General features: G+C 44.6%; 11 protein-coding genes across 15 annotated transcripts in view; 7 read left to right on the plus strand and 4 right to left on the minus strand.

Moving 5' to 3' along the window:
* The window catches only part of LOC308153949 (alpha-1,3-mannosyl-glycoprotein 4-beta-N-acetylglucosaminyltransferase A-like), a gene marked incomplete at both ends in the record, with an annotated part of 24,503 nt that extends 15,628 nt beyond the window's left edge, over positions 1–8,875 (plus strand). Inside the window, 6 exons of the mRNA XM_080527131.1 lie at positions 4,314–4,426; positions 6,875–7,105; positions 7,553–7,702; positions 7,829–8,119; positions 8,288–8,386; positions 8,492–8,875. Coding sequence (XP_080383257.1) covers positions 4,314–4,426; positions 6,875–7,105; positions 7,553–7,702; positions 7,829–8,119; positions 8,288–8,386; positions 8,492–8,875 — 1,268 coding nt within the window. The remainder of the gene's footprint in view (positions 1–4,313; positions 4,427–6,874; positions 7,106–7,552; positions 7,703–7,828; positions 8,120–8,287; positions 8,387–8,491) is intronic.
* Positions 8,876–22,030: 13,155 nt separating this feature from the next.
* Positions 22,031–23,951, minus strand: LOC308153190 (short coiled-coil protein B; the record flags this gene model as incomplete). The annotated part of the gene is made up of 3 exons (XM_080526276.1): positions 23,900–23,951; positions 23,579–23,659; positions 22,031–22,173 (listed from the first exon to the last, which is right to left on the minus strand). The coding sequence occupies exons 1-3, from the start codon at positions 23,916–23,918 to the stop codon at positions 22,031–22,033; spliced, it is 243 nt and encodes an 80-aa protein (XP_080382402.1). The 5' UTR covers positions 23,919–23,951.
* Positions 23,952–29,232: 5,281 nt separating this feature from the next.
* LOC308152449 (retinol dehydrogenase 14-like) lies at positions 29,233–31,954 on the plus strand (the record flags this gene model as incomplete). Its single annotated transcript, XM_080525434.1, has 2 exons — positions 29,233–29,469; positions 31,322–31,954. 2 exons carry the CDS (start codon positions 29,233–29,235, stop codon positions 31,952–31,954), a joined length of 870 nt encoding a protein of 289 aa, XP_080381560.1.
* Positions 31,955–38,406: 6,452 nt separating this feature from the next.
* Positions 38,407–43,709, plus strand: setd7 (SET domain containing 7, histone lysine methyltransferase). The gene is made up of 8 exons (XM_080526563.1): positions 38,407–38,562; positions 39,649–39,778; positions 40,439–40,640; positions 41,561–41,750; positions 41,899–41,980; positions 42,467–42,584; positions 42,913–43,070; positions 43,178–43,709. Exons 1-8 carry the CDS (start codon positions 38,523–38,525, stop codon positions 43,365–43,367), a joined length of 1,110 nt encoding a protein of 369 aa, XP_080382689.1. The 5' UTR covers positions 38,407–38,522; the 3' UTR covers positions 43,368–43,709.
* A 2,744-nt stretch (positions 43,710–46,453) lies between these two features.
* Positions 46,454–51,352, plus strand: LOC308152375 (uncharacterized protein). Of its 2 annotated transcripts, none has more exons than XM_080525340.1 (7): positions 46,454–46,490; positions 48,174–48,381; positions 48,486–48,545; positions 48,755–48,886; positions 49,461–49,607; positions 50,171–50,231; positions 50,617–51,352. In XM_080525340.1, exons 2-7 carry the CDS (start codon positions 48,217–48,219, stop codon positions 50,721–50,723), a joined length of 672 nt encoding a protein of 223 aa, XP_080381466.1. In that variant the 5' UTR covers positions 46,454–46,490; positions 48,174–48,216; the 3' UTR covers positions 50,724–51,352. The 2 variants fall into 2 exon arrangements, with proteins under 2 accessions (XP_080381466.1, XP_080381467.1); XM_080525341.1 differs by having other exon boundaries at positions 50,620–51,352.
* Positions 51,353–54,016: 2,664 nt separating this feature from the next.
* Positions 54,017–55,730, minus strand: rab33ba (RAB33B, member RAS oncogene family a; the record flags this gene model as incomplete). Its single annotated transcript, XM_080527132.1, has 2 exons — positions 54,017–54,529; positions 55,506–55,730. 2 exons carry the CDS (start codon positions 55,728–55,730, stop codon positions 54,017–54,019), a joined length of 738 nt encoding a protein of 245 aa, XP_080383258.1.
* A 573-nt stretch (positions 55,731–56,303) lies between these two features.
* Positions 56,304–64,682, plus strand: ugl (ureidoglycolate lyase). 3 transcript variants are annotated; one of them, XM_080525047.1, is made up of 15 exons: positions 56,304–56,438; positions 56,627–56,764; positions 57,720–57,938; positions 58,257–58,347; positions 58,585–58,661; positions 58,859–58,969; positions 59,221–59,280; positions 59,694–59,850; positions 61,966–62,164; positions 62,489–62,567; positions 62,741–62,833; positions 62,957–63,029; positions 63,207–63,310; positions 63,572–63,702; positions 64,358–64,682. In XM_080525047.1, the coding sequence occupies exons 2-15, from the start codon at positions 56,630–56,632 to the stop codon at positions 64,530–64,532; spliced, it is 1,704 nt and encodes a 567-aa protein (XP_080381173.1). In that variant the 5' UTR covers positions 56,304–56,438; positions 56,627–56,629; the 3' UTR covers positions 64,533–64,682. The 3 variants fall into 3 exon arrangements, with proteins under 3 accessions (XP_080381173.1, XP_080381174.1, XP_080381175.1); XM_080525048.1 differs by having other exon boundaries at positions 63,243–63,310; XM_080525049.1 differs by lacking the exon at positions 62,957–63,029 and having other exon boundaries at positions 62,741–62,846; positions 63,243–63,310.
* Positions 59,863–61,958, minus strand: LOC308152138 (polyadenylate-binding protein 1A-like). Its single transcript, XM_080525051.1, has 2 exons — positions 61,700–61,958; positions 59,863–61,614 (listed from the first exon to the last, which is right to left on the minus strand). Exon 2 carries the CDS (start codon positions 61,409–61,411, stop codon positions 61,025–61,027), a length of 387 nt encoding a protein of 128 aa, XP_080381177.1. The 5' UTR covers positions 61,412–61,614; positions 61,700–61,958; the 3' UTR covers positions 59,863–61,024.
* Positions 64,683–64,782: 100 nt separating the features above from the next.
* naa15a (N-alpha-acetyltransferase 15, NatA auxiliary subunit a) lies at positions 64,783–80,840 on the minus strand. The gene is made up of 20 exons (XM_080527714.1): positions 80,602–80,840; positions 78,590–78,674; positions 75,556–75,660; positions 73,824–73,981; positions 73,528–73,662; positions 73,193–73,346; positions 72,536–72,655; positions 72,293–72,388; positions 71,308–71,414; positions 71,121–71,193; positions 70,688–70,857; positions 70,260–70,412; positions 69,577–69,705; positions 68,840–69,053; positions 68,149–68,342; positions 67,874–67,982; positions 67,501–67,599; positions 66,993–67,136; positions 66,214–66,311; positions 64,783–65,979 (listed from the first exon to the last, which is right to left on the minus strand). The coding sequence occupies exons 1-20, from the start codon at positions 80,653–80,655 to the stop codon at positions 65,773–65,775; spliced, it is 2,604 nt and encodes an 867-aa protein (XP_080383840.1). The 5' UTR covers positions 80,656–80,840; the 3' UTR covers positions 64,783–65,772.
* Positions 80,841–87,511: 6,671 nt separating this feature from the next.
* mgarpa (mitochondria localized glutamic acid rich protein a) lies at positions 87,512–96,009 on the plus strand. The gene is made up of 5 exons (XM_080527794.1): positions 87,512–87,654; positions 89,834–89,934; positions 90,252–90,357; positions 91,607–91,627; positions 94,173–96,009. Exons 1-5 carry the CDS (start codon positions 87,579–87,581, stop codon positions 94,583–94,585), a joined length of 717 nt encoding a protein of 238 aa, XP_080383920.1. The 5' UTR covers positions 87,512–87,578; the 3' UTR covers positions 94,586–96,009.
* Positions 96,010–104,697: 8,688 nt separating this feature from the next.
* On the plus strand, positions 104,698–114,290 carry elf2a (E74-like factor 2a (ets domain transcription factor)). Of its 2 annotated transcripts, none has more exons than XM_080527848.1 (9): positions 104,698–105,004; positions 105,751–105,828; positions 105,997–106,201; positions 109,321–109,431; positions 109,568–109,681; positions 109,807–109,890; positions 110,638–110,830; positions 111,169–111,402; positions 113,123–114,290. In XM_080527848.1, the coding sequence occupies exons 2-9, from the start codon at positions 105,760–105,762 to the stop codon at positions 113,691–113,693; spliced, it is 1,581 nt and encodes a 526-aa protein (XP_080383974.1). In that variant the 5' UTR covers positions 104,698–105,004; positions 105,751–105,759; the 3' UTR covers positions 113,694–114,290. The 2 variants fall into 2 exon arrangements, with proteins under 2 accessions (XP_080383974.1, XP_080383975.1); XM_080527849.1 differs by having other exon boundaries at positions 109,571–109,681.
* Positions 114,291–121,937: the final 7,647 nt, after the last annotated feature.

The following is a 121,937-nucleotide window of genomic DNA, read 5'->3' on the forward strand; positions in this document are numbered from 1 at the left end:
TTCTGATTGGCTGGCTGGCTGGCCAGTTCTTAAATGTGTTAAAATGTCTGATTGGCTGGCCTGGTTGTCAATCACAACATTTACGGACCAAAGGCGATTGGAGGAGATGAGAAAATTGATGGTTGAAGAGTGAAGATATAAGATTTAGAGTGAAGAGATATTGAATATTGAACATCCGAAAGATGGCTCATACAACGCCTAGTAAGTTTTGTAATGTATATCTTCACTCTTCACACAATTTTCTCATCTCCTCCAATCGCCTTTGGTCTGTAAATGTTGTGAAAAACGATTGAACTGTCATTCTACCGCTTTAGTACACTGGTACTCTGGTGCGGGGAAGTTTTGATTTGGACCCGGAAATTGCTAAACGTCACTAAACGTCAGACTTAAGGCCCTTGCACACCAATGCGTTTTTTACGTCCGTTAAAAAAATAAATTAGAACTCATGTTGTGTCAACCACGCTTGCACACCAATCCGTAATATTCGCCCGTCAAAAAAAAAACGCAACAGGTTCGATTTTCTGCGTTTTTCGCGTCCGTCAAAAGCCTTTTGAGAGTTGTTATTATAAATTATTATATATATTCTATTATAAATATATATATATATATATATATATATATATATCTATTATAAATCAGAATGATTTCTATGATATTCTTGAGGGGTGCTTGGATGACGTTGACTGTGTGGAAAAGATTCTTATTGGAGATTTGAACACGGACATGCTCAGAAATGAAGCATCCGTTTTCAAATCCTTCACTAGGTTTTCTGAATTACACGGTCTCCGGCAACAAATTACCAAACCCACTAGGGTGTGTATTTCTACTCAAACCACCATAGATCTCATTCTAACATCGGATGAGTCCAAAATCTCCAAGAGTGGGGTTATTGTATGTGGGCTAAGTGATCATTACATGATCTTTTGCACTCGTAAAAAACATAAACCCAAGGCTGGCGGTCATAAAACTGTAACCACTAGATCCCTTAAATCCTATTCTAGTGAGGCCTTAAACCATAAACTGGAGAATCAAGACTGGTTAGATGAACTAAAATGCACACAGGTTGAAGAGGCATGGCTAGGTTTCAAAACCAAATTCCTAAATATTATTGACAGTATAGCCCCCATGAGAACCACCAGGGTTAAAGCCCGATCGGAACCATGGATGAATTCGGACATTCTAAATGCTATGAAAGTCAGAGACCTAAAATGCTCTGAAGTTCAAAAATGCAAATCAAAATTAGTGAAACACTTAAACGAAGATCACAAAACCCACTTTGAGAAAATTTAAAAACAATGCAACAAACTATGCAATCAGGTAATTACCATGACCAAATCTGCTAAGAAAGAATACCTCGATAACAAAATTGAAGAAAACTTAAACAAACCACGTGACCTTTGGAAGCTACTTAATAGCCAACTAGGTTGCAGTCAAAAACTCAAAACCAGGTCTACAAACATCAGCATAAAATCTGGTGATTCTCTCCTTACAGACAAGCTGGATGTGGCTAAGTGCTTAAACACTTTCTTTACAACCATAGCCACTAAATTAGTTAACAATCTACCACCCCACTCAGGGCGTTATGGTGTAGAGCACATCCGTGCGTTCTACAATAAACTGGGTGTACGCAATGATGATTTTAAACTCTCCATGGTGTCAAACGATGAGGTGTTTAAAAAGCTAGGCACTCTACACTCAGAAAAGGCCACGGGCCATGACAATATTCCAGCCAGATTTCTAAAAGACTCAGCTGCCTCCATTACCCCAATCATCACCCACATAATAAACCTCTCCATCAAACAGGGACACGTCCCCCTTGACTTTAAAATAGCAAGGGTAACCCCACTGTATAAAAAAGGAAGCAAATTAGACCCAGGCAACTACCGACCTGTTTCTATTCTCAATTCCATCTCGAAACTTATGGAAAAAATAGTTTATGAACAGGTCGATAGGTACCTTACCGAAAAAAATCTGATGTATGAATTTCAATCAGGATTCAGAACATCCCATTCCACTGACACATGCCTTCTCTATTTGAACGACCACATCAACCATGAGGTGGACTCGGGCAAGTACTGCGGCATGGTCATGCTGGACCTCCAGAAGGCCTTCGACACAGTAGATCACCACATATTGTTAGATAAACTGAAAGCAATTGGGTTCGATAGAACATCGGTGAGCTGGATGCAATCCTACTTAGAGGGGAGGGAACAGGTGGTTAGTGTGAACGGAACACTGTCCCCCCCCCTCCCAGTGACCTGCGGCGTTCCACAAGGAAGCATATTGGGACCTTTACTGTTCCTAATATATGTGAATGACATGTCATCAGCATGTAATTGCAATTTGTTCCTGTTCGCGGATGACTCGGCTCTGCTGGTCTCTGACAGGGACATATTGCAGGTGGAAAAAGCGCTAAGCACTGAACTGAGTAGAATCTGCATCTGGCTAGCTGACAATAAACTATCAATACACCTAGGTAAAACTGAAACCATCCTATACGGATCCCCATCTAAACTCAGAAAGGCTGAAAATTTTAAAATAAAAGTGGGTAACATTAATATCACAAGAAAAGAGGATATTACATACCTGGGCTCCATCTTAGAGGCAAATCTTTCCGGAGATAAAATGGCAGCAAAAGTAATCAAAAAAGTGAACCATAAAACTAGATTCTTGTACAGGATATCCTCACTTGTCAGTAAAAACACACTGAGGACCCTATCAGGAGCTCTCATTCAATGTCACTTCGACTATGCCGTAACATCATGGTACTATAGAACCACAAAGGCCCATAAAACAAGACTCCAGACAGCCCAAAATAAACTGGTTAGGCTTCTGCTAGGCCTCAACCCTAGGACACATCTAACCGCTGCTCATTTTTTGAGCCTTGATTGGCTACGAGTAGTTGACAGAGTGCAGCAGCTTGCACTGGGCCTGGTCTTCAAGATACGCTACACCACAAAGACACCCAAGTACCTGTCAACATACTTCCAAAAAGTGAACAACGTCCACACATACAACACCAGAGGAAGCTCCACGAACCACGTTCAACCGCGTTGCACCACAAACAAGGGTTTAAACTCGTTTGCAAACTATGCAGTAAAGATGTGGAACGCCCTTCCTATAATCTTAAAGGAGTGCAAAACACTGCCCACCTTCAAAACCACTCTCAAAAAACATTTACAGGAGGCTGCAATCCGTAACTGGACCCTCTAAAACAAAAATCAGATTAAAAGACCCGAACTACCCACTGTACATACTTTGTGTTTTGTCCCCCGCCCCCACCTGTGGTGTATGTCCCCACCTGTCCTACCCGCTGTACATACTTTATGTTTTGTTGTATTGTTCTTCCCATGATGGATGTACGTTTATCTTGTAGATAGTAATAGTTATTTGTCTGTATTATCATGTAGATAGTACTAGTTATTTTCTTATGTCTGTCTTACATGTAACGATGAATTGAAAATCAAGGACCCCAATTGAAATAAGCCAGTGGCTTTCTTGGGTTTTTATCCTTTTAGATTGACCTTGTATGTAATATGTACTTTCATGTACCTACTTCTGCAAACCTTCTAATAAAGTTTTCAATCAATCAATCAATTGACCACTCCGCCATGGTATAGACTGGGACACATCGTCAAATTAGAACTGCAGGACAGTTGGATTAAAGTTTCCAGAAGTACATGTCTCAAGTATTATCTCGGCGGTTAGTCGAGTGAAAGAAAACAACATACAGATGATAATTCACACAATATAATACCACGAAAGCGTACGGCACTAAACAATAACATTCATTTGGGCAGCATCACTAAACAATAACATTCATTTGGGCAGCATCACTAAACAATAACATTCATTTGGGCAGCATCACTAAACAATAACCTTCATTTGGGCAGCATCACTAAACAATAACATTCATTTGGGCAGCATCACTAAACAATAACATTCATTTGGGCATTTATTAGCAGGTGAAACTCCCCTTGCTGCCGACGAGTTCTGAGGATGGGGTGGATCCAATATTTCCTTTTCCTTTTCCTATTTTCAAGAAGTGAGGAGCACAAAATCATCCTCACTGCTTGAAGACTCCATGTTGCGTATTGCGAAAGGGTTAGGAGAGGAGAGGAGAGTAACGCAACGTAAAAAACGCAACGGACTCCGGTAACGTTTTTTTCGGATGACGGATTTAAAAATATGCATGCGTAAACGCACGCATTGGTGTGCAAAGACCTTTAACAACCGAATGGAGTAGGGTAGATCACCGTTCCGATGCTCGCAGGCCCAGACTGATTGAATGTGTCTTGTGACTGCCGAGGTAGGCTCCTTTCAGAACGGTGTGGCCGAGGGACAGATCGATGCAGCGATGCAGCCGCTTTCCTCTATACGTCTGACAGTGCACGCAAACTCTGATGTGTGGGTCCTCCTGAACGAGGTGAGCTGTGTGTGTGTGTGTGTGTGTGTGTGTGTGTGTGTGTGTGTGTGTGTGTGTGTGTGTGTGTGTGTGTGTGTGTGTGTGTGTGTGTGTGTCTGTGTGTCTGTGTGTCTGTCTGTCTGTCTGTCTGTCTGTCTGTCTGTCTGTCTGTCTGTCTGTCTGTCTGTCTGTCTGTGCATGTGATGTGATGTGTTTTTGCCTATGATTCCATCATTGTTAGGGTTTAAAGTGAGAGCCCGCCCGCCCAACTAACTAACTGTGGTTTAAATGGCACGCACACACACACACTTTTACAGCTGCTAATGTTTGGTTAACGCTCACGCTTGTCCCTGTCTGTCAGATATTTATTAAACTTTGATGACGGGAGGAGAGAGGAGAAACCGGAGAGAGTCCCTCGCCTGTGACGCTCTACACTTGGACAGGCAGCGCCCTCTAGTGGACAATGAGAGTTATTCGTTTTCTCCATGTGCCTCATCACCGGCTGCTGGGAACACAGACACAGACGATGTTATTTACAAGCAAGAGGAACATTGGATCAGCCTCCTTTGGGATTGCATACTGTGATTAATAATGTGTATTTGGAGGAGAGTGGGTCTTTGAAAATGTTGATTGTCGGTCAATGTTAAACCTGGGACTTAGTCAATGGGCGGACCTGTACAGGCCGACACAATGGCAGACTGAACTATACAGAGCCGACAACATTACTCTTGACGGAGAAGCACGTCGGTTCTACCCTATGTATTTAAAGAGTTGTAATATATTATATGCCACTGTTGGTGCTTCTGGTCTCTATAGGAACTATGGGGAGTGAGGAATACTGCACTTAGGAGAGAGCAATCACTCCATAAAAGAATGTATTGTTCTACAACGGGCTGTAAATAAAGTGACTATTCCTTGATTGTGGATAACAGACCAACTGAGCAACAGGTCAACTGCTATACATTTAAACAGTATTATTTTACTTTGAAAAACAGTACCGCTTGCTCACTTATATTTCAATGAAATAGGCAGGCTTGCTTTGATTTGATGCACTGTTAGCACTGTTAGCAGCATATTTACACTGTTAGCAGCATATTGAATGAATGAATGAATGAATGGTCTTTATTTGGGAGGGAGATATTAGACACACACATACATATATGGCCACATACACATCGACACAGTTTGTCACAGCACCTTTATTGAACTAGACATCACAGATGACGGTGGGCTTATTGTATTTTGACTTGTGAATCAGTCGATACAGCCGCCATACCATGACCTGACCACCAGATGGCATTATGGAGCTGCTGTATCGACTGCATCGATAGATCGACACTTTTTCCAACACAATTGTGTTCGTTTCCCCCATCACTAGTTGTAATGGGCTGAAGCGCTAACAAGCTGCTAGATGTTAATTAGGACTTGATAGTCTTCAGGTGTGGGAGCCAGGCTGCATGTAGCCTTTATAAACCTCACAGACTCAGGGAAGGGATTCACTCTTGAGGAGCAGAAGTCGGATCATGTATGCTGTGACGGTATTGCTGAGCTTTGCGCTCAATTTCTGGATCCTCACAGGTTTGTGTGTAATAATTAAACTTGATGGTTTTCCATGCTACATTTGGGTGAAATGGCACTTCTGTCTTGTTACTTAATCATTGACACATTTCCATTTTTATGTGAAGGCTATTATTTGATGAGATTGGTCAGGTGTGTGACATCAACTTCTGCTTACGCTATTTCCCCATAGTGTCTTGTTCTCCTGTCGGAAACTCTTTTTTTCCAAATGAAATCCCTCGGGAGGGATCATTCAGAGGTAAGGAACGTATTTGTTATCCTCTGATGCTTTAGTTACATTTTGAGTTCTTAAAGCCACAATTCCTGAAGCTGTTTTTGGATACAATATGTACATAGATTCTGAAGCAATATGCGTCATGAGCGGTTTTACCCCGGCATAACCCATAATGTGTAGAACTTCTACTGGCATTGTTTAAACAATCGGAATGTAGGCTAACCAAACGCAGTACAATATTGACTCATGTTCAACATTCTGTCCAGGCATGACTTAGATTGACTGTGGAGTGTGGATTTAATTTACTTTTCCTAATTAGTAAAACACTTGTTACAAACTGTGTTGCTTTTCAGGACTGCAGGATTTGATTGGTTTCAATGGTATTCAGTAAAGTGAATTAACTTGTGACATGGCTGTTAGATTCTAGAAGTCTTGTTGGATGACACTGAGCGCTGTGTTCCCCATATGTTCTAGCACTACTCTCTTACGATGACTCTGGAGAGCTGCTTCAGCCTGTGGACGGGCCCAACGTGACTTTGGACGGGCCCAACGTGACTTTGGACGGGCCCAACGTGACTTTGGACGGTCCCAACGTGACTTTGGACGGGCCCAACGTGACTTTGGACGGTCCCAACGTGACTTTGGACGGTCCCAACGTGACTTTGGACGGTCCCAAGACTCCCAACGTGACTTTGGACGGTCCCAAGACTCCCAACGTGACTTTGGACGGTCCCAAGACTCCCAACGTGACTTTGGACGGTCCCAACGTGACTTTGGACGGTCCCAAGACTCCCAACGTGACTTTGGACGGTCCCAAGACTCCCAACGTGACTTTGGACGGTCCCAACGTGACTTTGGACGGTCCCAAGACTCCCAACGTGACTTTGGACGGTCCCAAGACTCCCAACGTGACTTTGGACGGTCCCAACGTGACTTTGGACGGTCCCAACGTGACTTTGGACGGTCCCAACGTGACTTTGGACGGTCCCAACGTGACTTTGGACGGTCCCAACGTGACTTTGGACGGTCCCAACGTGACTTTGGACGGTCCCAACGTGACTTTGGACGGTCCCAACGTGACTTTGGACGGTCCCAAGACTCCCAACGTGACTTTGGACGGTCCCAAGACTCCCAACGTGACTTTGGACGGTCCCAACGTGACTTTGGACGGTCCCAAGACTCCCAACGTGACTTTGGACGGTCCCAACGTGACTTTGGACGGTCCCAACGTGACTTTGGACGGTCCCAACGTGACTTTGGACGGTCCCAACGTGACTTTGGACGGTCCCAACGTGACTTTGGACGGTCCCAACGTGACTTTGGACGGTCCCAACGTGACTTTGGACGGTCCCAAGACTCCCAACGTGACTTTGGACGGTCCCAAGACTCCCAACGTGACTTTGGACGGTCCCAAGACTCCCAACGTGACTTTGGACGGTCCCAAGACTCCCAACGTGACTTTGGACGGTCCCAACGTGACTTTGGACGGTCCCAAGACTCCCAACGTGACTTTGGACGGTCCCAACGTGACTTTGGACGGGCCCAACGTGACTTTGGACGGTCCCAACGTGACTTTGGACGGTCCCAACGTGACTTTGGACGGTCCCAACGTGACTTTGGACGGTCCCAAGACTCCCAACGTGACTTTGGACGGTCCCAAGACTCCCAACGTGACTTTGGACGGTCCCAAGACTCCCAACGTGACTTTGGACGGTCCCAAGACTCCCAACGTGACTTTGGACGGTCCCAACGTGACTTTGGACGGTCCCAAGACTCCCAACGTGACTTTGGACGGTCCCAAGACTCCCAACGTGACTTTGGACGGTCCCAAGACTCCCAACGTGACTTTGGACGGTCCCAACGTGACTTTGGACGGTCCCAAGACTCCCAACGTGACTTTGGACGGTCCCAAGACTCCCAACGTGACTTTGGACGGTCCCAACGTGACTTTGGACGGTCCCAACGTGACTTTGGACGGTCCCAACGTGACTTTGGACGGGCCCAACGTGACTTTGGACGGTCCCAACGTGACTTTGGACGGTCCCAACGTGACTTTGGACGGTCCCAACGTGACTTTGGACGGTCCCAAGACTCCCAACGTGACTTTGGACGGTCCCAAGACTCCCAACGTGACTTTGGACGGTCCCAAGACTCCCAACGTGACTTTGGACGGTCCCAAGACTCCCAACGTGACTTTGGACGGTCCCAACGTGACTTTGGACGGTCCCAACGTGACTTTGGACGGTCCCAACGTGACTTTGGACGGTCCCAACGTGACTTTGGACGGTCCCAAGACTCCCAACGTGACTTTGGACGGTCCCAAGACTCCCAACGTGACTTTGGACGGTCCCAAGACTCCCAACGTGACTTTGGACGGTCCCAACGTGACTTTGGACGGTCCCAAGACTCCCAACGTGACTTTGGACGGTCCCAACGTGACTTTGGACGGGCCCAACGTGACTTACGACTGGCCCAACGTGACTTACGACGGGCCCAACGTGACTTACGACGGGCCCAACGTGACTTATGACGGGCCCAACGTGACTTTGGAAGAGGCCAACGTGACTGCTGAAGTTGAGGCCCCCTCTACTGCAACGACCAATAGCAACCTGTCGGTGGACAACCTCACAGTGTTGGTGACCGGGGGCAACCTGACAGTGGGCGTCCGACGAGGGTAAGGCCTGTTTTTATCTACTTTTAAGTCAATTTGTAATCTTATTCCTGAGTTCTCAAATTAACTTTACGTTTGTCTTGATTACTGTCGTCATTCTCTTTTTAGATGAACGGAACTGAGATCTCAGAAGTGTATCTGGTGTTTTATTTATTGTGAATAAAATATTTTACTGAACACATTGAGCCTTTGGATGGTTCCTTACCTTCAATGTCTATGGGCCAGGAGAAAATGTAATTCATGGTTGAGTTGTTTAAATATTGGCTAACATTTGCCAAACAATGGGAGGTTTGGGTCTAACCCCCTTATGATATCCACCTGGTTTCATCAGTCTTGGCTTTATGCTTGGCTTCAGAACCAGCATACCTTTTCACTCCATCTTCTGCATGTTGCTAAATGAGTTCTAACTAGTTAGGTATACTTATTCAGCTAAATCTACGTTCCAATGGCTGAACCGCTGCTTTGAACAACAACCTGTCAATGAACAATGCAGAAGACCGTTTCAGTCTATGCATGTTTGTGGGTAGATGCTTAAGTTGGATACTTTACTGACCCTTACCTAAGTTTAACCCTGAAGCCTTGTCCTTGTGGTGGACTGAGGTTTTATGCAACTATGTTTTATTTGACACATAAATCCTGTAATAATCTGCCTAACATATTCCTACCACTAGGTGAAGCTCACACTAACTGACATTCAGAGAACCAGTTCCAGGCAAAAGGTGCAAACATCTAGCTAGCAGGCTATAGAGCAGGTGCCCTGTTAAAACCCCTGAATATTAGGGACAGGTCCACCATGGACCAATCCACCCTTACATTACAGTTTTTCTCAATTGCTAAAACACATTTAGCAAAACTCTAAACACAACACACTTCTCTAAAACGACATAAGCAAAACCACACCTTCTCTCTTCAAAACCCAAACTTTCACACCAAAACAGCTGCTCAAAGCCTGCAAAAATGTAAACACTATAAGCATCATTACAGACTACAACAAAACAACTGAAAACACAATGTTCAGTGTGTGAGAATGTTGTTTTTTCACAACTGCCAAAGCAAATTTTTAGAAACCTTACAGTATCTGTTCTCAGAATATATCACTGTGTAGAGTATTGGGCATTCATAGATGTGTGTGTTTCATATGAACAGTATGTAAATCTACAGAAAATACAGTATGTATGTTACGGTACATGTGGGAAAACTAGGGTTAGGGTTAGGTGCTTGGGTGACTTGGTACATGCTGGCATGTCTAACCCTACCCCTAACCTGCACCCTAGCACCTAACCCTAGTTTTCCCACATGTACCGTATTCCCACATGTACACTACTGTACTGTATCACAACTCAATGCAAACACTACAGAGGATCCATTACACACAACAATACTCACTGAAAACAATGTTCAGGCCTTCAGGGTGTGATATTTATTTATTTATGGAACTATACCACATACACGGTACATGTATTCCCACATGTACACTACTGTACTGTATCACAACTCAATGCAAACACTACAGAGGATCCATTACACACAACAATACTCACTGAAAACAATATTCAGGGTGTGATGTTTTTTTATTTTATTTATGGAACTATAACACACACACACCACAATCATTTGCAACAAGTGTCTTACATTTTTAGTCGTTATGTTTAATGAATGAAGCTAGGTGTGTTCATTGTAATGTGTTAACATTTTGCTGACTGTGGCAAGCATTTTGCATCACATGAGCTTTAATTTGAGAATTTGAGCAGAGTTTTTTGCAACTTGTGTTTTAGCAAGACAAAATGTGTTTAGATTTATGAGAAAAGGAGGATTGTGTTTTGTGAATTGTGTCATGTGTTTATGGTTTTGGCAAATGGGAGCTAGTTTTATTAAATGTGTTTAGAGAACTGGTCATTTGGTTTAGAGAATTGGCTTTTGTGTTTTAGCAATTGGGAAAACTGTAATTAGGCCCCTATACTTCTATTTACCTGTTTCTTTTTATTATTACTACTCGATCTTTGTTGAAGTTTGTAAAGCGTCTGTGTCTAGAAAAGCGCTATATACAGTATGTCTAATGTATTATTAATAGAATGCTGATTGATGTACATCTGTTTCTGCATTGAATATTATTGGCCTGTAGCATCCAATAGTAGCTGGCATTCAATAGTGTTGCTGTGTTTTGTGACTGTCAGCCCATATGGAATGATGAACCTTGATGACTGTTTTAGCCCCTATTGGATGGAATACCGCATTCATGATTTGCTTTGGTATAATCTGACATTGGATGGTGTCAAAAATGGGTCATGTCTATGTATAAAATAAATGGATACATAGCATGTGTTATGATCTAATCACATCAAAAAATAAGACATTTGTTTAGATTCTGGTCGTCATGCTGATTATCCTTTCTATGACCAGGATAGGATAGGAGGAGAGAGCAGAGGAGATGAGGATCTGTCCAGGGTGATCCTATCCTGAATTGCTTTGAAATACTCTGACAAAATCTGTCCGAGTTGTCTGATCCTGGATCGCAAAAAATGGGATTTCAAAATCGGATCTGATTGAGATGAAAGGTTTTGAACTACTGGGTCCATGTGATTAAACTGTTAACTGGGTCATTTTGTTTATACGGTGCCTTTTCCGTCCCCAGTACAAATCATGTTGTATTTTGTCTAAATTTGGACATACTAATTCCATTAGGTTTTTCATGTATAGTCAATTGTTATTTATTATGAATACAATGATATGGGCTTCTAAGTTGTTTTCTACATCTTAAAAGCTTTGGTTAAAGATGTAAATGGGATTTTGCATGGGATTTGGGATGTCCCCAGTGTTGTTCATTCAACTTCAATCCAAAAAATAACTATTAAAAACATATACATTTCCAAATATGTTATTATTATTTCATTTTCCTGATCTATTGAAATCAAATAGTTTTTATCCATTTTTTTTTATTTTGTACAAAACATTAAGGTTGTATGCTTGTCCCTGCGATCACTGTGCACCCTGTTATGCTGTGTTAATGTCCCTTTTAAAAGAAAAACATATTTCTCAATCACATCACTCATGAGGTGACATCACATCAGTGGAGGGGATTTCAAATGTTGTAAGCTGTGTGATTTTGTACCTCTTTTACCATCTGATTTTTATGTTTTTATCCAGTGAGTTTAATGTGGTTGACCATAACGTGTCCACCCTGTTATGCCTAAATATTGAGGAGATCAATCAAATTGAATAATTTCAAAAAAAGTATTTAGTGCAAATTAGATTCCTCATCAAGTATTCATGGTCATTCTAGGCATTATGCTAACACAGGCAGGCTAAAGGCTAACTTTAACTCAAAATGTCCACCCTGTTATGTGTCCACTCTGTTATGTGTCCACTCTGTTCTGGAGACACTCGCCCTATTCAACTACAGAGGGTATTCTAAATAAAATACAATTTAGGTGCCTGAGCTCGACCACTGTGTTTTTCAGCAAGCTAGATATGTCCTTTATATAATAGAACATTAAAATATAGATAAATCAACAATTTATGAAGTCCAAATGGCACCGTATAAAAAAATGACCCAACTACTACTACTTGGACTTTTTCTTTTACATTCTGTTGATACCAAATGTTCCAGTGTCCTCCTATGACCGTTTGTGAGCAAGTGCTGTCCTGGATTGACCAGGAAATGTGCTTTTCACAACTACTTCACTGCTATTTTCATTTTGCAGAAATGTGAGTTGAAATAAAGCCAAAGCAGTGTTTCGACTGTTTAAAGGTCCCACAGCATTACAAAATATTGTTAGTAAGAAGAAAATGTAATATTTAAGTTAAAGTTAGTTACCCCAAAAAATGTGAGAACATGAACTCACTGTCATAACCCTCTGAGGTCCCCTCTGAGGTCTGAGGTGTAATGTGTTCAAATTTCTTTGTTTTTGTTAGGACCCTAGCAGCGGCGTTTTGGATGAGCTGCAATTTACGAACAGCTCATTTAGATAGGCCATTACAATAATCAAGTCTACTCGAAACAAATGCATGGATGAGTTTTTCAAGGTCTTGCTTGGACATGAAACCTCTCATTCTTGTTGTGTTTTTCAGGTGATAGTAGGCTGATTTAGTTATTTAGTTTATGTGGCTGTTGAAGTTTAGATCGGAGTCTAGAATGACACCAAGATTTCTGACCTGTTTTTTAGTGTGAAGAGAGAGAGAATCAAGTTTTGCACTGACTTTCGATCTTTTGTCAGGTGCACCGAATACAATTATCTCTGTTTTGTCGGGTGGACACTAACAGGGTGGACATTGAGTTAAAGTTAGCCTTTAGCCTGCGTTAGCATAATGCCTAGAATGACCATGAATACTTGATGAGGAATCTAATTTGCACTAAATACTTTTTTTTGAAATTTTTCAATTTGATTGATCTCCTCAATATTTAGGCATAACAGGGTGGACACGTTATGGTCAACCACATTAAACTCACTGGATAAAAACATAAAAATCAGATGGTAAAGGCTTACAACATTTGAAATCCCCTCCACTGATGTGATGTCACCTCATGACATCAGTCACCACCTTCTTTTAAAAGGGACATTAACACAGCATAACAGGGTGGACAGCGCAGGGACAAGCATACCTTAATTTTTTGTACAAAATTAAAAAAAAATGGATAAAAACGATTTGATTTCAATAGATCAGGAAAATGAAATAATAACAACATTTGGAAATGTATATGTTTTTAATAGTTATTTTTTGGATTGAAGTTGAATGAACAACACTGGGGACATCCCAAATCCCATGCAAAATACCATTTACATCTTTAACCAAAGCTTTTAAAATGTAGAAAACAACTTAGAAGCCCATATCATTGTATTCATAATAAATAACAATTGACTATACATGAAAAACCTAATGGAATTAGTATGTCCAAATTTAGACAAAATACAACATGATTTGTACTGGGGACGGAAAAGACGTATAAAAAAAAAAAGACCCAGTTAACAGTTTAATCACATGGGCCCAGTAGTTCAAAACCTTTCATCTCAATCAGATCCGATTTTGAAATCCCATTTTTTGCGATCCAGGATCAGACAACTCGGACAGATTTTGTCAGAGTATTTCAAAGCAATTCAGGATAGGATCACCCTGGACAGATCCTCATCTCCTCTGCTCTCTCCTCCTATCCTATCCTGGTCATAGAAAGGATAATCAGCATGACGACCAGAATCTAAACAAATGTCTTATTTTTTGATGTGATTAGATCATAACACATGCTATGTATCCATTTATTTTATACATAGACATGACCCATTTTTGACACCATCCAATGTCAGATTATACCAAAGCAAATCATGAATGCGGTATTCCATCCAATAGGGGCTAAAACAGTCATCAAGGTTCATCATTCCATATGGGCTGACAGTCACAAAACACAGCAACACTATTGAATGCCAGCTACTATTGGATGCTACAGGCCAATAATATTCAATGCAGAAACAGATGTACATCAATCAGCATTCTATTAATAATACATTAGACATATAGCGCTTTTCTAGACAGACGCTTTACAAACTTCAACAAAGATCGAGTAGTAATAATAAAAAGAAACAGGTAAATAGAAGAAAGTATAGGGGCCTAATTACAGTTTTTCCCAATTGCTAAAACACAAAAGCCAATTCTCTAAACCAAATGACCAGTTCTCTAAACACATTTAATAAAACTAGCTCCCATTTGCCAAAACCATAAACACATTTCACATGAAGACACAATTCACAAAACACAATCCTCCTTTTCTCATAAATCTAAACACATTCTGTCTTGCTAAAACACAAGTCGCAAAAAAAATTAAAGCTCATGTGATGCAAAATGCTTGCCACAAGTCAGCAAAATGTGAACACAATGAACTCACCTAGCTTCATTCATTAAACATAACGACTCAAAATGTGTTGCCACTTGTTGCAAATGATTGTGGTGTGTGTGTGTTATAGTTCCATAAATAAAATAAAAAAACATCACACCCTGAATATTGTTTTCAGTGAGTTGTTGTGTGTAATGGATCCTCTGTAGTGTTTGCATTGAGTTGTGATACAGTACAGTAGTGTACATGTTACGGTACATGTGGGAATACGGTACATGTGGGAAAACTAGGGTTAGGTGCTAGGGTGCTAGGGTTAAGGTTAGGGTTAGGCATGCCAGCATGTACCAAGTCACCCAAGCACCTAACCCTAATTTTCCCACATGTACGTATTCCCACATGTACCGTAACATACATACTGTATTTTCTGTAGATTTACATACTGTTCATATGAAACACACATCTATGAATGCCCAATACTCTACACAGTGATATATTCTGAGAACAGATACTGTAAGGTTTCTAAAAATGTGCTTTGGCAGTAGTGAAAAAAAAGAACATCCTCACACACTGAACATTGTGTTTTCAGTTGTTTTGTTGTAGTCTGTAATGATGCTTATAGTGTTTACATTTTTGCAGGCTTTGAGCAGCTGTTTTGGTGTAAAAGTTTGGGTTTTGAAGAGAGAAGGTGTGGTTTTGCTTATGTAGTTTTAGAGAAGTGTTGTGTTTAGAGTTTTGCGAAATGTGTTTTAGCAATTGAGAAAAACTGTAATGTAAGGGTGGATTGGTCCATGGTGGACCTGTCCCTAATATTCAGGGGTTTTAACAGGGCACCTGCTCTATAGCCTGCTAGCTAGATGTTTGCACCTTTTGCCTGGAACTGGTTCTCTGAATGTCAGTTAGTGTGAGCTTCACGTAGTGGTAGGAATATGTTGGGCAGATTATTACAGGATTTATGTGTTGAATAAAACATAGTTGCATAAAACCTCAGTCCACCACAAGGACAAGGCTTCAGGGTTAAACTTAGGTAAGGGTCAGTAAAGTATCCAACTTAAGCATCTACCCACAAACATGCATAGACTGAAACGGTCTTCTGCATTGTTCATTGACAGGTTGTTGTTCAAAGCAGCCTGCGTACTGTGAGGTTCAGCCATCGGAACGTAGATTTAGCTCAATTAGACCGCATAGTTTCTTACTCTTGGTATACCTAACTAGTTAGAACTCATTTAGCAACATGCAGAAGATGGAGTCAAAAGGTATGCTGGTTCTGAAGCCAAGCATAAAGCCAAGACTGATGAAACCAGGTGGATATCATAAGGGGGTTAGACCCAAACCTCCCATTGTTTGGCAAATGTTAGCCAATATTTAAACAACTCAACCATGAATTACATTTTCTCCTGGCCCATAGACATTGAAGGTAAGGAACCATCCAAAGGCTCAATGTGTTCAGTAAAATATTTTATTCACAATAAATAAAACACCAGATACACTTCTGAGATCTCAGTTCCGTTCATCTAAAAAGAGAATGACGACAGTAATCAAGACAAACGTAAAGTTAATTTGAGAACTCAGGAATAAGATTACAAATTGACTTAAAAGTAGATCAAAACAGGCCTTACCCTCGTCGGACGCCCACTGTCAGGTTGCCCCCGGACACCAACACTGTGAGGTTGTCCACCAGCAGGTTGCTATTGGTCGTTGCAGTAGAGGGGGCCTCAACTTCAGCAGTCACGTTGGCCTCTTCCAAAGTCACGTTGGGCCCGTCAGAAGTCACGTTGGGCCCGTCAGAAGTCACGTTGGGCCCGTCAGAAGTCACGTTGGGCCCGTCGTAAGTCACGTTGGGCCCGTCGTAAGTCACGTTGGGCCCGTCCAAAGTCACGTTGGGCCCGTCCAAAGTCACGTTGGGACCGTCCAAAGTCACGTTGGGACCGTCCAAAGTCACGTTGGGACCGTCCAAAGTCACGTTGGGACCGTCCAAAGTCACGTTGGGACCCTCCAAAGTCACGTTGGGACCCTCCAAAGTCACGTTGGGACCGTCCAAAGTCACGTTGGGACCGTCCAAAGTCACGTTGGGACCGTCCAAAGTCACGTTGGGACCGTCCAAAGTCACGTTGGGACCGTCCAAAGTCACGTTGGGACCGTCCAAAGTCACGTCGGCCCCGTCCAAAGTCACGTCGGCCCCGTCCAAAGTCACGTCGGCCCCGTCCAAAGTCACGTCGGCACCGTCCGAAGTCACGTCGGCCCCGTCCAAAGTCGCGTCGGCCCCGTCCAAAGTCGCGTCGGCCCCGTCCAAAGTCTCGTCGTCCCCGTCCAAAGTCACGTTGGGCCCGTCCACAGGCTGAAGCAGCTCTCCAGAGTCATCGTGAGAGAGTAGTGCTAGAACATATGGGGAACACAGCGCTCAGTGTCATCCAACAAGACTTCTAGAATCTAACAGCCATGTCACAAGTTCATTCACTTTACTGAATACCATTGAAACCAATCAAATCCTGCAGTCCTGAAAAGCAACACAGTTTGTAACAAGTGTTTTACTAATTAGGAAAAGTAAATTAAATCCACACTCCATAGTCAATCTAAATGTCATGTCTGGACAGAATGTTGAACATGAGTCAATATTGTACTGTGTTTGGTTAGCCTACATTCCGATTGTTTAAACACTGCCAGTAGAAGTTCTACACATTATGGGTTATGCCGGGGTAAAACCGCTCAATATATATCTTATAAAACGGATGGGTGAAATCAAGCAATCTGATTGGTTCATAGCCGTGTTATATTGAGCGTATACCACAGCTACGATTAGTAGAGCCTCATCACAGTTCGAAACGAATGCGCCTGTTTCACGGTCAACATTCCAAATATAACAGACTTTTAATTCAATCTCAAGGACATTTTATCAACTTAAAAAAAAAAAAAAAAAAAATCTACGCAAAGTAACCATGTAGATTCCCAATATGTGGTCTGTTTATCAAAATAAAGCCTGTTTGAAAATGTGTCAACACGTTTTCGGAGTACCCTGCCTGCGTCCACTACAGCACTTGTCAGCGTTCCAAATCCGTTACAAAATATCAAACACATACCATACATACAAATGCTAAATTCCTATGAAATCTACAATGCTAGTAGCCCAGGCTAATGAAAAAGAATGTTAGTGTTGTTGCTTAGCGACCAACTGCAATAAGAGGAACTATTTTATTTGAGGGGAACTATTTAAGATGATTAATTACGAATAAAAACTATTTGAATTTGAGTGTGCTTTTCTAATTCATATTGACAGTGTTGGTAACCGTTTTATAAAAGCAATAGCTCACTTCAGGCCAGTGATATGCTTATTATATCACAGCTAAGGGGGTTGCCTCCGCTTCGCGTCGGGCCGAACAACGCCACTTAGCTGTGATATAATAAGCATATACCACGGCCTGTCGTGAGCTATTGCTTAAATGACGCATATTGCTTCAGAATCAATGGTTATAACAAACATATAATATCCCAAAACAGCTTCAGGAATTGTGGCTTTAAGAACTCAAAATGTAACTAAAGCATCAGAGGATAACAAATACGTTCCTTACCTCTGAATGATCCCTCCCGAGGGATTTCATTTGGAAAAAAAGAGTTTCCGACAGGAGAACAAGACACTATGGGGAAATAGCGTAAGAAGAAGTTGATGTCACACACCTGACCAATCTCATAAAATAATAGCCTTCACATAAAAATGGAAATGTTTCAATGATTAAGTAACAAGACAGAAGTGCCATTTCACCCAAATGTAGCATGGAAAACCATCAAGTTTAATTATTACACACAAACCTGTGAGGATCCAGAAATTGAGCGCAAAGCTCAGCAATACCGTCACAGCATACATGATCCGACTTCTGCTCCTCAAGAGTGAATACCTTCCCCTGAGTCTGTGAGGTTTATAAAGGCTACATGCAGCCTGGCTCCCACACCTGAAGACTATCAAGTCCTAATTAACATCTAGCAGCTTGTTAGCGCTTCAGCCCATTACAACTAGTGATGGGGGAAACGAACACATTGTGTTGGAAAAAGTGTCGATCTATCGATGCAGTCGATTCAGCAGCTCCATAATGCCATCTGCTGGTCAGGTCATGGTATGGCGGCTGTATCGACTGATTCACAAGTCAAAATACAATAAGCCCACCGTCATCTGTGATGTCTAGTTCAATAAAGGTGCTGTGACAAACTGTGTCGACGTGTATGTGGCCATATACAGTATATACTTTCCCAAAATCCCAGGGACCGTCACCTACGCCTAATTTGGCCACTATGATGAATCATGATAGAACCATATCTGCCCATGACCTTTGATCAGAATGTTTCAAAACTATACAATTGTTGTCTGTGTTTGACGTGTGAGAACTGAAAAAGGAGAGATGATCCTGCACCTGGCTTCAAGGCCATCAGACACTTCTTCCCAGACAGTAACTCTCTAATTCCCATGCTATCACAATGGTCATGTGAGCTCGTAGGGTACAAATACTGATAAGTGCATATTAAAATAGAAAAACTGATAGGTTTCAAAACAAGCAGCTGGTGCTAGTCAAATAAACAATAGGACCTTGAATAATATATTATCCTAACAGAATACACCAATGTACAGTGAATAGTATAGTAAGTCACCTTTAATGAATCATTATTATCTGTCAGGCAATAACAGAATATACATACACACACACACACACACACACACACACACACGCACCGTGAGTGAACTTAACTTTAAGGTGGACAGGTGTTCCTAATCAAGTGTTCAGTGAACGTGAGACTATAGTTGACTACCCTCTGCCAATGATTCCAAATTGATGGGAAGCAAGTGGTATGGCATACATGAAGCTGCCTTCATAGTTTGTAAAACAGTGTAAACCTGTGAAAGTGTAAAACATTGTCAGCTTGTTAAGTATGGAGGACCAAAAAGGAGACTGCACCTGGGAAAGGGAATACTAATACTGAGACTTGATTGAAAAGGCAAATATTGTTTATTAAAACAAATGCATTTGAAAAACAGCAACATAATATTCCAACATAGGCGACACAATGCATTCACAGCAGGTTTAGTGTGTCTTCCACAGGCTCACAACTGCAATGAACTTTCTCCACTACTGATGAGCAAGTCCCCTAATGGTTCATTTAGGGACACCCGTTTCTGAACAAGAACAAATTAAAGTGCTGGACTCAATTTTAACAGATTAAAACAGATTTTAACAGATTAAAAAGCTCATTTGAACACCACAGAGTCTTATCGGTGCCTTAAGTATGTATGTATCGAGGGATATCAACATCTAGTCCTACATAACAGATCAAATGTGACAGGGTCTGGGAAAAAGTCCTCAAGTAGGGCAAGGTCTTTTTTTTTTTTTTTTACAGATTATGAAGTAAAAGATTGTACGCTTTCAAATGATGTGTCATACATTAAATCTTAAAATAGTTTAAGAAGATATGCTTATTTGAATATACACCTCAAACCAAATACCAGAGAAACTTGCTCTGAATCAAAACAGATGGGTTTGCTACCATCGCGTTGTAGCTAGCTAGCAGCTAAAAAGGAACATCGCTATGAACATCCATGTTCATGTTTAGCACATGTTTAGCACATCACAACATGCTGATAGAACATCAACATGCTAAAAACACCTAACTACACATAATTAGATGATCACACGGTCCTTGCTTTTGAACACGTCTTAAAACGTATGTTTGTTTACAAGCCATGTATCACTTACCCAGTAGGGTGAAGCAGGACAGGCAAGATAGAGTGAATCCAATTCATAAATTATAAGTATTTAGTGATCCTAAAACTGTTGTTTGTTATATTGAGTGGACTTTTCAACACTTAAACTTTCGTAATATGAAATTCCGAGTAACCCTAACCCAAGTAATTAAAAAAAAGTGTTGGTTATTTTTTGGTTATTTTGCACTAAGAATTGCTAACATGCAGACCTTTTCACCAGACTGTCACAAATGTATGTGTTGTAAGTCACTTCGGATAAAGGCATCTGCTAAATGCCAAAAATGTAAATGTGATGTAAACATTGTTTGGCATTGGAGAAAATTATCATTGCAATTGGGCCTCCATCTAAAAGCATAGTCTCATAATGGCTAGAGACGATGACAATAATACAAGCAGGGCAAAATCTATATTAAATTATTGGCAATCTGAAATGATCACAAGGTTCCCTTCCTTGGTGAGGTTATTTGCAGTAACATCAAACCATTCCATAAACCACATGGTAACCATAAATAATGTAACAGAAGATTACAAAAAATGTTTGACAATGGCAATGACATCAACACTGTAACATAAATACAAAAGTAAGATAGGAATTCAATGTAAACATTTGACATTTAAACTTTGCTATAAAAATCTCAGAGGTGTTGGAGTGGAGGGGGTGTTGAGGAGGGTGGAGTTGAGGAGGGTGGAGTTGAGGGGGGTGTTGAGGAGGGTGGAGTTGAGGAGGGTGGAGTTGAGGGGGGTGTTGAGGAGGGTGGAGTTGAGGGGGGTGTTGAGGGGGGTGTTGAGGAGGGTGGAGTTGAGGGGGGTGTTGAGGAGGGTGGAGTTGAGGAGGGTGGAGTTGAGCGTGGTGTTGAGGAGGGTGGAGTTGAGCGTGGTGTTGAGGAGGGTGGAGTTGAGGGGGGTGTTGAGGAGGGTGGAGTTGAGGGGGGTGTTGAGGAGGGTGGAGTTGAGGAGGGTGGAGTTGAGGAGGGTGGAGTTGAGGGGGGTGTTGAGGAGGGTGGAGTTGAGGGGGGTGTTGAGGAGGGTGGAGTTGAGGGGGGTGTTGAGGAGGGTGGAGTTGAGGGGGGTGGAGTTGAGGGGGGTGTTGAGGAGGGTGGAGTTGAGGGGGGTGTTGAGGAGGGTGGAGTTGAGGGGGGTGTTGAGGAGGGTGGAGTTGAGGGGGGTGTTGAGGAGGGTGGAGTTGAGGGGGGTGTTGAGGAGGGTGGAGTTGAGGGGGGTGGAGTTGAGGGGGGTGTTGAGGAGGGTGGAGTTGAGGGGGGTGTTGAGGAGGGTGGAGTTGAGGGGGGTGTTGAGGAGGGTGGAGTTGAGGGGGGTGTTGAGGAGGGTGGAGTTGAGGGGGGTGGAGTTGAGGGGGGTGGAGTTGAGGAGGGTGGAGTTGAGGGGGGTGTTGAGGAGGGTGGAGTTGAGGGTGGAGTTGAGGAGGGTGGAGTTGAGGGGGGTGTTGAGGAGGGTGGAGTTGAGGGGGGTGGAGTTGAGGGGGGTGTTGAGGAGGGTGGAGTTGAGGGGGGTGTTGAGGAGGGTGGAGTTCAGGGGGTTGTTGAGGAGGGCGGTGGGGGTTGTTCAGGAGGGCGGTGGGGGGGGTCACTGGGCCAGGTCCCTTACTTTCGTTTGCTCTTGGTGTCGGTGGTCTGGAACACACTGGAGGCTGACATCAGGTTCTCGATGTACTGTCCCAGAACCTGGTTCTCCGACTTCAGCTTCAGGTTCTCCTCCTTCACTGCGTCCACCCGCGACGACAGGTCTAGAAACAACTTACTGTGTTACTGAGACACACTACTGCAATGACTACCATGATGTACTGTGTTACTGAGACAAACTACTGCAATGACTACAATGATGTACTGTGTTACTGAGACATACTACTGCAATGACTACAATGATGTACTGTGTTACTGAGACAAACTACTGCAATGACTACAATGATGTACTGTCAAAGTGAAATGTCACTTTGGATTAGAACATCTGGTAAAGGAACTGGGAAGTATGTCATATACTGTATATATTCCAAGTTGTTGAAGGGTATACCCACTAGGTGGCAGTATTTCGCTTGTTATGCTGTCCGGCTCAGTTAGGAGTCGGCCATATTATTGTTGATTAGTTTCAGACGTTCATGTTACGGTGGTTGTCTATTAAGCTGTCCACCTAATTCCTGTAAGTCTGTTATTCGAATGTTTATGGTTAAGTTACATATTATACATTTACCCTGCTTATACTTTATACATTATATATATATTGTTATATTATCATTAGTGTATTATATTCACTAATGCTGCCTCAGGAAGGCCTCCAAGATCTCCAGGGACCCATCCCACCCTGGGAACGAACACTTTGTTCGGCTGCGCTCAGGCAGGCGGTTCAGGACCATGTTCGCACGGACAAATAGACTGAAGCTCAGCTTCTACCCTAGGGCCATTCAGGCCCTGAACACAGCAAAGACCTAGGTTCTAGGCCCTGGACAATCTAGACAATGTGATGGCAGCTACTAGATTGTAAACACAAGTGCAATATTGAAATACAACTGTGAACATTTCAAACCTGCTAACTGCGACACTTTAAATGAATGTGCAACAATACTATGTGCAATATGACAACCCTTGTGTACATAAGGTTCAGATATAGGAAAAGTTAGGATATTTATAGCATAGCATAGAGTACAGCACAGTGTTTTATTGTATAGTATAGTAGATAGTGTACATAGCCTTTATTTATGTAAACCAGCTCTTTTCCCTTTTTTATTTTACCCTTGGCCCTCTTGTTTTTAGTCTTTTTCCAAGCACCAGGGGAGCCCCCCCTTCTAAATTTCGTTGTATGGTACCTGTACTGTATTAATGACAATAAAGACCATTCATTCATTCATTCATTCATTCATATTCACATGTGAGAGTTAGCATACTGTCTCAGTTCATGCTTCTATTGTTTGTATCACTGCAGGGCTTCTTCATCTTTGTCATTAAATTATTGATTGACATTGAGGAGCGTATTTCTTCAGTTGTATGTAAGTGGAAGCAGAGTTGTTTTTTTTTGTTTTTTTTAATAAACGTAATAGCATCGATAAATAAAAGTCTGCTGGCCCTGTGTGTGTGTGTGTGTGTGTGTGTGTGTGTGTGTGTGTGTGTGTGTGTGTGTGTGTGTGTCTGCCTTCTCACCTTCTAGAGTGTGCTGCAGCTCCAACACCTGGTTTATAAGCCTGGTCTTCTCCTCCAGCTCAACCTGATTCTCCATGTCACCTACAACACACACACACACACACACACACACACACACACACACACACACACACACACACACACACACACACACACATACACACACACACACACACACACACACACACACACACACACACACACACACGTTGGAAACATGTCATAGAAACGTACCAGAGCAGGTAACATTATATCCCATCCCGGCTCGACCTCCTGAGCCACAGCCTCCCCCATGACACACCAGATGTTGTGTTGTATTACCGTCCCCGTCGGAGCTCATGGTGAAGTACTCGTCTTCCTTTTTGGAATGCAGGGCTGCGACTCACAGGGACCCTGGAGTGGACAGCAGATAAACACACACGGAGAAAACGACAACTTAGCATCACAGTGATAACAGGTGATGATGCTATCTACATGGCTACCTGGGGGTGGCTCTCATTGCTAGCTCGTTAGCCACATTTAAGAACAACTAGCTCGTTATACTAACTTTGACAGCTATATAACTCAACGTAACTTATACGTGATTGGCCGAGAGGCGTTAATAAACGTTTTTGCAGTTTGAATTGTGACTTCTTATGTTTTACGATTGTCCCTCCCTATCCCCTTGTTCGGGGGATAGCTGCTAGCTGCAGCTTTGCTACGCCGGCGAGGGGTGCGTTCGTAAATTCGCTCTGAGCGCCGGAGCACACACTGGGTTCAACATCATAAAGAAATCAAGTTATTTGATTGGACAAGAGGCATTCCATGAGTGCTGATCAGATTTCCAGAACGAATTTACTAACGCAGCCGAGAAGCCAGCTGGTGGAACATAACAACAAACCCTGGCAGGCCTTGCTCCTGCTAGCTATCTTAATCCTGTACCAAAGGACAAGGTTGAACATTCAATTCAACGAAATTATGAAAACTGTTGTGGTCAAAAGTTTTGACTCAAAACTATAGGAAAGTCTTACCCTAAAAAAGATAATTCAATATTGGGCTGGATCGTAACTGTCGTGACAATCCTGAAAGCTGCTGTTGAAGGAGTCTGCGGTGTCCACTGCCTCATTGAATTTCTCGTGTGGACAGGGTTGCCAGATGGGATTGACTATTTCCAGCCTAACCACTGTCTAAAAACCGTTAAAACCAGCCCCAAACCTATTATTTATGTTTTATATTATATATAATATATATATATATATTTTATTTTATATATTTTTATATTTTTTATATTATTTTATATGTTGTAAGATGTGGATTAATTCAGTTGTGTGACTTATTACACCATTTTTAATTGTAATAACAAAAGTTATTTCAGAGTAAAATATACAGGATCCCATATTATAAGGGATGGGTGGCAGCCCTACGGATGAGTGATTAATTTTCACATGACTCAAATCATATGGAGGACCAAGTCTGTCAAAATTAACAATAAATATATAGATACATAAATGAATGTATGAACAAATAAATGAATGAATACACACAGTAATAATGAAATACATTTCTATATTTATTTATTCTTTTACGCATTCATTCATTGTTTTCCACATTCATTCTTTGTTTTCCACATTCTTTTCCACATTCATTCTTTCTTTTCCACATTCATTCTTTCATTCTTTCTTTTCCACTTTCATTCTTTCTTTTCCACATTTATTCTTTCTTTTCCACTTTATCAGATCTGTATGCAAATTTATGGGGGCGTATCTTGCATGTTGTCCACGCCCCTACGCATTTTCATTGGTTGATACCGCGCGTGACGTGTGAAAGCAGCGACGCAGTTATCACCACAGACGGGTAGAGCGTTCTCACACAGCCTCTTTCACCCTATAATTTCCATGGAATCCCAAACTATGTCCACATCCCAAGCTATTCCCGTGTTGTCCCCTTTCACACATGTTGGCAATGGTCTATACCAGTGGTCTTCAACCGGGGGTCCGCGACCCCTAGGGGGTCCGCAGAGGTACTGCAGGGGGTCCGCCAATTTTTTTCTGAATAATTTACAATTTTCACCAAAATAATTTGTCACAATTAAAATATATAACAAAAGTTATATTGAGTAAACTACAAGCATCAATAGGCAATAATAAGCTACTTTTGACAAAACTATTTACAAAATAAATTATTCCCATGGAGCAGAATCGAACGTTAGCCGTTATAGCAAGCTAGGTGTTGCGAACAACAGAACATGAACAGCGGAACAGAACAACAGAACTACATTGAAGTAATAGTCAATAATTAGCATATCGTTAGCAATCAATATTTAGCATAACAATAATAAAAGTAAAAACAATATATTATTAGTTACTACTATTAATTAGTGAAGCAGGATGGATACATTTGTAACAGTAACGAGACCTCGAGCTCGAGATCCAACGGCTACTCCTTCCACCTCGGCCCCAGCAGCGCCTGCCCCAGGGGCAGATAAACGCAAAAGAGAAAAGTCCCGAAAATATTCAGAAGTGTACCTAAAGTTTGGATTTACTTTCAAAGAAACCGAAGGAGTGGAATTGCCGGTGTGTGTTGTTTGTGCGGCGACGCTCTCAAACGAAAGCATGAAGCCATCAAAGCTGCAACGACACTTGGAGACGAACCATGGCCACTTACAAGATAGAGCACTGGACTACTTTCAGGCTCGTCTGCACTCTCTCCAAGGCCAACAGACAATGATAAGAAAATCTGCGAAAGTCGGTGAGCTTGCTTTGAAAGCCTCATATCAAGTTGCTCTTCGCGTTGCCCAGTGTAAAAAACCATACACAATTGCAGAAGATTTGATATTGCCTGCGGCCACTGATATGTGCAAGACCATGTTTGGGAATGATGGATATGCAGAAAAGTTGAAGACTATCCCGTTGTCAGACACAACAATTGCTCGGCGAATTGGTGAAATGGCATCGGATGTGAGGGTGCAGTTAATTGAGAAATTACAAACGGCGGCGGCATTTGCACTCCAGTTGGATGAATCAGTGGACATGTCCAAAGACGCCCAGCTCTTGGCATTTGTGCGCTTTGTTGACCAAGACGAAATGTGTGAAGAGTTCTTGTTTTGTAAGAAGCTTCCTGAACGCACAACAAGTGCTGAAATTTTCAAAGTGATTGATGACTTTTTCGGTGAAAATGACTTAAGTTGGGCAAAGTGTGTCGCGGTGTGTACCGACGGTGCGCGCGCTATGACTGGGCAAAAGAGTGGACTGATGGCTGAGTTTGCCGATGTTATGGACACTGTTGTAAAGGCTGTAAATGTTATTAAGAAGAGTGCCCTACAAACTCGCCTCTTCGCTTCTTTATGCGCCGCTACAGGAGAGGAACACACTTAAAAATGTTTATTACATGTGGGGGTCCCTGTTCTGGTTGTCTTTCGTCCAAGGGGTCCTTGGGCTGAAAAGGTTGAAGACCCCTGGTCTATACTATTCCATCAGCACTGTATGGGAGAACTTGGTGATAACCACAATACCAGTTGACTCAATTAAACATAGCCCAGAGCGCATATGCGCGATGCAAGACAGCTGAGAGTGTCTCCACTGCGTTTATATCACAAAATGTACATTTGATAAGTAAAAGTAAGCTAGCTAAGTAAGTAATCTAGCTGACTATGACTGGAAACGAAGTACTATCCAGTTAGAATTATAGAATATCTAGTTGTGTTTTCCTGCTGGTCTCGCTGCCTGGGTTTGAACAGCCTTTCGGTGACTAAAAATGGCTTTGCCTTTCCACCAAAGAACCGTATATATATATATGCCATATATCATACCTCCACTATCATTCATATGCAGAGTTTGACTTAGGATGGCACCAGAAAAAGCATTCCAGCCTAACCAAATGGAGTACCTCTCTAGCCCAGGCAGTGAGCTGACCTCATGCACTGAAAAACTGTTTAAAGTACAATAATGAGTATTGTACTAATTGGACTTCTATTCTGGTTGTACTTTTTATTTTATTTTTAAACATGCTATGATTGGAAATTAAGTAGTGTCTGCTCTTGGCTGAGGGCTTCACCAGGTCACGCGCAGTATCAACCAATGAAAATGCGTAGGGGTGTAGACAACATGCAAGATACGCCCCTATATTTGCATACACATCTGATAAAGAGAAAGACAATGTTGTATTCACATAGAATGGTTTGTATTTGGCTGTGTTCGGAATAGCGTACTAGCATACTGCATACTAGCATACTCAATGAGTATATACTGCATACTACCTACTAAATTCACAATAATAGTATTCATCAGAGCAATTGCGCGTCATCTCCCTGTCATCAGAATGATCACGCCCCTTTTTGGGTGATAGAAGCGGAGAAGTTTGAATGGCGGTCAATGGGAATTTCTGGTCTTCGCTACTTTAATCCAATAAAATAAGAAAACCGTAGTGCTTTTTAGATATTAGGAGCACAAATCCGATGGCCAGTTAGGCAAACTATTATATAGTGTCGTTGCCGATCAATGATCGACGTCGTTATATAGAGAAAATTAATGAAATAGGGGTTGATTCATCAGAGCAGTCATACTTCATCTCCCTGTCATCAGGGATTTGTAGTTCTTCATTTGATTTATTAAGCCCACTGGTTCAGTGCCTGGCATTGTGTGTGTGTGTGTGTGTGTGTGTGTGTGTGTGTGTGTGTGTGTGTGTGTGTGTGTGTGTGTATATACTACAGACACAGAGAATCTGGATACTGTTTTGAGAAAAAATAAAATAAAGTTAAACCAGGTTTACCAGATTGCATTAACTAATGTGTTGTTGCTGGGTTAGGTCCAATTCTAAAACCAAACCACATCAGGAGTCCCCAACCACATAAGTCATGTCCTGAGTAGCCGTGGTGGAAGTGATAGTGTGATGGAAGTGATAGTGTGATGGAAGTGATAGTGTGATGGCAGGATCAGGAATATGTTTAACTTGGACACACGAGCCTCTGAAGTGTTTGGCTTGTTTTGTTGGGAACTTGATAACTGGAGAGAACAGAGGCAGTGGGAATTGCTTAATTAAAGAAAAACTGAAAGCATGTAGTAAGTAAGGGGCAGCTGTGGCGCAGGAGGTAGACCCGCCGTCTAATGATCGCAAGGTTGGCAGATCGGTGGTTCGAGCCCCGGCTGGCCACATGTCGAAGTGTCCTTGGGCAAGACACTGAACCCCAAATTGCTCCCAGTGAGCGGGCCGGCGCTTTGCATGGCAGCTTGCCGCCATTGGTGTGTGAATGGGTGAATGAGGCCACAGATGCCTTTTCCAGCGGGGGTAGGGGTGAACTACAGAAGTGAACACAGAAACATATTTCTGTACAGTCCGTTATTCTGAGGCGATACTATTTCATCAGGGTAGTTAGAACAACTACAAACTATTCTGGGAGAATACGATACAATGATTTAATAATATATATAATAAAATGTAATAATATATATTAATTTAATATGTATTTGTTAAGATAATTAGCACATTGTTTGTGGCTCCATGATCCCCATTTCCAATGTTTAAATGGTAAATTGAGTTTAAACTTGGGCGCTCTTATTTTGAAGACATCTCATTTACATACCGGAAGTACTGTTCGAGCTCACGGAACACAGACACATGACAGATCACGTGTCTTTTCTCAGCTGTCGATGGAGCCACGAAGTTCATCACAAATCACAATGATGCGTGGGAAAACTATCATAGTGACCGGTGCCAATAGTGGCTTAGGTAAAGCTACAACAGTGGAGCTACTGAGGCGGCAGGGCCGGGTCATCATGGCCTGCAGGGACGTGCGGAGGGCGGAGGAGGAGGCGCGGCAGGTCCGCCTGCAGACGGAGGAAGGTCAGCTGCTCGTCAAACACCTGGACCTCGCCTCGCTCAAGTCCGTACGGAGTTTCTGCCGAGATATTAACAAGGTCAGTGATTGATACATATGTGAGATGAGAGATGGCGTTTTTGACGTTTATTCAATAAACGCTAGATGCAAACAGTTCGACAACATTTGAGCAGTTCGCTAACCAGTTAGCCTCTCCTTTCTCGTTAGACAAGCTAACTAGGGCTGCGTTCGTAAATACGCACTGTAAATCTGACCAGCACTCATGGAATGCCTCTCGTCCAATCAAATTGCTTGGTCCCTTTATGACGTGGAGCCCGGTGTGCGCACCGGCGCTCTCAGAGCGAGTTGACGAACGCAGCCCAGGTCATTCTGGTTTGCTTAGCTACTGTTTTGCAGAGAACTTTTCACCAAGGCCTATTTATAGTCTGTCAGTGCAGGGCTGGACTGGGACAAAAATTAGGCCCTGGCATTTTTGGCCCAGACAGGCCCACCCCAATCGGTCGGACCACACCCACCAGCACAAAAATACTTGCCTTATATACTCGTCTTATATACTGTGCTGTACAGTCATATGACAAACTGTAGTATTCCCCCAAACCACTACAAAGACGACTACATACAGTAAGCAATGGTACCAGTGCAAGTAGACCAGTGTACTCAGTGATCAGATTCCAGAGCGAGTTTACGAACGCAGCCTTGTTGTTCTAGATTTTTCTTTCCATTATCAACCTATCATTGCGCTTTAGAGTAAAACAAAGCACGCAACTGTCGCGTCTATCTTTTCATGGCAACTCTACATTGTGATTTACAAGGGATATTAACTAATATTAAGTAATATTATTACTTGGTTACATTTTGCAATTGATCCGCGGTACACATGAGTGCCGAACCGTGGGGGGCGATCCGTTACACCCCTACACAGCTACCTATATTTTCCTTACCGGGTCAACGGTTACAGGCTGACTCGGCCCCGCTTCTTCTGTATCCTCTCTATCCTCTGTATCTGTACCCTGCTCCCGCTCCTCCCTGCTAGCCTCCTCTTCAACCTGTTGCTGTTGCTGCTGTGGTAAACTTGAGGGTGCAGCAAACATGTCCCTAATGTTTACACATTTGGCAGCATCTGCCTCGAGTTTCTTCTTGTTTTTCTCCCTAAGTTTTTCCCAGCCTCCCTTCCGTTTTAGTGTGCTTTTGCGCTCCATCTCTCTCAGTATCTATCTAGTAACTATCCAGGCTAACTAAATTTATTTTGCCGGCCGGCTCGGCCCAAAACTACCGCGAAACTGAGACGGAGGTCTGGTGCTGCGTGCGTGCGTGACCCCTGACCCCCCCCCCCCTTCTCTCTGTTGATTGGGCCAGCCCAGTGTCTGTACCGAAAACTGGCCAATGGGCCGCTGTCCCTGATTTATGGGCCGTTCAATGATAGCTTCCGATTTATGGGCCGTTCGATGGTAGCTTTCGGCCGGGCCGGCTGGTAAAAAAAAAAATGTATTTTTTTTTTTTTTTTTTTTTTTTGCCGGTCGGCTCGGCCCAAAACTACCGCGGCCCACCGGGCAAATGCCCGGTATGCCAGATGGCCAGTCCAGCCCTGTGTCAGTGTATTATTAGCCTCACATGTCACATTGGACAAGTCCATGCAACTGCCTTTATCCACAGGGAACTACTATAACTAATAGTTATTTTGCTAGTAGTCTTATTATCAGACTTCTGAAATAAACTGTTTACCTATTTCTGAGATTTGATTAGCTTATGATTTCCTGTTTCCCATGGTTGCTTTTTGTTTTCAATGTTCCTCATGCCACAAATAAAACATAATAATAATAATAATAATAATAATAATAATAATAATAATAATAAAACATAACCTGAATGACTGAATGAATCACACCTCCTGGTTCTGCGTTCATCATGACCTTGTTTGTGGTTTTAAACAGGACGAGCCCAGGATCGACGTGCTGATCAACAACGCAGGCGTCTACCAGTGTCCCTACGCTAAGACGGAGGACGGCTTTGAGACGCAGTTCGGGGTCAACTACCTCGGCCACTTCCTCCTGACCCACCTCCTGCTGGAGCTCCTGAAACGCTCTGCGCCCAGCCGCGTCGTGGTGGTCTCCTCCAAGCTCTACAAGCACGGACAGATCAACTTCGACGACCTGAACAGCGAGGGCAGCTACGACAAGGCCGCCGCCTACAGCCGCAGCAAGCTGGCCAACCTCCTCTTCACCTGCGAGCTGGCCCGCCGGCTGGGGGAGGGGGGGGCGGCGGGGGGGGGCGTCACCGTCAACGCCTTGACCCCAGGTGTGGTCAGGACCAAGCTGGGGAGGCACATCCACGTCCCCCTCCTGGCCAAGCCCCTGTTGGACCTGGTGTCCTGGGCCTTCTTCAAAACCCCCGAGGAGGGCGCCCGGACCCCCGTCTACCTGGCCTGCTCACCTGAGGTGGCGGGGGTCCAGGGGAAGTGCTTCGCTGACTGCCGGGAGCAGACGCTGCTGCCCAAGGCGACAGACCCGGAGGTGGCCCGGAGGCTGTGGGACATGAGTGAAGTCATGGTGGGCATCGTCACATGACCTGGGTTTCCCCCCAACTCCCGTCCGGAAGGAGAAGAAGGATGTTCTATTTGCCGTGCTATCACCTTGTCAATCAATTGTTTGAATTGGGTCATTTCTGTGCTCTAGACACAGGGACAGACATATTCGGTGCCCCCCGGAGCAATTAGGGGTTAAGGGCAAGGACGCATGCAGCTACCCTCCTGAGGACAGATGACAGCCTCACCACCAGTGAGACGACCCCGTCTGACGCGCAGAGGAGAGTCATCCAGCTGGAGGGCCAGGTCGCTCAGCTGCAGTATGTACCGTATTTTCCGGACTATAAGTCGCACTTTTTTTCATAGTTTGGCTGGTCCTGCGACTTATAGTCAGGTGCGACTTCAGTGTTTCCTCCAGGATTTCCCACATTAGTGGCGGGGTGTTCCTTTTTCGCGTGCACGCGCATAAAACGCGCACTGGCGCTCAAAACAAAGACATAATTTCACCAAAACCACGCACAAAACCGGCTAACGACTGTGTGACAGTCAGATGGAGCATTCGGTAAACAACCAACAGCAAGGTAATGCATCAGCTGAGTTAAAGAAAACCAACTCTTACCTTTGAGGACACCAACATGAGCCCTGCTTACCCGTACCTCCGCCGTTCTGTTCGTGGTGATTTTAGAGGTAATAGATTATTTTTGCCCCGCGCATATTGCTATGAATAGTTCGAAGCTAGGTGCTTGCACGGGAGGGAGTTTGTGTTCTACGCTCCTCCTCCACTGATCGTATTATCGGACGATGATGATGATGATGATGATGATGATGATGATGTGCCAGAACACATACTAGACGTATTGGACAGTGAGGATGAAGAGGAGCAGAGCCAGGGGAGCAATTCCTCATGTCCAATTGTGGTGCTGGACAGTGACACTGACACTGTGGTGCTTGACAGTGACAGTGACAATGACTTTGTTCACTATATTGATGACTTTGAGGAGGAGAACGAGGAAGACAATGACTTTGTTCACTATATTGATGACTTTGAGGAGGAGGAGGAGGAGGAGAACGAGGAGGAGGAGGAGGATGTGGTTATTAGGGTTGGGTACCGTTTGGTTTTATTCGATACCGGTGCCAAATCGGTACTTTAAAAACGGTACCGGTACCGAAACGGTACTTAAATCGGTACTTTTGATTTTTAAAAAAAATCTATATAGAAATCCAGGATTTTTCACATCAGTGGTCACTGACGCGATTTTCCGAGTGCACGCCATTAATGCAGAGCGGCGATGTTTTATATAAGGTGATCAAATACCAACATATCCTGATGCTACAGCTGCAGCAGAACATGGGGAACTACAGCACTGAACATTACCGTATAATATACATGTGACTGACAGATCCGCCCAAGACACACACACACACACACACACACACAGTGAAAGATAATCAGCTCATTGAATATGAAGTACACAAGAGTACACACAGAACCGGGAACGCGCATACAGCACTGAACAACATCCGTAGAATATAAACTTGTGACTGACAGTCACATACACACACATACATACACACACACACTGAAAGATTATCAGCTCATCAATATGAAGTAGGCCTACATGAGAGTACACGCACAAAACGGGCTAATTAACTGTTTACACAAGTAAAATCACAGTGTAACAGTCAGATGAAGCATTCGGTAAACAATCAACAGCAAGGTAATGCATCAGCTGAGTTAAAGAAAACCAACTTTTACCTTTGATGACATGATGAGCCCTGTTTACCCGTACCTCCGCCGTTCTGTTCGTGATGGTTTTAGATTATTTTTGCACCGCGCATATTGCCCTGTAATAAGAGCATGCGACCACAGCTTCCGTGTGTCTCTTATTGTCCAAATGTTCCCCGAATTTTAGCTGCATGTTTTTCCAGCATGTAAATCCGTTGTCAATAAAAATTCGACTCCAATTCTTTCCCCCTGACAATAAAACATTGTTAAAGAGATTGGAGAGACGCAAAGGAAAGGGATTTCCTGAAATCCATATTTCCCGCTAAATTCAGACCAATCACAAAACTGTTTTGCAAGCTCGTTGCCTCGCACTTGTTGAGAGCATTCAGTCTCGGATTACATGCACTGAGTGGAATTTTAACAGGCGATGTCACGTGCGGTTGCATGTAACGTCCGTTTCGGACACCAGGGGGCGACAGAGGAACCGAAACGAGGCACCGAAATCTCTGTTGCAATTCGGTTCGGTAGGTACCGAATGTAAAGTAACCGGTACCCAACCCTAGGTTATGTATCCTAGTATTCTTTATTTTGTATTGTGAAGTGAAGTGAAACTTTATTTATAGGGTTAGGGTTAGGTTCGTACATGAATGCAACTCAAAGCACATTGTATTGACTTGAAATGAGATGTGACTACAAATGAATAGGTTACTCATACCTGTCAGGCCTGGGCTACTCATAATTTTCTCTTTCAATCGATTTAATAAACTACTATTAGCTATAGTATTTCAAACTTATACACTGACTCTTGGTTTTCTTTTCATTGTATCTTATGCATAAACCGTGTTATAATATTTTGAAATGAGTAGTGGGGAGTGTTCACTATTTCCTGTGGGTAAAGACGGTGGAAAGTGGTGCCATTTAGCCACTAAACTAATTGTATTCAGTTCATCCATACTGAAATTCTGACAGTGAATAGCATAGGCCTACTTTAGACCCGGTCTTTTAGTACAGCACCACACTCTAGGGGAGGAACGTGTATGTGGTACGGTTATACACACAATGACATAACATACAGTAATGATAACTGTGTGTGTGTGTGATATTCACTGACTATACATAAAATTCAGTTAATACTGATATACCTTGCAGACCTATTAAAACAGAATATACGTCATGTGATAACCTACTTTCTTCCACGTCCACAGTGAAATGCAGCAAAATTCTCTTTGGTTGCAGGGTTAGAAAAAGCAGCCAATGTTTAATCCTTTGTCTTACCTACATATAGACTGTCATCATGAACATGCCAGTGTAGGCCCTGGATATATAGAAATATTTTGTGGAAAATTAAATAGGCCTACCTTACTTTATCAACTTATATTGTACAAATGGATACCTCATTCCTCTATACCTTGACTAATTGAACACAGTCAATCATAATCGTCTGAATAATAGCAAGACAGCAGTGGTGGCTGGTGCTAAACATTTTGGGTGGGGCACAGCAGTTATTCCTCCAGGATTTTTCACATTAGTGGCGGGGGGGTCCTGGCGCTCAAAACAAAGACGTAATTTCACTTTACCCACGCAATACCCACTTAAACATGTGTGAGGATACGTAACGGCGTTTTGTGACAGAACTTTCACTTTCATTCATGAAATTCACCCCGTCTGTGTTACGAAGCACTTGAATTTTGGACCATTGCGACTGACTATAGCTCATATATTATTACTAACACCAGAAGACAAGACATACAAACTGTGGTGAGCTACATTGCTTGTGTAACATTAGCTAGTAGCTATCCATTTTTCACTCATACACGGCCGGAAAAGTGAACAGAAATACAACGCTGACTTACGGTGGTATCTTGCGGCTGTCTTCACAAAGAGCTCCAGGATGCGTTCGCTTGAGGTGCTCGTTCATTGCAGATGTACTCCTGTGATAGGCCATTTCATTTCTGCACAGTTTACAGACCACCACATTGTTTTGTTTTTTTGTAAAAGCCGGAAATTGCAAAACGTCACGTTTGACGTCAGACTTAACAACCGGATATTCAGGACGCACATTTTTGCGCCCCGGCCTAGAAATAGGAGACAGCCAATTGGAGCGCTGCTACAGCTCACGTGTAAGCGAAAAGTATTCGGCCTGCCATAGACTGGCATTGACCGGCGCCCCGACGCCTCCCCCTATGTATTTTAACAGTGAATTTTACACACACACAGATAAAATGTTTATTGTATTGGAGGATTTTTAATGAATGCTGATAGGCGCCGACAGAATATCAGCCGCATTTTGTGAATAAACAATGTTTATTTAAAAAAAAAAAACTTTTACAAATCGCAACTAGGAAGTGAAGGTGGGGAACTAGGAAGTGAAGGTGGGGGCAGCGCCCCAGCGCCCTCTATCGGCCAGCCGCCACTGATAGCAATTGCACCTAGCCCCATATAGTTACTAGGGATGTTCCTGGAGCCGGTTGCACCACGTCTTACTAAGTACAAACTAACCCTATTTATTGCGTAAGTATTTACTAAATCAAGATTTAGTCACTACTAAACTTGAACGGGTTGCACCAAGCACACTAGTTATCACGTAGACCTTAGTAAATACTAAATATGTATACATACCCCTAAGGTGGTGTAAGTTATAACTAACTCGTAGCTAACCGTAGTTACCTCAGCGGAGATAAAGTAGCCTGCCGAAGCAGGGGAACACCAGCCTATGTAAGCTAAACATTTATTTTGTTTGTACAATAAAAAGACACGAGCCATAGTTATAACAAATTAAATTGTTTATTAATACAATTTATTAATATTAATTTTGGCTTGTAGTTCCACGCTTAATTTTGACAGACTTGGTCCATAAAATCACACCATACGCTGTGTGAATACATTCACATGTTTTCATTCATTAAGCATGATTTTTCGTTTAAAAAGTGGGGGGGGCAGAATCTAGGTTTTGAAAAGTGGGGAGGACATGTCCCCCCTGTCCCTAGTGGACATTTCGCCGATGGGGATATATATTGAATTCTGTCTTTTTCTTTTTTAGTGCCCCAACACCACAGATGAGTGCGAAAAAGTGGCACTGGGGTTCCAGGAGCAGTGGTGTGGATGTTGTTCGTTATGAGTCCGCTAGGGGGAGACCGCGACCATAACCAAATCTTTAAAGCGGATACTTTGGCTGCATTCGTAAATTTGCTCTGAGAACGCCGGAGTGGACACTCGGGCGTTATAAAGGGACCAAGTAATTTGATTGGACAAGAGGCATTCCATCAGTGCTGATTAGATGTCCAGAGTGTATTTACGAACGCAGCCATTGTATCATCTGTTATTGTTTCAGTACAACGTTGTTCATATCGTTTACATTGTTTAACCTTGTCATCTCTAACACGTGCAACCTGTGATCAGTTAAATGCAATGTGTGATCAAAACTAACTTTTATTTAAAAAAACAAAAAAAAACAAAAAAAAACATTGTAGAGGTTTATAAAACAGCCTGGAAAATGTTTTAAGTCTTGTCTTTTTTCCATTAAGATCAACCCAAACATGGATGGCCAAGGTACATTTAGAACTTGTACAGTTGTTAACCAGACACGTTTTGATCACACATTGTGACAAGACAACATGACCACAACATATAATTAGATTGTTTCAGATGTTACAAAATAGATTATGTAATCCTGAACACTGCTCACTTTTTCTTTACAGAAATATAGATCCCAGATTGACATGAAAGTACTTATGGAGGATGCCATGGAGAACTCCGATGGTGCTTAACAGGTAGAACCCAGGCAACCTAGGAATGCATAACAAGCTGCTTTAGTCAGTTCATCAGTCAAAGGTCAGTAAGCCATGGATCCTATCATTTACTTTTAATATCTTGAGAATGATGATGACTAAATAGTTATGTTACCTTTTTTTTGTGGAAGTGACATATCCATTGAATATGTGTCGAGCCACCATGTACACCGCACCTCCAAGAACTGCAAGCACTAGACAGACACAACGAACAGGTACTCTATATGTATACTCTAAGTATTATTAATCACATGACAACAGTATTCACAGTAATGTCAACCTCCATTCCCAAATGTTCCCAGGGCCTAAGGAAATAGAAAGTAACAGCTATTTGCATGTCTTTTTTAATCTCTTGTGTATGTAGTTAATTCAAGTCTGTGGATGGGCTGTGTTCACCGAGGAGGAGTCCAGAGGTCCAGAGAACCACCAGGAACACTGGGAAGGCCTCAACACAGTTCTGACTTGGAATCACACATGCACACGCACATTACACAACCTCAACATAAAAAAAGAGTCATTAAATGATTAGACTATCAATGATATGGTGAGATGATGTGATGCCACCTGATTTGTAATAACTTCTCAGGAAAGGTGACCTCACTGGGATTCCAGTAGATGTTGGTGAAGTGTGTGTGTGTGTGTGTGTGTGTGTGTGTGTGTGTGTGTGTGTGTGTGTGTGTGTGTGTGTGTGTGTGTGTGTGTGTGTGTGTGTGTGTGTGTGTGTGTGTGTGTGTGTGTGTGTGTGTGTAAGTGTGTGTAAGTGTGTGTAAGTGTGTGTAAGTGTGTGTAAGTGTGTGTGTGTAAGTGTGTGTAAGTGTGTGTGTGTAAGTGTGTGTGTGTAAGTGTGTGTGTGTAAGTGTGTGTGTAAGTGTAAGTGTAAAAGACAGACACACCCAGCCATGCGTTGGCTGCATTGTGATGGAGAGGCACTATTGGGGTCGGTGGTGGGGTGATGTCAGCGCCTCTGTGTGAGGCAGAAAGCCCCGGGGGAGGCAGCGCGGTGTCGGGTGAGCTGGACAACTTTACATTAGGGCAGTAAAACCGCAACACTTCTTCAACCCCCTTGCGTTTGTCACCAACTACGGCGGCGCGCAGAAATGGACAGCGATGACGAAGATCTGGAAGAAATCGTAGAAGGTACGAAAAAGCCAGACGAACAAAAAAAAACATGCACTTTTGCCCGTAGCGAATGCGATTAAATGTTAGCCTATCAGCCCGATACATTCAGCCTGTCAAACCTTTTCCCAAAACGATAAGCCAATGTCTCCGGGTTGCGGGCCCATGCTGTAGCCTTGTCTGGTAGGCGCCGGGGACTTGATTTCCTCAGGAAACCCACTTCCAGTCGAGTGAGGAGGGCAGGAGAAGCGAAACAGTGGGCCGCTGTGCTGTCAACACACGAATATAACGATGCCAGAAGTTTTTCAATGGAAACTTGATTGCAAAAGACAAGACTCGCGTGGGTCCAGTCCATATCTATGCTTACCAAATCACTAGAATTGACCGGCTATAAATCAATAATAAAAAATAAAAAAAACAGTTATCTGTTGCACGCATTTGTCACCTTACCCAATGCTCACTGTGTTCCACAACTATTAGCCCACGATATCCTATTATGTGCAGCGCCATACGTGACATTTGTAATCGCTAATTGAGGATAAAACAGGCCACCTGTTTGTTTTTGACACTGAATGACCACAGCCGAAAATATGTGTTCTATTCAAGATAGTGGACAGTTACATTTTCAGAAATGCTTAAGTCTCAAAATGATAAGCAAGCTGGAGAATGTTGTCGTGAACGTATGTTCCGACCGGGCGACCACGTGCGTGTGTCCCGACTACCGAGTCCTCTGTCCGGTGTCCACACGTTCCACTCGCGGTGGTTGAACTCATCATAAGCCTATGAAATCCAAGTTTGAACAGGGTGCCCGCTTGATTAGCATGAAGAAATAGGAGAAAGCATAATTGGATAATGTAGGCCTATGATGTAGGTGTTTATGTTTCAGCACAATCACTTATTCATTATGTTGGAGCCAGTTGTCACTTCCATAGTTCTAGAAACGTCAGACTGCGGATCAGAGTTCGGGCAGGCAGGACAATGGGGGCATTTGTCAGACTCTGACTTGGCAGTAATGCCTACACTCAAATAAATATATTTATGAACAGACCTCTAGCAATATGTGAGTTTGAGCCGTGTGTGTGTGTGTGTGTGTGTGTGTTTGTGTAGGCCCTTTGGATGAGGATGACCTGCCACATGGGTTCTGTACAGTTACCTACTCCTCCAGCGATCGCTTTGAAGGGCACTTCACACACGGAGAGAAGAACGGGAAGGGGAAGTTCTTCTTTTTTGATGGAAGGTATGATTTTTAAAAAAGGGTCCATCCATTTCTCTCTCTCTCTCTCTCTCTCTCTCTCTCTCTCTCTCTCTCTCTCTCTCTCTCTCTCTCTCTCTCTGAGGTCATTGCACCTCAAAACAAATAAACATAGCTTTGCTGTGCACACCTCTGTCCTCACCTACTGTCTCCTCTGTCCTCTGTCCTCACCTCCTGTCATACTGCCTCCTGGGTCCTCTGTCTCCTCTGTCCTCTGTCCTCACCTTCTGTCTCCTCTGTCCTCTGTCCTCTGTCCTCACCTTCTGTCTCCTCTGTCCTCTGTCCTCTGTCCTCACCTTCTGTCTCCTCTGTCCTCTGTCCTCTGTCCTCTGTCCTCACCTTCTGTCTCCTCTGTCCTCTGTCCTCTGTCCTCTGTCCTCACCTTCTGTCCTCTGTCCTCTGTCCTCTGTCCTCACCTTCTGTCTCCTCTGTCCTCTGTCCTCTGTCCTCACCTTCTGTCTCCTCTGTCCTCTGTCCTCACCTTCTGTCCTCTGTCCTCTGTCCTCTGTCCTCACCTTCTGTCTCCTCTGTCCTCTGTCCTCTGTCCTCACCTTCTGTCTCCTCTGTCCTCTGTCCTCACCTCCTGTCTCCTGGGTCCTCTGTCCTCTGTCCTCACCTTCTGTCTCCTGCCTCCTGGGTTCTCAGCACTCTGGAGGGCTTCTATGTGGACGATGCGCTGCAGGGTCAGGGGGTGTACACGTACGAGGACGGGGGGGGGCTCCACGGTACCTACGCAGACGGCGAGCTCAACGGCCCCGCCCAGGAGCACGACGCGGAAGGGAGGGTGATGTTCAACGGCCAGTACAAGGACAACAGCCGCTGCGGGGAGTGTTGGATCTACTACCCCGTGAGTCTTCCTCATCCTCTGACACAGTGTCTTTGGCGTCACATTAGCATACGTATTGGTTTAGCATTTACATTTACATTGACATTTTTGGCATTTAGCAGACGCCTTATTCCAAAGCGACTTACAATCAATACATTTGACTAAGCAAGTGAATCATCAATCCACCAGTCGTAGCAGGAAGAGTAATCCAGCTCAGGCCCGGGGCCATTGATAGAAGGAAAAGCCTTCTTCTATCACCTTCTTCTAAACCTAGCCTTTTTATTTATTTTATTTTATATATAGACACTAGAGAAACAGTACAAGGGGGGCAATATACGTTTTTAGGGGACACAGTGAAGGGGAAAAGCGGGTGTCTTCAGGAGACACAGTGCTGGGAGGCAGTAGATGTCTCAGGAGGAGCAGTCAAGGTGTAACGTGAAGAGATGGGTCAAAAGAGATGGGTTTAGCAGGGGACAAAACCAAAAGCTTGGAATTATGGGACAGAAATGGGTAGATGGTCTAACGAAAGGTCCACATGTATACGTCTTTCTCAGTAAACAGTTTTTTTTAAATATAATAAGTATAAAATAAAAAACGGTTTAACACATGTTGAGTTACCTCGAACACAATCACTGTTGATATATTAACACAAACCATGTGGTAAATGTGCATACATGGTGATTGTGTTAAAAGTAACACAACATGTGTTGTCCTTAACCAGACACACGATTGTGTTAAACATGAATACAACGTCTTGTTTTGATGTGTTTCTAGAGTCAAGGTGGGAGGATGTTCACTCTGAGAGACTGTGATTGAGAGAGTATTGAGCCACTGAGAAGGGTTAGGGTTAGAGCTTATGCTAACAAAGTGTGTGTGTGTGTGTGTGTGTGTGTGTGTGTGTGTGTGTGTGTGTGTGTGTGTGTGTGCGCCTCTGTGTGTAGGACCGGGGCAGTGTGTTCGGGCAGGTGAACGAGGACGGAGAGATGACCGGTAAAACGGTGTCGTACGTTTACCCTGATGGCCAGACGGCTTTATATGGGAGCTTCGTAGAGGGGGAGTTGATCAAGGCTGGACTGGCCACCCTAGTTTCCATGGAGACCGGCAGACCACACTTCGACATGACACCAAACAGTGAGTGACATCACCTCACATATAAACAAAACCCCAGGGAGGGTTTGTCATTGTAGGTCATATGAGACCATGACATCATAACAGGCAAGGGCCAATGATGCAATGTTTGTTTCTTCAACCGATGATGAGCATTTCATTTCTCTCTCAGGTGCTGTGTACTCCTACGACAAGTCCACCTCCACCTGTATCGGCACCCACACTATGCTACCAGACCCCTATGAAAGCAAAAAGTAAGCCCATTTACCTCCGGGCTCACTAAATAAATAAATGTCAACGTAGTTGAACAACTATGACACACTCACTCGCTAGTCAGCTAACACAGCTTGTTTTGTGAGCCTGCTTTAATGTAAAGTAGTGTTACAGTTAACTAGGTAGTAGTGGGGATTACTTGCTAAATCCATTGCATTGCAATATTTTGGCTTGACTAGCGAGTGTCATTGATTTTCAACAACGTTGACATTTATTTTATTTATTTATTTCAACATTTCAGAATAAAAGTCTGAACAATTTGATTGGTTGGCGACTTCATCTGCCGTCACATATCTTACTCCATAACTACTTGCACCATATAGAGATAAAGATACTGTTCAAAGATTTCACATTACAGTATCGTTTTTGGAGACGCATGTATGATTTCACTATCACCAGTCAGTCACATAATAGAACAATATCTGATCTGAGTTCAGTCTGCTGAGTCGTCCCCTCCTGTGTCCCAGGGTGTTTGTGGCAGATTCTCTGATCTCAGGAGCAGGAGACGGCCTGTTTGCCACGGTGGAGGCGGAGCCTAACACTGTCATGGCCTTTTACAATGGAGTGCGCATCACACACTCAGAGGTAAGATTAGATTCTTTTTTTTATTAGATTCAACTTTATTGTCATTGCAGAGTACAAGTACCAGACAGCGAAGTGCAGTTTAGTTTAGCTCTAATTGGCTCTAAACCCCAAAAGTTTAGATTTTATATCAATGGGGTTAAAGTATATATTCTATTTGTGTATGCATTTGTGTACATATTGGTTTAACCATTTAGAAATAACACTTGTATACCTATTGTAAAGTATAGAGCCAAAAGAAAAAACTTCACTGTCCCATTACTTAGACTACCTCAATGAAACGCTTGTTGTTGTTGTTGTTGTTTGTGGCGTTTCTGATGGCGATGCCCAGGTGGACAGCAGGGATTGGTCCCTGAACGGGAATACCATCTCTCTGGACGAGGACACGGTCATAGACGTCCCCCAGCCCTTCAACCAGCTGGACAGATACTGCGCCTCGCTGGGACACAAGGCCAACCACTCCTTCACCCCCAACTGCAAATACGACCCGTGAGTTAGACTACAGATGGGCTAGAGGTAACAAATGAGGATCCTTGAGTACTGGACTGACAAGTGAATTTGCTGCTGAATCCTAGTCTGGTGATTTGTTTCCTCAGATATGTCCACCCTCGTTTTGGGCCCATTAAGTGCGTCCGCACCCTTCGGGCAGTCCAACGGGACGAGGAGCTGACGGTCGCCTACGGTTACGACCACGAGGCGTCGGGGAAGAGCGGCCCTGAAGCGCCCCATTGGTACAAACAGGAGTTGCAGGCTTACCGGCAGCGACAGGCTTCCCAAGGGGAATAAAAGTGCACTTTACTTTAACAAAATCCCTATATGCAATAGAGTAGCTAATCCAACTCCTGCCATCTCTCCTCCCCATCGCCCCCTGAGGGGAGTTTGCCCCCTGCTGACTGTCTGGGGCACTACAGTCTGTTACTGCCCTCCAAAACCTTGGACTAAAGGTGCATTTCCACTACAGGGATAGCCCGGGTCGACTTTGTATCCGAGCCGTGCCGTACTTTCAGAAACGCTTCTCCATTATACGGAGCGACCCGGGACAAGGAGGAGTTACGTGTCATAAGATTCCCCCCCCCCACACTATACAGATCAGCGGGGGGAAATGCGTGTCTCCTGACACGTTGAGCACTGTGCTTTTTTTGTTGGTGAACTACCGTAATAAGCCTAAAATAGTTCAACTGTTCAAAAAGTGCAACTTCTCTGCTTTCAGAAACTGTTTGAACTTTTTAGATTGGGCATATAGTTCATGAATTACGGTAATTTGAATGAACGTTGTGGAATCCGCTGTAGATAGCTCCGGTTTCGGAGCAAGACTATCGGCATTAGTCAAATACATGCTCACATCAAGTCATCCGCTCACTGCTCTCCATCAAAAATGGCACATCCATCAATAATATTACACAATAACAACTGCTCTGATTAGATTGCTTAGATTGTTTAATACATCAACGGGGGGAAAAGCGAGATGAACTCGCGAGTGTCATGCTTCCTCCATTGAACGGAAAGTCCTATCTATTCCATTCAAAGTGTTTTAGTCTTCCCCCTTTCCACTGGTAATAAGGAATTGGCAAGAATAGATCGATATAAATAGATCAACATAATGCAGCACTATCATGCACAGATCAGCCTTAAAACATGTAACGTTAGATATATAACGGTGCGACGTATTTCTACGGAAAGGCTGACTGACGCGGGGCTCATTCAATCTCCGCGTTCGTTATAGATACGCTTGCAGCAGCGGGTGAACTCCCGGTTCATTGAGTTTACGGTTAAAAGCATAACTTCTCGGGGTGTCAGCGCGGTGGTTCAGGGCTCAAAATGACCGTATACCGATGGTGGAGTTAGCGAAGTAGTATTGTGTTTGTACCACCTCCATAGCCGGTGTTATTCACGGACAAACACGGTGCCCGGAGGCACCCTTTGCGGGTTAATAACTGTGGTTTACCGTGGGTTAGGATAACAATTCAAACATGTCCGGATAGGGGAGAGGACAGGAAATCTGAAACCATTTGAATGGTGTCGATACGACACTGCTATCACGGTCGACACCGACATTATTTATATATACAGCATATGGATGTTAACTGCCTGTTAACTGCCGCTTTCAGTTCTACAGGACATCGCCATAATAGCGATTTTTTGTTATGCTTGTTGTAAATAAAAGTTCTATGATGCATTGAAATGACATTAAACTAAGATAATACGATGGTTATCATATTTTTTCAAATCTTTATTAATATGTTATTACAGAAACAGTAAGTGACATTTTCCTAGAGCGAAATCTGTTGTGGTATTTAAAAATGGCGGTTAGTGATGAAATCTATGAACATGATATGACGATTTCCATTGACCAATCAACGGTGTGCAGCGTCACACGTCACACGCAGCCTGGCAAAAAAGTACCTTTCGGCCCTGTAGTTCCTGCTCTTGAAGGGTAGCTAAAAAAGTACCTTTCGGCCCGGTTCGGCTCGCTTCGGGCCAGCTCGGTTGGCAATGGAAAAAGGATAATAAACCGGGCCAGCCTGGGTCGACCCGGGTCAGCCCTGTAGTGGAAAAGCACCATAACATGATACCCCCCCCCCAACACAAGTAACTCAACAGATTCGCCTTCATGCCCCAAAACACCCTTTCAGTCACTCGCAGTACTATTTAATGCATTGACTGAACCCATACCCTCCAACTCATCCACCCTTCTTCCATCTTCAGTCTAGTAGTCCTTCATAACTCCCCTTTCTACCCACGGGATACCCCCTTTACCTCGACCCCCTAAATCTTGCTATGGCTACTAGTCAAGGACAAAAGTGCACAAAGCCATATGGGAGCTTCGATTTGTGCCAATCCTATACAGTAGGCTCCATCTAAGGATGGTTTCAGAGCTTCACAGCTTTGAAGTTGGAAAAAATGCACAGATGTACGTCTGTCACACTTTGCACTCAAACACTGGAACTTCAACAGGAATTATGCATCAAGATACCAGATCAGGTGTCACATTCAAGGTTTACCGGAATTACCGCTCTGAATTACCGCTCTGTTTCCTGTGCTGGACGTTTTTATCTCCCTACTCTGTGTTTTTTATGACCTATGGAAATGAGCTGGTGGTGTGGGGGGTTTCCAGTTCATGTTTCATTAGGCTGCTTGTAGAGTTAGCGTTAGCGTTAGCAAGACTACTATTTCCCCTACTCCACTGTGACAATGCCTGTATGTACAGCACATGGATGTCTCGAACATTGTATGCCAGATATGTAATATGAGTTGGTTCAGTAAGGCCTTGGCTTAGCTTAGGAATTTTGTCAACACCATCTGTATACAAAATAAATCATTAAAGAGTACCCTCTCATGACACTCATTTTTCATTTGTTTTCTTTTACTTGGATACGGGTACAGCACATTGATGTCCATAATATTTTTCTCTAGATATATTGGATTTATTCACATCTTCTCTCTGTTGGTTTGTGTTGTGTTTTGCACATGATGCAGACAAACAGATGAGCTTTGGATCCCGGAAAGCCTACAGGCTCTCTGTTTGAAAAATATGTCAACAGTGATGACGATTGTTAACTGTTGTTCACACAGTGTGATGTCACCTGTACTGTAGCTGTGTCTCAAGATGTTCAAGAATAAACACGACATGAACCATTTACCTTGCATATGTTTCATTGGTAAGCCATAGGCATTTAGGAAATTATTCTTCTTATTATTAATAATAATAATAATAATAGTATTAGTATTAATAATAATAATACATAGTCTATGGTTATTTGCTGTTCGGCAGAGAAGGAGTTAACCATTTGCATGGTCTTTTCTTCTATGCTGTGCACCTGCGCGCGGGCAGGTTAATGGGTAACACGCTGGAGTTCACCTGTCCACTGAGTCAATAGGAACTAACAACAGCCCGGAACAAACTCGCTGGTAAGAAGGTGGGAAAGTAAGTACTTACCGGGGGGTAATCACCTATTTATGTTCTACAAGTCTAATAACTTTTTTCTGTTTGAATGAATAAGAGAGAGGAGCAGATGGAAGGTATTGCACTGTTCTATAGGTACAAAGGACTTCGGACGCTACCGAAGCCAACAGATACTACGTCTGATGTTCAGCCGTAGGGTGCAATCAATGGAGATTCTATTCATATTATTACGCACGAAGAAAAATGAATGAATGAATAAATGAATGAATGAATGGTCTTTATTGTCATTGATATAGTACAGGTACCAAACAACGAAATTTGGGAGGGGGGGCTCCCCTGGTGCTAGGAAAAAAAACTAAAAACAAGAAGGGAAAAGAGCTGGTTTACATAAATAAAGGCTATGTACACTATCCACTATACTATACTATACAAATAAAACACTGTGCTGTACTCTATGCTATACCTATTCTAACATTTCCTATCTCTGAACCTTATGTACCCTAGGGTTGTCATATTGCACATAGTGTTATTGCACATTCAATTAAAGTGTCGCAGTTTGCAGGTTTGAAATGTTCACAGTTGTGTTTCAGTATTGCATTTGATTTCAATCTAGTAGCTGCCATCAAATTGTCTAGATTGTCCAGGGCCTAGAACCTAGGTCTTTGCTGTGTTCAGGGCCTGAATGGCCCTGGGGTAGAAGCTGAGCTTCAGTCTGTTTGTCCTTGCGGACATGGTCCTGAACCGCCTGTCCGAGGGCAGCCGAGCAAAGTGTTCGTTCCCAGGGTGGGATGGGTCTCTGGAGATCTTGGAGGCCTTCCTGAGGCAGCGTGTGTTGTACAGCTCTTCCAGAGAGGGGAGGGGGGCGCCGGTGATCTTCTGGGCCGATCTCACGACTCTCTGTAGCGCATTCCTCTCTGCGGCTGTGCAGCTGGAGAACCACACGCAGATGCAGTAGGTGAGGATGCTCTCCACTGCGCAGCGGTAGAAGGTCACAAGCATCTCCTGTCCGATGTGGTTTTTCCTGAGGACTCTCAGGAAGTAGAGCCGCTGTTGTGCCTTCTTGATGATGGCTGCTGTGTTGGTCTTCCAGGACAGGTCATCCTGTATGTGCACCCCCAGGAATCGGAGGGTTGAGACTCTCTCCACGCTCCCTCCATCGACGAGCAGGGGCTGGACCTCAGATTTTTTCCTCCTGAAGTCCACGATGATTTCCTGGGTCTTTGACTGGTTCAGCAGCAAGTTGTTAACCTTGCACAGCTTGCCCAGCTGCTCCACCTCATCCCTGTACGCCGCCTCGTCCCCCCCCGAGATGCAGCCCACCACGGTGGTGTTGTCTGCAAACTTTACGATGGAGTTGCTGGGGTGGACGGGGTCGAAGTCGTAGGTGTAGAGGTTGTAGAGGATGGGGCTTAGCACGCAGCCCTGGGGGGACCCAGTGCTGAGTCTGAGGGCTGTGGAGGTGTGGGAGCCCACCCGCACCCTCTGGGGGCGGTCAGACAGGAAGTCCTTGATCCATGCACATATAGAGTGTGATAGTCCCAGGTCTAGTAGTTTGGTCACTAGCCTGTCTGGAAGGATGGTGTTGAAGGCAGAGCTGAAGTCCACAAAGAGCAGTCTCGCGTAGCTGTTTCCCCTCTCCAGGTGGGATAGAGTGGAGTAATAATGCTTGTAATAATGTTTCACCCTAGGAATCGATCCGGAGTGAAGTGTCGCCTCAGTCAAAGCAGCACGATGGACCGCTACAGGTACTTCATGTTCAACCAGCGCAGCGTGGCGGGGCTGGGCATCCTCCAGGTGGCCTGCGCGGCGCTGTGCGTGGTGTGTGGGTGCATGGACGCAGTGTTCCGCAAAGACACCCCACTCAGCGTAACCAGGACACCAATCTGGGCAGGTTTGGTAAGCAATGAAAAGCCCGTTTGAACTGAAATCTGTCAATGCTCTGTCATTCTCTAAAACTCAATTGACGAGGACTGTCTGTCCGTATCCGTCCCTTCCTGAAGCTAATGGCCTCCCCGGGTGTGCTGGCCCTTTTTGCATCCCAAAGAAAGAACCCAATATTGGTAAGTTGCATTGAGCCTACCGGTATGTATAGGGTATATATATATATATATATATATATGTATAGTAGCCGAGTGTTCATTGGCTTAATGTTGACTTCTGATGATGTAAACGTTGTATATCTGTGTTTCAGTTTATTCCATGAGTTGAATATACTTAGCTGAGATCTCCATGAGTGTTTTACCTGTGAATGTGGTGATGGTTTTAACAGGTGAATGTGATGATCGTCGCCTCTGTGTTGTCCTGCCTGGCCGCGGTGATACTGTCCTGTTACGCCAGTTTGACATTGACCTATGGGGAAGATGATGATGAGGTGTTCCACCATCACCCGCATCCTGAAGTGGTAAGACACCCATTCACCAGCTCTCAAACAATCCTAAATGACCTCCCTCCCTCCCTCACACACACAGCACGCTCTCTCTCTAGTCTGGGTGTCAGTCAGTCTCTACTTTTGCCAACTCCTTTGTTGTTGTTGTTGTTGTTGTCAGATAGGAGTTGGTGACGTTAGAATTATAAGGTTCTATCTCCATTTTTGTCAAAATTTAGTTTTTTACATAATCTGATCCATTAAGTGTTTATTAATGCCTGTGTGGTGTTATTTTTTAAATGTAGACATTTTCGAGTTAGTAATTAATAAAATACAAAGGTTCCATCTCACAAAACATAATGGAATGTAAAAACTTTGACGCTCAATATCTCTGAACTGCCCTAAACGGAGATAGAACCTTATAATTCTAAGCTCACGAGTTGTTTTAAGTAGGAACAGACGGATACCCATGGCTGCTCCGCTGACCCTAATGTGGTGACTGCCATCCCTTCTCACCCCTAGTCAAGTCAGCCTCATCACATCATGAATAGCTAATCATAATCATAATCATAATGGTAATAATGATGAAAGGTATGCATGCTGTCCTCAGAAGTTTGTGCTGCACCGGATGGTAAAAGGAGCTAACGCTACCCTGCTGTTGACCTGTGTGATCAGCCTGGTCCTCTCCTCTCTCATCACCCTGGTGGGCTGCCGCAGTCTGCCCCTCTGTGGCTGCTACGACGGGATCACCGGCCTGGTGAGGACACACACACACACACACACACACACACACACATTTTAAATGCTTTATTTATGTCCACATAAATACAAAGTGCATTAAGAACATAAACACTATCAGTTCATTGGGAGTCATTCATTTACGTTTGTGACTGTGCAGCAACCGCCGTACACATATAATATTAACACAGAGAATGTTTCGATTGTGGGTTAACAAGAACAATAGCATTACTGTAAAACTATATCTACTCTAAGGGTACAAAAAGCAACGCCGTCTCCATATTGAGCGGCTACCGATAATAGCAGATATGGAGCAACACCTTGCTAACTGTTTAGCCTTTCTCTTGGAGATGTGGGCCATCTGAAGGCCCCTAACCACCAGCAATGCAGATTTATCCTTCCTTCTCTCTTGCTTTTATATATTTATTAAAATGTATCCTAATTTCCATGAATCATACTCTATATATATACTGTATATACACACACACACACACACTTTACACTGCCATACCTCTATATGTAACACCACATCACTTTGTGTGTGTGTGTGTGTGTGTGTGTGTGTTTTACGTTGTGTCTCAGGAGACACTGGTCCCCCAGAGTGACCCGTTCCCACAGACGGAGCTTGTGTGCACCTGGCAAGGTACGACACCTGTGTGAGGGGGGGGGGGGGGGGTGAGAGGGAGCGCATCGCCAACAGGCAATCACATGTACAAACCAAATAGTCATTGTATTACCTAACTGATTCTAGGGTAGAAGCTGTATCCTTCCTATTGGAGGTTGGTGATGTCGTTCCCATGTTGCAACATGGATTGTAATACAGGAAGTGATGGATAATTCCTGCTTGGCATATGATGTGTGTCTATGATCATTCCTTTTTGATGACTCATATTACTGACAGTGATTTAAGGAGGCATAGTCTAAGCAGTTTATTACTGGTACTCTGAGTTCTGAGTCACTGAGATTGAGCCTGTATCCTGATTATGTCATCATTGGTACTGACCGATGTAGTTCCCTTCACTTTCCAGCAGGTGGCGACGACAGACTGTTTAACTCTCCAGCACAGTTCAGTGACAGGTGCGACGAGGAAGAGGAGACGCCGTCCAAACGGCCGTCCTACAGCAGACTCACCTGAGAGAGTGGGTTCCACAGCAGAAGCACAATACTCTCGTGGCACATCCTGCATAATGGATTTCTCCTCTAGAATCCTTTCAGATTGAGTGGAGAGGAGGAAGCTATTTTGAACCACTGAGATGCTATTGGTCTCTGGTCATCAATAGGCTTTAGCGTCTACTGTTTTTGTTAGGGTCCATACAAATGGAAAATACAACAAACAGGAGTGAACATCCTGGACACAGTGGAGGTACTATGACCTGTCTTAAAACACTCATTTCCATGTAATCTCCAGTTTGTGCCTATTATGGAAATCTCAGGTTAGCCATTTCTTTCTCCACAGAAAAGTATTTGGAATACTTTCAACCAGCAGAATCACGTGTAACAATGTTCCTGTTTTTTACTTTACTTTTATATTCTGTCTTAAGAAACTATGACAACAACGTTTGGGAGTTTTCCCCCCTGTGCCACTCAAATGATTTAGAAACCATCTGTGCAATATACATGTAAGTGTAAATACTAGTGTTTCATCGGTTGATTAAGTCTGCCAAAGATTCAGCGTGTGACTTGCACCATATGCTGTGTTTGAATGTACATAGCCTTTGTGTGGTACTGCTCACATTTGTATATGTGTTATCTCAGATTTTATATTCTATGCCGTGTGTGTCTAATAAATTATCTTAAATATTTGTTGTATTTTGTAAATCATTGTCACCTTCTAGTAACTTCAGATATGATACAGTGCATTGAAATGTTCCGGATGCTTTATTGCAAGGTTATAATAACATTTATAATGTAACCTATAAACCATTGCAAGCCTTTTCTCTCTTCTGGTCCCAGTAGTTCTGTGATGGAGGATGTCTCTTGTTGCTATTTGCCACGTTTTCTCAATCATACACATTAGGGCACTTGGAGAGAGTGTGAACACAGTAGGCCTTTGTCCGTTTGAAGTGACTGAAATCGAAAAATTTCCCCCATATCAGACTTGAAATGGATTTTGAATCCTGCATTCTGAACAGGTGAAGAACATATGTAATCAGATATTTCAAACCATGTTCATGGATGGTTTGAGATCAGATACAAATCTGATTCCTGACCCTGTGACTAGTGTCTGAACGGTCACGCCCTATGGGACACAATGTTGTCTGACATCATCATGACATCACTTCCCAACAACAAACAAGCATGGAGAACAAGAGTTGGCTGCAAGAGCTGTGTTTCCCACAGTATTAACAAAGATAGAGTACTTCAGTATCATGTGTACCAAAGAGAAGCAGTAATAAGACCAGGGCTATTCAATTACCAACATAATACACATTAAAACCAAAAGGACACTTCTAAAACCATAAAGGCCACATCAGAGAAAATGACAACATAAGAGTGCTGGACAAATGATACAGCATTCCCTTGTCTAAGTGTTTCAGACCAATCTATGTAAAAAACAGGCTTTGGAGAGTCAATCATACACCTGTCAATGCACTTTTGACCAACTGTATCCTGAGTTAAAAGCCATCTTTTTTTGGGCCGACTGTTCCAGTGAGCGGCTGATTGTTGCAGTTACATTGTGTGGCATCTGTTTTCTACAGGCAACAAAGAGAGGATCAGTTTCCCGAAAGCGTTGTAGCTTAAGTACGCCAACTCCCTTTCTAGACCAGCAAAGTTCTCAATTTATCGAATTTCGTCAGTTCACACACAGAAGGTTAACCTGCAGACATTGATTCGACAATTGTTACTCTCTTTGCGGTTGGGAGGAATTAAGTAGCCTAAGACTTAAGCTATGAAGCTTTCGGGAAAATTACCCCTGTTCCCCGTCCCCGTCATTTTACCAAAAGACTTCCGTCATTTTCATCATCAATCACAATCAAGTTGTGTGACCACACAGACTATAGAGATTACCGTACATCCCACCCATAGTCATTTCTTTGCAACTGTCCCTCAAACTAGCAAATGTCCATAATAAATGACACAGGTACTCATCTCTACTCTATATCTTTCTTCTTTTCTTTTTTTACATGTACAGTATGTTTTTGGGTAAAGATAAAGATACCCATCCATACACAGTATGGTCACCATTACGTTGCAAAAGCAGTTTGCAACATAATTGTGTTGCATTTACCTTTCTATTCCGTTATGCATCATATCCAAATGATAAACAAAGTATGTAAAGCTGAAGCTCAAACTGTACTGTATAGCAACTCAAACTGTACTGTATAGCAACTCGTGAGGGGTCCACAGAACCAGCTGTGGACCAAATACAGGTAAAGCAATGGTGACAATATTAAAGACCTTCGGGATGACACCAAAACACTAGGGTAGAAAAACAGTGGGGTTTGTTAATGTATGTCGTTAGCTACTTGTGCTAATTATATATGTTTAGAAATATAATTTAAGATAAATGGTAGGCTATTTATTTTTGTTTACACTGTATCTGAGTAGTAGAAGACGTTCTACATGAGTAGGAGACTGTTTCAAACTTTTGAATGGAGACTTTTGAAGCTGGATGCCTGGAATTAAACCAGGATCTTGTTTTTCCCTATAACCACTTGTCCTTCTGACTTTCCATACAAAATAAGATGAGATAGCAGAGTGAGTTCTTACAGACACAACCAGTGATGTGCACTAATGGGGCCTGTCAACTATGGGTGTGTGTGATATCCCTCAATGCTCCACTCAACACTAAATGAGTAACATTGTTTGTCAATCTGGCAACAGAACAAAAACATTGACATAATTACAACTACAGATATTCTCTCTCTCTCTCTCTCTCTCTCTCTCTCTCTCTCTCTCTCTCTCTCTCTCTCTCTCTCTCTCTCTCTCTCTCTCTCTCTCTCTCTCTCTCTCTCTCTCTCTCTCTCTCTCTCTCTCTCTCTCTCTCTCTCTCTCTCTCTCTCTCTCTCTCTCTCTCTCTCTCTCTCTCTCTCTCTCTCTCTCTCTCTCTCTCTCTCTCTCTCTCTCTCTCTCTCTCTCTCTCTCTCTCTCTCTCTCTCTCTCTCTCTCTCTCTCTCTCTCTCTCTCTCTCTCTCTCTCTCTCTCTCTCTCTCTCTCTCTCTCTCTCTCTCTCTCTCTCTCTCTCTCTCTCTCTCTCTCTCTCTCTCTCTGTAATCAAGCTTAAACAAGGTGTGGTGGGGGGCAGACAGAGACCAGTCTGTACAACTCATTTCACCAGCTTTCCTTTTGATTAATGTATGTTCCACTGAGATTTTACCACAACTTGACTTTGGAGGGGGCAGGATGCAGGGAGATGTTGCTCCCTCCCCTCCCTCCCTCTCCCCCTCTCTCCCTCCCTCTCCCCCTCTCTCTCCCCCTCCCTCCCTCTCAGCAGCTGCAGGCCCAGCCCCCCTCCTCCTTGGCCTCTGCCTCGTCCCCGCCCCCGCCCGTCCTGAGGTTGACCGTGTCCCATGCCCCCCCCCCGCCGGGCGGCTGGCTCAGTATGAGAGGCTTCTGGGACTTCAGCTTGTGGGCCACCGTCATGAAGATGGCCTCCACGTGGTCGCTGCTGCCTCTGTTGCCGTGGTTCCCCTCGCCGCCACCGGGGTTCTTGGCCGACGTCTCAAACAGGGGCATGGAGTGGGCGTCGGCAAACTGCTGCGCCACGTCCGTGCCCACCTGGACGGAGTTCTGGAGGTCACACTTGTTGCCCACCAGGATCCGGGGCACCTCCTGGCCCAGCGCGTGCTGCTTGCACTCCTCGATCCACGACGGCAGGCTCCGGAAGCTGGCGGCGCTGGTGAGGTCGTACACGAAGACGACGGCGTGGACGTTGCGGTAGTAGTGTTGAACCATGCTCTTACGGAAACGCTCCTGCCCCGCAGTGTCCCATAGCTGGACCTGGGGGGGGGGGGGGGGGGGGAATGGAGATGGAGATACAAAAGACACTCTAGTCTGAATAGTGAGCAATATGAAAAGGTATCAGTCCATAGAGACCTGAAGCAGATCGCAGTGCATCTGCCCAGTACTGTTGCAGTACTGCATATATCTTACTGTACATATCTCGCCCTTGTCTGTACATATCCCACAGTACATACTGTCCACACTTTTATGGCTTTTGCACTATGCACTATCTGGCTAGATGCCGAATGGATGTCGTTGTCTTTGTATTTGTACTCTGCAAACGACAATTAAACTGTATCTGAATCTGCAGTACTGCAATAATATGACGTGTATGATTCTGGACAGGGTAGTAGGCTATATGAAATAACCAGTCAAATCAATAATGTGAGTGGGGTAACTGGTTTTAAGAGAGCCATTTCTACCCTAGGGCCATTCAGGCCCTGAACACAGCAAAGACCTAGGTTCTAGGCCCTGGACAATCTAGACAATTTGATGGCAGCTAATAGATTGTAATCAAGTGAAATACTGAAACACAACTGTGAACATTTCAAACCTGCAAACTGCGACACTTTAAATGAATGTGCAATAAGACTATGTGCAATAATGACAACCCTCGTGCACATAAGGTTCAGAGCTAGGAAATGTTAGGATATTTATAGCATAGCATAGAGTACAGCACAGTGTTTTATTTGTATAGTATAGTGGATAGTGTATATAGCCTTTATTTATGTAAACCAGCTCTTTTCCCTTCTTGTTTTTAGTATTTCTTTCCTAGCACCAGGGGAGCCCCCCCTCCCAAATGTCGTTGTATGGTACCTGTACTATATTAATGACAATAAAGACCATTCATTAATTCATTCATTCATTCATTGATACTAGTCTGAGCCATTTAGCCATTGTTGTTTGTTGTGGACTGTCCTTGCCTTGTTTGGTCCCATTAGCCATCACGATGATGTCATTGTCATCTGTTTACCTTGATTTTCTCGCCGTCAATCTCGATAAGTTTCTCCCTGAAGTCCACCCCGATGGTGGCCTCGGTTTTCTCGGGAAACTTGCCCGCACAGAACCTGTAGGTGAGGCAGGTCTTGCCCACCCCCGAGTCCCCAATCACGATGATCTTGAAAATTCGTGTCCGTGGAGGGGGGAGAGTCTTTCTCAGCGAGGTAGTGAACTCTAACGACGACTCCACATCTGCCATACTGGTGCAGCGTTATTAATGATCGAGGCGATTTGCACTAGAAGACTAAAGAGCAGATCTGTTGTAGTTTGCAAATCACTATGAAACCCGGCATATGCAATGCTAGCCAGCTAGCTTAACTAGGCTGTCAAATTGAGACAAGCAATCTCCCCCTTGACAAATACGATTGGACATTCGTATAAAATATATGACTTCAAATATTTGAGTCTAAAGTCATATGTCTACCTATTATGTTTGCACTACTACGACATACTATTTGTGGTTGCTGATGCATTCCCTGCTCAGTACTGGACGTGAAGCCACGTACAATGTTGACAGAAACCCCAAACATCGCGAGAGGTAACAGAGAAAAGGAAGGTATCTCTTAATTGGATCAGTTTCGACCCAAGGGGCGTGGTCAAGATTGAACCCGCCTCCCACATGCCCAAATTGGAACGTTTTTCATAACAGAATTATGACTAGACTACTAAACTACTGACAGTCTGGCACAGGTGGTATGTATCATGTTTAATGCATTGGTGTATGTTCATTGAAAATTGGACATGAACTGGGAGTAAACACCTCAAAATCCTGTGAACATGTTAGGCTTTTAGGTGACTTTTAACCCCGACCCAAACACATCCTGAGCTTAGTCAAACAGTGGAGAGGGATCCCATACCAAAGTCCACTCCTGTAGCTGAACCGTATTCAGCTGGCATCAACACGTCCGTAAGTACCTGGTTTCTTCTGTCCTGTTAAAGTTTGGCATCTAAAAACTGAAACATCAAAGTCTAGTTTGATAATGTCTTCATCATGATATTCTTTGAATAGACCTATGAATTCAAATAGGCCTATATATATCCTATGATATCACCATTGCCAACATACTGCAGCCAAACTCTTGATCTGCTCTCTAGAACATGAAGGACCCTGCAGGCATGGAGCTGCTGCCCCCTCCCCCAGGATTAGAGGCTGAGTTTCGGATCATCTTCACCGCCGAGGCCCTGGTCTTCCTGCAGGAGTTGGTCTCCATGTTTGATGAAGAGGTTGACACGGTAGGACACAAGGGAGCTATCCTGTGGTTGGTTGCAGTATATTCACTTTACCCCACAGTCCTTTCCCCAGATGTGTCACTGTAGCCTAAAGGTAAGCGTCATAAGGTTGCTTTTGATCATACTTATTAGTGGGCTTGCTTCAGCAATTATATATACGTATTAGTGGGCTTGATAGCAACTTCAAAATGCAACTCAATATCGTAAGGGAATATTAATCTTTTGATAGATTGTATCGGAATTGATTAAGCCCGATATTCTTTTTTTTTTGCAGCCCTTGGGCGTCTCTCTCCCTCTCTATCGTCCCAGTTGTGTCCCTGTTTACAGACTTCCCCTGGCCTCGCATGGCTCTCCCACCACTACCCCTCTGTAACCACGTCTCTGTGTTTCATGTCTCCTTCACAAAATTCCACAATTCCTACAACTGTACGTTCAAGAACTCAAGCAAGCTTGTGCATGCTGAAATAGTCTACCAAAACATCCAAAACCTAGTTGATGCACACAATGTTACAATGTTACACTGTTCACACAATGTTACACTATATGTAGGCAGGTGAAAGCACAGGGAAAGAAGGAGAGAGAGAGGGAGAGAAGGAGAGAGGGAGAGAAGGAGAGAGAGAGAGGGAGAGAGGGAGGGAGAGAGAGAGAGGGAGAGAGAGAGAGAGGGAGAGAGAGAGAGAGGGAGAGAGGGACAAAGAAATGCGATAAAGAAAACTGTTGATTGTGGGGCCACCGTCACTACTGATTATTCACTACTGATTATTCACTACTGATTATTCATCAACTCACAGTTTCTTCGGCCCAGTTTAAATATGGCTCCAAAAACGACCAAGGTCGTGTCCTTGTGTCCTCACTAGCTATGACCCTGAAGACCAGCGCACACGCTCTACCAACTGAGCCACAGAGCACCATGTGTAACCTTGTACCATAACGGCTTTGCGTCTCTCCGTCATACTAGATACTGAGGCTCCGAATCTCTAGGAAGGCCCATCTGGACCTGTCAGGTGACCTGCCGGGGTTCCTGGAGGCCACGGCCCCCGTCCGGAGTGACCCCACCTGGAGGGTCCGCCCCGTCCCTCCGAGGCTCCAGAGGAGGCACGTAGACGTAGGGGACCTGGCCCCCTGTGACACCCAGCGCCTCTGCCAGGCTCTCTGCTCCCCTGCGCAGGGCCTACAGGTACAGGGTGAGGGTGGTGGTGGTGTGTGGTTTAGCCTCCAGATGGGGTTCTATGGGGGATGTGAGGGGCCGACCAGGGTGGCCTGGTATAGTGGGTAACCCTTCAGGGACAGGAGCAACCACGTACTGCTAGACAACCAGGAAGTTGTTTTTTTTAGAATTGAGGAAATAAGGAAGGCGTACGTTTTTAGAAAAGCTCCAGATGTTATTATCTATGTTATTATCAGTGGTTCCTGAAATTGTCAGATAATTTCAGAAATGTCCCCTTTCACGATTTCTGACTGTGTCTCACTTTTTCTTTTGTTTTTGTCTTGTCAGATTGATTTTGATGATGGAAATTGCCCTACATACCGCAATCAGATTAAAGGCATTCATAATGTTTACAGGGCGGTGCACAACCAGCTTCCCAGTGAGTTCTCCACTCTGCTCATCACTCTTACTGTCGGCAGGAACTCAAGAGGCCTCTCAATCGCTAGTCTGTAGAAAGAAATCTTTGGATTGTTAAAGTGTAAACTTTAAAATAGCAACACACACACGCACGCACACACACACATACACATATCGTGGCTAGATCAGTTGATCTTCAAGTCATTGTTTGAAGGCCTACATTATTAACGTGTGTCCTGCGGTTGCGCCCCTCCGGCAGATGTCCCGCCCATATCCCAGGCTCCTGTGCTGATGCTCCGCCCCCGCGCCTGGAACATGGTGGAACACAGCCTGATGGTAGTTGGAGTTCTAACTCTCATGACCTCTAACCCCTATGCCCTCAGCATCTGCTATACATATCGACTGACTAGAAGTGTAGACCCAAATGATATATGTCCTTGTCATCAGCTTGTTTTCATGGATGATGTGTGTGTGTGTGTGTGTGTGTGTGTGTGTGTGTGTGTGTGTGTGTGTGTGTGTGTGTGTGTGTGCAGGTTCATGGAAAAGAGGTTCCAGGCCCTCTGTTCGATTTCGGTCTCCTCATGTTCCACTGTGGAAAGTTGCTGTTGGACGGCCAGAGTGGGCCCTATTTCTACCTGTCTAAAGTAAGGCCATCAGGAATCCTTTTTTTTATTGAACAATTGACATCACTACTGTTTTCATTGGCTGCTGGTTTAGGAAATGGGATTAAGAGTTTCTCTAAATAGACCCTTCCCCTCACTCTCTCCATCACAAATGTCTCACTCTCTCCATCACAAATGTCTCACTCTCTCCATCACAAATGTCTCACTCTCTCCATCACAAATGTCTCACTCTCCCTCTTTGTCTTGTTCTCATTCCCGTTGCTGCATGATAGGTTGAGGGTTTCTTGGAGGCAAGACTATGGAACAAATTATTTGTCTGGACGGAGCACAAGGTTTGTTTGACTATAGTGCAGGCCTGTCAGATACTTTAAGTATGAGTTTATGCTTCTCTCTCTGTTCCTAAGAATATTTATATATATATATATATATATATATCTGTCCACACTTTTATGGCTTTAGCACTATGTACTATTGCACTGGCTAGATGCCGAATGCGTTTCATTGTCTTTGAACTTGTACTCTGCCAATGACAATTAAATTGAATCAGATTTAGTTTCTTACTCAACTTTAAGTGCATCCTGTTCTGTCCTGTGTGCGTGTGTGTGTGTGTGTGTGCCTCTGTGTGTGTGTGTGTGTGTGTGTGTGTGTGTGTGTGTGTGTGTGTGTGTGTGTGTGTGCATGTGTGCGCCTGTGTGTGTGTGTGTGTATGTGTGCGTGTGTGCGCCTGTGTGTGTGTGTTAATCAGATTGGCCTGCCTGTGGGTAGCATAAAGGCCACCGTGCTGATAGAGAACGTCCTGGCAGCGTTTGAGATGGAGGAGATCCTGTATGAGCTCAGAGACCACTCAGCTGGCCTCAACTGTGGCATCTGGGACTACTCTGCCTCCTTCGTCAACAAGTTTGGTGAGCCCTCGCTGAATCAGATATTAATGCTGGAGAGTTTCAAGACATTGTGTCGTGTTAGAAAGGGACATGTTAACATTCCCTTCGGAATGCTGTTCTATACACCCTAGGCCAGAACCCGACAGGTCCAGATGGGGCTTCCTAGAGATTCGGAGCCTCAGTATCTAAAGAGGTGTGATACCGTACCTGACCACCAGGTGTACAGCACGGCCATGGCGATGGTCATCAGCCAGTGGTAGTACAGTTATCAACAGGAGCCAGGACCTTAACATCTGTCCTCTTCCTGTTAATGGAGGAACATCACCCCCACATGTACATGACTGAAGGACAAGATGTACACAGGTGGACAACCTGCTGTCTGAATTGTCCTATACTACATAGACTATGAATTTATGATACACCACAGTCATGGCAACATTCTTTAACATACATCTGTATTAACACACTTCAGTTACATGTATAGCACTGTTTGGGAAATGTGTGGTTCAAAACAGGCAAAATGGTACAGCTTCTTCCTCCGTTGCAGTAACATGTCTATAAGATATTATTTAAGCCATGCCCAACAAGCTCCAACTGTTTCCTTCCCTTTTAACAGCAGAGTCTTAACCAATGAAATATTGTTATACTTATTATTATTCTGTTTACATTGACAAGACAATGTTGTTATGTGCCTATGAAAAGGTGCATAGCTGGATCTCCTTTTTCTGTGCAGCCTCCTCAGCCCACTGGGCCTCCAGCACAGCGACATGTTGCATGTTGTGGATGGATGAGATGGGACGCTCACCTGGAGGGAGGGAGAGTAAATATCAGTAACAGTAATTGTAACAGCTAATGGGGATCCATAGAAACAAACACACAGACTCACGTATTATCTGCTTCTGGTCCTCAAGGCGAGCGACAGCCAGAATGGAGGCAGGGAGAGGCTCCTGCTCCTGGTCCTGGACATGGACAGGCTGCTGCATGGGGACCTGTGGCTGGAGAACTGTGTGCTGCTGGGGGTAGTGTACACCAGCTAGAGACTGGGGCACAGTGTGCAGCTGCGCTGTAGCTGCATCTGTACTGGCAGGGCGGTGTCTCAAGGCCTGGGTAGCTGAGAGGGAAGATAATCATAATCAAAGATATTTATGGCAAATCTTTGGATAGTGGTCTTGTCTCTATGTACAGGGTTGCTTCATTAAATATACTGACCTATGTGCGGAGAGGTGAGAGCCAGCTGGTTGGTCCAACATGGGGCAGCACAGTTCTGGGCCTGTGGCATGGCAGCCATGAAGAATCCAGGTGGGGGAGCAACCTGGTAGAGGTTGATGTCTGGGTTGGGAACAGTGCAGACGCTGGCCATCCTCTGCATGTGCTGGTTGGTTGTGTGAGTCTGGCGCTCCTCCTTGCGCTGGGCCAGGGCCACATACAGGGGCTTGGTGGCCACGATGCGGCAGTTCATCTCAGTCACCTTGAGTCTCTTAATAGCTCTCTCAGCGGCCTCCTGTGTATTATACTGCACAAAGCCATAGCCTTTAGAACCATTCTCATCAGGTTTCCATAGTAACAGGCTGTTAGTCTGCATGATGAATGTGAATGTTGGTTCCCATAGTGATTGAGATTATAATTTGTGTCCATAGTGATGGAGACTATAGTTGGTGTCCATGGTGATTGAGACTATAGTTGGTGTCCATAGTGATGAGACTATAGTTGGTGTCCATAGTGATCAAGACTATAGTTGGTGTCCATAGTGATCAAGACTATAGTTGGTGTCCATAGTGATGGAGACTATAGTTGGTGTCCATAGTGATTGAGACTATAGTTGGTGTCCATAGTGATTGAGACTATAGTTGGTGTCCATGGTGATGGAGACTATAATTGGTGTCCATGGTGATTGAGACTATAGTTGGTGTCCATGGTGATCGAGACTATAGTTGGTGTCCATGGTGACAGTAACTCAGAGCTGGATGTTGATCCTGCTGCACACCCAGGTCGTCCCAGGTGCTCTTGTTGCCGTCGGCGTCAGACAGGAAGCCGCTACCCGTGGGGAAAACCAGCCCCCAGTTGCTTAACCTGTTCAAACCTGCTCCCTCCATAGTCACCTCTCAAAAGGTCAAGGGTCGTGTGTTTCTCTCCCAGGCCACCGGGGGGCCTTCCTGCTCCCTGACCGCAGTAAGTACGTCAACATGGAGAAGCGCTTCCTGCGGAGCTACATGGACCTGCTGGTCCAGACGTGTCACCGCCGTGGCGCCCTGGCCACGGGGGGCATGGCCGCCCTGCTGCTGCCTCAGGACAGGGACGGCGCCCCCTACAGGACGGCTCTCGCTACTGTCACCAGGCAAGTCCAATGTTCAACACATTCATGTACATACAGTACAACTCAATACAACTCATACAGAACAACTCAACTATGTCATGTTCATACAGTACAACTCAACTATGTCATGTACATACAGAACAACTCAACTATGTCATGTACATACAGTACAACTCAACTACCGTATGTCATGTACATACAGTACAACTCAACTATGTCATGTACATACAGAACAACTCAACTATGTCATGTACATACAGTACAACTCAACTATGTCGGATACTTTCTGGGCTTTCTTGTCTTTTTGTTTGCAACTTCGTCACACGTTTCCCCCAACATGTCCAGACTGAAGCTACTGGAGATCAAGGCTGGTGTGGACGGGTTCATGGTGTACGACCTAGGCCTGATCGAGCCCATGCACAGGGTGAGGGCTTTACTGTAACGTTTCAATGTTCTTGAGCTGTTGTGGATGAGTGTTGGCTATTGATCCTTTGAAAGAGCCTGTTTCAATCTCTCACTTTCACATTCACTATCTAACCCACCCTCTCTGTCTGTCTGTCTGTCTGTCTGTCTGTCCGTCCCACCTCTCTCCCTCAGCTTTTCCAGCAACACACTCAGGGTGATAACCAGCTACACCAGCTTAGGGACGACCTCACGGTGACCCCGGACGATCTGCTTTGTATGCCAGCGGTCAGTTCCTCTAGTCATATCCTGCTATTCTGTATATCGTTTTACTACACGAATAATTAATACTGAAGCTATTCTGCACTGGACACACATCCCTGTACTGTATTGGTCTGTACTTTGCCTTAGGGTGGAGTAACACTGTATGGCCTGAAGTATAACATTGCCGTAGGAATCCTCTTTATCCAGGCTTGGCTCACAGGTGACAATTCAATGACTTTCTATATCAACGGTCAAATGTCCGAATGCCCAATGTCTGTATGATCATGCTAGCCTCAACTGAATTCAACCAAAAATGATGATTGATAGCTCATTCCAATTTGTCATGATTTAATTTAGTACATTTTGAGCAATTTTGGGATGGGTGTGTGTGTTATAGTGTCCTTGTCGAAATGGTATTGGATTTCCTTCCCAGGGAAGGGACATTTCTTCTACAAAGGACAGGTGGAGGACTCGGCTACAGCAGAGATCTCCAGATCCCAGGTCAGTTTAAGTTCCCCCAGCAACACTGTTTTCTGTCTGTATGTACAGGGAGTTCTCTAGTTGCTATGGCAGTATGTTTTGGGTTGTCTTACTGTATGATGAACAAAAAATCCAAGCTTTTGGAGTATATAGACAGAAGAAGAAATGAAGTAGAAGACAGTTAAGAAACGCTTCACTGTCCAATGACTTGCAGGGCCACTGTATACAGTACTGTAGAGAGCAGACCCACTTCCTGTGAGCTGTGAGCTGTTTCCTGTGCAGGTGTGGCAGTGGATCCGCCACCAGACGAGGCTGGAGGACGACGGCACGGTGGTGACCTCGGGGCTGGTGAGGGAGCTGACTCAGGAGGTCACGGGGACGCTCAGAGATGTCACACACTGTCACACTGTCAGGTAGGTTAGACTCCTCCCACTGTCAGGTAGGTTAGACTCCTCAAAGTACCAAAACAAACAACCTTGAGTGTAAATGAAACACTTTGAGCCTTTTTATACAACAGTTATATATATTTATATATATTATATGTATATAACAGTTCTGACCAAGTAATTTGATTGGACAAGAGGCATTCCATGAGTGCTGATATTCAGTATAACAGCACTGGGACTTTTAACTATATGTATCACTCCGCCACACTCCGCTGTTCTATTAAATGACCGTTATTAGACTACATGTTTGTGTTCAGGTTACTAGGCAACTGTCCAGTTGAAGTTCAGTTGCGGAACAATTTTTTGTTGGCGGAGCCAAAATAAATGATTAAATAAACAAACAAATCATAATCTGTTGTCGCTTATTATTGTTAACTAATAAATGGCGCTGTAGAACTGTTGTATAAAAGCAATATCACTCGAGGTCGTGCTGTTATACTGAATATCAGCACGGCTGTGATTCGGTCATAGGTACGAGGCCGCAGGCTGAGTACCGCCGTGCTGATATTCAGTATAACACACTCCCTCTCGTGTGACATTGCTTAAATATCCTGTCACAGTTCACCAACTCCACATTTTCCCTTTGTATGTCTTCATTAAGCCGCCCTTCCCTCTGCTGTAGGGAGGAACAGAAGTTACTGACGGCGGCGGCCATGTTCCTGGAGGTGGTCCAGAAGAGGGACTTCCCAGAGTTCCTCACCACGTACCTGAACCTGGACCACACCTTCCTCAGCTCTCAGGCCAAGTGGCAGGAGTCCGTTCCGCCAGGGAACATTAAGCACAGACCCAAACTCTGAATGCCATGTGTGGCATGACTACATACACCACATCATCATATGCCTGTTCTATGTGTGCCAGTGAAGGTTTTCCACCCTGGCCCCTTGAAACAGCTTTCAGAAGATTGTGACCATTTGAAAGCTGGACCAATACCTTTTAATAAAATCGAAATCGGAAAAATATGTCTTCAGGAAAGCTTTTTTTTTTTATTCAACTCAGTTTTATTCATGACTCCTTGGTGTGTGTTAAAGAGGAGTCGTCTGTGTGCAGAATTCAGTATGATTGACAAACGCCTTTTTCAAAGTTTAAAACAAGATGGATTGTTAACATCGGAGAAGCCATGACACTGTTTTGACTGACAGAACAGAAACAACCCCCCCCCCCCCCCCAAAAAAAAACTAAACCCAGTGAGAAGTTGTCAGGAAGTGTTTACCGTTTTTTAGGAAGTGGTTTTCATGGGAATTCACACTTTCACATGGTGGGTCAACTAAAACCAAATACAGAGAGTTAAAGAAAAGGAAAACAGATAAATCTGCACATTTGTCAGTCATACAACTCCAGTTGAGCTTTGAGCTCTGTGTCTCTGCATTTAGATCAGTTGCGTCGTGCCCCCTCCTGGAAATCACGTTAGGCCCTTTCCTGCAGCGCACCCTTGTGGCTGAGCAGAGAACTGCACACGCTCAGTAGCTGATAAACTGAGTGCGTTCCGGAGACGCCACCCCCAGTACCAAGTGATGTCTCCCTTGAAAAGTCCCACCTCGTCTCTCCCTGGCACACGCCAGCCCACAAGTTGACCCACAATCCTCTACTACTACAATGGTGTTTCTCAGTTTTGCTTTTTTATTCTTTATTTGTTGTTTTTCATATATAAATTACCTTTTTTTAAAACGTGAGAAGCAGATGCACATAACAAGAGGAACATGGCGTGAAAACACAGGAGTAAAAACCGACCTGTGTTCACCGGCAGCCGTCTTGACCACTTTCCACTTTTTTTGTTTTTCTCATCTCACACCGTTTTATTTTTTTATTTGTTTTCAGTTAAAGAATAGTTGTCATGTCAACAGGGTTTTTAAAAAAAGTAAAATGGGCGTTTTCCCCCCCCTCTTCTCTCTCTTTCTTTCTTTCTGCGACTCTCTCAGTCCAGGTCAGTGCACGGGTAAGGGGCATTCACAAACAACCGTAGCTGTGGGTGTTGTTGGCAGACTCGCGGCTGGCAGCGTGTGTGCGCTCCTCTTCCTCCTCCTCCTCTTCCTCTCCTCCTCACATGTCGTTGGCCATGTCGTCGTGCTCGCCGGCTGACAGGTCCCCGTTGGCGTTGATGGTGGCGTTGTCCTGGTACCCCGGGGGCAGGAAGGCCAGGGTGTAGGGGTACAGCTGGTGGCACGCCGCGCGGTACGACTCTGACGCCTTCTGCTGCCCCTCGCCCAGGCTGCCCTCACGCAGACACTGAAGCACGTCTGTGCAGATCTGAGGACAGAGAGACAGACAGAGAGAGAGGGAGAGAGAGAGAGACACAGACAGAGTCAGAGACACACAGACACAATTAGGTATCTGGTTGAGCTTTGGGTCTGGATAACGTTCATTGCACCTTTTTTGCATCCACTATTGTCAAAATCTATTTTCATGCCAGAAACTGGGGTATACATATGTGGACGTTTTTAAGATAAGTTATCAACAGTTGCAGAGAGAGAGACAGGTCACCTGGACGCTGCTCCCAGTGAGTGATGGGTCCATGGCGGTGGCCAGCTCAGACGCCATCTTGTCCGAGGAGGAGTCCAGGTAGTACATCATCTTAGCAGCTGGAGGGGAGAAGACGGAGCCTGTTTACTTCAACTTCCCACAGAGCCTGACTTTGTGTGTGTGTGTGTGTGTGTGCATGGGTATGGGATAGACCATTCTTCATCATTCAAGTGCTTGTGCCAGTAGTTCTCTGGGGCGGCTGTGGCGCAGGAGGTAGAGCCGCCGTCTAATGATCGCAAGGTTGGCTGATCGGCAGTTCGAGCCCTGGCTGGCCACATGTCGAAGTGTCCTTGGGCAAGAACCCCAAATTGCTCCCAGTGAGCGAGCTGGCGCCTTGCATGGTAGCTTGCCGCCATTGGTGTGTGAATGTGTGTGTGAATGGGTGAATGAGAGGCCGTTGTAAAGCGCTTTGGATAAAGGCGCTATATAAGTCAGTCAATTTACCATTTAGTTGTCGGGGTCGGTAGGACTATTTTTCAGAGAGTTGTTGCCTATGATAACTCTATGTTTCTATTGAATATTATATGAATCCCACAAAATGAAAAACGGCCAATCATTTCTCAGGGATGGAACAAAATAATGATGCAGGAATACTTCTCTTATTCAGTTTCCAACTACAGAAACCATTACAGAACAATCTGAGATGGGGGGTGTCATGGCTTGTTGATTTTACGTGGAATGATCTGTCGTGTGTGTATGTGTATGTGTGTGTGTGTGTGTGTGTGTGTGTGTGTACGTACCAGCCAGGCGGTGTGGTATAGAGTTGGAGTGTTTGCTCAGGTAGTTCTTGTTGAAGCTGGCGGGGTTGCTTTCCCCAAACAGCCGCGAGATCTCCTGCTTCAACACTGTCCGCACGGCTTCAGGGAGATCTTTACTGTCAGACACTGAACACAACACACGCGCACACACACACACACACACAAACAAACACACACACAAACACACAATGAAAACCTAAAACCAGAAGGTGGCTCTAAAAGAATCAACATCCCAGAACATTTGACCAGCTATTCTAGTAGGAAACACTAGCGGAGAGAGATGTGACTGCCTATGGATCTTAGATGATGGCAACTGCTCTCCAGCCTAGTAGTGACAGAAGTAATAATGCCATGACAATTATCCAAAGCAACTTACGATACAATGAGGGCATATGTTTTAAGTATATATGGTCCCAGTGAGAATAGAACCCACAACAGTAGCACAGCTAGCCACACCACACTAAGCCCTCCTCTGCTGGGTGAAGCCTACCTCCTTTGAAGAAGCGCACTAGACACTGATGCAGCCAGGGGTCCGAGGGCTCCATGGGGAACGCCCTCTTCACTGCCTGCAGCATCAGCAGGTACTTCTCTACGAGAGAGAGAGAGGGGGGGGGGGAGAGAGAGAGGGGGGGAGAGAGAGGGGGGGGAGAGGGGGAGAGAGAGGGGGGGGAGAGGGAGAGAGAGAGAGGGGGAGGAGAGAGAAAGAGAGAGGTAGAGAGAGGGGGAGAGGGAGAGAGAGAGAGGGAGAGATTATTTGAAGGACTTTCTAATTAAAAGAAGAAAAAAAAAAGATGCCATCCAACCATAACCAGGTTGGTGTTCTGATATCTTGTCATCAGTCGGTGTTAGGGTTAGATGTTTACCTTTCCTAAAGTAGATCTCAAAGGCCAGGAGGTGGGTCTCGATCTTGTTCCTCACCAGGAGTTTCAGGGGGGTCAAGAACTTCACCGCCTCCTCCAGTGGACTCTCCACCTGAGAAACATTCCTTTTTTGAGAACTTGCTTTCGATATCTATTTCACACGGAATCTCTATATCGCTGTTTATCAAATGTATCATATTCTCATGAGAGAGACAGAGAGAGAGAGAGAGAGACACACACACACACCCACACAGACACACCAACACACCCACACCCACCTTGGCCAGTTTGTCTGGTACCAGCTCCTCTTTGGGTCCTCCGATCTCCTCGTCGTCGTCCTCCTTCTTCTTCTTCTGGTTCTTCAGCTGCTTCTCCTTCTCTGCGTTCTTCTTCTCCTCCTCCAGCTGGGCCTTCTTCTGCGCCCGGCGCATCTTGTTCCTCAGCTTCTTCAGCTCCTTGTCGTTCACATTCTCTGGAGACGCAACCACACAGGGTGAGTCCTTCTGATGAGTCACACACACACAGAGACACACAGAGACACACACAGAGACACACACACACACACACACAGAGACACACACACAGAGACACACAGACACAGAGACAGACACACACAGAGACACACACAGAGACAAACACAGAGACACCCACACAGAGACAGACAGAGACACAGACACACACACACACACTCACACACAGAGAGAGACACAGACACACACTCAGACCGACACAGACACAGACACACAGAAACACAGAAACACAGACACACAGACACAGAGACACACACAGACACATACACACAGAGAGACACACACACAGACACATACACAGAGACACACACAAACACAGATGTCCTGCTTTGCGTGGGACTGCACAGCATTTTCACGACATTTGGTGCGTCCCGCAAATTGGGACGATGTCCCGCACCCTAACACACACACACACACACACAGACACACAGACACCCACCGGCGTCGGCCTGGTGCTCCTTGTTGTCGTCGGCGAGGGGGTTGTCATGGAGACCGAGGTAGATCTGGATGGCGGTGCGCGCCGCCTTGTAGTAGAAGGGGTGCATGCGGAGCACGTCCTCCAGCTTCAGCAGGTCCACATAGGAGCGCAGCGTCATCTTCCTCATGCAGTACGTGTGGAAGTCAAACTGGTCGTCCGTGATCTCCACAAAATGCTGACGGAGGACGGAGGAGGTGGGAGAGAGACAGGTGAGAGGGAGGAGGTGGGAGAGAGACAGGTGAGAGGGAGGAGAGCTCAACCACGGGGAGATCTGTTTACGTTTACACATCAGAGTGGTGTGTGGCTGCTGTCAAAGTGGTGTGTGGCTGCTGTGTTGGGTGGCTGTCAAACGGTTACGGAATTCTTCCCTCACTAGAAATATCAGATAAAGCATTTTTTTTTGGGGGGGGGCTATGGATCCCAGAGTGGTATATTAGAAGAATGGCGCCAATAAGAATAGTTATCAGATAGATTCCTGGATAAACGTCCTGATTTACCCAGGTTACCCAGGTTACCCAGGTTACCAAGACTTCTTTAGGACTGAGAAACTGTTGCCTGGCTCCGTTGGTAGAAAGCTTTTTTGGCAACGAAAATGGACCCCTTCAGTACACAACCATAACGGATCCCCACTGTCTTTGATTCTCATTGGAGGTTCTACTGAGGGTAGAGGACTCTTGGTTCGGGCCAGGCACACTCACCCTCTCCATCTCGTGGCACTTCTTGAGAGCGTCTCCGAACCGGTTCATGGACTTGTAGGCCAGAGCACATTCTGTCTGGAACCACATGCACTGCATCTCGTTCAGGTTCTCCACTGCCGACGCACCTTCCTGTGGACGCACACGGTGATGGGTTAGCGCATGACTTAGATTAGATTTGCAGCGTATGACTTAACTCAGGGTCATACACACACACTTTTTAAATGCTTTATTTATGTCCACATAAATGTACAATATCTAAAGGACATAAATAGTATCAGTGCTTTTTGACATTATGAAAACAGTCAGTTACAATAGTGCTGAGCGAACTTGTTATGCTACACACAGTATGTTATTCACATCAAATGATAACAGTGGATTGAAAGATACAGTATCAATACTGTAAAACAGACAGTATCCAGCTCATGGGTACAAGAAGCACCTCCTTCTCCATATTGAGCGGCTACCAATAATAGCAGATACTGAGCAATACTTTGCTAACTGTTTGGCCCTTCTCTTAGATAGACCAGCCATTTGAAGGCCTCTGATAACAAGCTTATGAACATGGCCCAGGCTGGCAAATATAAAAACTAACTAATAAACTAAAAGTTTATATCTATAATCCAGTTGTGATATGGCCTGCTCCAGCTGTTGGTATACACACACACACCCACACCCACACCCACCCGTGTGAACTTGGAGCACATCTCCTCGGCCTCCTTGACCAGGCCAGCCTTCAGCATGTACTTGGCACACTTGGAGTTGATGAAGCGGTCGGCCGTGTCCAGAGCCTGGGCCTCGTCCATCCACCTGGCTGCCTCCTTTATGTTCCCTGCATGCTGGAGGGACGGAGGTGGGGGGGGAGAGAGAGAGAGAGAGAGAGAAACAGAGAGAGAGACAGAGACAGAAAGGGGGTTAAAGGGGTGAGCCTCCCTTAGTAGTCTACTGGAAAACCAGTTTGGACTTGTGTATTTATACCTTTTGGATGAGCGAAGCTTTGTGTGTGTGTGTGTGCGTGTGTGTGTGTGTGTATGTGTATGTGTGTGTACGTGTGTGTGTGTGTGTGTGTGTGTGTATGTGTGTGTGTGTATGTGTCTGTGTGTATGTGCGTTACCTTGTATATCTTAGCTTTGATGAGGAACAGTTCTATGAGTGTGGGCGTGCTCTCGATGGCTGTGTTTATGTACTCCAGGGCGAGCGTCTGTTGGCAGACGTGGTCGAAGTGCTGAGCCAGGAAGTACTGGACCCACAGCAGCGTGGTGGGCGGCTCCTCCTTACCATCATCTACAGCCACACCACACACACACACACACACACACACACACAATTACACTTCATATTACTGCAGGGTTACTTACTTCACCTATTATTATTGTGATTTTGTATCCGAATGCCAATGTTGAAGGACCAAAGCCAAAGAGTTTTACTCTTGGGTACTTGTACAGTGAGATGGAATAAAAGCGATTCTGATTCTGACACACAATTTACAAACAGACACTGTATAGAAAGTTCAGAAGACGCATATCACGCTTAAAACCAGCACTCACCATTTTGACTAAACATTCGACAGCTTTTTAAACACGTTTCGTATCCGACGACTAATTCCTCAATGATTGACACCTGCAGGGGAAGGGACAGAGAAACATGAGGCAGCGTTAGTAAGTTTGCATCTATCTATCTATCTCAGTCATCCCAGAGCCTTTGACATGTGCAACGGTGTCCCTGGCCCCTCACCTTCTCCTTGTCGTGGTAGAGGGACTTGAGAGTGGTGAAGACGGGCGGACAGCCTTTACTTAAGTTCATCCTCAGGTAGCGGTCCAGACATTCACGGAACTTCTCGCCTGAGCAGAACAGATATCATGAGGAACACGTGCAGAGTTACTACAGCACGTCATCATGAGCCCCTTTCACACGTACCAGCCTTCCCAGTCGATTCCATGCAATTTCCAGGGTCTGTGTATGTCAATGCGACTGACCAGGGAAATCCGCCCGGGCAATTACCCTGATTGAATGCCGACATGTGTGAAAGGGAGCAACACAGGAATCTACCGGCATTCGGCTCCTGTGTGAACGGCGAAAATGCCCGGTCGACACAGCTTGGGATTCCATGAAAATTACAGGGAACTATGTGTGAAAGAGGCTTTAGTGTTAGGGGGTGTTAGGGGGTCATGTTATCTTAGTGTTAGAGGGTGTTAGGGGGTTATGTTATCTTAGTGTTAGGTGGTGTTAGGGGGTTATGTTATCTTAGTGTTAGGGGGTGTTAAGGGGGTCATGTTATCTTAGTGTTAGAGGGTGTTAGGGGGTCATGTTATCTTAGTGTTAGGGTGGTTATGTTATCTTAGTGTTAGGGGGTCATGTTATCTTAGTGTTAGGGGGTCATGTTATCTTAGTGTTAGGGGGTCATGTTATCTTAGTGTTAGGGGGTCATGTTATCTTAGTGTTAGGGGGTTATGTTATCTTAGTGTTAGGGGGTTATGTTATCTTAGTGTTAGGGGGTTATGTTATCTTAGTGTTAGGGGGTTATGTTATCTTAGTGTTAGGGGGTTATGTTATCTTAGTGTTAGGGGGTCATGTTATCTTAGTGTTAGGGGGTTGTTAGAGGGTGTTAGGAGGTCATGTTATCTTAGTGTTAGGGGGTTATGTTATCTTAGTGTTACGGGGTTATGTTATCTTAGTGTTAGGGGGGTCATGTTATCTTGGTGTTAGAGGGTCACCGTACCTGACAAGAAGGTGAGGGGGAGCCTCCTGGGCACCAGGCCTCTGGGATACTTCTGCCACGCCTCCTCGTACAGCTTCTGCCTCTCCTCTATGCTAGCTGTTGATACACACACACACACACACACACACACACACACACTTTATTGGAGTACACAGTTAAGCGTTACATCAAAGAGCCCAAAATAGAACAACGGTCATACAAATACCATAGAGGGGGGGGGGGGCATGGGTTGCCTAGGGTTACCTGGTTTCAGTGCTTTCTCCAGACCCTGGTAGTAGGCCCAGTTTTCAGGATTCCTCTCCTGGAGTTGTCGGTAGACTTCCGTAGCCTCCTCCGAGCGGTCCAGCTGCAGGAACAGCTCTCCTGCAGGGTAGCATCCGCCACAGAGGAAGGCAGTCATTTGTGTTATGCAAAACAACAACAATCTAAACAACACACACAAACACGCTCGCTCACTCTCTCTCTTCTTCTCTGACACACACACACCATCGCTCACTCTCTCTTCTTCTCTGACACACACACACACCATCACTCACTCTCTTCTTCTCTGACACACACACACCATCACTCACTCTTTTCTTCTCTGACACACACACACCATCACTCACTCTCTTCTTCTCTGACACACACACACCATCACTCACTCTCTTCTTCTCTGACACACACACACACACCATCACTCACTCTCTTCTTCTCTGACACACACACACCATCACTCACTCTCTTCTTCTCTGACACACACACACACACACACCCTCGATCACTCTCTTCTTCTCTGACACACACACACCATCACTCACTCTCTTCTTCTCTGACACACACACACACCATCGCTCACTCTCTTCTTCTCTGAGAGACACACACACACACACACACACACACACACACACACACACACACCTCTGGTCTCCTCCACGGCCAGCTTGTCACAGATCTGGGTCTCGTAGGTGGTCAGGTGCTCCAGGGCCTCCTTGAAGAGCCCCGCCTCCCGGAGCACCTGGTTCTGGTACAGCAGCAGCTCGCTGTACTCGTAGTCCACCTTGTCTGGCGACGTCTGAAACGGCACAGGAAGGAGGACCAGTCACATTCACAGGTACGTGCGAGGGCAACCAATCCGCTGGCACGGGGGGGGGGGCAGGAGGACCAATCACAGTAGCTAACACAAGGCAGCGGTTCAGCTGAGCTCCACAGCACACCGATCCCTGGGATACGGGAGAGGAGGGGGTTCAGCACACCTGTTGCGTTTTGCGGAACTCCTCGACGATCTTGGCGGCCATCTCAAAGTCCTCCAGCAGGTGGTAGGCCACGGCGTAGCCGATCCACGAGGCCCGCTGGGCCGGACGCAGCTGCAGGAGCTGGTAGCGCGTCTCCTAGAGACGGGGGAGAGACGGCAGAATAGTCACACACACACACACAAAGGAAAGAGTGACAAAGGGAAACACCACATCACAGAAAAAGTGAGAAAGGGACTGCGAGAGAGAGAGAGAGAGACAGACACACACACACACACACACACACAATCCCTCCTCACCCGGTAGCCCTCGAGGTCTCTCATCTGGATCTGGAGCAGGGACAGGTCCCGGAGGATCTGCAGGTTGTCCTTGTCCCACTTCAGAGCGTTCCGGTAGCACTTGATCGCTTCGTCGTACTTCTTATCCGACCGCTGCAGCAGACCGTACACGTGCCAGCCTGGGAGACGAGGGGTTAAGGACGCAAAACAACAACCACAACAAAACTACAAAAATAACAACCACAACAAAACAGAAAACAAAACAAAAATAACCAGGGATAGCTCATGTAAGAGAAAGTACATTCCTCTACACAAACCCCAGTTTTGAATTACAAGGAAACAAGAGAAACCAGATACTCTGGGTTAAAACGCAACAATGGGGATTCATAAATATGACCAGCTATAACAGCAATCATCAGCTAGAATCTAGCAGGCGGTGTGCAGTAGCCTTCTCCTGTTACAGCTAGAGGATATGGGGAGAATGTCTCAGCTCGAAAGGTTGAGATGGGAGGGTGGTGTTAGGAGGGAAGGTTGAGGCAGGGGGTGGTGGGAGGGTAGGTTGAGGCAGGGGGTGGTGGGAGGGAAGGTTGAGGCAGGGGGGGGTGGGAGGGAAGGTTGAGGCAGGGGGTGGTGGGAGGGGAGGTTGAGGCAGGGGGTGGTGGGAGGGAAGGTTGAGGCAGGGGGTGGTGGGAGGGGAGGTTGAGGCAGGGGGTGGTGGGAGGGAAGGTTGAGGCAGGGGGTGGTGGGAGGGGAGGTTGAGGCAGGGGGTGGTGGGAGGGGAGGTTGAGGCAGGGGGTGGTGGGAGGGAAGGTTGAGGCAGGGGGTGGTGGGAGGGAAGGTTGAGGCAGGGGGTGGTGGGAGGGGAGGTTGAGGCAGGGGGTGGTGGGAGGGAAGGTTGAGGCAGGGGGTGGTGGGAGGGAAGGTTGAGGCAGGGGCAGCACAGCCAGCCTGTCAGGTGGTCCGATCAGACCTGCGGGTGACTTGCACAAAAAAAAAAGAGCTTTGGATGAAGAATTTTAGCTGTGAAATAGGAGATAGCAATTAAGTTCCATCAGAAAGCATTGCTTGCTTTTTTTTTACTAAGATAACATGACCCCCATTTTTTTTCTTTCTTTATCTCTACCACCCTGATAGGACATTAAAAAAAGGACTATTTATTGTTCATGATAAGGTAAATGTAATAGAGAAAATTACAATTATACAGTATATGTATCCGTCTTTAGTTTCTTATTATTGCTTGTAATGGACTTAATTATATGTATTAATTCATTATTTAATTTGTTTTCGTTCTAACCTTCAGATGCCCACAGATGAACCCGTCTTGACAAAGAAGCATTCATCTGAGTCTGACTAAGGCTACTGTAACTCCAACACTGTGCTCTGTGGGAATGAGCCACTGAGTGTAGACTGAGTATAGCTGCTGTGACAGAGTGTAGACTGAGTATAGCTGCTGTGATGGTGTAGACTGAGTATAGGCTGCTGTGATGGAGAGTAGACTGAGTATAGCTGCTGTGACAGAGAGTAGATTGAGTATAGCTGCTGTGACAGAGTGTAGACTGTGTATAGGCTGCTGTGATGGTGTAGACTGAGTATAGCTGCTGTGACAGAGTGTAGACTGAGTATAGCTGCTGTGATAGAGTGTAGACTGAGTATAGCTGCTGTGACAGAGTGTAGACTGAGTATAGCTGCTGTGACAGAGAGTAGACTGAGTATAGCTGCTGTGATGGAGTAATAATCCTGTGGTTGAGGATACAGACGTGGCTCTTCAGGTCGTTGCGGAGGCCTCGTCTGACCAGCTCGTACGCCTCCTCCTTCTTCCCCAGACAGTTGAGGGTCAGGCCCTTCATCGCCAGCGTCTCTGAAGACGGGGACAGGGAGAGAAACAGAACGTCTTATCACTTATGCAATACATAACATTTTAACTAAACCCCTCAAAAAGTTCGGAAACACTTTTTGGGTTGATTATTCCTGCCCTTTAATAATACCAATTGGTATTGTATTTTATATCGTTGGAAAGCCTGATTAGTCACCTTTACAACGAGGTACAACTGCATTCTTGGAATGAGCAACACAGCTAAACGTGTGGGTAGCGGCTAGGGCTGCACGATTAATCGAATTTAAATCGAAATCGCGATTTGAAATGATGCGATTAGCTAATCGCAAAGCCTGCGATTTGCCTGCGATTTTTTTTTTTTTTTTTGCTATTTAGCAGACGCTTTTAATCCAAAGCGATTTACAATTACGAATTACAGGGACATTCCCCCTGGAGTAACTGAGGGCTAAGTGCCTTACTCAAGGGCACACTAGTAGTGGTGTGGTTTCAGGCGGGATTTGAACTCACAACCTTCCGATCACAAGTCCAACTCACTAGACCACCACTACCCGTATGGGATACGTCATACAGCGTGTCGGATTCAACGTCAATGAACGTCAACGTCAATGAACGTCAACAATGAACGTCAACAATGAACGTGAACGTCAATGAACGTCAATGTCAATGAACGCACACCAACAACATCGCACGTGAAAGTACCTGCCCTTTTCCAAACAGCTTCCAATTAAGCTTTCCTAGATGGTTGTGTGAAACAAACCACCTGAGTCAGGTTAGTAATGCTCCATCACATGTTTTAATCTGAAGCTTGATTTTAAAGCAACCCAACTTTAAAGCAACCCAATGTAAGTTTAGTTCTTTCACTCGTAGCTCGGGCTGTGGGGGTGCTAGAGGAGGAAGTCCCCTGAAGACGTACAAACAAACTGCACGTTGATACGACCTTCCTAGCCGGAGATATGGCCACACTTTACAAAAACTTCCTTTTTTTTTTTTTTTTTTTTGCTATTTTAAAAAATAATAATCGCAAATTAATCGCAATCGCGATATCTGTCCAAATAATCGCAATTCGATTTTTTCCCCAAATCGTGCAGCCCTAGTAGCGGCCCAAAAATATTTGCCAAAATCCCCAATATTCTTCTGTTGGTATTCACTCTCGTTTTGAGTTGCTTGGTGGATTGGATGATTGCACTCTTCCACAGTAATAAGGAAAAAACAACACATATTGGCCATTTTTACACTTTATTAATTGTACATTGTCAGGGACCTCAGTAGTGTGTGGAAGATCCATACGCAGTCACAACAGCTTGGCACCTCTTCCTCATGCTGGTCACCAGCCTGGTCACACACTGCTGTGGGATGGCATCCCATTCCTCAACTAGGATTTGCCGCAAGTCAGCCAACATGGTTGCGTTGGTCACTCTGGCACGTACAGGACACCCAAGCTGATCCCACAAGTGTTCAATTGGGTTGAGGTCTGGACTCACGGCAGGCCATTCCACCCTCTCCACTCCCAAATACTGGAGGTGCTCTGTGATGATCCTGGCTCTGTGGGGGCGAGCGTTTTCATCATTGAGGACGGAGTTAGGTCCCAGATTCTGGAGATATGGGATCGCCACTGGCCCCAGAATATCATAATAATATTCCTGTCAATTAGGTGCCAGTCACACACCTGTGACTGACATACACCTGCCAGCACTTGAAGCTCAAAACGAGAGTGAATACCAACAGAAGGATATTGCAGGGGATTTGGGCAAAAAATGTTTGGCCGCTACCCACACGTTTAGCTGTGTTACTCATTCCATGAATGTATGATCCTTACAAGTTGTACCTCATTGTAAAGGTGACCAATCAGGCTTTCCAATGATATATAATACAATACCAATTGGTATTATTAAAGGGGAGGAATAATCAACCCAAAAAGCGTTTCCGAACTATTTTTGAGGGGTTTATTTACCAGACGCATTTATCCTAAACGACTTACGATTAGAGAGTACAGGGACAAGTCTCCCTGGAGTAACTTAGGGCTAAGCGACTTACTCAAGAGCACGTTAGTGGTGGTGTTCCCAGATGGGATTCGAACTCATGACTTTCTGATCACCAGTCCGACTCGCTATCCGCTAGGCCACCACTACCCCCAGATTACAGCCAAGGATGAGAGAAAGACTGTGGTCATCGCTATACGCCAAGTGACATCATCAAACCAGGATCAGGGAGCAGAAAGAGAGATGCTCCAAGATCATTTGTATAATTTAAGCCTACCATTCTAAAAGCCAACACAGGGCCCTGGCGCGTGCCCTGCTGCCTGTGTGTGTGGTGCGTGGGGATTCCACTAAGCCCAAGCAACAGGTATGTGAGCCAAACAGAAAGCGAAAGTAGTGCCACTTGAAAACACTGGCACTGATAAACTAGGGGTTCTGTGGTGAATCAGGTAAGACAGTGATAAACTAGGGGTTCTGTGGTGAATCAGGTAAGACAGTGATAAACTAGGGGTTCTGTGGTGAATCAGGTAAGACAGTGATAAACTAGGAGTTCTGTGGTGAATCAGGTAAGACAGTGATAAACTAGGAGTTCTGTGGTGAATCAAGTAAGACAGTGATAAACTAGGAGTTCTGTGGTGAATCAGGTAAGACAGTGATAAACTAGGGGTTCTGTGGTGAATCAGGTAAGACAGTGATAAACTAGGAGTTCTGTGGTGAATCAGGTAAGACAGTGATAAACTAGGGGTTCTGTGGTGAATCGGGTAAGACAGTGATTCGGCTCATAGATTGCATTTGTACGAACTATTCGTTACCCATCTGGGCCAAAAACGAGAGGTTTATATAAAAATAAAAATAAATAAAAAATGCAGGCAGACAAACACAAATATCCTTTTCTTTTCACGAACAAATTACAAAGGAAGCAAGCATACTCAGAGAGAAAGAGAGAGCGAGAGACAAAAGTACTGGCTGCGTCTTACCTCCATGCTCTGCAAACTTCGGGTTGGAGAGTATCTGTTTGCAGAACTTGAGTCCATTTCTGTACTGCTTGTGTTCGTAGCATCTCTGCAAAAAATTTAGAGTATTGTTGTTAGGTTTTGTAGTGGGTTTGTAGATGTCAGATGAACACTCACATTACATTGTGAAAATGTAACTGAACTGGTGTTCAACGGGTTGACTGTAGGAGTTGAAAGCAAGCACACCACACAGTATTACAATAATACAAGTGAATATCATCTGTGGAAAAAAAAAATGGATTGAGAAAGAAATAATCATCCCTATGGCCTACAGAAGCTTGCTTGAACCTGTGGTCAGATGGGTGGTGAAATGTGGTGATTTGAAAAGCAGCCGGACATAGATTCCTATCTGCCTGGGTCAGCAGTGTCACTCAGGTCCCCAGTGAGATGCCTGCCAAATCCCCACACAACCCTAATGCCCAGGAATCTCATCTGGCATAGGGGGAGCACAGGAGATCCAAAAGAACTGGGGCGCATTCAACCACTTTCAGAAGCACTTTCAACCTTAAAATTGGAGTTGTAGCTCCAAGCTGAGAGTGGATGCATCTACAAAAGGCGTATATTTAAAAACTCCAACCCACCTCCTCTTTTTAGAGGCACTCCTCTAAGGGAAATGACCCACAAATGGCTTAAACACATTGTAGTGTTAAGTTGTGCATGGGAGTAAGGTAGAAATGATTAGTTTGCATCTATTGTAAGAGTTCTGCATGCACACAACTACAGGAAGTAATTACAACACAAACGGTTCATGACCTGAGGTAAGACTCCAGATTCTGTCTACAATCATACCTCAAGTGTTTTTGTTGTCATTTCTTCCTGCAGTTATTGGCATGCAGAAGTCTTACAAGAGATGCAGACCAATCATAATTGTTTTACCTTACTCCCATGCCAAACTCTTCGGATATCCATAGTGGACTCTCTAAAGTGATTGCAATCTCTTTAGACATGTGTGTAGCAATGCACAAAGCTGGCTAGCAGACACAGGTATAAAGGACACACATTTGGAAATATCCATCTCAGTCCATTGCCTGACAGCTACTGACACTGAAGGCGTGGCTTGTGCCTATTTACAGGCCTAGCCCAGAGAGACTGAGAGCATTCTACATCACCTAACTTCAACTAGGGCTAGCTAAGCTAACAATTAGTGGCAAACATTCAATTAAAAGTCCAGAGTTAGGCAATTTTTTTCACACGTTAACCACGTGTGCGAGTGGTATTCAATATTCTGTTAAGTCGACTAAACTTAAGCAGTTTAGCTGGTGTGCATGTAAGACATTAATCAATGTCTATAATTAGTCACCATCGGTGTTCAGGGAAGCGTGAGTGACAGCTAGCCGGCTAGCCAGGCAGGCTCGGTTTGCATCAGTGGCGACAGACTGCAAAGTTTCCAGGGCCCATGATGACACTGTATTGGTATACACTGTGGTATGCAAGTTACACTTTAGCAGCGAGTTAATAGAACCTTGCAACGGTGACAAAACGGTACCAGTTTGTCCATTTGAGTTAGAATGACTTTGCAACCTGACAGAGTAGCAGGCTAACACCACCATACATTTGCAGACAACTTATCTAGCCGTAGCTAGCGAACTGCAAGAGCCCTGTTGCTTTGGAGTGAAAGTTGGTTATATGAACGACGCAAACTGTGAACATGTTAGCTAATTTAGCTTGCAATGTTCCCCGTTATTTCAAGTAAGGGAGGTAACAGACGAATACGTGATAACTGTGCCATGGTCAAGACAGCTAGCGAGGCCAGTGGTGGGCATTAGGCTAGTACCTCCTGTCAGTTCACACACGACACACCGCCTGACTGTCCGTCGATGAGACCGCACATGTTCACTGGCTCGCCGACATGATTCCCTGTTCAGTACGCCAGCTAATTACAACCAAAGCTAGGCTAGACACCTATGACAACTGTGAGTAGAACATTAGCTAGCTAGCTATATTTAGCAAGTAAGTAAGGCACTTGGCTAGCCTACCAATATTCTCTTGAAGAGAGCATTCTCCTTCGGCGGCAGAGTGATCGTGGGCATTTTTGTAAACTGGCTACTCTTCTGTAGCTTCACGCATGAATCGTAATTTTCAGTTGACTCTCTCTCCCCTCTCTCGGTCTCTTCGAGTCGAAGCTCCCGGACTTGTCTCTGGCTCTCTTTCGGCTCTTCTTTCCTCACGTGGTGACAGCTAAGGCCCCCTTCAGACCAAAATGGCCGAACACCTTCTTCTCCTCCGGGTCAAGCTGCTCTCTGCGTCTGCGTCTGGCGGGTGCGTTCGTAAAATCGCTCCGAGAGCGCCGGAGTGCACACTGCGTCAACGTTCATAAAGGGACCGAGTAATTTGATTGGGCGAGAGGCTTTCTATGAGTGGTGATCCGATTTCCAGAGCGAATTTGCGAACGTACCCTGCCTGCGTGTGTTCTCTGCACAATCTGTGCTACACGCAAAATGATCACACACGAGTTTGACACTGACAGTCGAACTTCGCTGCAGCTATTGTAAACAAACGTTATACTAATGTAAAACTGGGTTTATTCATTCCGAAGCCATGTTCACTGCCATATGGATATGGTGCTGTCTGTGGGCAAAAGAATGCACGTTGAACAGGGAGAGGATAGTTTTACTACTGTGCATTGCGATGCTACTGTATTGTGTTGCGCACGTGCCGAGGAACGACACTAGTATTTAATTGCTTCTCTAATTGTATTCTATATGTTTGTAGTAGATATGTAATCCCATAGATATACATCATGTGTCCCACGTGGAAATAACACTGACACCATGATGAGGGTATTGGTAGGGTGTTTTTTGGGGGTAAACAAAGTATGATCTCGCCTGGCTGTATTTTCTCTTTAATTCGATGCGGTTAGAAAGTTAATATTTCAATGACTTTACAACAACTTATCATTCAATATCAATAAGGAAGGATGAACAACATTTATGTGTTCAATCGGTTGTTCGGTGATCCTCTTCCATTAGGCGGCCAGTGCGAATAATCAATCGACGCTTGCCTCGACCGCGCACTCGAATCGCATCCTGTGGCCAACACCATGACTCTCAACCGGTTGTTATTACGTGCGGCGAATGTCACCAAGAGTAAGTACAATAAAGAAAACACGAATAGATTCACCAATTGTGTCACATTTTCTCTTAAGTTCGCTGGCTAATAGGGAGAACGCCGTTTAGTTCACATAATCATGGTGCCTTGTTGAAGCCTGACCTTAGCTAGCTTAGCTGTTTAGCTAGCCAATGTCAATCACCTACATATGTGTTTAGCTAGCAGGACTAGCCCTGTCGACCTGACCAAGTGTCACTGACAGTAGTGCACCACCATCATAACAATACACACAGTATTCCCAGTAGCACTCGTTGGACGACGCATAGCAGTGTCCACAAAGTGCAATATAAGCTTAGACTGTCTGTTTGCTAACTAGTTAGCTGGCTGGCTGGCTGCTTGTCCTGTGTCTTTAGACTGGTTTGAAGGATCTCTCAGTGACACCAGATGATTATTATTAGTCATGCAGAGTGAGTTTCTGCACTATGACTATTTCTAATTTCATGTTACATATCACACTAGATCATTAATGCACATATTCTTACTTACCCGGCTACAAATTAATCTAGAAAGCCTACACGGCACATTCCAACATTTACACTGCCAATACACAGGGGTGGTACTACAATGGATTCTTTGATTGAAAGTAACTCACACTAACAGCTTAGCCGGATAGCATCCTCCTCAATACATTCATATGGACCGATGTAGGCTAATGTAGAGGATGCTACAGGGCTAACTCACAGCTGTACCCACACAAATGCAGTGTTCTTTTTTTTGGTAAGATTTTATTTTATTTTCCATTTTCTTTTTACACAAAACATTATACACACCACATCCTAACCTAAATACACCACAACATTTATACGCACCCATTACTTGACAAACATCACAATACATCACAGCTTGACAAACATCACAACACATCTCAACTTGACATACATCACAACGCATCACAGCTTGACATACATCACCACACATCACAGATTGACATACATCACAACACATCACAACTTGACATACATCACAACGCATCACAGCTTGACATACATCACCACACATCACAACTTGACATACATCACAACACATCACAACTTGACAAACATCACCACACATCATACCTTGATATACATCACAACTTGACAAACATCACAACACATCACAACTTGACATACATCACCACACATCACACCTTGATATACATCACAACACATCACACCTTGACAAACATCACAACACATCCTAACATCCCAAAGCCCCACTTTTTTTAAACCGTCTAAAGTTTATCCCAGTTTACCCCCTATACTTATCTAACTAATATTTCTAATGCATAATCTAATTAATCTCTCAGTACTATGTTTCTTGCACTATCTTTACGTCTTAGCTAAGGCCTTCACTATCTATCACAAATGCAGGGTTCTCTTCTCTAACACTTGTATGCCTTATCTGCCCAATTATTGCAACTTACTTCACTGCTTAATTATTGCAACTTCCCTGCTGTCAGTCGGTGAAGAGCACTACTAGGCTAACATCACTCTTTCGCCATACACGTTTAACCAAGTCACCTACAGCACATGGTTTGACCTGTGTGAAGGGGCTTGAATCTGTTTACACAATACAAATATCAGTGATGAAGAACTGTCATTTTATTTAGCCTTAAAGGAACTCTGAAGCATTAACACAGTGGCGTTCTTCTGTTTAATTTCTTGTCAAACATGGATGATTACGGTATGTAATATACATTTTATTTTTGCAGTTGGGAGTAGGTCTGCGTTCACAGCTGCAAAGCTGGATCACACCAGTCCCAACTACCTGCGTGTGGGCCTCGCGTTTGGGACCTCCGCCATCATCTGGGGCCTGGTAATATAGCAGCACACATCCGTAGGGCTACACCTACACACCAACACCTCCGTAGGGCTACACCTATACACCAACACCTCCGTAGGGCTACACCTATACACCAACACCTAAGTAGGGCTACACCTATACACCAACACCTAAGTAGGGCTACACCTATACACCAACAAGCCTTTAAGCACCGGGTTCATTGTCCCTATCATAACAATGCATAATGTCCCGATTGCATATAAAGGCTTTAAATTATGTATCACATTGCTTTCTTGAATGCAACCCAGAGATATGTGGCAGGCCATATGCATGTTTGCGTATTTGCTTCTGGTACAGTGGCATTTTATTGTTTCTCTCTTCTTCATATTTATAGCTCTTCAAACAACACAGCACTGATGTGCAGGAGTACAACGTGAGGAATGGCCTGGAATGAATAACCTCTATGACAATGTGAGTTTTACCTGTCAGGCATGCTAAACGCCTCTGAATTCTGTCATTTTGTTTGTCTTTGTTCAAGCTGAATTGTACAAAAAAATCGAATCAAAATATGAGGCTACTTTGTATGTACAAACCTCATAGATCTAGTAGCAACCTCAGGTATCAGTGTTGGGCTGATTAGAAATACACACAAAACATAATTAAAGGAAACCTATAATTACTCTCTTCCCACAAGTTAATGTAGGTCTGTAGGGTCCCCAAAACATGTAATTGAAGTTCTTTGCTGAAAATACCACTCAGATTTTTATTCTAGCATGCCTCAATGCATTTGTTTCAGTCCCTTTCTGGACAGGCTGTTTCACTGGTTGAGAAATCATCAGTGGAAAAACACACGGTTCCCATGGGAATACAATTTGACAAAATTAAAATATCCCAGTGTTTCCCAAAAAACAAGGAATCCAAAAGCATTTCAATGGAAAACATCAGTTTCCCTTCAAATGTATGAATGCACGGCGGGGGAAATGTTCAACACAGTGCCCGATGAGACCCCAATTAGTGTAGGAGGGGGCAGCCAATCTGAATGGCTTATTGAATCACGTTTTCTGAAATATGCAGCCCAAAAAAAAGTGCTTTATTTCACAGTTTCAGTTTTAGTATGGTCATCAGAGCCAAATGTATTATTATTATATTCAGAAGCACTGAAAAAGTGTTTGTTTTCATAATTTAGGACCTTTAAGTCAATGTGCCACTGGATTTTCTCCTTTTGATTGTCATAACACAAAAGCTCTTGTAAGAAAAAGAAACTGGTCACAGGTGTTAATAATGAAACTTATCATAATGAAGCCTTATTTTTCACAGGACAAGTTCCAGAATCCATCTGGCAGAGCTGGTATTGATCCAATGGATGTATCCCCACTTCTCTCCCTGTCTTCTATATTTTTATTTTGAATTATCACATGTCCTGGGCATAATACCCAGTTCTGTACTCTGTACGTAATAAAGTTATATGGCTGTATATTATTGACCCACCTGTCTCCTTTTTATAAACTACATTGTGTTCTTGTTAAAAACAGAGGTAATCTTTGCCCTCCTGCGGATAGATTGTGTGTGTGTGTGTGTGTGTGTGTGTGTGTGTGTGTGTGTGTGTGTCTGTGTGTGTGTGTGTGTGTGTGTGTGTGTGTGTGTGTGTGTGTGTGTGTGTGTGTGTGGGAGGGGGTGGGTGCGTGTGGGGTCCTGAGACTTGCCAGATGATGATGTGATGAGAGAGCATAGCCAGTGCCCATACGTCTTTGTTGTCAACAGATTTGCAGAATAGTATAATTACATTACAGAGAACACTGGTTAATGTTCTGCTCTGCAGTGGCACTGCCGCTATCTGTCCCTCAAGATGCTCTGAAGCTCTAGTGGTGTCTGGTATGACTCCCATTGTGTGAGCTTGCATAGCTAGACTACCGTACTGACTTTATGTGTTTGCCAATCTAATTAATCATACTAATTGTTGCCTCTGCCAGTAGTATGTCAATCCCTGTTTGATGTTTGCTGTTGTCATGTTACATAACTTCATAGGCTACAGAAATAATGGCTCATGGCTCTAACCCTACTGTTTATTAAAAGTACATACTATTTAGAGCGGTAAGGTTTAGTCAAATGTTTTCATTTCAACATAGGCCTACTACACGTCCTTCATACGGGGAAAACCTTTATCTGTAGCTCAACCATGTTCATGGTTATTGGTTCAATCTCACGAATGCCCACTGCCTTTACTTGCTCCATTGAATTTATAGATAGGCTACTACATTTTGCATACTGCAAAACGCTAAATGGGTCGCAGTATGAGCTTTCTGACATGGCCCATGACCTTCGGACATTTTCTAAATGAAGGAGCCACTTTCACAGAACACGGGGGCCATCCTACATGAATCAAAATTACAGCTTTAAACATACACTATGTACTATTCCGGGGCAGGACCGGATCACAAAAGATGGACACCACCAGGCAAAAGAAAACCTGGGCGCAAAATGAGGCTCAAAACCACCTGATGCAGAACTGACAAAAGAGCTGGAACAGATGAACCTGTCATGGGGACAGGCGCAGCATGCTGCCAAGGACCGACGGCAATGGAGAGAGCTCACTGAAGCTTTATGTCCATAGGGGATGAAGAGGAGTAAGTAATGTACTATTATAACTAGGAAGAATGAGATTATTCTACGGCAAATTATATTCACCACCAACTTGACCCCGGGCACAACCATGAATCCCCTTACCTCTTTCGGGGTCACTCACCTGCTGACAACTATCTGTGTTCCGTGAACGATAATAGTGGAACTCCACAGACCTACCTCGGCTGTATGTAAATGAGGATTTCTTCAAAGTAAAAGCACCCACGTTAAACCACAAATTATATTTATATAATAATTATATTGTAATTATTCTAATACCCTAATTACCCTGATGAAAGACTGCTGGACTGCATAGGGCACCTATAATGGGCTGTACATATTGAGCATTTCAACTCATCTCTGGTACCAGTCTTCTCTGCAACACTCCTAGAATGCAGATCAGGTGAGTTGAAGTCTAAAGCAGTGTCTTGCCAAATGTTGCTAGCATTTTAGCCAACCAGCCCACAGTACCCTATCTGGACTGCACAGGGCACCTATAATGGACTGTACAGAAATATTTTTCAATGATGTCCTTTTACTGTGGCCATAGTGATCAGATCAAAGTGCCCTATTTGACACCAGAGATGAGTTCATATGAGCCATTTGCAGTCCATTTGTTTAGACATCACTTGATCCATATTCTAGAAGTATTGGACTAGTACCAGAGATGAATGTTCCAAACATATTTCCATTAGTAGTCCATAGTCCATTATGGGTCCCCTATGTAAAATGACATGTAATTGCTTGAATATTATATTGATTTATACAAATAAATTGTATATACTTTATATTACGTAATATGTCCTTCTTTTAATGAAAATATTGTGATCCCATCCCTTTCAGTTCCAATGTCCTATAACACTGATCTTTTACCTAGAGGTTTTATTTTGAAGTCGCGAAAACGAAACCGGAAGCCTAAATCTCAGAACCTGCCGTTTATTCTCATTCAGAGAACACCGAAGCGACAGTCTTTTTATTTAAAGACTGACCTTTCAAAAATGTATTCATCATGTAATACAAAATCTACTGAAATGTGAACCTGAATAATACCTCATCTAAAAGAGGAGAAAGGCTATAGCAGCGCCATCACAGGGTGCGTAAATCGGATAGACCACGCACATTCACATAAAACAACTTCATTAATTTCGGGCAAAACTGTAATTACATTATGATTATTTAATTTGACGTCCACGTGCCTAGTTTGACCTTTTCCCTAAGGGAAGGCGACAATCACGCGAGGCGTGCGTGAGAAAAGGGGGAGGTGAAGCAGCGTTCTTTGGAAGTCAACGACGCAACTGGCGCAAGGCGGGGTTCCGCTAGTCTCCGCACACGGCCAGTAGCTCACAGCCAGCCCACAGCCAGCCCTGCCCAAGCGACAGAAGCCATTCAGCCATTCAGTCTACTGTACTCTTGCTCCAGCGCACGCTGCATTCCTGTCCTAGCTGTCGGATAGCGCGCCGCGATGTTTCTCTGCAGAACGGCCTGGCAAAGATGTGGGCCTTTGGCACGGAAGTCAGCTCAACATTTATGTAGAGATGGTGAGTGTCATATAAATCGGTCGACAACAGAGATGTAATCTTATATGATCTATTTTTCACATGGTGGAATGTTGCATCTGTAGTTTATTATTATTGTAGCTTCGATTTCTGATTCCATTCTCCTCTCGGATAGGCTAAGCCACATGCGCAATTCTCAGAACAGAACATTTTGTCCTCTTGCGTTAAATGGCTTTGTTGAACCAATCTCCATCCACAATGTGAAAGATGGCACCGGTGTTGTAGGACAGAGGGAGTGAAGGTCAATTGGAAATTGTGGGCGACATGACGATGATGCTCTGAATCTCTCTATGCCTAACCATAATGTGGCGTTGAATTGTTACACAACACATTTTAAAGGGGGAAAGTAGTGTTTTCTCCATTTTAAGTGCATCTCTCCTGCTCAGAGTAACCAATCGAGGTGGGCCTGGCATTTGTTACGGAACGAATGCCATCGTGTCACTATGCAGACTCCGCAGTAAGCCTAACTGTGCCAACAAATCTGTAAATCCTCTCCAGTCGTTTGATGTGCTTCCTTGTCGCAGTTATGCCAGTCAGCTCGCTAGTTTGTAGCCTAGGTGGTTAGCTAAAATGTCCATAGGATACATTTAACCTATATTATAGGCACGTGGTTTTGAAATGGGTCAAGATCATTGAGTGAAGCTTTGTTACATAATGTTTTATTTGATTTTTTAAAAACGCTCACACATTAAAATGTGACCTTCATTAGATCAAGGGTGCCCAGGAAATGGTTCCTGGTTCCTATAGCTCACGTGGTAAAGAACGTGTGACGGTGGTCTGAATGTGTAGGTTGCGGGCATAGGCATGCGACTCAGAGAGAAAGTAGCTCCCTCTATGTGCACGCAGTGCGATATCCCTCCTGAACAAACAATGGTTATTACAACATCTTGGCATAACATGATATCAAGCCTATTATGTAGCCTACATGACTAATGGTTTGTTGCCTGTCTAAAAGAGCTACATCCAATGCGAGAGGCTAGGGATAAAACCCCACCTGGTATTTCTGTGCTTCCTAGTGAAGCCTACTTTTCACCATCTCACATCAGAAAGGACTACTTGGAAGATCCACTGTTTCCTTTAGGTGACTGCAGAAAGTGGTTGAGCTGCTTTCACACAAATGCCCAAGGGCTAAGTAACATAGCAACACCTGACATGACGTGCTTTGAGCTTTTGCACACGCACGCACAAACAAAGGTTGAGCTTGTCCGGTGTCCTGCTGTCAGACACCACTGTTGGCCTCTTATGAGATTATTATGTAACACCAGCTCCACTTCATGCCCCCTGCCCAGCCTACCCTACCCTACCCTACCCCACCCCACCCCACCTCGACCACCACTTAGGCACATAGAAGGTATCATGTCTTAATCCTTTGACATCTCCTCACTCACAACCCTCACCACCTTAACCCACAACGTCTTCAAGGGTTTAGTGGATTATCTTGTATAAATAACAAGAGTTTGTTGTGCGGGGCTAGAGTCACAGTGATGGGATTAACTGAGTGAGAGTATAAGAGGTTAAAAAGGGTTCCTACATTGTTGTTGTTGTTGTTGTAGTTGTTGTGGTCATGGTGTTAAGCGAAGAGAACCTGTGTTCTGGTACACATGAAAGGGGTTAATAGCACCCTAGTCTAATTCTCTGGGGTGTTCCAGTGGGACTAGAACAAAGATGGATCTTTTTTTCATATTAAGTGGACTGTCTCCTGTGCTGTGTGTGTGTGTGTGTGTGTGTGTGTGTGTGTGTGTGTGTGTGTGTGTGTGTGTGTGTAGATGTGTGTGTTTTTGTTGCGTGCATATATGACTGCTGTCTGTCTCGACATCTGTGTTTTGTGTTGTAGAGGTTTTGTGTCTGTCTTTATGGTTTGTGTCTATAGTGCCTGGCTGCCTGCCTATGGTGCATTTGCGTGCCTGTCTGCGGAGATAACTGCAGCCTTATCACATTAGCGATCTGGTCATAGTCAACAAAGGCAGGGCTGCAGGGGCTGTCTGCTGATGTCATGGTGTTGAGAGCAAGCCAAATTAAAGAACGGTGTCAAATAACTGCAGCTTGGGTTCTAGGTTCACGGACGGTTGATACCCCCCCCCCCTCCACACACACAGATTGTTCTCTGAAAGGTGTGTGATTTGTGCTGTCAACTCTAACCGTTGTATATTGACCGTTGCAGTGATGCCACGGCGGCAGATGTCGTCGATGCCCGGCGGGACCGGGGAGAACATCCTCTACGCCCTGCTGTGCACCGGGGCCTTCGCCGGAGCCGTCACCTACGTGAGCGCCTCTCCCTTCTGACTTTGGGGTCGATTGAAAAAAATCGACAAAGACCGATGTAAACGACTCTGAACTGACGATATTAATAATAATAATAATACATTAGACTTGTATAGCGCTTTTCTAGACACTCAAAGACGCTTTACAAACTGAAAAGATAGAGTAGTAATAATAAAAAGAAACAAAAAATAAATAAAAGAAAGTATAGGGGTCTAATTATTTTTTACTAAAGATGACTAAATCTAAGTGTCTTTGTAGGACAATCTACTCTCTATTACTCTTTAGAATTTTGAATTATGATTATTTTTCTCTTCCAGACATACAGCACTGTGACCTCGGATCACGAAAGATTTACCGAGCGCGTGTCAGAAATCACAGCTCGACCCAAGACGGAATGGGTGCCCAAACCATGGCCCCCCAAGAGTAAGTCCCCCCCCCCTCCCCACCATGGCTTCCCGCCTCATCTGCTGTTCACTTCCCAGGTTGTTGATGAGACATTTGGGTTTGGCATTTGCTCTGATGACGCACGCACACACACACACACACACACACCTTGGTCTTCATACCTCAGACATCTGTTGCATCAGATGTAAATGTAAATGCCTGCCACACACACGTGCACGCACACACACAGTGTCATCCAAGCAAGGGATTGTGGGACAGTTAATCTCAGGATAATCCTCTTCTTATTTCAGCCTGTTCAACGAATGTCACTGACTACACCCACCCACACCCACCCACGCGCACCCACACACACACACACCCACACACATGCTCGCTCAGACACACACTTGCTCAGACTCGAGTTCTTCAAGTTGGTGGTGGTGGTGGTGTGTGTGTGTGTGTGTGTGTGTGTGTGTGTGTGTGTGTGTGTGTGTGTGTGTGTGTGGTCTTTTCTCTGCGAGACAGGCAGTAGATTTCCTGCTGAGTGGCTGCTTTTAGACTGACTGACTGACTCCCCCCCCCCCGCGCACACACACTCTGAGCCTCTGAGGTTGGCACAGCCTGACTATGCCCCTGCTGTCTTCTTCCTGTCAGACATTTAATGACAGAGGAGGTTCAGCCTGTGTGAGTGAGTGTGGAGAGAAATGGAGCCGTTAACAGACTGGTATTTTTGGCCAGACCACCCCGGACCCTTTAGCCAACCTCCCTGCCCCCCCCTCCCTCACAGACCGCTGTCAGAGGCTGAGCCCTCCATATCTCTCTGGTGTATATCCCACTGTTTACTCCTTTAACGCCTCGGCCAAAACCACTTCCTCCAAAAGGGAAACACTCGCTCGACCCAGTTATGTCATCGACGTTGGTCAGGGTGCTTCCGTTTATTTTAGTTTGTACACTGGAGCAGGTCCAAGTGGGACAACCGCACTAAAGGACTGTGACGAGATCAGATCCAATGATAGTAGTCAAATTGTCAACTTGTAATTGTTTATTTTGGCTTCGCCATAACAATAAACTTGCCCCCCACCCCAAACTGATATCATCACACAAGTGTACGGGCTGCTTACAACCAGTCACATGTGACCACAGTACCTGTATCATATAACATAAACCATTCAGAGTTAACCCTCTACCCTCTTCATAGCCACGTCTCAGCCGCCGAAACTGTTTCAGAGATTAACCCGTTCCCGGTCAAACCTTTTGACACTGTGATTTCTCTGTGTGTGTTTTACAGGCAGGGATGAGGACGAGGAGGGTGAGTTCCTAAGTGTGACCCGATGTCTGTCAGTTTACAGTCACTCACAGCCTGAAAATAATGTTCTGTTTTGAATGACCAATGAGCCACTGACTTAGGACACTCTTTGCATGGATTTGATTATTCTCTCACACTCTCTTTCTCTCTGTGGTTGCCTGGAAATGTCACTAATATTTCTCTATAGATGCACTTTGAAAACTAGGTTCCTCTCTAAGCCACATGCACAAAAAACCACACTTCCCTGAATACTGACAACCAATGTTGGTGAAAAAGAGGGAATTCATGAGCTAGGAAATGGGTGGAGTTTCCAGAAATTTGGAAATAACTTGAATAGCGGTGAAATGATCCATGTGTCCATGCTTATTTATTCGACTCCACTCGTTGTCGTGTTCCTGAATCCTCATTGGTTAGTCACCGCAGAGCACCAATCACGTCCTCACACCCACGCTCGAAGGACTCCCTGTTCTGATTAACGTCGGGCTGAGTGATCTGCTTCATCTGATCAGCGTTGTGATCACAAGTGCTCAGCCCAATAGGTTTATGAACAACACAGGCTAAGGACACTGGATATAGGAGACTGTATTTTAAAGGCATTTGATCTAGCAAAGCGAACAATATCCAGGATCAGATTTACATTTCCGATTTGATTTTTGCTCATTGACACTGTATTGTATAGGTCTGGTATTGTTTTAGGTTCTGTGTGTTTGGACCAGGTTCTGCTCAGTTAAATGTCCATGAGCGAGTTCCTCTGTCAGACCTCTGGCCCTTTGTGATCGACAAAAAGATTTGTTTAGTGGCCATCTCAGTAGCGCCATTGAGTTAAATGACTATAGGTTTTACAGTGGTAGAAGTAGATGTGAAGAGCTTAGCCATCTGTGACGGGTTGTGTTAAAATCTAGAATAGGTTCCTCTGTAAAAAAAAATAAGATATGTCATCAACTATGTTACCACGATAAAGAGGTTTCTATTACCAGAGTTGATCTTTCTTTTCTGTCTGACCCCATCCCAATTTGCCCAAACCTGATCCTATGACCCCCAAAAAATCCCCCAAACTGTTAATCAGAACACGGGGCTTCCCTCCAGACAGTGTTCCCTATTGGACAATCCACCCCCAAATGTTCCACCCCTCAATCCCGTCTTTTCTCTCACTTTCATCCCTCTCTGTCCCCCCCAACGTCTGATACCTTTGTATTCGCTACCAAACTCAAAGTCCACACTGATGCCATCCGTCAAACTCAGACAACAGGTGATTTGATCATAATGCGCTATTGATGAGGGTGTTAAGACTTATGCCTACTAGCGCACAAGCTACACAAGAGGTCATTTGAAGAATTTGCCCTGTTAGGGCATCTACTAGCATAGCCAATGAAGTTGAACTTGAATTTTTAGAAACTGTTAAAACTAAGGTTCTCTTTCCCCGGTTTGCTAACTCTGTCCTATTTTTACTCTTTTCAGTGTAAAACTAAATACGGTCCCCTGAGACTGATTGCCGTCTCGTCAGGGGACTTTAGACTGGACTCTTTGGATGAGGGTGGGGGAAATCCTCTTCTTCTTTCTGCCTTCACCTGTACTGCTAATGACAGAGCGAGTCCTGCTAACCGATACATTCAAGTTCACTGTCTGTCTGAAAGATGTCTGGATGCTTCACAGCTCCCCTCCCCTTATGAACTGGTGCTATATCCTTTCCTTGATTAACTCGTGTTTAATGGCTGGAGTAAATTGTTAAATGTTAACGGTTAAATGTTTAATAAAAAAAGCCAGATTAAACAAAACACGCACAAACCACCTGGGTTGTCTCTGTTATTGTTAGACTGTGTTGTTGAGTTTCCAGGGACTGTTTGGTAGCTTTGATTGGATGGTAAGGTCTTGCCATCTTTATCCACTGTCCCACCCCTATACCCTCAACCTTACCACCCCCCCCCCCCTGCCCATGACCCTGTCTCTCCCTCCTTTGATGGACTTCCCTCCTCCCTCTTTAATTTTTATTTCTCCCCCCCCCCCAGCCCTTCCTCCCTCTCTTGGGTTTGCATGTGGTTTTGTAGTGACTTCTCTGCTGCAGTGTTTTGCTTGGCTCGGGTTTTGCTCCTTCTAGGTGGATGTTGGTAACAGAGGAAGGAGCTGGTAAGAGGAGTTGGAGTGGCATGGGGGTGTGTGGTGCTGTGAGAGACTGAGAATGGGTGTGGTGCGAGTCTATAGGACAGCTCAGTATACTGAGATGAAGAAAATCCATACATTTGATAAAACAACATACAAACCCTGTTTTTGTTTTTGTAAAAATAATAATAATTGGAATTCTATGTTATATATTTTTAACAGTTTTGGAGATCATGACTTAGCTTTTGTCATGTTCTTATACACTTACAGCTCAGTCATTATATTTTTGGTAGGATTATGTGTAGGAAAGGGTGCCGTCGTTCACTTGCCCCTACGAGAATACATTAGTGTAGCCTCTTAGTTAAGGCATGACTTACTCAGACTGTGGTGGTTTAAGGAGACATTGTGTCCTTTTAGAATCCTTTTACATGAGGTTTTCTCACTCTTTCAGAGGGAGCTGAGGCAGCCGCCGACGGAGGAGAGGAAGAGGAGGAGGCCGGAGGAGAGGAGGAGGCGGCGGCAGCAGAGGAGGGAGGAGAGGAGGCTGCTGCTGCTGAGGAAAACGGAGCCCCCGAGTCCGTCTCTGAGGAGGCGGAGCCAGCGGCTGGAGAGACTGTGGCGGAGGCCGTCGCTGAGGCCGTGGTGGAAGTGGCGGAGGTCGCCGTCGAGGTCGCGGAGGAGGTCATCGAGGTGGCCCAGGAAGTGGAGGCTGTAGCGGAGGAAGTGGTGAAAGTGGCGGAGGCAGTGGAAGAGGCGGCCGAGGCCGTCGCTGCGCCCGCAGTCGCCGAGGAGGCAGTCGCCGAGGCAGCAGAGCCGGAGGCGGAGAGCAACGGTACGGCCCCTCCCCCCGAGGAGGACGCCTGAGGTTCCTCACACACGCACCCCCCCCCCCAGAGAAGCACTCAAACAAACACACACACAGTCGTTAACCCAACACACAGCCCAGCAGCAGAGAGGTCTACAGTGTCCTTTAACCCTACCACGCTACTATAAACAACCCAGTCCTATGTAACAATTGTTTATAACATCTGAGGCTGTAATCCCCCTGTGGATTTACCTGCCCAGGGACTGCTAATGTAATTTAGATACCCAGCTAATTCAGGGAGAGTCAATGACTGTCCATTGTCCCTTTTTAAATAAAGGAATACAACCACTGGTCCCTCCTATTCAAACCACTTCAGCACTGGAGAGACTAGCCTCTGCTCCTCAGGTATCAGTCCTTCTCAAGAAAGAACAAATCCTTCGTGTTTCTCCTGAAGTATATATTTATTAGAACTCGTTTAATTTATTAGAGTTAATGAAGAGGGCGGAGGTGTAATAACAGCTGATCGTGTGAAAAGCGTGAAGACAGAGTACGATTATTCTGTTGTTTCCCCCCCCCCCCCCTTCACCAAAGATTATTTAAATTTAAATGTTTTTAGTTTTGTGTGTGTGTGGGGTTTATGATTTCTATGTAGTGGTTTACAATGTCTCTCTTGGCTCTCTTCATGTACATAATATTATGAGCTATGGAGATGGTAAGAGCGATAACAATGCTTTGAACCAGTGAGGCTTTGTGTGAGTTTCCTCTCGAACAAAACAGACAAACACCGTCGTGCGACCCTTTAGTAAGTGGCAGTGATGTCATCATTGTGAGACATGTCATTGGGCAGGGCCTTGTGACGGTAAGAATAGAAATGCTGATAATGCGAATCACTGTGATTCCCTGTGGTGATATGTGACCAAACATCTGCTTTTCCCTCCAAACCACCTTATTCTCCCTCTCTGTCCCTCCTTCCTCTCAAACACTGCCACTCACCCCTCACCACTCTGATTACAAAGCTCAGATTACCTCACGTAGCTGTGACCTTTAACCTCTCACCTGTCTTACCTCAGAGGCCGATGTTGCATGCACCACCAAACAAACAAACAGGAAAACACTTAAATACTACAGTATGTTATTTTGTTTGTATTGTATTGACCCAGGTCGCAACCAACCTCTTATACTCAGAATTGATTTGGGAGATGTTACAACTGTATTTTATTAATTCTCTTTAATTTATGCTTCTCTGCCAGATATCACTGAGTTGGTACACGCCAATGTAATGTTAAAGCTCTGTTAACCTTACCCGCTGTGTTTATTATGCAGCTGTGTGATACATGAGACCACTCTGAAACCTGTGCGAACTCTGTAACTGTTGCAGTGTGTTTTTACTCTTAAGCATAAAGAATATGGCTAAAGCAGTGAGTAGTGTAAAATGAATACTGGATAAAGCAGTGAGTAGTATAAATTGATTAAGAGAATTCCACGAGCCATACAATAAAAGTATTGTAAAACTGGAAAAATACGCTCCCGTGTTTAATTTGTCTGAATTTGGTCTGCTTGCGCTCACGGCTATGCTTGTAGGGTTTTCGGGTGCACAAAACAAACTCCAAAGTAAACTTTCCAAAACTACGGTGGCCTCCATCAGATGAAAAAATGTGACAAACCATTCGCTTCCCGTAAATTATAAATGTTTGTTATGGAACTGTACATTTATAACTTAGTTCTCTACTATAATATTATATTATGTAATGTAATATTATAGTATATATTTACTATGAACAACCAACAGAGAGAAACGCCACACTGACATTTGCCCATTAGTCAACAAATATTTAGCTTAGACCAGCACACACAACTAACTTTTATTTTAAAAAATGTATCAAACCAATATCTCATCTGGTGTGTGTATTCCTTTGTGATATTTGGCAGGAAGGTCTTTTTTAACATTTGGGGGGACCTCTTTTTGTTAGGTTAGGTGCAACATGCAATAGCACATTTCATTTGCTGGTTGGATAATTGATGTACACAGCCATTATAATGTCTTCTATTCACAAGGGGTATGGGGTACTCACTGTCAATATCATCATCTCTTACCTACACTATTGCTAGTTAGCTACTCTTGCTCCATATTCTTGTTCCCTGTTTCCCCTTCATGTTTAATGTTAAGTGGTTTCCTCTTTGCCTTTCCCATCATCATGGTACAGATGGTCCATAGCACATGGTCCATTGCTATGCCTGCTGTCTGCACCCATATGTTTCCCAGTATGCAGTAGTAGGTTTACTTTGGCACATGTAGGCTACGTACTAACCCACTCAACACCGTCCACCCGCCTGCGGTCACTAAATGCACTAGTGGGGTACATCACATAGCCTGCCAGCAGAATCGATAGAATACGTCCAACAATTATTGTTCCTTTTTTATGCTGGTGGTAATGGCTGAGCCGTTGTAAATCCACTGGTTTGGACAACGTGAGATGCATGCAGTATTTGGCAATGCCACTGTGCATGTTGGAGGTCTGTGTACACCTGGGGAACATGAATTGCATGATATCTGATGCAAACAATAGGAATTTGAAGGGCACAGGGCAATAAAATACCCAAACCATCTGAGTTGGTGGATTCCTCATTGAAACACAGTCAACTGAGAGTAAGGCTCCCGCTCAAACTGAACTACTTACCAAACAAGAGTGTCTTTCACCGTCTCTTGGGATTTGTACACAGAATACTAAAACTCTCAAATTGGCATGGCTAATTACTGCTATTTTCTCTCTTTTGGAACTGCTTCTTGTCACTGGGTGTATCTAACCAGAAAAAAAGTCAGTGAGTAAGTGGTATGCCCAAAATGTTGGAGAGAGTGAAAGTCTGTACTTTTTTAATGAGTGTGAGTGATGTTTGGGTGATGGGTTCTGTGTTGCAGTGGCCAGGGCGGACCTGTTGGCAGCTGCCTCTACTTTGGACGTGCAGAAAGTTGAAGTAATTGAGGTGGTTGAAGAGAAGGTGGCAGCATTTGTTCCAGTGGAAAGTGTTCCTGTAGAAGAAGCCAAGGAGGCTGCTCCAGTGGAAGCGGCACCTGTTGAAGCCGTCCCTGTCGAGGCTGCATCAGAGGAGGCTGCACCAGCTGCGGTAGAAGAGGCACCAGCTGCGGTAGAGGAGGCACCAGCTGCGGTAGAGGAGGCACCAGCTCCAGCTGCAGTAGAAGAGGCACCAGCTGCAGTAGAAGAGGCACCAGCTGCGGTAGAAGAGGCACCAACTGCGGTAGAGGAGGCACCAGCTGCAGTAGAAGAGGCACCAGCTGCAGTAGAGGAGGCACCAGCTGCAGTAGAAGAGGCACCAGCTGCAGTAGAGGAGGCACCAGCTGCAGTAGAAGAGGCACCAGCTGCAGTAGAAGAGGCACCAGCTGCGGTAGAAGAGGCACCAGCTGCGGTAGAGGAGGCACCAGCTGCGGTAGAGGAGGCACCAGCTGCAGTAGAAGAGGCACCAGCTCCAGTAGAAGAGGCACCAGCTGCAGTAGAAGAGGCACCAGCTGCAGTAGAAGAGGCACCAGCTGCGGTAGAAGAGGCACCAGCTGCGGTAGAAGAGGCACCAGCTGCGGTAGAAGAGGCACCAGCTGCGGTCGAAGAGGCACCAGCTGCGGTCGAAGAGGCACCAGCTGCGGTCGAAGAGGCACCAGCTGCGGTCGAAGAGGCACCAGCTGCGGTCGAAGAGGCACCAGCTGCGGTAGAAGAGGCACCAGCTGCAGTAGAAGAGGCACCAGCTGCAGTAGAAGAGGCACCAGCTGCAGTAGAAGAGGCACCAGCTGCAGTAGAAGAGGCACCAGCTGCAGTAGAAGAGGCACCAGCTGCAGTAGAAGAGGCACCAGCTGCGGTAGAGGAGGCCCCAGCTGCGGTAGAAGAGGCACCAGCTCCAACAGCGGTAGAGGAGGCACCAGCAGCAGTTACAGAAGTTGTAGAGAGTCCAGTTGAGGAGGTGGCAGCCCCAGTGGCAGAGGAACCCATAAAGGAAAAGGAGTACATTGTAGTGGTTCTGGAGGGAGCGCCAAAGTCTGACAAGAGGCCCAGAGTCCTGGGAGTCGGCCCCATAATGGGGAGAATCATCCCTGCCCCAGAGGACGATGAGACCATCCCGGCAGCAGAGGTAACAGGTAATTTGATAATTAGCCTAAGCAGGATACAACTCCTCAATATAAACTACCGGTCAAAAGTTTTAGAACACCTAAATTTTTCTAGTTTTTGGTCCAGTGAATGATCTGAAATCAAACGTAAGCGGTAAACTTGCCAGAGGTTAAAGAAAAAGTTTAAGAGTTAGGGGTTAACAACTTTTCTGCAGCAAATTAAGCTTTGAAAGTTGATGCAAACAATTCCTACTGGTGTCCCAACTTTTGTTGATTACTTACAACCTCTGTCAGTGTTGGAACAGACTGTTACTACACCCTCTGAAGCATTATTTGGACAATATTGCACTGCAGGAAGTAGTATATTGCGATAATGGTGAGAAAAAGGCAATTAAAAGACAGACAGACCATTGTAACCCTTAAGTGTAGGTCTTTCTTTTAGAGAAATTGCAAAGAAAGCAAAGGTGTCAAGTGAGTACGGTTTCCTACACCACAAAGGACACTTAGAAACTGGAGGAAACTCTGACAGGAAGATGTCCGGCAGACCCAAAGTCACAACAGAATCAGAAGACAAGTTTCTGAGAGTCCAAAGCTTGCGTGATAGGCGGATCATAGGACAACAGCTTCAAGTACAGCTTAACAGTGGTTGAAGTAAGCAAGTCTCAGTTTCAATTGTGAAGAGAAGACTTTGAGCTGCAGGTTTGACAGGTCAAGTGGCAGTAGGAAAGCTATCACTAAAATGGCAAAATAATAAAAAGAGGCTTGCCTGGGCCGTGAAGCACCAGCAGTGGACTACAGAAGACTGGAAGGCGGTCTTATGGACTGATGAATCAAAAATGTAAATCTTCGGTTCATCACCCATGGTTTTTGTACGCCGTCAAGTAGGTGAAAGGATGGTTCCTCAGTGTGTGACACCAACAGTCAAAGACGGAGGAGGAAGCGTGATGGTCTGGGGCTCTTTTGCTGGATCCAGAGTCGGCGACTTGCACAGAGTGACTGGCATCTTGAACCAAAAGGGCTACCACAGCATTCTGCAGCGCAATGCAACACATTTAAATTTTTGGTATTTAGCAGACGCCTTATTCCAAAGCGACTTACAATCGATACATTTGACTAGGCAAGTGAATCATCAATACATCAGTCGTAGCAGGAAGAATAATCCAGCTCAGGCCCGGGGCCATTGGCAGTCTCTGATTTTTTACATTATATACGTACGTATATAGACACTGGAGAAACAGAGAATCAGTACAAGGGGGGCAATAGAAGTTTTAGGGGACACAGTAAAGGGGAAAAGCGGGTGTCTTCAAGAGACGCAGTGCTGGGGGGCAGTAGATGTCTCAGGAGGAGCCAGTCTTCAGTCTCCGACGAAAGATGGGTAGTGACTCTGCACTCTGGTTTACGCCTAGTTGGTCAGGGCTTCATCCTACAGCAAGATAATGCCCCAAAACATACCTCCAGGCCATGTCACAACTACCATAGAAGAAAAGAACAAGACAGTAGGCTTCAAATCATGGAATGTCCAGCACAGTCTCCAGACACCCCATCAAGCTGGTTTGGAATGAATTGAGGAGGGTGAAAGCAAAGCAACCAACAAATGCAACACATTTGTAGGAACATCTATGCTTCAATTTCAGAATACATTGAAATATTAAACTGCGTAAATGTCTATAAAAACTGGGAAAATGTAGGTGTTCTAACACTTTTGACCGGTAGTGTAGAGATAATTTAAAGCGTCTATGAATAGAAAGGGTTATGAGCATGAAATGGTGCCAAAATCATTGTAACTTATTCGTACCTTTCCAGCTTTATGCTTTAACTTTTGTTTTGTACGTTGTGGGCCACTTTTCCTTAGGGCAAGCGACGGCTGCTTAGGATGCAGATGCAGTAGATCCAGCTGAGAGGTACTGAACATTACATCTCTATCACCAAGACGTTAGCCTTTTTGTCCTTGGTATGGTGATACTTTGCACTGTTTGTCTTTGTTGACGGATCCTCATCTCTGCTAGCCTTGGTGACTTGTTACATCTCTGCTAGCCTTGGTGACTTGTTACATCTCTGCTAGCCTTGGTGACGTGTTACATCTCTGCTAGCCTTGGTGACTTGTTACATCTCTGCTAGCCTTGGTGACTTGTTACATCTCTGCTAACCTTGGTGACGTGTTACATCTCTGCTAGCCTTGGTGACTTGTTACATCTCTGCTAGCCTTGGTGACGTGTTACATCTCTGCTAGCCTTGGTGACTTGTTACATCTCTGCTAGCCTTGGTGACTTGTTACATCTCTGCTTCTTCTTCTGTCTATCATAGTGAGCTCCTGGAGCCTCCAGATGCTGATTTGCCCTGAGGAAGAGAAGGGGATGTGCCTTTCCCCGACCCCCTACCTTTCCCCCCTCTCCTTGATCCCCTGACACTTTGACCCTGTATCTGTAGTATAAACTTGTCCCAATTTGGTCCTGGGAATTGTCTGTGTATCTATTCAGATAATGCCTGCTTTATGAAATAATGATAAAGTAAAGTGTGTAGATTTAAACCATCTGTTCCTAGAACAGGCATGTCTTTTTAAATCACCTTCGCGGTTAGTAATGGTCTATATTGCCACCACGAGAGAACATGTGACACAGCAGATAGTCATGAAGTGCTATACTCTACTCACATTTGAGGCACACACTCTAAACATCTGGGGATTTACTGGTTAGTCTTTCACAATCTTTGCGATAAAGCACTTTTTCTCTTCTCTGTATTTTTGTACAGTTTTTAAACCTGGTTTCAACTGTGAAACGTTGCCCATCATCTTCCTCACCCACAGTGGGCTTCTTAGGCAACGTCCTAGTTTACTACACCTCAGAGACCTCACACTCGATTCACTCCAATGGTGTTTCCTGATTCTCACCATCAAATGTAATAATACACACTGATGCTTAGCTACCAAGTCCGTCTTTAATTGCTAGCGCTACAGTAGGAGTGTAGGCATGACCAGCATTCTTGAACTATCCTCAGGTTTTCCACTTTGACTTTTCACTTTGACTTCTAATGTGAAAATCACAAGTATTTCAATTTATCAAAGACAAAGTTTGACAGACAGTTTTTGTAAATCACACTTTCTGAGCTTGCTGGCTCATTTTTAGGAAATATAACCCAGTAAGCTACTTCTACCTCAGTTTCCACTTGTTACGTTCATATACTTTTTGCAATGGCAGTGTTACAGTTGAACAAACCTACTCAAGAGCTGTGAGAGGATTTGTATTGAGAAACGAACACGAAGACAACAGGACTCTTTTTCCTGATTTAGTGTCAAGCTTGACTCCATGTCCCATCTTGCCACAATTTGTTTCCCCGACACAGGAACAACTCCACTTAAGGTTTCATAAGGCAGACATTCTCTTCTCAGTTTTTACTCCTTTCTTCCTTGTCGGTCCTTGCAGTTTGTCTCTCTCTTCCCTTGGTCACCTTTTCCTTGGTCAGCATCATTGCTGGAGTATCCACAGCTGCAAGACAATCCATTTGATAGACCCTGTGCTATATGGCTTCTTGTGGTGAGCTGATGTATCTGCGATAGGGGAAGTGATCATGTGAGATTGTCTAAACATTTTAATGTTCTTCGTGTTGTTAGATCATTTGAGTGGAACTTGGGGAGGATCATGTTTGGTTTCAAAGCAAATTATTTCAGTCGTGATCGATGGCAAAAGGGTTATTCTGTAATGTTTGATCTGCTTTATAAAAGGAGATGACACTGATTCTGACTGAATAGTTGAATTAGATTCAGAAATAAATGTTCTTCACTCTGTCAGAAACAGTTACAACCATCTGTAGGCTGTAGGGTGGTAAGGCCTCTGTACTGTGCTCTACACATTTGTTGTAGTTCTGTCTCTTTTCTCATTTATTATGTTTAATTTCTTGCTATGTTAAGCATTATTAAAAAGGGACAGAGACCATTGATAAAGAAGTGAATGTAAGCTTTATTCCTTATTAGAAATGGGATTATTCAGTGTCTGTCCTTATGTTTGCAGGCAGGTTTTGTATGAGATGGTAATCCTTTTGTCCTGTGAGTGGGTGGCTTTATGCACTGGCCCATCAGAGGCCAGAAACTGTGACACACTGCTGTATGTGAAATAAAGAGGGACTCAAAAGGAATGTTTACTTTTGTCTACTGTGTGTGTGTATGTGATGGTGTGTGTGTATATGTGTGTATGTGATGGTGTGTGTGCATGCTCCTTTGTGCTATTCTTTGTAATGAAAATAATATAATTTATGATATTGCCCAAGGACATGAATGATGTCCAGGGACACAATTATTTTGTCTCATAAATTATTATGACTTCACAGTATGTACTACTATACAGTATGTATTACTTGTCTTCCCTTTTTCATTAACGTGATGTAACGATCACAACCATCACAGATGTATTGAAAGCAAATTATTTCAGTCCTGATCGATGGCTGATGTATGTATGCATTGACCTTTTCTAAAAGTTTAAATCCTAGTGTTGTAGCCACTCTGGAGATGCACAAAATAAATACATAATAATACTAATAATAATTAGATATGGGGGTAGTGGTGGTCTAGTGGATAGTGAGTTGGACTTGGGATCGGAAGGTTGTGAGTTCAAATCCCGCCTGAAGCCACACCACTACTAGTGTGCCCTTGGGTAAGGCACTTAGCCCTCAGTTACTCCAGGGGGAATGTCCCTGTAATTCGTAATTGTAAGTCGCTTTGGATAAAAGCGTCTGCTAAATGGCAAAATTATTTAATTATTAGATAAACAGAATTACAGAATAATAAGATTAACAGGTTAACAAACTGGCACAGACAAAATACCCAGTCGACCACAGTTGTCAGCACTGGGCTCCTGGCTTATAAGGTTTTACCAAGCCTGCAGAGGGCACACACAGACACACATGCATGCAGGCGCGCGCACACACCACAGGTACATTAGCATGAAGTTAGTGGGGGCATAAAAGCACAATAGTGCACAACAGGGGCAAATATAATATTATGCCTCCTACACACCGACCACGCATACAACACCAGAGGAAGCTCCACGAACCACGTTCAACCGCGTTGCACCACAAACAAGGGGTTAAACTCGTTTGCAAACTTTGCAGTAAAGATGTGGAACGCCCTTCCTATAATCTTAAAGGAGTGCAAAACACTGCCCACCTTCAAAACCACTCTCAAAAAACATTTACAGGAGGCTGCAATCCGTAACTGGACCCTCTAAAACAAAAATCAGATTAAAAGACCCGAACTACCCACTGTACATACTTTGTGTTTCTTCCCCCGCCCCCACCTGTGGTGTATGTCCCCACCTGTCCTACCCGCTGTACATACCTTATGTTTTGTTGTATTGTTCTTCCCATGATGGATGTACGTTTATCTTGTAGATAGTAATAGTTATTTGTCTGTATTATCTTGTAGATAGTACTAGTTCTTTTCTTATGTCTGTCTTACATGTAACGATGAATTGAAAACCAAGGACCCCAATTGAAATAAGCCAGTGGCTTTCTTGGGTTTTTATCCTTTTAGTTGACCTTGTATGTAATATGTACTTTCATGTACCTACTTCTGCAAACCTTCTAATAAAGTTTTCAATCAATTGATTGATTGATTGATTGAAAACTTTATTAGAATGTTTGCAGAAGTAATCAATCAATCAAAACCACTGTTTGGCCCAGTTGGCTAGGGCCTACATCAAACAATAATTTGGTTTTAAGAATGCATTTATCTTTCATGTTTTCGTTTAATACAAATGCATTTTTAAATGTTCTCACTGTTAAAGAACGACTAGATAGATAGGGGTTCCGCACAGTTCACACTATAGGAGAGGTATAGGGTGCGTTCGTAAATGTTCTCTGAGAGCGCCGTAGCGCACACTGGGTTCAACGTCACAAAGGAACCAAGTCATTTCATTGGACAAGAGGCATTCCGTGAGTGCTGATCAGATTTCCAGAGCGAGTTTACGAACGCACCCATAGAGAGGGAGATATGACGTCACCAATGTGTCATTCGCAAGCGGGACGCAGGAGGTTTGACCTGAATCCCTCGGTGGTGAAGAGACGGGCGGGCAGGAGAGCAGCGGAGTTCACACACTCTGGAACAGTCATTGACCAAAACAAACGTAACATTTCACAGCATCGGAGTTTTGTTTTGCTCTAGCTGCAACATACTCAAACGTAGGAAAGTATAGTTTTTAGTTTTTTTTCAACTAAAACATTTAGCTTTGTAGCTTGCGGAACATTTGGACAGTGTTCACATCTTGAACCGAAGCGCGTCGGCCTGGTCAACCTGGCTAGCAGACAGCTAGCTAGTTAGCTTACAGCTAGGCCGAGCTAGACGCTAGCTATCGCTCTTGGGCAGAAGCAACACAAGAAGGTAAGAAGAACTCGTTGTATTCAACCATTTGCGGGTGTTTAACATATTTTAGCTACATAACAATACCACGGCTCGATCTGTGTGTAAGAACGGCTAGGAGGAGTAGCGGGCTAGCTAACTAACTAACTTGGCTGCCAGTGCTAGCTAGATGGCTAACGCTATGTTGCTATTCGATCTGTGTTGTAGCCAACACGATTCCTATCAAATACGTGTAATATGTCACCTACACGCGTAGTGAGCAACGCGCATAGCTTCTCATGTCTGCAAGCTTTCCCAGCGGGTTGGTATTTACCGTAGTGTTATAGGTCGGCTCAGATCATGCTGCTTTAACTAGCTAGCTAATCTACAGGCCAGAAGCTAGCTAAGCTTACGCGATTGATGTAAACATTCGGGGGGCAAGTTTGCGAACGTGTCTTCCCAATGATGCGCAAGTCAACAACAATGTGAAATCGTTTCCAATGGTGTATTGTTGTTAAATGTTGCCCACATTTGCTCGCAGTGATTGTTTTTATAAATCTTATTGTTGCACTTGTGGCTTGTTAAGGGCTTTGCATGTTTAGTGCGGTCTGTTATGTTTGTGGACAGTAATTGTTTGCTAGCCAGCAACTGATGTAATATATCGGATGGGGGGGGGGGGGGGGGTAGATAAACTGACGACCATACAGGTTGAATTCCACTATAGCACCTTCTATGCTTTCCAATCTTTCTCATCCCAATTTTTTATTTTTTTATTTTTACTTCCATAGGAATGAGTGATGACCTCTATTGTAGTGGAAGACGGTGGAGGGAATGTGGTGGAATACATCACTGTCATGGAAGAGCAGGTGAAAGAATCACCCGTTCATTGCTGAAGCATTTCACTCAGGGAGGGATCAACACACTTCTCTAATTCTAACCACACTCGACCCCGATGTGCATGCAGTGTTTGACATGAACGTCATTTTGTCACTATAAATATTTACTTGGCCATTGTACCTGTTTGGACCATGCAGTGTGAGGACCCAGAGGTGGAGGGGCAGGAGACAGTGGTGGTGGAGGACGGGGAGGAGGAGTGTCCAGCTGTGATCGTGGAGGAGGTGCCCAGTGCGCAGGTGGAGCAGTGCTACGCAGCCCAGGTGCTGGTCTACGATGACGGGACCTACCTCATGCAGGATGTGGCCGACGAACAGGAGGTGGTCACAGAGGTGGTGGAGACAGGTGAGAGGGGGTGAGAGGGGGGTGGGCAATTATGGGGGCCAGTAGAGGGGCGTGTGGACATTGCTGTTTGATGGAAAGAGGGTATGGTAATAATGGATGTTGATAAAAAAAAAAGAAGCCTATATTGTTAAACACCATGCCATGAACCTATTTGAGTTGCTTTAAGGGAATACTGTTGTTTGCTACCATGAAATGTTCTAGGCTAGTAGGACAGACAGAGTATTGTTCTTATCTCTAGAGACCTCTAGTGGTGTATGTTTATGAGTATGTATGAACTGAGTCCTTGTTCAAGGCAGGGCGGGTAGGATGAGGGTGGAGGGAAAGCTGTCCCTGTCAACATCACGTTAATATGGATCACATTGCTTGCCTCTCAACATGTTGCAGGGAAACAAAGCTTGACTGTCTGTTTAAGGTGCTACTACCCCTGACATGTTAAAGGTGCTACTACCCCTGACATGTTAAAGGTGCTACTACCCCTGACATGTTAAAGGTGCTACTACCCCTGACATGTTAAAGGTGCTACTACCCCTGACATGTTAAAGGTGCTACTACCCCTGACATGTTAACGGTGCTACTACCCCTGACATGTTAAAGGTGCTACTACCCAGTGTTTCCTCCAGGATTTTTGACATTAGTGGCGGAGTGGTCGTCTTTCGCGTAATAAATTAGATAGAACAACCCTGGGTGCTGTGTGTGTTATTGAGACGGTTGGGAGAGAGAGCTCGGGTGAACTAAGAAAGTTGTGTATGAGATAGTTTACAATTAAACGCACAGATTACATGAGAGAAGCTATGTCATTATTTCAACCACTGTCCAAGTGGGGACGTTACAATACTTTCGTTTTAGCACGAAACGTTAGCCGCTAGCAGCGTTTTTAGCAGTCACCATTCTTGAGCAAAACATTGCTACAAACAAACATTCAAATACTCGTGTCGTCTTGATTTTTCTTCCCGATTTCAATGTATGACGCATCATTTGAAAGCTTACCATCTGTAGTTTCAGACTATGTAAACAAACAAAAAATTACGTAAGCAAATGGTTATTATTTATCTGGTATAGATACCACTTCTGCGCCGAATGTACCGCCGCCGACACAAATCCGCACCCAAAATTCCAACTGTCCCTGAAAGCTGAGATGTTGCACTTCAACCAACATATAGGGTATTACGGTAAAATGTGACGTGACGACATTCTCAGAGTCAGTTTACTCACAGTGATTGACGGAGCGTTCAGGGACACATGCTTTTTTTCTGTTCTCCGGTCATAATAACTCGCTGCCTTTCTGCGCAGCCTGAATCAAAGAGGACTGTCTGAATCAATTAGTGGCGGAGGAAATTCATTCGTGGCGGCCCGCCACCAATAAATGCATATAGAGGAAACACTGCCTGACATGTTAAAGGTGCTACTACCCCTGACATGTTAAAGGTGCTACTACCCCTGACATGTTAAAGGTGCTACTACCCCTGACATGTTAAAGGTGCTACTACCCCTGACATGTTAAAGGTGCTACTACCCCTGACATGTTAAAGGTGCTACTACCCCTGACATGTTTAAGGTGCTACTACCCCTGACATGTTTAAGGTGCTACTACCCCTGACATGTTAAAGGTGCTACTACCCCTGACATGTTAACGGTGCTACTACCCCTGACATGTTAAAGGTGCTACTACCCCTGACATGTTAAAGGTGCTACTACCCCTGACATGTTCACGGTACTACAGTTAATGGTCTTGCTCCCCATCAATGTTCCAATTGGCTGTGGTCAAGGAGGTGCCAGTTGTTGGATGCTGGGGATTTCCCCATGTTTGCTTGTGATGTACGTGTCTACGTTAATTCCCAGAACAGATCAAATGCCTAAACAGCGAATTCATTAATTTTGCGTTATGTTAACGGAGCTAGGCCAATTACCCTGTTAATCGCCTGAGGATTTCTCTTTCTTTGGAAATCCGAGGGGTGCTAACCTCTTAAGCGCAATTGCTATGTACAACCGAGAGAGAGAGGGAGGGAGGGATGAGGAGAGTGAAGACAAGTGAGACAATGGGAGGAGAGGATGACACCGTAGGGGACTGAGAGTAGCAGGTGATGCAGGCTACACATCACCTTCTGTATGGGCTACACAATCTACTACCCCCTGTCTGAAAAGTCCAGCTTTATGGGTTGCACTCCTTATGTTTTTAGTGAGAGGGAATAGCTCAAACAGTCACAGTACAATTGCTGGGAACACCATCACTACACAGTTAGGGCTTTCACACCGGCAAAGAACCGTGCCGGCTGGAACCGGCCGGCGCGTTCAGACCGAAGCTCAATTGGTTCGGAACCTGAAAAGTTGGTTCGCAGCGGGCACCAAAAAATAGTGGTTGTCAAGCGCGAACCAAAACGTAGAACAGTCACGTCGTCAGTGGGTGTGTCCTATTCTAGGCTGCAGAGACCAGCAAGGAGGAAGTAGACAAAATGTAATCTAATCTAAATCGAATCATTAGTGATCAAAAACAATATCAAAAGTGTCATTATTCTCTCTATCTTCCTCACATGCTCAGCAAACACACACACGCACACGCGCGCGGACATGCGCGAACGCGAATTTCGTAAGCCATTTCTATTCCAGTAACGGAGCAGCTGATTAGTAAAAGAACGCATATAGAAAGTGTATTTTGTTTTGTTTCACAGAAAATTGTGTTTATTTCAGATACTGTAGTGGAAGATATTATCCTCTTTTCCAGTGAAGTAGCTGCCATCTAGTTGTGAAATGTTTGTTTATCCCGCCCCTTCATCACCCAGCGTTGATGACGCGGATGGTTCAGGTTACACTGGTATGAACGCGGGCTCGTTCGCCAGACAGCACCAAGGTTCGGAGGTTTCCGAACGCGAACCGGCACGGTTCTTTGCCGGTGTGAAAGCCCTAAGTGTGCCCTGCCCTTGGGTAGGCACTTGGCCCTAAGTAACTCAGGAATCTCTTAATTGTAAGTCACTTTGGATGAAAACGTCTGCTAAATGGCAAAAGTGTAAATCTGTGGCAAAAATCGTTGAAAGAGGCTGACATTGAGGTGAACTAAGGACATTGAAGTTGAATGTTAATAACCACTTTTTCCCCTCCCCATCCTTCTCTGTTTCCCATGGTAGTGGAGGTGTCAGGCCACGAAGGCATGGTCTGTTTTGATAAGACCTTTGAGGCGGCCGAGGCTCTCCTCCATATGGATTCCCCCTCTGGTCTCCACGGTGATCGCAACACAGGTGACCACTTGTCTTATTTGAACCATTGAGTTGATTGAGCACACCGTGCGGGACAATCACCATTTCTAAATCTGAATCGTCACACTGTGCTGTGGTTGTAATGAGTTATTCTGTCCCGTCTGTCTATCTGTCTCAGTAGAAGATGTGATGATGGAGACTGTGGTGGAGGTCTCCACTGAGTGTGAGGAGCCTATAGAGGAGGACAGCTTCCCCATACCCCCCGACTGTGAGCCTGTCAAAAAGAGAAAAGGTCAGCCCCCCACAACCCAGGGTCTTTGTCTGGTCTGCTGTTTGACGCGTGGTCACTGGGACCCTGTCTAAATGAAAAGCTGGGGTGTTTTGACACTGTGCCTGTTCCCTGTGTTTCCTCTTTAGGTGGTCGGAAGCCAAAGACACAGCAGCCAGCCTCCAACGGCTCCATTGACCTGGGGATCAGGAAGAGACCCAGGGAAGGAAAGGGTGTGTTCCTCTCTTCCATTTGACATTTACACCATTTAGCAGTTTAGCAGACGCTTTTATCCAAAGCGCCTTAGAATTAGAGATTACAGGGACAGTCTCCCTGGAGTAACTTTGGGCTAAGTGCCACACACACAGAAATACATACAGTGATTCCCGCAGAAATGAAATATACTTTGGGGGAACAACTCGGAAAACCGCGAAAAATGTTGAGATCTTTTTTCTCAATTCCTGCATTCTAGTGAATTTTCATAGTAACACTGCACTTCAGACAACCTACAACTGGTGATGGTGTCTAGGTCTTTAAGTGTTAAACAGCTGAGAGCAGTCACTGCTGTTTTTTGTGGTCTTCTTTCACACACACATCTTACCAAGTGTGTATGAACATCCTCACAAACCAACAAAGAACATGATCTATATCAAATTTAAGACAGAAAACTCCACACTGGTATCTGATCGTCAATCACCGGATAACTTTAAGGTTTTTTTACTCACTGAGCAGCACAAATTATACTTTGGGGGGAGCCATTATACTTTGGGGGCCCCCCAAAGTATTAACATGCTGTGGGAATCACTGACATAAACACACACACACACACACACACACACACAGGGAAATACATACACACAAACACCAAAGACAGGGCTGGCGTTCTATGACGAACAACTCTACTGTACTCGACTACCTGTCGGCCAGTGTCAGGCCCTGTTTGTGAAGGGTGTTGCTTCCCTGCCTGTCTGTCTGTCCAGGCAACACCACCTACCTGTGGGAGTTCTTGCTGGATCTTCTCCAGGACAAGAACACCTGTCCCAAGTACATCAAGTGGATGCAGCGCGACAAGGGCATCTTCAAGCTGGTGGACTCCAAGGCTGTATCCATGCTGTGGGGCAAGCACAAGAACAAACCTGACATGAACTACGAGACCATGGGCAGGGCGCTCAGGTAACCACCGGCCACCACAAAGGTGTAACACGCAACTGGCAATTATGAATAAAATGGTAGAGTTAACGAATGCTGCTTGCACGTCATTGGCAGTCGGGATGAGGTGGTTGTCATTCGTCAAATTTTTTTTTTTTAAGAAATGAATTTGTAAAACCCATGCTGTGTGGAGAAACAAAATGGAATAAATTGCCTTGTTCTCTAGTCATCAACTAAGAAGTGGTATCAAAACGGTCTGTTCAAGCCCGGTACTAAATGTAATGTCCAATTGAAAAGAACTTTAAAGAAGGACAACAAATTGAAATTGAATGCGAGACCTCATTGTGATTCTCCCTGTCCAGATATTACTACCAGAGAGGTATTCTGGCCAAGGTGGAGGGCCAGCGGCTGGCCTACCAGTTTAAAGACATGCCCAAGAACATCCGGGTGATCGATGATGACGAGCAGGAGGAGGTGGGGGAAGGTGAGGGCGTCACCTCCGAGCAGCAGGTCCACACCCTGACCCTGGAACCCGTGGCGACCACCCCAGCCCAGCAGAGGTACGTCACCGTCATCCCCACGGCGACGGGCAGCAGGTGAGGCATCCTGGGAGACGGCGTGGTAGTTAGATGGGGAAACGCTGAGTGGGATACTGTATATATACTGTTGCACGACGGGTGACTTCGGTGTATTCAGTTTTAAATGCAAATGACCTGCTTCTCTACCACAACACTCTGGAACTCATGTACATTTTTTTGCATGTGGGGCGCTAACGTTTTGCAACCAATTCTTTGAGTGCAATGTTTACTAACGCAACGAATGGTAAATGGGGTAGTGGTGGCCTCGTGGTACTTATACGTAAGTTACTCCAGACTGTATAATTGTAAGTCACTTTGGTGCTAAATGGTTAAAATGTAAATGGATACAAGACTCGTGTTTAGGAGTTAATTGGATGAATGCCAGAGTAGGATACTCAACAACGACTCATGTTATAGATTTAACGTGTTGGACGAGTTATGCAATTGTTATCAAGTTACAAGAAAAGGTAGGCTATCTAATCAATTGTGAATTCTTACTGCTGAGTTTTACATTTACATTTTTGATATTTACCAGATGCTTTTATCCAGTGACTCTGTGTCATCTTTATCAACACGCTCCCGTATCGCCGACCACACGGCTGCGGAATCCAAGGAATACGAACACGGAAACTCTCTAGTAGAGTTTTCAAAAGTTTGCGGAGTCAGTGAAATCGCCTGAATCGTGTAGCCGTGAGGTGCAAACGTTATCAAAGCATTGCGGATTCAGACGTGTAGCCCATGCCTTATTGTAGTGTGTGTATGCGAGGCCTAACTGTGTGTATGCGTGCTTTACACTTTATTCAAGCTAGTTTGTGTCAGAAATGTTTCGATGGTTTGAACAAGTCAGCTGCTGGGTGCTAATCAAAGTTACACAACGTTGCCAAGCAAAGGAATTCCTGTAATTTGACCATTTACTTTTTCACATGTGCATCATTAAACTAACACTGCAAATGTTAATGCTGATCCTGCAGAAAATAACGCCAGTAACTTTCTAGAAAATTACATCTAATATCCTACTTCAGCTCTTAGCGTTAGCTAGTACTAAACAGGAAAAGAAACACACAGCGCAATCATTTTTAAAATACTTTACATTTACCTAGTCTGCAGTTTTGTGGCCGGAGATACTAAGATGGGAGGCAGTATAATTCTATTGAGACCCCAGTGTGACGTAGGTTAGGGTTAGGCCCTTGCTAATCTGAATTACTTGTTGAATCGCATGTTTTCTTAAATACGCAGCCCACAAAAAAACGTACTGGGTTGTTTTATTTCACAGTTTGTGTGTTAGTAAGCCCATCAGAGACCCACATGTATGTGCACAAGCACTGAAAAAGTGAGTTTTCATAATATGGGACCTTTAAGTTTAGCATTAGTTAACATTAGAACATTTAATGAGTGATTAGTACACCACTTCTGATGATATTTAGCCATTGATTCTTGAAGAATATAACCTGTATATGCCACATGAGCTTAGTTCAACTGCAGAACCCAAAACATGTTTTACTCTATTGTTTTCAAACAATGTAACTGTAAAAAATACACTATTGCATTATAACGTGGTTCAAACTATCATTTTGATCTTACGGATGGTCAGTCCTGGCTTCTGCAACTCCGTCTACATATCTGGATGGTTCCATCTGTCCATCCCTCAGCTGTTTACCAGAACAAGCGGCAGGATGACTGCTATGTGGTTTGAATCCCAGATTCACCCCTTTAATATTGTTTTCCTCTCTCTTTCCAGGACTATGCGTGCCATGCCCATTGTCATGACAAACTCGCTGGGCCAGATGACCCTGAACTCCTCCAACATCCTCACCACGGGTGGCTCCTCCCACCTCACCATGGGCACCATGCCCAAACTGGTCATCCAGACCCTGCCCACCATGATGCCCGCCGGGTCCAAGACCGGGGACAAGATCACCATCATCACCATCCCTGCCAACCAGCTGGCCCAGCTAATGCAGGCTAACTCCGCCAACCAGCTGACCCAGCTGACGCAAGCAAAACCCGGCACGGTCCATCTGACACACGCCAGACCGGCACAACAACTAATACTGGCTAAACCCCTGTCCCAAATCCACACCCAGACCCTTGTAGCCCCCCCCCCTGCAGACCAACCACAGCTCTCCCCCTCCACCACCACCACCATCATCAACCCAACTGCAGCCACACCAACCATCCCTACACCCCCACAAGAGCCTGTCACACCACCACCCCAGTCCCCCCCCCCAGCCCCCCCTGCAGAGAGCTCCGAGCCCCCCCAGCCGAGCCCCTCGTCTTCGGCACAGGACCCAGAGACGCCTGCCTCCTGAGAGGCTACGCCCTGGTTGGGGGGGGGGGGGTTAGAGTTAGTGACTCTGGACACTGTTTGAAGTGGAGATGAACCCCCCCCCCCTCCTCCTCCTCCTGGCGGGAGCTTGTAGACCCCCTATAGAGGATGAGAGCTCTGAACTGGACTTGTGACATGATGAGGATGCTTTAACTGGGAGCTGCAGGGCCCTCTGCCTCCACAGGAAGGAAAAGAGAGGAACAAGGGACTTTCTATACGCGCACACACACACACACACACACACACACGCACACACACACACACACACACACACACACACACACACATGCTTTAGAGCTCATGGTGAAGATAGGCGGCCTTAGATTGTAAATTGAAAAATCCTTTTTGTAATCAAAAAAACCTAATATAAAGAAAGCCTGATAAGATTTTGTGTAATAAAAAAACGAAAAACCTTTTGATACTCTGTAGCAGGTTACAGTCTGTATAACGGGTTCAATGCATCTGCAGTTCTTTGGTCTCTTGGTTTGGATCTTGACTTGGTTCCAGTTCTATGTATGTATGTTGTTTTAGGCTATTGAAACAGTCCCCCCATAGCACTGTCTGCCCCCAATACTTGTTCTTTGTGATTTTGTTCTTTTTTTTTTTTACTGCTCAAAAAAGGGAGAGAAGGATGTTTGTGTCAAGACCGGGCTTGTGTCAAGATATCCCACATTTGAAGTATACGCTATTTTCTTGTACTCTCAAAGTGTATTGAAGTAGATTTTACTGAAATATGTACCATAAAAACAAACATGAATTGAAACACCTTGCCTCTGACTGATTACTTTGTGCGGAAGAAGAGGTGGGGGGGGGGGGCACGGTGACGGCAAAAGCATTTTCCCCAAAACAATGTCAAGCATTGTCTAAAAGACATCATTTTAACCCAAAATGTTAATAAATACATTTATACTAAAAAATGACATGTAATGGGACCAGTTCATCTAGGAAATAGCTGAGCAGTGTGCAGGACAGGCTCGTCACTGATGGACGGTGAAGAGCTCAACACTTCCACGCAGGGCAGGACAGGATTTATACTGTGACAAACACCACCAAATGTAACTATGTGCTGTGTGTTTGACAACATACAGTGATGAGGTCATTTAATTGACAAGGCTACTGGCAGTGCTTGGAGGGGGAACATGAATGCCCAGAGGATGAGAAGGCACATGGCTTCAGTTTGTCAGTTTAACCCTTATGCACACAGCACCATTATACTGTGCTGCTAATTTTCATGGCAGGACGTTTCTGCACACTCAGGATCAGTTCTGGTATGCTCTGATGAAAGACATGAAAGCTAAGCTTTAAAACTGCATGTTCTGCGTGCTCGTACAGAGCTGGGCAAAAAAGTGATTAAGTACGCTGCCCCCTCTGCCTGGAATACTCTCCAGAATGACTTAAAACTAAAATAACTAATCAGTTATGATGCTTTCATAACGATCTTAAAGGACTTAGAAGGTGAAAGTATTAGAAATTGTCATTGCTTTTAATTCAGTATCTGTGCCCGTCCAAACCTGCTTTTAATTTCTTATTTCTTATTCTTATTCTTATTCTTATTCTTATTCTTATTCTTATCTTATTATCTGTGTATTGAATGTATGACTGTGTCCTTGTGCTGCCCCTCTTGGCCAGGTCCCCATTGAAAAAGAGATTCCTTATCTCAATGAGGTCACCTGGTTAAATAAAGGTTAAAAAAAAAGAAGAAGAAAAGCAGTAAATGTAAATGTTGCATTGATCCTGAGTTGTGACGGTTGCTGATCTCCTGCACCTCAGCTACAGTCGTCCTGGTCCAGTTCTACAGGGCCATCATAGAGAGCATCCTAACATCTTCCATCACTGTCTGGTACGAAAAGTCGTACGAACAGCTGAGCGGATCATCGGCTGCCCTCTGCCTCCCATCACAGACCTCCATAGCTTCAGATCATTGAAGATTACGCAGGCTTGCCCCGCGGTGGTGTAGCGGTCTAAGCACTGGCCACTAGTGCAAGCTGCCCACCGGGGACTGGGATCGAATCCCAGCTCGCCAGATCCGGATATGGCTGGGGCACACACGGGGAGCGGCATATTGGGCGGCCGCTCCCGAGGGCGGTATAGGAGTATTTCCGGACAAGGATCCGTCGCGCAACAGCGCCCCCCGGGGTGCCGGAATAACGGTGCTGGGCTCAAGGAGCCAGTCAGCTAGTCTGCCTGGCGGCCTCCTCTGGGATTGCCGGCCACGGGGTCGTGCGGCGGATCCCTCGCAATAGGCAGGGGATAATTGGATGCTAGGTTGGGTTTAATTGGCTACCAAATTGGGTGAAAAAGGGATAAAATCTGAAAAACAAATAAAAAAATAAAAAAGAGTACGCAGGCTTGTGGCTGACCCCTCACATCCAGCTCACAGCTTGTTTGAATGACTCCCTTCTGGACAACGGTACAGGGCCATCAGGGGCCTCATTTATTAAAAAAGTACTTGAACGTCATCTTTGACTTGCACGTAAGCACATTTTTCTAAACGGACGTAAGCATTATTTATAAAACGGGCTGCGCTCGTTTAAAATTGCGTACGTACTTAAGTCTATAAATACCAAATATACTTGAGAATGAACTTTGTATTTACGCCCTCTGATAGCGGCTCAATTATAGCGCTGAATTAAGCCAAGTGTCATCGTGGACTTCAGGAGGAAAGCATCTGAGGTCCAGCCCCTGCTCATCGATGGAGGGAGCGTGGAGAGAGTCTCAACTCTCCGATTCCTGGGGGTGCACATTCAGGAGGACCTGTCCTGGAGGACCAACACAGCAGCCACCATCAAGAAGGCACAACAGCGGCTCTACTTCCTGAGAGTCCTCAGGAACTACCACCTCAGACAGGAGCTGCTTGTGACCTTCTACCGCTGCACAGTGGAGAGCATCCTCACCTACTGCATTTGCGTGTGGTTCTTCAGCTGCACAGCCGCAGAGAGGAAAGCGCTACAGAGAGTTGTGAGATCGGCCCAGAAGATCATCGGCGCCCCCCTCCCCTCTCTGGAAGAGCTGTACAACACACGCTGCCTCAGGAAGGCCTCCAAGATCTCCAGGGACCCATCCCACCCTGGGAACGAACACTTTGTTCGGCTGCGCTCAGGCAGGCGGTTCAGGACCATGTTCGCACGAACAAACAGACTGAAGCTCAGCTTCTACCCTAGGGCCATTCAGGCACTGAACACAGCAAAGACCTAGGTTCTAGGCCCTGGACAATCTAGACAATTTGATGGCAGCTACTAGATTGTAAACATAAGTGCAATATTGTAATACAACTGTGAACATTCTAAACCTGCTAACTGCGACACTTTAATGAATGTGCAACAAGTATTATGTGCAATACGACAACCCACGTGTACATAAGGTTCAGATATAGGGAAAAGTTAGGATATTTATAGCATAGCATAGTGTACAGCACAGTGTTTTATTGTATAGTATAGTATAGTAGATAGTGTACATAGCCTTATTTATGTCAACCAGCTCTTTTCTCTTTTTTGTTTTATCCTTGGCTCTCTTGTTTTTAGTCTTTTTTCCAAGCACCAGGGGAGCCCCCCCTCCTACATTTCGTTGTATGGTACCTGTACTGTATTAATGACAATAAAGACCATTCATTCATTCATTAATTCATTCAAGTGAGCGGGAGAGGGCAGAGAAGGGTGGCTTCTCGGTAATGCGGGGTACACACATAAGGATTTTCTGGCCGATTTTGGCCCGATTTTCCCCCTTCCGACCAAAGACAGAAAACGCCCGATTATCAGATGGCTCTTAACATTTTCCTATAACAAAATCCTGTGGTGTGAGGTGTGTTAAGAGTCAACCTCTCCCGACAACCTGCTCGGAAAATGGTTGTGGCCGGCAATCAAATGTGTTCAATACTTACGACCAGAAATCCTAGGGTTGCGAGATTTTTTGGCGGAATTAGCGGTTTTAGACTGTGGTTAGGGTGGAAAATGTCATTCCCATCTGGCAACCCTGCTCGCGAGTCCAACTATGACGTGGCTGGAATGTAGCCAATCAAGAAGCGAGTTGACTTCTTCTTTTCGTTATTCGGCACTTTATTTACCCTGTCGCACATGGTTGTCTCGTACAGGTCAGTCAGGGTACTACGTTAGATAATAATAATAATAATAATAATAATAATAATAATAATAATAATAATAATAATAATAATAATAACTTTATTTGTATAGCGCTTTTCCTGCAAACGTTGCGGCTCAAAGTGCTTTAATCATTATATAATCTTAATTTAATTATTTTGTAATTTAAAGGCAATATTAAAAGGATGGGTTCACGCGAGATTTCTGACTTGGGGAACGAGACTCTAGAGACCAAACATTCAGTTCACAACACAACGGAAGTGTTCTGGGGGGAACGATAAGTGGAACGGACCGGAGACGTGTTTTTGAATAAGTTCCGAAAAGCAGTTCTGAAGAGGTTCTGGAGTGAAGAGGCGACATAAAAGGTACATATTATATTTCTTATCAAAATATCGCTCGTTTGGAATGCCCTTCAACGCATTTTCAGGGCTGTTTGATTGATTGATTGAAAACTTTATTAGAAGATTTGCAGGAGTAGGTACATGAAAGTACATATTACATACAAGGTCAACTAACAGGATAAAAACCCAAGAAAGCCACTGGCTTATTTCAATTGGGGTCCTTGATTCTCAATTCATCGTTACATGTAAGACAGACAAAAAAAAACTAGTACTATCTAAGATAATACAGACAAATAACTAGTACTATCTACAAGATAAACATACATCCATCATGGGAAGCACAATATAACAAAACATTAGGTATGTACAGCGGGTAGGACAGGTGGGGACATACACCACAGGTGGGGGCGGGGGACAAAACACAAAGTATGTACAGTGGGTAGTTCGGGTCTTTTAATCTGATTTTTGATTTAGAGGGTCCAGTTACGGATTGCAGCCTCCTGTAAATGTTTTTTTAGAGTGGTTTTGAAGGTGGGCAGTGTTTTGCACTCCTTTAAGATTATAGGAAGGGCGTTCCACATTTTTACTGCATAGTTTGCAAACGAGTTTAACCCCTTGTTTGTGGTGCAACACGGTTGAACGTGGTTCGTGGAGCTTCCTCTGGTATTGTATGTGTGGACGTTGTTCACTTTTTGGAAGTATGTTGACAGGTACTTGGGTGTCTTTGTGGTGTAGCGTATCTTGAAGACCAGGCCCAGTGCAAGCTGCTGCACTCTGTCAACTACTCGTAGCCAATCAAGGCTCAAAAAATGAGCAGCTGTTAGATGTGTCCTAGGGTTGAGGCCTAGCAAAAGCCTAACCAGTTTATTTTGGGCTGTCAGGAGTCATGTTTTTTGGCCTTTGTGGTTCTATAGTACCATGATGTTACGGCATAGTCGAAGTGACATTGAATGAGAGCTCCTGATAGGGTCCTCAGTGTGTTTTTACTGACAAGTGAGGATATCCTGTACAAGAATCTAGTTCTATGGTTCACTTTTTTGATTACTTTTGCTGCCATTTTATCTCCGGAAAGATTTGCCTCTAAGATGGAGCCCAGGTATGTAATATCCTCTTTTCTTGTGATATTAATGTTACCCACTTTTATTTTGAAATTTACAGCCTTTCTGAGTTTAGATGGGGATCCGTATAGGATGGTTTCAGTTTTACCTAGGTGTATTGATAGTTTATTGTCAGCTAGCCAGATGCAGATTCTACTCAGTTCAGTGCTTAGCGCTTTTTCCACCTGCAATATGTCCCTGTCAGAGACCAGCAGAGCCGAGTCATCCGCGAACAGGAACAAATTGCAATCACATGCTGATGACATGTCATTCACATATATTAGGAACAGTAAAGGTCCCAATATGCTTCCTTGTGGAACGCCGCAGGTCACTGGGAGGGGGGGGGGACAGTGTTCCGTTCACACTAACCACCTGTTCCTTCCCCTCTAAGTAGGATTGCATCCAGCTCACCGATGTTCTATCGAACCCAATTGCTTTCAGTTTATCTAACAATATGTGGTGATCTGTCGCATGTGTCAACAGCCTTCACAAGCTATGGCTAGCCATAACCATTGTTAATGAATGAATTCTATCTAAACTGAAGCCAACTTTCAGAGTGGGAAAGTGCTGTGTTCTGATCTCAGGCTAAAATAACCCCAACACGTCATCGGAGAATTTCACAATGTAATTGTGCATCACCTGTCAGCAGCTGAGTTTGACAGCTGTAGCCGATCAGCTAATTATTGCTAGTTTTGAGTCCGACGTCCCATTGACATATCAGCCAAGCACAACTATTATGCTTTAACTCTCCCACTTTTATCTTGCCAGCTTGTGCTTCTCATTATTATCTTTGGGGGTGGTGAGAAGCTTGTGCAGTGGAGGGATTCTTTATTGGGAATTAGCCGTTGGATTGTATTCAGACATAACGTAGGCTGGTTCTGTCAAGGATCACAGCCGACTGATGCACTCTCCCCTCCCGCGACGGAGGGTTATCAGCCTGGCTGGGGTTCCATACTATAATTGTGTTAATATTAATTTTAATACTATAATTGTGTTAATATTAAATAATAAACCATATCAATGCCTGTCTTCCAGGCTGCCATGTTTTGTCCTTTCTGTGGCCAAGATCTGGGGACTGTTCAAGTCTTCTGTGGCTCATGTGGCAAAAATGTACAGTTTTTGGCAGCACCTGAAGGCAACAGTGAGTAGACATGATGATTGTATTTGTGTTTGTTTGCAGAATATGGGGTACACACTTTTGGGAATACTAATGCAATAGTTGTCAGTATGGAAGCCTACTTTCCTGAATGTAAGATTGAGGTCATGATTAGATTGTAGACTCATTTATTAGAAACGTAACAGTTATATAATAATTTTATACAATTTCTCGATGCATATAATTAAACAGTTGGGTATAGGGAGAGTGTTTTTAAGTCCCACTGCCATGGGGTAGAAACAGGTCTTATGGCCTGAACTTTTGGTCTTGATAGACCTCAACCTCTTACTAGCAGGGAAGGGGTTCAAACAAATGGTGTTCAGGGTCAGAGGGGTCTGCCATAATCTTTCCTGCACTTCACCTGGTACTCAATAAGTTAAGTCCTGAAGAGAAGGCAGATCAGATGATGTGCTGCAGCTTGTCCTAGCAGAAAATGTTGTCTTTATTATATTTTTCTTTCTTTTTGTTTATCAGGCTCAGCATCAGACAGCCCCACAGAAGAGGATCTGATTCGAAAGTACTTCCATGATGGCTACAGCTACGATGAAATTTTGGATTTCCTGGCAACGACTCACAATGTTCAAATGAGCCTTCGCTCTCTGAAGAGCAAATTGAGAAGTTTCTCTTTGTGCAGGCAAACAAATTACTCTCCTGTTGCTACTGTATGTTCTGCCATACAAGAAGAGCTGAAGGGACCAGGCCAGCATTATGGTTACCGTTCGATGTGGCAGACATTGCGTCAGAAGTACTCTCTGACAGTGAGTAGGGATAACGTCATGGCTTTGATGAGAGAGCTTGATCCGTCAGGAGTTCAACTTCGTGCAAGACGAAGATTTGTAAGGAGAGTTTACAGCTCCTATGGACCAAACCATGTCTGGCATGTGGATGGCTATGATAAATTAAAACCATACGGTTTGGCCATTAGTGGCTGTATAGATGGCTACTCCCGCAAAGTGCTGTGGTGTGGAGCAAGCAACAATGACCAAAACTACCTGCATTATGTCTCCGAATGTGGGGTCATACCAATGCGGCTTCGCACGGACTGTGGCACTGAAAACGTCACAATGGCGGCAATCCAGTGTGCCTTAAGATCTTCACACACCGATGACTTTGCTGGGGCTGCCAGTCATATGTATGGCTCCTCAACAAACCAACTAATCGAAAGCTGGTGGTCATACTTCCACAAACAGAGGTGTCCTCAACTTTTTAAATATTTCTTACACCCCTAGTAGGGAACACAGTATATCTTAAAATACCCATGGAATTTCATTCGTTCTGATTACTTGGTGGTATCTAGTTGCTGGAGCGTTGATTTCCATTCCACTGAACTGATCAGAAACACCTTAAAACACAGAGGGACCCCTTCTATTTAGTAAATACCTTTTGTGGCACTGCAGGTTTTTCTGTTGATTGATGATCATTATGCAAATTCTAAATCCATTACATGGAAATGCATCACCTACAACAAACTACATCTCTAATTTGAGTGTTTTTTCAGATCTCAATTCTGGATGGACCTCATGAATGACCTGAGGGAGA

This window comes from Nansenia antarctica (assembly GCF_963989245.1).
Source record: "Nansenia antarctica genome assembly, chromosome: 3".
NCBI lineage: Eukaryota > Metazoa > Chordata > Actinopteri > Argentiniformes > Microstomatidae > Nansenia > Nansenia antarctica.

What these genes read in the sequence shown, in the direction of transcription:
- setd7 (XM_080526563.1), top strand. Translation starts at nt 38,523, where the DNA reads ATGGACAGCGATGACGAAGATCTGGAAGAAATCGTAGAAG. An exon ending in AGTGTTGGATCTACTACCCC is followed by an intron (nt 40,641 to 41,560) that starts GTGAGTCTTCCT and finishes CTCTGTGTGTAG; the next exon opens with GACCGGGGCAGTGTGTTCGG. An exon ending in TGCGCATCACACACTCAGAG is followed by an intron (nt 42,585 to 42,912) that starts GTAAGATTAGAT and finishes GGCGATGCCCAG; the next exon opens with GTGGACAGCAGGGATTGGTC.
- LOC308152375 (XM_080525340.1), top strand. Translation starts at nt 48,217, where the DNA reads ATGGACCGCTACAGGTACTTCATGTTCAACCAGCGCAGCGTGGCGGGG. An exon ending in ATCACCCGCATCCTGAAGTG is followed by an intron (nt 48,887 to 49,460) that starts GTAAGACACCCA and finishes TGCTGTCCTCAG; the next exon opens with AAGTTTGTGCTGCACCGGAT. An exon ending in GCTTGTGTGCACCTGGCAAG is followed by an intron (nt 50,232 to 50,616) that starts GTACGACACCTG and finishes TTCACTTTCCAG; the next exon opens with CAGGTGGCGACGACAGACTG.
- ugl (XM_080525047.1), top strand. Translation starts at nt 56,630, where the DNA reads ATGAAGGACCCTGCAGGCATGGAGCTGCTGCCCCCTCCCCCAGGATTA. An exon ending in TATCCAGGCTTGGCTCACAG is followed by an intron (nt 63,030 to 63,206) that starts GTGACAATTCAA and finishes TGTGTGTTATAG; the next exon opens with TGTCCTTGTCGAAATGGTAT. An exon ending in CAGAGATCTCCAGATCCCAG is followed by an intron (nt 63,311 to 63,571) that starts GTCAGTTTAAGT and finishes TTTCCTGTGCAG; the next exon opens with GTGTGGCAGTGGATCCGCCA.
- LOC308152138 (XM_080525051.1), bottom strand. Translation starts at nt 61,411, where the DNA reads ATGCAGACTAACAGCCTGTTACTATGGAAACCTGATGAGAATGGTTCT.
- naa15a (XM_080527714.1), bottom strand. Translation starts at nt 80,655, where the DNA reads ATGCCCACGATCACTCTGCCGCCGAAGGAGAATGCTCTCTTCAAGAGA. An exon ending in GAAGTTTGCAGAGCATGGAG is followed by an intron (nt 75,661 to 78,589) that starts GTAAGACGCAGC and finishes CCCCGTCTTCAG; the next exon opens with AGACGCTGGCGATGAAGGGC. An exon ending in GGAGAAAGCACTGAAACCAG is followed by an intron (nt 72,389 to 72,535) that starts GTAACCCTAGGC and finishes GTGTATCAACAG; the next exon opens with CTAGCATAGAGGAGAGGCAG.
- mgarpa (XM_080527794.1), top strand. Translation starts at nt 87,579, where the DNA reads ATGTTTCTCTGCAGAACGGCCTGGCAAAGATGTGGGCCTTTGGCACGG. An exon ending in TCAACATTTATGTAGAGATG is followed by an intron (nt 87,655 to 89,833) that starts GTGAGTGTCATA and finishes TGACCGTTGCAG; the next exon opens with TGATGCCACGGCGGCAGATG. An exon ending in CAAACCATGGCCCCCCAAGA is followed by an intron (nt 90,358 to 91,606) that starts GTAAGTCCCCCC and finishes TGTGTTTTACAG; the next exon opens with GCAGGGATGAGGACGAGGAG.
- elf2a (XM_080527848.1), top strand. Translation starts at nt 105,760, where the DNA reads ATGACCTCTATTGTAGTGGAAGACGGTGGAGGGAATGTGGTGGAATAC. An exon ending in CCACGGTGATCGCAACACAG is followed by an intron (nt 109,432 to 109,567) that starts GTGACCACTTGT and finishes TATCTGTCTCAG; the next exon opens with TAGAAGATGTGATGATGGAG. An exon ending in ACCATGGGCAGGGCGCTCAG is followed by an intron (nt 110,831 to 111,168) that starts GTAACCACCGGC and finishes CTCCCTGTCCAG; the next exon opens with ATATTACTACCAGAGAGGTA.